Here is a 141,073-nt window from a genome sequence, read left to right on the forward strand (position 1 = left end):
GTGGGGGACGGTCCCGCGCGGCCTCCGTGTCCTCTCTGTCGGCCTCGTGTCCGGCTGGCTCCGTCCTCGAGCTCCTCCCCCCCGGCCCCGGGTGCCTCTTGCCCTCACTAGCTGCCAGGCCCTCTCTGCCTCCGCCCCGGGACCCCAGCCCACACCGAGGGCCCCTTCCCCCTTCGCGCGCCCCCCAGCCTGTGGGCCCGGGGTGTGCTTGGCCCTGTGGCTCTCCTCCAGAAGTCCCCCAGGGCTCCTTCTGCAGGACGGGAGACTCCTGGAAGGGGAGGGTACTTCCCTGAGACCTTGCCAGGGAGCATCGCGTCCCCAGAGACGTTAGTGACCGTGTGTCGTGCGCACACAGGGGGCTTAGACCAGGAGCCCTTCCTTCAAGGCACGCGGGCCTCCGCTCACTGGAAATCTAAAATTGCTCCTCCGGGGAAAGGTGAAAACGGGTCGCGCAGGTGTGGGGAGGCCCGTTGGGGCACAGGGAGGTCTGTATTTCTGTCCTGCTGCTGGGAGGAAGCTGGTGGCCAGGACGACAGTTGGCGGGCCGGGCAGGCAGGCCCGTCTCAGCCGGCACGTGGCCCGGTGGCCCAGGACCCTATAATTAGGAACCCCAGATGCTGCCGCCCGGGCCTCGCCCACCGCACGCAGGGCTCCTCCTGCCCTCCCTCCGAGGGTATTTTGGAACTGGGGGATTTTGATTTTATTTTTGCCTGAGATTCGCCTCGGATGGAAACAGCCGCCTTGATTGATGGCCCAGGCCTCGCCGCCGCTGCGAGCGCTTCCCCGAGGTGCAGGTCCCTGTGGCTTCAGCCAACGGCAGCAGGAGGCCTGCTGAGGTGGCTGTGGAACCCCACAGCCGTGCCTGATTTCCGGCAGACGTCCCAGATCCCCGGCAGGAGAGCCCACCACAGAGCAGGTTGCGTAAAACGGGTCGCTCAGCGTGACCCGCCAGCCACAGGACGGTCCTGCTGGGCCAGGAGAGGGCGGAGAGCCAGGCCGTCCTGTGCCCACAGCCCAGAATGTCCCTTTTTCCGTGACAGCTGGCCCCGGGCCGCAGGAGAAGCCTCTCCGCTGACCCTTGTCCTGCGGGACCCGCTGAAGCGCTGGCCCCCCAAGGAAGGGGGCACACGGTGGCAGAGAGCCCCCAACCCCCGTCTCCCTGCTCACGCCAAGCTGCGTGCCGAGGGCAGGACCCTGGAGACGTGGGGGTCGATAGCCCGCAAGTGAGCCATGACTGCTTGCTGAGCCAGCGGTACAGCGGGACCCCCACCCCGGCTGCAGGGTGCAGGGTGGGGGCATGGCGGGAGCCCAGGAGCTGACGGCCGTGGCCTCTCGTAGCCCTGTCTCCGGCCAAGGACCAGGCACAGGCATCTGTGCACGGGGCAGATAAGCAGGGGGACCCCATCCTATGCCGGCGGTGCTGGAGGCCCAGAAAAAGCACAGGGGAGGGGAGGGAGGGGCAGTGGGGAGGGCACGGCGCTCCGGGAGCTCGGGGAGCTGCTGCCGCAGGCGCCAGGGCGTGCGCACAGGGAAGGCCGGCGGCCTCCGGATTCACAGCCCCGACAGCCTTGCCATCAGAGGCCGGGGGTCTTGCGGGTGGGCAGGCTGGGGCTGAGCGCCCGCGGTTGGAGGCGGCCGGCTGGGATTCGAGCCGGGCCGCCCTGGTCGCTGTCAGGACCTCAGAGGAAGAGAATTGTTCTGAGGGTGGAGACGGCCAGAGGCCTTCCGCACGTGCAGACGAGCGGTTTCCGTGTCGCAGAGCGCACGGATGAGCCGGGGAAACAGCAGAGTGCGTGGGACGCACTCTGGTGGCCTCGGGCCCCACGTCTCCCCCACGCCTGGCTCGGGCCTTCCCCGCGTCCCATGGGCTGCCTCGTCTCCCTCCCCTCCGCTGGCGGCCGTTCCATGAGCTTCTGGCACCTTCTCCCCTTGGCCAGGAGCTCGCTGGTGCCCTGGGGTGAGATGGGCCGCTGAGGTCCTCCCTGGGGAAGCCGCGTCCTCCCCGAGCAGCGCAGACGATGCAGCCCGGGACGACCGCGTGTGCTAGGACAGCCTGTGCCCGGCTCTGAGAAGGCCGGCGTCCCGGGAGCGGTCAGTCAGCGGGCGGACGCCGCAGGGCCTGAACGCCTCCACCTGCGAGGGGCCGACCCTGCGGCGAGAGGACGTGGGCGAGAGAGACAAGACTCCCTTTGCTGCTCACCCGCCGTGCGCCCGTGGGTGCCACCAGCCACTCTGTGTCTGGGAGCTCCCACGGGGACAAAGGCTGTCCCTCTTCCCTTTGGCTCCCCGGTGGCTGCGAGTCCCACCGTAGGGCTGTGCTGCGGCGCTGCCGAGGGCGTGGCCGCGTCTGCTGCGTCACTGAGCTCTGCTCCCGTCTGTTTGTCCCTCGAGTGATTTTTGTTTTTTGGGGCTGACTCCCTCGGCAGCAGGAAGCTTTCACACTCCTTCTCAGCGTGTCTCAAATACGTACACAACCCACGGGTCATGTGTCTGTCTGCAGGGACCTGAGATTTCCGAGGCGACCGGACCGTGCTGTGGTTCGTCACCCACACTCGTGGCTGGGGCGGATTCTAAATCTCCGTGAAAGGCTTCACGTTTCCTCGTCTGTGCCCGGGGACCTGAGCCCCAGATTCCACACACGGGCTCTTGGGGAACCCACGGCCGCCAGGGCAGGAACGTTGGGCTGGGATTAGGAGTGTCATGGCTTTAGGGGACCGCAAGAGAAAGACGAGGTGGCCGTCGCATCGGGACGCTGAGATGTGCTAACTCAAATGGTAGAGGGTAAACGGGGCGGGAATCCTGCGTTTATACTAAAATGATTTTGTTTCTCTGTGATCCACAGAGGAAACTCCTCTAGCTAAGGGGGCCAAGCGCAGCCTTATCACTGCAGAGGAAGGAGGGTCCCCGCGGCCCCTTGCCACACAGCAGGGTGTCTGACGCCCGCATGCCTGGTCAGCGGCCGTGCCGGGCTGGCGTTTGTGTTGAGCGAGGCGTGGGGCGTGGGGGCCGGAAGCCTTCGAGGAGCACCGGAAACGGAGCCAGCCAGCGCCCCTGGGGATACGTGACCTGCCTGGGGACACAGACACGGTCCCCACCACCTTATGTGACAAAGACTGGGCTCTGGCTTGAGAAGCCCAGTCATGTCCCTCCCTGAGACCCAGTATCCACCGTCGGAGGACGTCTAACCCCACGCACACCCTCCAGGCCACGGGCCAGATTCACGCTTCCTCCCGGAGCCGGCCCTGGAAGCCGAGAAGGGTCTCTGCGGGTATAGACCACCAGGGAAGATGTGCGGGACCCAAATTTCATGCTTCTCTGCGAGTCCTTGTTTTTATTCTATTTTATCTTTCCTAAAACACCGAAAATCCCTGATCCCCGAACCACTTCTAGAAATGCTGCCAAGACTCGGTGGTGTCCGTTTGAGAAAGTGCTGTGTCGTGCAGCGCTCCCCGCTGGTGGACGGCCGTCCACGCGGCTAAGCAGGCGGCTTCCCCGGCCCGTGGCGTTCGCCGCCGAGTGCTGCTCCCGCGCTGCTCCTGGCCCCAGAGAGCTCCAGGTGGGCAGCCGGCTCAAGTTCAGCCCTGTGCCCCCTCGGCTCCCCTCGGAAGCTGTGCCGCACCCCTGCTTCTCCCGGACCGCACCCTGCTTGTGTCCCGGGGCAGAGCCCGTGGCCGCAGTCTCCCGCGAGGTCACGGAAACAGAAGAGGAGACAGCGCTCGGGCGTCAGTGTGCTGGTCTCTCTGGTGAGGCGGTTTCCCAGTTGCCATGGGACGAAAACAAGCATTCTGAGTCATGGAACTTCTGCTTTTTTTTTTTTTTTTTTCCAAGCTACAAAATGACTCTGTTTCTATTTTCTGGTGGAAGGGTCTTCCCCCGAGGAGGGCTCAGCCAGGCCGTTCTCTGGTCTGCTGCTCTGGGCAGGGGTCTCCGGGCTTGGCTGGCCAGTGCTGTCCCCTGGAGGAGGGAGAACCATGCAGGCGCCCGCTGGCGGCCGCCTCACGGCTTCTGACCGGTGGGTGTTGGTGGGGCCCGGCCATCCGGGCTTCCCAGCTCCCCGTGGCTCCGCAGGCGCCCGTCAGGGAGCCAGTGCCTGCCCCGTCACTCCTTCAGACGCTGAGGGAAGGGGCTTGCCTCGCTCTCCGTCCTCCGTGCTCCAGGCCACCAGCCTTCCACGCCGATGTCTTCTGCCCATTGAAGCCAGACCTGTGGAAAAGCCAGAGTCACTCGTTTGAAAACTCGTCATTAGTATCCAACGCGCTAGACTGAACCCCTTCTAGAAACTTTGCTGCGTTTTCAGACATGGTCGGATCAAGGGCCTTTCCAGAGTCTGTGAGCCGGCCATAAAATTTTACTAGGGGCGCCTGGGGGTCAGTCAGTTTGGCAACTGCCTTCGGCTCAGGTCATGATCCTGGGGTCCTGGGATCGAGCCCCGCATCGGGCTCCCTGCGCACCGGGGAGCCTGCTTCTCCCTCTGCCTGGTGCTCCCCCTGCTCGTGCTCTCTCTCTGTCTCTTTCAAATAAATAAATAAAATCTTTTAAAAAATGTTTGCTAAATATAATTGTGCTCCAAAATGATTTCCTTGGTGCCCATAAGCCATCAGGACACACTATCAGTCTATTTTTAGAATGAACTAAGCAAAAACAACGAGCTTTTATTTGGTGCAAATTCTTTGTCTTCACTTGAGGATGTGCTATCTGCTCCACACCACACACACGTAGTTTTACGGTTTGTTACTTGCTAATCTGGTGGCTCCGAAGGTCCAAAGACGGGCCGGTTTCCAGAGCCTTGGCCGCCATCCACAGGGAACAGGAGCATGTCGTGGGGGACGTGGGACAGGACGCTGGTGCGGGGCCCGGTGCGGCCCTGTGGCCTTATCCTCGCATGTTTTTAACACGTGGGGCAGGCTCGAGCTGTCACCCGTCTAAGTGGGAGCTAGAGATATGGGCCCCCGGGGAGATGCCGCCCGTGGCCAACACTGAGAACACGCGTCGGGTCGTTACAGTCGGCACCTGTGATGACGTACAGCGACAACCGGTGTCGGTTCCGCAGATGCGCTGCGACAGCCGGTGTCGGTTCCGCACACGGAAGCACCTTCCCTCCCTCCCTTTCCCCGGCATCTTGTTACTCTGCTGGGAGCAGGAGGTGGATAGTAAGCATCTGTTCCGGTTGAAATAGCCCAAGAAATAAGAACTCTCGATTTCGGGTCAAGCCTGTCTGCTGCTCATCTACAAAATGGGGGCGGCAGAGCTCCTTCCGGGGATCTACGGGCCCCGACAGACGTGAGGGAAGATCGCGCGTTACAAGCAGGGCTGCCCCTGTGCCAGGAGTAAACTCGCTTGCACCTATGCACAAAGGCTGGCGAGAGCCGCCCACGAGCTCGCCCTTCGATCTGGGCCCCCGTCGGACCGGCCGTTTAACAGACTCCATCCGGATATTAGCAAGTAACAAAGGTGCAGAAGAAAGAGATGACACTGTGGCCACCCCTGCCGGGGGGTGCAGTTGCCATGGAAACCAGGACTCGCAGCCAGGGGCACCTGCTCCCCTGCGTCCAGTGCCACGGTGGCCCGGTCAGCTCTGCTTCTTCAGGGAATCGGCGAAGGGATATACGAGAGCAGGTGGTGGAGGCCGGCCCTCCCCGTGTCCACTCGGCCTCTCTTCCTTTTGAAACCCTCAGAGGCTGAACTGGGCATGTGGACTGGAGACTGCGTGGCCCCTTCTTCCGGCTGCCGGGTGGCACCACGGGACCGAGTTCTGACGGTGAGATGGGAGGGAAAGTGGGTGTCGGCTGCTGCCCACCCCCTGCCGGCTGGGGGGCAGGACCGTCGGGGTGGCTGCTCAGACCCAGACACGGACGTCGTGAGCTCATATGGTGGCCGAGCTGCCGCAGCGACCCAGGTGGTGTCTGTGATAACTGCGCAGCCTCTCGTCTGACTGTGTCCAGAGCTGAAGGTCGGCTTCCAGGGGGTCCTTCTTAGACTTTCCCGCTGTTTCCTCCCCAGCTCTCTGTCCACGCGTCTGGCTGGCTCCTTCCCTCTCCACACTGCTCTTAGTTCACGAAATCCAATCCAGAAGGAAGAGATTTAGGAGGCTCCTGAAGGAATCCAGGGCATGGCGAGGACCACCGTGTGGACAACCAAGGGGCCTGCTTGACTCTCACGGAAGCGAGGAGAGCCTGTCTTACACTCCTCCCTCCTACCTAAATCTCCGAGCGGAAACTGTGCATCTGGGACAGGACAGGAGTGCACGGTACATGGGCTTCCCTCATCCGATCTGGGAGAAACAAGAAGGCACAACAAGACACAGGAAGGGCAAAGACAGGACGGCCTCTTTTGGAAACGTAAATGGTGAGTCTGGGCCTGGCCGAGCAGCCCCACACCAGAGGCGGCCTATAGCCCGGCGCCGGCTCCTTCTCGGGCCTCAGGGCTTGGGGAGTGACGAGAGGTCCACGTGTCCCTCCCCGCACACCATCCTCGGACTGGGGGCAGTGTGGATTTTCCAAAGATGCCTTCTGGGACATCTTGCGTCCCCTAAGTTCATCTGCCATATGGCCTTGCTGCCGCCTCTCCCCTCGTGAGCTGGGGGGTCCTCACGCCTCCCTCGGGTCAGGCCTCGCCACAGACACTGGGGACAAGCAGGTGGTTTGTGAGTGACGATGGACCTCCTGAGCTTCCTCGTGCGCGCTTACGGCAGGAAGCCCCAGCCGCGGGAGAGTGCACGGTGCGGGGTCACGTGTGAGGGTCGACCACGGGCCTTTCCCTGGGGGCCGCTGGGCCTCCACTGAGGCCAAGGCTGTGGGATGCAGCCCACCAGGTGGTCTCAGTCCCGCACAGGCCAGAGGCCATGCGTGCAGACCCCCTATGCAGCTGCTGCTCAGAACCCCCTTCCCAGCCCAGCTAGGCCCGAGGACCCACCAGAACCCACGGGGAGAGCCCGTCTACCTTGGGCTTCCCAGATCCTGTTCTCCCCTGCTAAAGATTGGGGGAAGCCTCAGCTACCCACATTTTATATGTTCTTCGTTCTAATTTTGGGTTTTTCTCCTTATGATAAATTCAAATATGTGGGGGCAAGTCCTCCGTCGGAGAAATTGGATAAGTTTCCCCAGACTACTTTCAAAACATGTACCCGAGGTAAAAATTACATTTGACAAGCAAAACAAAACTCTCTCTGTACTAACATTGGATGAGATTTGCTGCAACGGATCTCTCCTTGGAGTCAAGCAGAATTTCCCAAAGTGATGCGGAATATGACGTGAACAACCCTTGTCACCTAAAAGCTGCGTATTTATGTTAGAGCATCTCATAGGACACAGAACCGGCACCACAAGCCTGTGACTTGAGTAGCAATGCCGAGCTGTCTCTGCGATTTTACACGGTCACGGTGAGCTGGTGACCCGCCCCACTCGGGCTCGGGCGGCCGGAGCTGTGATCAGCACTACAGAGTCTGGTTTTGTTTTTGTTCTTCTGACTGAGGACTCTGGTAAAACGGAAGGTTTTACCAGAGAAGCAGCACAGTCACGTGACTCCTCGGTGAACCAGGCCTCCAGTGACACTTTGTTCCCGTATCTTTCTCTGCCCTGCGCTTTCAAGGGAGTAAGTACTGAGCCATAAACTTCAGGCTGTTATTCCAGTAATATTGCTTTAAATGGTCTTATGATTGGGAAGTTAATTTTGTCTCCTTGGTTAGCTGCAGTGCCCAGCTGCAGTCTAGGTCACCAGGAAGATATTTCTCTAGATGTGATGAACACATCGGCAGACTTTGAGTAAAGCAGATCTACGCGGGTGGGCCTCATCCAATCAGTTGAAGGCCTCAAAGCCAACCGGAGGTTCCCAGAGGAAGGAGGAAATTCTGCCTCTAGGCCACCCTGTAGAAACCCTGTCTGTTTCCAGTTTGCTGGTCGTCCCTACATAGTCCAGATCCATCCCTGCAGAGTCAAGTTCTACCTGAATTTCCAGCCTGCCAGCCCACCCTGCTGGCCCCCAGAGCTGGGTGAGTCAATGTCTTAGTGTTGAGTCCAGGGATGCGGAGGCCCCTGTGGACCCCGAGGTGGGGGTGAGCCCTGAGAAAGCAGACAGAGCAGCCATTCAGGCAAGCGCACACCTGCTCCTGGCTGAGCTGGGGACGGCCGCGTGGTGTGCCAGTCACGACCCTGACAGCCCGGTGTCCGGCCAGCGTGCACGTGTGATGGCTCGGGGACAGCCAGCCGCGGTTGCTCCCCGCCCCCCAGCACAGCACCCCAAAGCAAAGCTTCAACCTTGAGGTGCGCTCGTGTCTGCAAGTGCCTTCTGAGAAAATTCGGCTTGCTCAAAAATGACACAGCTTAGCAAGATCCGGCCTAGAGCAGGTCATCACTGCCCTGCAGAGGGTGGGGTGCAGAGGGCAGGGCTCTTTCACCAGTCCACTCAGTGGTTGGTTTGGGAAATAGTCAGTGCAGAGTTTATCCACTCATTGTGGACGGGCTGTCAGAGCGAAGCATGGGGTGCCTGTCCCCGAAGCTCTGGCGGACTCGGGTGTGCAGGGAAGGGCCTGGCACGGATGCCCCACTTCCCGGACCCTGTGGTCCCTGCGTGTGTTCCCCGTGGCTGTGTAACGAATGCCAGCAAGTCGGCCGCACAGAGCCCTGCAGGTGCCTGGGACCCCCGCTCCGTGTCCCCGAGGCTCAGCTCGGGCGCAGCAGGACAGTGGGACTGAGCACACGGACCGGCACCTAGCGGTGCTCAGGGCACGACGGCAGCTGCCCGCCGTCCGTCGTGGTGACAGGTGTGTGATGGGAGCCCCAGGATCGTCCTCCCTGGGGTGCGACCCTGCGGCCACTTTGCCCTGCCCGTCTCTAATGCGAGCCTGACTTTCACCTCGGACCTCTCTGAGGAGGCTGGAAGAGGGCTTCCCCTGGCAGAGCCGTCTCTCGCTGTCGGGAACCGGGGCTCAGTCTCGACGAATAATGCTGTGGTGTTTCCATTCCCTCTTGTGCGCCCACCATGCGGCGCGGAAGTAAAGCCCCGAAAACACACAGCAGGGCCGTGTGACCTGACCACTGTCCCTGTGACGATAGTTTCCCTAATCAGAATCAAAGCCGACCTTCGTCAGCCTTACTGCTGGTGTTTAGTGAGCCCGGCCGGGTCTTTAGCTGAGGACGAATCGTTCTTAGCAAATAGCAGATGGATTTTCTTTTCGCAAACAGCTCCCAGCTGCACAAAACAAATCAAACAAACAAAAACAAGAAACACTTTCTTTCTTAGATTCCAAGGCAGCAGGCTTTCCCCCTTTTTTCCTTTCAGAAAAAATCAGTTTTTCAGGTGGATCGGGGCAGTTGTTGGAAGCAGTGTTCTCAGGTAGGTTTCTCCCAAAGGTACCAGGACTTCTGTGTTTTTGAGTCAATGGAATCCTGGTGCCTGGAGACAACCCTGCCTGCAGCCCACACTGTGCTGGGGACGCTGTGAGCATTTAGTGGGGAGGGGGGTGCTTTACTGTCGACCGATTTCTATCACGTCTGATTTCTTTCCTCGTGTGTTTGGAGAACAAAGACATCTCTACAGTTGACATTGGTTTGAACACAGTTTGAGAAACCCTGACACCTCCAAGGACTGGAATCTGCACTGTCGGGTAGGGTGGCCAGTAGCCCACACAGCTGGTGCTGTTTGAAATGTGGCCAGTCCCAACCCAGATGGCTGCACGGTTAAAAAAAAAAAAAATTGCCATATCTGGCTAGTAATGTTTTTACACTGGCTACATGTTGGAAATACTATTTCCTTATATTGAGTCGGATAAAATGTTATTGAAACTAATTTTACTTTGTTTGGGTTTTGCAGTGTGGCTATAGGCGATTCAGAATTCACCAAGTGGCTCACATTTGTGACTTGCACTCTCTTTCTCGGGGACAGGACTCCTCTAGACACGAGCCCAGGCTAACATCGGAGTTCTGGGCTGGGTGCCGTGCTGGGAAAGGCCGTACACGGAGGGAGGGCACTAGGCTTCTGGCCAAAGGGCTGACTTGGTCCTGCTTCCTGGTCCTGCTGCAGTCTTGCCCACGTGACCCACCTCTCTGGACCTTGGTTTGCAGGCCTGTGAAATGGGCACCGGAATGCTTCTTGCCAGACACTGCGAGGGTCAAGTCGGGTCATCAATAGAGCACCTGGCACCTAGTAAGCCGTCACCAGTTTGGCCAAATGAAAGGTCTTTTAAAGCACCTTATTTTCTTATTTAAACACTTCTACTGGCGTTATTCAGGAAGCAGTTGCTTGTATGGAACACAAAATAGGATGCCGGTGGCAGCGTCCTGGGTTGCGACCACACCACCTCAAGGAGGCGGGCAGGTGCACACCGGGTGGCCGCTCCACAGAACTCCCCCCAAAGAGGAGGAGCCCAGCAGCCTAGAGCTGTTCAGAAGCGGAGGCAGGCAACCTGGAGCTCCCCGCCCGTGAGCAGGGTTTCCCGGCGCGGGAGTCACACCGCTAGTGGTGGAGGCAGGGAGGAGAGGCACCTGCGCGTTTCCAGGAAGTAGTCCCCGGTGACTGCGGACTCGTGATTTGGAGTTTTGTGCAGCACAGGTACTTTCCACCCGTGCCCTGGTCTGACAATGAAACCTCAGTGCTGGGCTCTCGTGTTCTGATTTGTTCCAGTGAATGTCCTAGTCGTTCCTCCACATTCAGTGATTTCTAACAGTGAGATTGCAAATACCCAGACGTGATTTCTAGCAGTGGGACGGTTTGATAGGGAAGGATGCTCTGAGAAACTCAGGAGAGGTGTTGAATCAGAGCCAGGCTTCAGGAAGGCGGCCAGAGCCCCTAGACCTTGGGCAACCATCAGCACCTTGATCGCTCAGCTCACTCAGAATGTGTTTTGGAGGGGCTTTATCCTTTCGTGATACATCCCTGGGGCTCGAACTCTCACTCACTTAAAACTGCCACTTCTCAAGTAGATGAGAGTTACAGTATCCAGGAAAACACCTACTCTTGGGAAACTTTGTAACCAGTGATGCTGTGAATGAGTCCTCAAGTCACAGAGCTTTGGTCTTTGGTGAATTACTGGTCAAAGTGTCAAAGAAGGAAAAAGTATATCCAAACCTGCTAAGTCTTCCCATTGCTGTAAGTATCCCTGATTATGCGCGTCTGAATGGTCCCCTGTATTTGTATTCCTAAACATACTGACTCTACTCTTGTACATGTATTACGATGATGCCCGCGTATGTGCTGTGATGGGCGCTACTGAGCCCTGGTATTCACACCCTGGTGTTGTCCCCTCCGAATCCCCGCGACCAGGCACCTGGCTTTGGCCTGCAGGACGTTAGCCAGCGCGGCAATTTTGGAACAGTGTCTGCAGCCCCGAGTCTCATGAGAAGAGGCCCAGCTGCCGTGCCGGAAAGACGGTGTGCGGGGCAGAACACCCGGCCAGCCCCGGCGGGGTGCAGGGACCAGCCCGGGCTCCAACCCCAGTGCATCGCGGCGCCCAGCCCCGATGCTGAGTCAGGGGCGCCAGTCATCACCATCTGCACCCCTGAGATGGTAGCGTGGCGGGCTGCACGGGGCTGATAATTGAGACGGGACCATTTACAAACACCGCTCTGAGATGAGAGAAGATAAAATGACTCATCAAAGCACTGGTCAGAAGAAAGCGTTGAGTGAATCACCGATTCATTGCAAGATTGGGAGTAAATAGCATAGTTAAGACCCACGCACAGAAGGGCTTGCGACTGGATCCCGAGCGGTGGCGGGTGTGCGAAGGTCCGGGGACCGGAACCGAATGTGGACACATGAGCGGGGAGGAGATCCAAGGTGTCCGGAAGGAAAAGCAGGGCCGGGCTCTGTGCTGTGCGTCTGTGTGTGAGTCCCGAGTGCGGACAGTCAGAAGCCAGGCCAGCCGTTCCCCGGCAGGCTGCATGAGTGGGGCCCAGAGCAGATTTTCCTTTTATCTTGCACTTATTGTGAAATATAAAGCACAGCCAAAAACTGGTGCAGAGCCAGATAACGTATCAGCACGTAAATACCTGCATAGCCGACCGAGCAGCCGCTCCCAGGACCTCCCCTGCTTGTGTCCCTGCCCCTAAAGGTAACAATTATCCTGCCTTTGATGGAAATCACTTTCTTGCTTTCTTTAGCGATGGAATGCTGTGGTTGAGCTCTGCTGGCTTTGATGCTTGTCTCCATGAAAGCGTGGTGCGGTGAGTACTCTGTGGTCTCAGGTCGGCTGTATTTAGCGGCAGATCATCCCTTGTCCTTGCTGTCCGCTCACACACCTCACACACCCGTCCCTCTCCTTGCAGTACTTCTGTTCTCAGTTCGGGGCTGGAACAAACACGGCGCGCTGAGTGCCGCTGTGCTGACCCCTGCAGCGCGGGTCCGCGCGGTTCTGCTGGGAACACGCTCGCTGCTGGACGTGGTGGTTCCCACACAGACTGTGTCCTTGGCTTTAGTGAACGATACTGAGCTGCCTTCCAAAGCTGGTCGACGGGCCTTCCCGCAGCCCCGAGAGCCCTGTCACTACACGTCCAACCAGTGCCCTGGCGCTCTCAGTTTTGGCCGTTGCTCGCATGGCGATCCGTGAAGCAGCTGCTCGTGGGTTTACTGTGTGCGTATGCGCTCTGGCTCAGTTTTCTGTTTGATGGTCAGTTGTTCTGTTCATTGGTAGGACGCCCTTCTACACACCAGGACAGAGCCTTGGGAAGGTCGGTGCATGCGGATGCCGCCTGTCGCCTTCTGACTGATTATCTCTCCCCTTCTTACTAGTGCTCTTGGGGACCAGAGGGTCTGACCAGTATCATAGAGCAAGTTGCCAAGTCTTCTTGTTTGTGGGTAGTGCTTTTTTGGGTCTGTTGCATGCGTCTTTCTCCATCCCGTGTCCAAGAATTTATCCTCTTACATTTTTGTCTGAGAATGGTCTTGTCTTGTCTTTGACATTTGGATCTGCGGGGCGCGTGCGCGGCGTGAGCCAGCTCTGGGTTTTCCCACAGCCTCATGCAGCTTTCCCACAGACCCAGCCACATCTGCAGAAAAATCAGGTCTTTCACTCCAGCCAATGTTCCCGTGGCTTCATACCCTGTTCAGACCTGGCTTCAGTTAGTCCATGGGATACGCCACCCTGTCTGTCAGGTGCTGTCCGTGAAGTGGGAGAGGACCCGTGGGAAGAGCCACTGAGCTGAGCTGGCCTGGGCTGCCCCCGCCTTCCCCGGGATCTGGCCTGGCAATTCTCGAATGTGCTGGCACTTCCCCGGCACCCTGGACCCACGTCTCTGTCCAGCTTTTCTCCCATGCCCAGCGGGCGTTCTGTTTCTGGTGACCCCGTTCATTCCTACTAGAAGCAGAAGTCCGACTCAGTTTTAAATAGATTAGGGTCACCTTCGGACCCGGCAGGAGAAGGTGGGGGCGCAGGCCGGCAGGGCGTGGGGCTTCTCGGGGGCGCACGTGCCCGCCGGGGCTTCAGGGAGCGGGTTCACGCTGGGGGTGGTGTGAGGCTCCCCGCGGCACCTGAGGCTTGCAGGGAAGGCGGTGGCCGGGGACAGAGGGAAGGCGGGGGTCCGGGGGGGCATTTGCGAGGCGGCAGGCGCTCCAGCGCCGGTCGGAGCTGCAGGGACATGAGCCACAAGAGACCCACAAATGAATTCGGCGTCTCTGGATGGCAGGGGAAGTGCGTTTTCTCATGTAGCACAAATTCTGGAGTCGGGTGATTCCAGAGTTGATTAATTCGTCTCCTGGTACCACCGAGAATGCGGGTTCTGTCCATCTTCCTGTGCCCGATAGTGCCCCGCAAGCTGTCCATGGGCAGGAAAAGGGGAGGCGCCGTCCCGGCCTCTGTCTCTCTCCGCAGCAAGGACACCCTTCCCCAGAGGCCACCAGCAGAGACCCCTCGAATGTCTCTGACAGAGAGTTCTAGAATGTCCATGTCTGACACAGACCCCGGGAAGGTTGGATTGAGACTCATTCTCTGGTCTGGGGTGTGCCCCCAGCCTCCCACACAGCAGCGGGGCCTCTGGGGGGGAGCATTGGAAGGGCACAGGGAGAGCGGGTTCGAGCACTGCCTGGCTGGGACAGGGGAAGACGGAGAGGCCCCAAGGCCAGCGGTGGGGGCCAGAGGAAGAGAAAGGGGGCTGGGGGCAGCTACCAACCAAGAGGGGGGCATCGGAGTCGCTCCAGCCCAGGCCAGCTGGCTCTGCCTGCTCTCCTCCCCTGGAACGTCAGGTGCCCAGACTGACTGGAGCTCTGGCATAGACCGAGCCTCAGGGTCTCCTCGCCACTCAGCCTTTTCAGACCCACCTTTTTGCACGAGATGACAGCAAGCCCAACGACGTGGCTCTGTCTGCACCCAGGGAACCGTTCACACCCGAGATGGGGATGGACGGGCCAGGGTACAGCATCGCGGCCGAGCTAGACCTTCTGAAGCAGGAACCAGCTTGTGCTTTGGTTCTCCGGTAAGGTAGGGCCCTTCTCAAGCTGCTGGGGTCTCCGTCCTGCAGCCCGTGGTCCAGGCAGGTCTTGTGATTCAGAGACGCCCCAGCACCCATGGGAACAGAGGCCGCAGCTGTGCTTCCTAGGAGCTGGGGGCCCATCTCTGGGATGTGCAGGTGCTCCGGGACCCCGGCCGGCCCAGCAGGAGTCATGGTGCACACACTCTTTCCCCGGGTGTGAGCTTGGCGCCCATGCTCTCTCTTCCACGAGCGAACGCTGGCCAGGCAGTAGGGGGAGGCCGGGAGGCTACAGGTGGTCGTGCCTCCCGAGTGGCACGGGCTTCCCAGTCGTTACATCCCAGGACCTCTAGACGCAGCTTCAGGCTCAAGGGCACAGATCAGGGCCAAGCCGACTCACACCTGACGGTAGAAAATCATTTCGGGTCCAAGGTCGGACACTCTGCATTTCAACCCCCACCCCTGTGGTTACAACCTGGAAACTGGTTGCGGAGCAATGTGAGTGAACAAGTTCTTGTAAAACTTGACGGACCACGGCAGGCAGAGTGCTGGCTTTGGCCCCTGGGCTGTGGCTCACCCGCTCCCCATATGAGCCAGTGGGTGATGCTGTTTTCTATGGGAGAAAGAAGCCGGGGAAATGGGGCTAAATTCTTCTTTTGTCTGGATTCACTATCTGTTCGAAACACGCGTTCATGGCATTTTAAATTGCCATTTTTAGTAAATATGACGCGTCACAATTTGATCTCTTTCTGGTTGGCCATCCCCACGGGCGCAGGCCAGGAAGCAACCACTGGCCCCAAACGCCCTCGCAGGGGGATTCTGGGCGTGATGTCGTCTCAGTGTGATGAGGTGCGCGCCTGTGATTTCGAGCAGAAGAGGACCTGCTGGGCTGTGTCCGCTGCTTCCACCGCAGTGCTCGGGAGGCAGGGGGCTCTCTGCAGCAGCCTTAGTGGAAGTCCCGATGTCCGCAGGGCCAGGCGGCCGGCGCACGAATGGCGGGAGCAGGGCTTGGCGCAGCCGCCACACTAGTAGCCTCTACTGGGGGCCTGGGGACCTCTTCTGCCCCTCGTGCCTGGCCGCGTGAGCCTTCCCTGAAGCACACAGCTCAGGCTGATGGTTTCCTGCTCTGGAATCGCAGTGGAGGTAGATGCCCTCGGGGGTGGTGGGGGCTCTCCGAGGGGGAGGCGGCTGCACCTGGCCTGGGTCCCTGACTTCCCACCGTGGCAGAGGGAGCAGGGCCCTGGGTAGACGGTCCGCTCTGAGACCGCTCGGAGGCCCCGGCGAGGGTCGGCCCTTGCTCCTCTCTGCCAGTTGGCCACGAAGAAACTGCTCCCGGCAGATCTGCCTGGCTTCCTGGCACCTGGTCTGTGTGAACCAAAGGTCCAGCCCCGGGTCCTTGGAGGGCTCTGCCTCCACACTCCCCACCACACCCGCGAACACACGGAGCTTCAACTTGCCTGAAAACATAAAGCCTGTCCCTCAGGAGCGCGGGCCGGCAGGTGGGGCCTCGCTCTCAGCCAGGCATCTGGCCGGCCCCGCACCACCTGCCCTGGCCGAGGACCCCCGCCCCCGAGGGTATCCGGGTGCCGCTGCTGGCCCGGGCGAGTGCGACCCACCTCACGCCCCAGGAGGACTGCGGGGTCCCGCACAGGAACGGGGTGTTCCTGGAGTGGCGGGGGGGCTGACAGAGTCCCGGAGAGAGCAGTGCCTTTGGGGCCCAGAGTGAATCAGGTTCCTGAAATTCGACCAGATTTCCAGCCGGAGGTCAGACGAACCTGGGAACAGAAACTCCCTCCCTCGATGGACGGGTCCATTGACTCTTGTGCTGGATGGATGATTTACAGAACGGCGCTCTCTGGGGGGAATAAAGGGCCCAGAGCCTGCAGGGACCAGAAGACAGCCTGCGGTGAACGTGCCTTCACCAGAAGTCGTGCCGGGCGGGCGTGTTAGTGGCGGCCGGAGAGCAGGGACGCTCCGAGCCCTGGCTCCCCCGTGGCTCGGCTGCGGCGAGGTCCCGCGGCTCTGCTCCCCTCCGGCACTCATTCACCCGGTCACCTGCGTGGCTGGGTGTGGTTTGCTCCTTAAGTTCTGTAGACAGCGTTAGCTGTGTGCACGTGGATGTACCCTCGCCAGCGCCCGCTGGCCACCCAGGGAGGAGCTGTCCGCCCACGGGTGCCGTCGGCGCAGGAGGGCACGGGTGTGTCCCAGCCCCGTCCCACCGTGGAGGGCACGCCAGACATAGCGAGGACACGGTGACCTCCAAGTGCCTGGCACACACACAGGGGAATCCTGCAGAGGCAGTCCAGGCCCGGGCAGCTGGAGGGAAGAGTAGAAGCTGCGTGAGTCCCCTGCCGTGATGTCCAGGGAAACCGAGCCTCGCAGTTAGAGGCTGGGGCAGAGGTGACCCGGGTGGGGTCCTGTGGACGGGCAGCGACCCCCTGCGGAGCGGCCGGGGTCTGATCTCATCCTGGGGCCGAACACGCGGGATGAGCAGCACGGCTGAGACCCCAGACGCCACCACCGAGCTCTTAGGAAATGTGTGCGTCTTAGGTGGGCCGGCTGTGTCGCGGGGTGAGCAGATCAGAAGACCCTGGGGGCCTCTGGTGGGGGGAGGCCTCCCCACATACCGCCTTCCTCTGCCCGGCGGTGCTCTGGGCTGCGTTTCCGTCCTGTGGCTTCAGTGACACCCCTGGAGACCCATGGGAGCGGCCAGCACAGGCCGAGGTGCTGTCCCTGAGCGCCTCCACGTGGACAGGGGGTGACCAAGAGCTGATCCCTGCTGTGGGGGTTCTCGGGAGTTTGACTCCGGATTACCCAGAACAGTGACCACCCCGAAGTGCATCGTGGCGCTTGAGATGGAACATCCAGCGTCTTTCTGGAATATTTATGACGGGACAGAGGGAGCAGCGTGGGGCGCCCTGGTCCCGGGCTGGAGGGAGATCCAGCCAGGGACCGCCCAGAGCCTGGGAAACGGGCTTCCCGCTACCGACCTCTGGGGGCTGTGTCCGGAGGTTCCTACCGGGATTAGCAGCCGTGGCACTACGAGTAGTTACTAGTGCAGGGAGTTGGGTTCATGCAAAACTGAGTCCCTTAGGAGGAAGAAATTCAGTTTCCCTCTCAGAAACCCTTAAAAAAAGAACCATCCTCTCCCGAGAGAAGCGGACAGACCAGTTCAAAACTCTCACTTCCTCAACCCTCGGCAGAAACTCAAGCGCCCTTAAGGAAAGAAAAAACCACCAAGACACACAGGACTATTTTAAGAATATCAGGTATTTGCACATCTTTGTGTTCTGACTTATTTCTAGATCAGAAACTGGGCAGCAGGTCCGCGCCGCCCACCCGCCTGCCGTTTGCTCCGCACAGTAGCTGAGGAAAAGCAGCTGCGCGCCCAGCAGAAAAAGGCCGTGTCGTCCTTCTTGTGATAAAATGCCAAGAACGGACTGACTTACAGCCTCAATGCTGACACGATCCACAGAGGCCAAGACTGGAGCTTAGCCCGGTCTTTTCTGGAAACGGTCCCTTTGAAGTCCGGAGGTCCACTTAGGGAGAATAAAGGAATGACGTGTCCCCTGGCCACACCCATCGCCACCGCCGCGTGTGGCCTTCAGAGCCGAGACTTCCTCTGGAAGCCGTGGACAGGGGGTTCTGTTCCCACGCAGAGTGCGAGGGTGTGCGAGTCCCTTCCTAGAACCGTGCCGGAATGAGTGAGAGGGATTGCACAGACATCCAGGTCTGGGGGTTCCCCACAAGGAATCCAACCGTGTTGGAGCGCGAACCAGCCGTCCGAACGTCAGGCCTGTTGGCCGCATGGGGACAGGGTCGCCGGCCCAGGAGCCACAGGGCACAGCCCGTGTAGAGGCGAGGCCGCCGGAGGGACCCGGTTGGCACCTGCCCCCCACCCCACGTTGCCTCACTGTGCTCCCACAGACACGTTCCCCCCGACAACATGTACCAGAGCTAGAAGAGTTGTGCCAGTCACGGGTCCGCAGACAGGCAGGGGAGCGGAGCGCTCAGCGTCGCCAGACATGGAGAACCATCACCGTGAAAATGTAGCAGCCCAGCGGCCCCCACCCCGGCAAAGCCCGCACAGCAGACTGAAGTCTCAGAGTCAGACGTAGACCGTCCAAGGGGCTGGAGAATACAAACTACCCACAGCCAAGAACAGGTTGGTACGAGAAAGAACCGAAGACCTGCGAAGTTTATAAAACAGCCGTTGACACACCTCCCTCCGCGGCTCACGAGCCCCACAGACGGGACAGGAGGGCAGGAGGGACAGGAGGAGGCCTCCCGGAACGGCCGAGCTGTCCCCGCCGCTCGCTCACGAGGACGGAGGAATGAGTCCGAGAGAGGAGCTGTTGCCGGCGAGCCCCGACATCTCCCCGGGCGTTTGCCAGGATTCCAGGAGGAGAGGAAGTCCGGGGGACGCGATCAATTCAGGAGGATGGGGCCGCTTGTGAGAACCTCGCCTTCTTGGCAGGGCTGGCCTCACGGCTGTGTGGCCCTGCAGTCACATGGTCCGACACCCAGAAGGGACCCGCTGACTTTAACACGCTGAGGATTTCGAACTCCTTAGTCACTGGATCTAAGTGACATTCCCAGGACCTGGGCATGCACGTGAGCAGAGATCCCACACACAACTGGTGTCCCCCAGGGTCACACCCCCCACAAGTGCAACGTCCCAGGGACCCAGCCTGCGGGGTCCTCAGAGAGACTCAGGGCAGGGGCCAGAAAGCGTGTGGCCCGGACGGTTGAGCAGGTGGGCCACTGGCAGCTCTGGGAAGCCACCCTCTCTCCTTGTCCCAGACGCACTCCAGGCGCAGACAGAAGGCAGTGGCCTTCTCGGAGACACCCCGTCCTGCCCCTTCTCACCCGGAATGTCCCTGCATCAGCCGCCACGTCCTCGGAAACCGATGGCGCAGGAGGCGAGGGAAGGGCGGGGAGACCCATCGCACCTTCTCCTTGGGTCCTCCCCCCGGCGGGCCGAAGGCACAGGGCCTGCAACGTGCCCACGCGGGTTGGACCTGAGCGGGGGAGCTTCTCGCGGCATCCCGGCCGTCGTCGTAAGAGGGCGTGAACCAGCTCCGAAACACAAGCCGCACTCAGAACGACTTCTTGTCTTTGCGTCTGAAGCTGGCCGCGCGCACGAGAAGGGTGAACTTCCGTCTTTGCCCGGGGTGGCTTCGCACAGCCGACACCCGGCGAGCGGCCAGGGAGGTCTGTAAGGGAAAGGGACATCTCCGACTTTGGAAGCTTCAAGTTCACGGTTGTCCTGGGTCAAACCGGGGTCCCGCGGTGACAGAGCCCTGCAAGGGAGACGCGCGGCTTTGTTGAAAAAGGCAGATTCATAACAGAAAAGACTCATTTGGAACTTGAAAGGTAAAGAGGAATTTCTCAGATTTCCAGAGAGAGAGAGAAGAGTCCATTCTCCAGAAATGGGAGTGAGGACGGCAAGTGTTGGCTGAGCCGGTAAGTGTCCGGTCGAACCGGTAAGTGTCCGGTCGCTGACAGCCCTGAGCACTGCGGCTGCGGGCACTGGGGGCCTCCGGCAGGGCAGGCTCTGAACGGGGCCGGCACAGAGATGGAGGCGGAGGCGGAGCCCCGCTGGGCTGTCCCGCAGGGTTGCGGTGCTGGGGGGCCCAGCCTGAGGACGTGTTGGAACACAGCGCCCACTGGGAACACTGATGCGGCAGGTGGCAGAGGCTGTGATGTCAGGAGGCAGGTGACAGCCGGAAGGGGGATGTCCTGCTGCTCCCGCACACAGGGCTGACCCCCCTGCCGCTCCCGCACACACGGCTGACCCCCCTGCCGCTCCCGCACACACGGCTGACCCCCCCGAGGGGCCAAGGGCTGCGTGGCCAGAAAGCCGGGCTGGCACACAGGGCCGAACCCCAGGGCAGGGCCGGTTCCTCGCCCTCTTGCTCACGGCTCTGGGTCGGTCTCTTAGAGAAACTCACAGTGGGGGATGCGTCCACTGCAAGAAAAGGAAAAGTGACCCCAGTACCGGGAAATCATGCTTTCCTAACGCAGCCGGGCCGCTGAAGCGTCCGTGTCGGCGTGCAACGTGGAAAGCCACGTGGTGGTCTTTGATACCGACTTTTAAAACGCTTTGAGCCACCCACGGGGTGAAGATCGTGGCAAAGCACGACTCGCTCTGGTGAAGCTTTAGTTGGTCGGCCACGGGCGGGGTCGTGTCTTGAAACAGAGGCTGGAGCCGGAGCCCGCAGGGCTGAGTGGGCGGCGCGTGGACGTCCTCTGCGTGGTGGGAAAGAGCCAGCCCGTGAACTCTCCAGATCCAGTCGCGCAGAGACAGAAACCAGTGTGGACTGACGCCCCCTCCGTGAGGCCCACTCTGCTCTCCGGGGAGCTGGTAGAGCAGGTCTGGCCTCTGCCTGCACGTCTGCCGCCCCCCACCCCGCCCACCGTGTCCGCCTCTGTCCGGTGCGGGAGCTCTGGCCTCGCCGTGGGGAACACAAGCTTGGGCTCTGAGCCCGGTCTTCCCTGCGCGTGGCCGGGAACTTGGCTGGGAAGTGACGCGGCTGGTACTCAGCTCCCCAGTGTGTGCCCTGGAACTCTCCGTGGCGGCATGCCCGAGTGTGGGAAGAGCTGGAGACAAAGCACGTCTGGGGTCTCCGTCCCTGACCCCCAAGTGCGGACCCCGGGCTACCAGGAGGCGAGCGATCCTGCAGAATTCTGTAGCGTTCCCGCGGCCGCTCTTCCTGACCTTTCTCAGGTGTGTTCCTGGGGGTCGCGGGGGCACTGGCCTTGGCTTTGCTTCTTGTCTGGGAACCCAGAGAAGGCGGGAGATGGCCTTGGCCTGTGACTCCCAGGCGGGGGCAGAGGGCCCGGCGGGCAGCAGGGTCGAGCTCCGGCAGCTGCGGCCCACCGTGTCCATCCACGTGGACATCCACACTGTCCCAGGCCACGGTGGGTTTGGGGGATTCCGTTGCCTCCTGGGAGACAGCTTGGACCCGCTTTCAGGAAGTGTGTAGAATCCTACCAACGGTGTAGACTGTGTGGTCCGGCCGTGGCTTCCAGACTATCCCTCCCTCAAAGGCCCGGACTCTTCGAGCCCCATGTAGGGGCCCCAGGATTGCTGCGGTCCCGGTGGCCGTCTCCAGGGACGCCTCACATGTCCTCCTGTTCTCGGGGCTCCCAGGGGCCCCAGCTCCGCTCAAATGCGCAGCCCCCCCCGACCCCCGCTCACAGTGAGCACGCGCCGCGGTCAGGCTGGCAGGAAGGCACGCGTGCCGGGCAGACCTTGAGCAGGAGCACTTAAAGACACCTGTCGTATCCCCTCTGCTGGCCAGGATCAAGTGGAAAGACTAGCACTTGCTGCCCTGAACGGAGGAGCCGGCTGCCGGCCGCTCACTTTGAGCATAAATCCCTGACGACGTCATTTTACACCTGTCGAAACCGGATTTCCAGGGGTGCCTGCGGCTGGCTTTCAGGCCCCTGCGCGGAGAGGCCTGATGTGGGCTCCCGGCCAGGACAGGGGAGCTCCTGCCCGGGGTGGGGGGCTGCCACCTAGTGGGCGCTCACGGGGTAGGGGAGACGCACCCCATGGCCAGGCCGGCCCCCTCCCGCCGAGGCCCCGCCCACCTCCCCTCTTTCCCCTTCCCCTTCCTGAGAGAGGCTCAACGCGGGAAACCCAGCCCCCATGGGGGCCGGGCGGGGGCAAGCCTTCTCCCTGCAGAGGGCTGCGGCCACGCTCAGGCAAGGCCCCGCGCGGGCACAGAGGGAAGCAGACTCTGGATTCCGTTCTGGAAGGCAGCCCCCCCCCCCCCGCCAGGGTTTCAGGAATAAGCTCATCTGGGGCTGAGCTTCTGTCCTGGCCGCCCTGGTGCGTTAGGTCCTTACAGTGCAGGGCTTGGGGGCCCAGGACTTGGTGTAAGCACGTGGTCACTTGGTGGCTCCCAAGGGACACATGGCATGGGCCGGACAGGGCCATCTCGGAGCGGCCACTGCCCAGAGCCGCCGTCCATGCCTGGGGGCGGGGGACTCTGGGGGTGGGGGTGGGGATCCTGCTGCCACGTCGGGCTCGGTCGGGGCTGGGATTCGCCCGCCGAAGGGCCGAGAACAGCGTGGGACGCGCCTTCAGATTCGACTTCTCTGGGCTCCGGAAGCTTCCTGCTGGGTGTTTCTTCTTTCTTCCCGAGTTCTCTGTCTCGGTCTCTCACACGCAGACACACGCAGACACACCGGGCTGAGCCAGGGTTGAAAACTCCCGCGGATAAACCTGCCGGACAGCCTTCCCAGGGTCACCCTGACCCTGCGAAGAAAGACGACCATGGGGTGTGGGGTGTGGGGTGACCTTTGACCTCACTGGGCCGGCTGCCTGCAGGGCTGCGACCCGGGGCTGCCGGTGGGATTAGGACGAACCCGTGCAGGGTCAGAGGGCAAAGCCGGAGCGTGCTGACTGGACCGGGACGGTTCCCCCACAGACCTGGCTGGTCACGGCCGCACAGAGACCGTGATGACCGCAGGGAACTCTGGCTTCTGGGCACAGCCTGGGAGGGGCTGCCCCGAGCTGACCTAGCTGCTCCGGGACGAGCCCGGGGCCCTGAGACTCTGAGACCCAGGCTTTATGCTTTTGGGCTCAGTCCCCAGAGCTCCTCCTGGGGCCCTGCTTAGGACAAGCAGCAGGTTGTCCTACAGCCAGAAGATGCTTGGGTTTGAAACCCTCATCTGCTGCTTCTCGGGATGTGGGAAGCACGTCGGGGACGTGCTCACAGGGCCGGGCGCTTCAGCGAACGTGAGCTATTTGACCAGTCTGATGACACACGCTGTCTCCGCCGCAGCCTCCCCGAGCCTCTGCCTGGGTCTGGTCTGAGAGGGGGCCCCTCGCTAGACGAAGGCTTGGACGGCAGCCACGCTCTGAGGAATGGTGTGGGCAGCCCTGGGAGTCGTGCCCAGTGGCTGTGGTCTCCGTGTGGACTCGGGGACACGCAGCAGCGGGCCAGGGGCGTCTCTGGATGACGGGGAGGGGGCATGGTTCCGTCCTCTGTGCGTACCTAGCCTCGGTGCCGTGCACAGGCGGGGGGCCTGGACAGGAGGAGGGCGGACAGAGTGGACAGGGCACAGGCAGAACTCACACTAGAGTGGGGCCCTCGCAGGTGACTTCTGTCCTCTGCCGTCTGCCTGGCCCACACCACTGCAGCCGGTTCCACCCTGTCCCCTCTTCCCCTGTCCTCCCCCTCCTGCTCCTTGGTCTGTCTGTCCACGTCTCCGTCTTAATACTCAGGCTCTTGCTATCCTGCTGGCCGTTGGCAGACGACTCGCCGAGAAGCTAACACGATCGTCCTTAGTGCCCAGGGACCGGATGGGCCCGTCCAGGGTCCTGGGAGAGATCCTGACAGTGCAAGTCGCGCCGTTTACATCCAGTTTCCCAGAGGAAGAAATTGTATCTGTCATGTCTCAAGACAGCTGCCTCCTCCCCCTCCGCGTTCCCCGGGCCGCAGCCCTCCTACGATTCGGGAAAGGAAAGACGTGCGGGGAGCAGACCGCCTGGGTCCTGGGTCCTGTGTCTCCGGAGCCCGGCCGCTGCCTGCTTTCCTGAGCACCTGGCTTGAGAGGGGAAGGCGGTGGGAGTTGACAGACAGACAGATAGACAGACAGACACACAGAAGGTGGCGTGTCCCCTTGTAGGTGGCAGGAGGAACCCAGTTGCCCGGTTCCGGGGCTGGAAGCGTGACTAGGACAGCCGGCTCCTGGGGGAAGCAGGGACGGTTCTCCTCTGGATGCGGGACGCGCCTGCCCCTGCACTTGGCCCGACAGAAGTTACACAATCGTAGGTGCACCTGCTCTCTCTACTTTTTCCATGGACGTCACCTAGGGTGGAGTCGACCAGCATTCCCTTTCCCGTGGGCCAAACCCGGAGCCCTCCCCAGCTCGGGACCGTGGGCTGGGGTCTCCCAGATTCTTCTCCCGAGCAAGGCCTGTGTCCTCTCTGTCGTCCTGGGCTGAGCACGGCTCCCGACGCCTCCTCAGCGCCCCCGGGAACTGACCCCTCTTTGTCAGACGCCGCAGACACAATGTGATCGGAGGCCGCGAGCTGTTTCCAGTCTGATCCCTGACCTGCCGAGCCAGCACGAACAGGCCGGTCGTGACACTGAGCTTTCCGTACTGCAGGTTTCTTGTTCTTCCATGAAATGCTGGAAACTGAATCATAGGGAGCAATGAGGTTTAGCAGCAAAACCAGGTGAGTCAGATTTCTGTCATGGGAGAGCACTCAGGACCCTAACTCATCCCTGAGCCACTGTGGGACAGCTGGGCCCCCACTCAGTGACCCATCATGAAAATATTGGGTTGACGCCGCTCGGCCTCCAACAGGGAAGCCCAACCTGCCGGAACTCAGGTCTGGCCGCGACCCTCGCCTACTTGTCCCAGATTCCGAGCGGCTCCGTGTGCTCAGGGTCAGAGCCCCGAGGAGCAGAGTCGCAAACCTACCTCCGGGCACACCTGTACAGACCGTGAATGCCCGGGGCCCTCCAGGCCAGGAGGCCGTGCTCTGGGAATCAAGCCTGCGCACCTGCATTCTGAAAGCGCCATTGAAGATTCTCTAGGAGGTCAGGCCCAAGAGCCAGGGGCATGAGGGAAGAAGCGGGGGTCTGCCTCGTTTCTGCTGCTCTTTTCCGAATCCTGGCCTTCCGTTTGTAAAATGAGGCATTGATAATGACAGCTGTCTCAGAAGTTGCTCATTTTTAGACTTAAAATGGACTTAAAACAGCGTTTTATACCTGAAAACACGTTGCCAGCCTTGAATCGCGCAAGTGAACGATCGGCAGCAGAGCCCTCGATGCCGAGTCCCAGGGTCTGGCGTGCGAGGCCGGCTCGCTGTTTGCGCGTGTGGGCAGCGCCGTGGCGTCCCACCGTGTCCGCTGGTGGCCGCACGCCGCCCTTCGCACGCCCGTCTGCCGGTCAGGGCAGGGCCGAAGCTGCCGGAGGGGATCACGTGGGCGTCCGCAGTTCCGGGCCCTGAGGCGCAGCTGGGAGCTTCCCCGAGAGCCGAGAGCGGGGAGAGGGAGGAGGAGGACACCACGGAGCCTCGTGCGAGTCCCGGGTTGCGGACGTTCTCTCCTGCGGCCGCCAAGAACCGCCGGGGGCCCAGGGCCCAGGGGCCCAGGCCGGGGAGGCCTCCCTCAGCAGTGCAGGGAGCCGCGTCGGGGCTGAAGTGTTCGTTGTCAATCTTGCTCTGCCAGTTAGGCTGTGTCTCAAGGGCAGGAGGACTGGTCTTGGTAGCAAAAATCCAATTCCACAATTCCACTCTACAGGTGTGCAGAGAACGGCCCTGATCTTGGGCCTCTGCTTCCAGCACCCTCCCTGGGAGCCAGAGCGGGCGGGCAGTCCCGGAGGGGCCCAGGACAGACAAACCCGTCATGGGGAGGTGAAGTAGGAAGGCGTGCCCCAGGCCCAGCCCCGCGCGGAGGACGTGGGGAGCAGGGTTAACTCTGCAGGGCCGGGGATGGGAGCCCAGTGTGCGCACCGCCGGCGGATCTGGGAAAATGGTGACCAAGGAGGTGAATGAGAGAATGTGGTTTTCATGTTGGAAGGAGTATTAGGACGACAGGAGGCTGAGGAACAAAGAGGCAGACACTGTTTAACAGGGTCACACACACACACACACACACACACACACACACACTCTCTACAGGACAGGGGGCCCCTGGGCCAGCTTGGGGCCCCGGGTTTGCCGACAGTGAGTGCAGCTGTAGGGACCGGCCGGCGCTCAGAGGCCCCCGGGGTGAGAGCCGTGAATCCTACTCACTTTCAGCAGAAGAGTGTCCCGGAGTGACAAATGACGACATGCTTTGAGGGCAGGAGTAAGTCGACTAAAACGGTACGTGCTCCCTGCCGGCCTGGAGCTGCGCCGCGCTTCTCTCCGGAGGAGTCTCCCCGGCGTAGTCCCGCCCGTCCCGGAGGCCGGCCTGGCAGCTGAGTCATCCCGGATGGCGGTGGGCTGAGAGCCTGTGTGTGCGTGTGTCCACATGTGTGTGCATGTCCACGTGTGTGTGTGTGCGTGTGCACGTGTGTGCACGTGTGTGCATGTCCACGCGTGTGTGTGTGCGTGTGCACGTGTGTGCACGTGTGTGGGCTCAGTCCTTTCTGTCTGCACCCTCGCGCCGTGTGCACTGTTGCACACGCACGGAGATGAACAGCAAGCGTCTTGTTTCCTCCTCCTGTGGGGTGGGGGTGGTCGGTGGTGCACGTCCCGCAGCCGTGACAGTGGCCGGGGGACAGTGCGCAGCTGTGTGAACCTGCGCACGCGGCAGCTCGGGGAACACGTGCGGTGAGCATGTGGGCCACTGTCTGTGCAGCCCCGGGAGCACGAAGGCCAGGAGACTCACAGCCTGGGGGCCGGTGACTCACCTCCTCTGTGAAAACCACTCTGACTGGCACAGACACGCGGCGAGGGCCCACGTAGCAAGAACAGTTCCCCTCCCGTCCCTGTGTGCGCGGCCACGGCCTCTGCGGTGCCCCCCGTCCTGAGGGAAGGCTTCCGGCAGCCGGGCCTGAGCGGGGAGTGGTCCCAGCCCCAATGTCCCCCGCGCTCCGGCATCGTCAGCGGCTCAGGGAAGCACCTGCTACCAGCCACGGACCGTGCCCAGCCCCAGACGTGGGCGCTTAATTTCCACGAACGAGGAAGAGCTGTTTATGAGCAACAGGGCTCTCTCCCCCACTGTTCCACAGCGTCGTGACGTGCATGGAAAACTGAGTCATTCCGAGACCTCAGGGACAGCGAGGCCTTGGCTTGTGACTCACAGCTTTGGTCGAGTAAGAGCTCGCTGATGAGGTCGCTCCTGCAGCCGTCCCCGGCCGAGCGGTGTGTGCGCCAAGCACGACCCGTGGTCCGTTGACGCCCTGTGAGGGGGCCGTGACCGGCCATGACCGGCAGCCCCCGGCCAGACAGACGGCCAGCCGGCAAGCAGACGTGTGCCGTGGGCTCAGGGCGTGCCGGGCGACCAGGTGGATGTCACCAGTGGACGAGGCGGCTCCAGGGATGAGCTTTCACGAGGTGAGGCTCCCCTGACATGCTCAGAGTCGGGCCCCCAGCTTGGGAGTCCGCACGCACAGGCGTCCACACCAGTTGGTGGGCGAGCCCCCCCCCCGCACGGGACCCGCCACGGCTGGTGCCAGGGAGCAGCGGACCAGTGCGCTCCATTTCCACTTGGCACTCCGTGCTGTGGGGGTTCCCAGCATCGTCACCCCCTTCGGAGGGTGCGAGGTGGGCTATCGGGCCCTCCCTGGGCAGACCCCCTGCCCCCGGAATTCCTCAGCAGGCCTTTGCCCAGGAGAAGCCCCCAGACCCACTACCAGGCATCTCTGTGCAGCCGCTCTTAGGACTCAACGGGGCACGTAGCATTTTTTTTTTTTTTTTAAACACCACATTTCACATTTCACGATGCTGCTTCACACTGTTTATTTGACGTTACAACCTCCAGTATTCCGTGAAAATCATCACAAAGCTAGTTTGAAGTTTTTATTAAAAAGTCAGTTAAAGAAAAAAGAAAAGGCCAGTGACAAAAGGTCATTCTTCTGAAGTGGTGGTGTGTGCTCTGGGGTGGGGAGTGCCCAGCAGGAGGACCCACAGTCACCTGTGCGTGTGGACGTCCAGACGGGGCGGCCGTCGTGGGCTGGGGCAGCCGTGACGCTGCCCTCCAGTAGGAAAACCAAGGCCGGCGACGGCCCGCGTGGGGACACACTCACATGAGAGCCACAAGCGGTCCCGTCACCACAGACTGGGTTATGGTTGTTACGGAAACCTCCAGTCCCGTGGTGGGGACACGGGGTGTGCACGTGGCATCAGACGTGACTGGTTCTGCCCTGAGCCGTGTGTCTGTCCATGAAGCTGCCTTGTTCCCGCTGAACGAGGACCAGAAGGGACGGCACGAGGAGGAGGCTCAGGCCTGGGGAGGGAGAACCGGGCGGAGGGCGGCCGCCCGTGAGGTCCAGTCCCGGCAGGGCCTGGTGAGGACCCTCCCCTCCCAGACGGCGCGCGGCCGCCTCACGGAGCCTTCCACGCGCGGCCTCCTGCTCAGAGGGCCCCACGCTCCGTCCAGCCCTTCCAAATCCACGAGGGGCCCCACCGCCCGGTCGTGTCCCACGGCGTGTTGACGTCAGGGGCTCCGATGCGTGCTGCCCCTGTTCCGAGTATCTGCTCAGCACGCCAGGACCTGCTCTTCAACAAATGATTAACCCACCAGCGGCACAATTCCAAAAACAAAACAAAACAAAACAAAACAAACACAGCACAGGTGGGTTCTAAACGCATCTCCCTACCAGGTCGAAGAGGGACTCCTGTCTGCTTCGGGCTGAGCAAGCGTGCCGACGGCTGCGTCCCCCCGGGCCTCCTCCCTGGTCACCGGAAGGGACAATCCTCCTGGCCAGACGCCAGACGGACACTCTAAAATGTCTCGGGGTCTGATGTCTTACGGGTCTCAGCTGACCTAAGAAGCACAGCTAATTCCCTCTGACTTCCGAACGGCACAGACGGGCTGATGATCTGCGTGAGCTCGCACGTGACTCCAGCACGGCCCGAGAGCGAGCAGAGAATCCCCGGCGCCATGTCTCTAAGCCAAGGTCACACTCAGGCGTGCTTGTGGCGAGGCTCAGGGTCTGGCTTTATTCTGAATTAATACAATCTTGGGAAACTCACGCGTAGATGACCTTGGCCCCCGCGTTGACCCCACCCCCCCCACGCCATGAACACAGAGAAAGTCAGGGCTTCTGGGGGCTCCATCTCTCTAGGGGAGGGGGGCTCGGACCTCCCTGCGGAGAGGACAGCCCCTGCACGCCGCCGTCTGTCCTCGCTCAGGCCCAAGGGGACAGGCACCCGCCATCTTCATGTAAGCAGCCTCTCGGGATGGTGTGCAGGGGAGAGGCTCACGGGGGGCGAGGGGCAGCCGGGTCGGCTCATGCCGCAGCCCTGCCTTTCCCGAGGATCTGGGTCTCGTGTCTCCGAACACAGAGCAAATAGAACATCCAGACTTTTTTTCCCCCTTAACTGGCTACAAGCTTAGGAGCTGGACTGGTCCAGCTTGACTTTTTTTTCTTCTTCCTTTTGTAAAGCCTCGAAGCACACTCATCGCCGGGAAAGCTTTTCCGGGCAGGGCCCAGTCGGGGTCCTGTGGGAGCCAGTTCCGGAGGCAGCGGAGCCCCGGGCCGTGCGGGGCCGCCTCCGGGCTGCTGTACGGTCGGAGGCCGACCCGGGGGCTGGCGGGACCTGCCCCACACGCTGCGCACACGGGAAACACGAAGGAACCCGCGGCCCCTGAGCCTGCGGTCCTTCTCCCGGGCTCTGGGGGAGGGTGCGCTCTGCGGAGGGCGTGTTCTCAGGCGGGCTCCGGGGGACAGCCGCGCGGGGGACAGTCGCGGCACGGCCCGCGCGAGGCTGGCTCCCCGACGGCGGAGAGAGGCGGACGCTGTCCCGATCCAGGCGCCGGGGGGGCTTCGTGGCCCGGCTCCCCAGTCCCCCGGAGGCCGCGGAGGGCCCGGGGCCTTAGTTCACCACGTCGTAGTAATAATTGCGCAGCCGCAGCTCCACGTTTTCGAAACTCGGCCTCTTCTCCACCCTGCGAAGGGGAGACCCGTTACTGTTTGTCCCGCGCGCCCGTCCCGCGACAGGTGCCTGTGGCCGCGCCCCCCGGGGCCCTCCCCCACCGCGGTCCGACTGCCCGGGACTTTGTGAACACCTGCCGTTGATGTGCGTTAAACTCCAAGCGTGTCCTAGACCTCTCTCCCCGCCACGCAGCAGCATCAGCAGGAAGGAAGCTTTCTGAGAACTTATTTTGCTTCCATTTGGGGCTGCCCTGCCTGCAGGCAGAGTCGCCCCGGAAGTGAACCAGAACTTGAGGTCACCTGGGTGACGTGTCCACGTTCAGACTGGAATTTCGAGAGGTTCCCTGCGGGTCTGGCGGGGCAGGCTCCCGGGGACCCAGAATCACTGACCCCCACAAGAGAGCGCGGTTTCCACAGAACCCGCACAGGTTTTGTCAGCCGGCACCCGAGTAAATGGCTTCTCCTACAGCCTTCAAGACGAGGAAAAGCCGTAATGGACTCCTGGAATTCAGCGGCCATCTGTGCTCATGGCTGGGGACACAGGCCACCTCGGGCATCGTGGTAAGAGCCATGTCTCTGGCTCCAAGCCACGGTCAAGGAGGCCGGCGGCCAAGCCCGGGTGCAGGAGTGTGGGTTGAGCGTCTGAGACGCAGACGGACAGCCCCCTCCTTCTACATGGAGCACACCTCCTCGTCTTTCCAAAACCCAACCTTCTCCTCCAGCTCTGGACACCCAAATGCTTGGAGCTCCCGAGTCTCTGTCCACCGGCAGCCGGGCACCCGGGAAGTATTCGAAGACCCCAGTCCCTCGTACAACACCCCCTGGGCCGTGTCATCAGCACTGAAATGCCATCGGACTCCTCACCTTCTGAGAGCACACGGGTTCCCAACCTTGGTTATAGCCTGTCTGCCCCTCCCCCGGGCCCATGGGCTCTTGCTGGGCAGGGTCTGGGCCTTCCGTGCGGGTCCCTGATCCCTGCCCCGGGTGTTGGGATGGAGGCTTGCACACAGCACCTCTAGTGGTGAGTGCGGGCCGCGTGAATCCTGGGGCGCTCGGGACGGGGCGCCCAGAGGGAGCAGACCTGGTACTAAGCAGGGAGCCGGGGGTAGGCGTGGAGATGGTCCAGGCAACGTCACCCCGTTGCTCAGGTTTAATGATTTTTTTTTTTAAAGATTTTATTTACTTATTTGACAGACAGAGATCACAAGTAGGCAGAGAGGCAGGCAGAGAGAGAGGAGGAAGCAGGCTCCCTGCTGAGCAGAGAGCCTGATGTGGGACTCGATCCCAGGACCCTGGGATCATGATCTGAGCTGAAGGCAGAGGCCACCCAGGCGCCCCTGTTTAATGATCTTTAAGAAGCACCTTGAGCTCCTCTAGATCGTCCCTGACAGCAGGATCCTCAGTATCCTGGGCTCTTCGCCATCAGGCAGAAGCCCATGTTTCAGGGTGCAGAGACCCCAGTTCTCCTAATTCGCAAGTGTTTTTCCCATCGGCATCCCTAATTACAGGCCAGGCACTGACTGTAAACACACTGAGGCCCCCGGCCCCCGCTCCCCATCTTCCTCAGGGACCGTCTTCTAGAAGCTTCTAGTGAGTGCCCTCCCCAGGACTGCGCCTCGCCCCGCTGCTGGGGGTCACCTGACCCAGTGTCCTTGGGAAGGGGTTGCACAGACCAGAGCCTGGGACCCACGTGCACGGAGGGAAGGCACCCCCCTGGGGCTCAGCGCCCAGTGAGTCCTCACCGCCCGGGGGTCTCCAGAGCCAAGCGGGGTGCGCGGTGCCTGCTGGAGGCCGGGACGAGCCTGCGCTGTTCCCAGCGGCTCCACTGGACCCCCGCCAAAGGCCCTTTCCTTGGGCTGTGTCCACGGCGTCAGCCAGGGAATGTCTGCCTTCTCCCCTGGGGGCTGACCCTGCGGGCCTTTTAGATAATGACAGCATTCTTCCCCTCCCAGCCGTGGGGGACGATGGCCCTCCGGGAGTTACAGCATCCCGAGGGGCATCCGAAAGCACCTGGAGTATTCCTCACCCTCCAGATGCTCTGCTGCCTCAGCCCATGTCGCTGACCACAAACCGGACCGCGAGTGTTACAGCCACGGTCGGGCCAGCACGCGGCTCCCATAGATCACAGATCCGCGGCACCTCAGAGCTCCGAGGGCTCACAGACACACCCCTGGGTCAGGGTATCCCCACAGCCCACTCACAAGCCTCCGATCCGGGCAAGGTCAGAGGCCGCGTCCCTGCCTGTCCGCAGTGATGCATGGCTCTGGTCTGGGGAGCTGCCCTGAACACCATCCCACAGCACCTCGTGCATGCTCAGGCACAATGCCTGACGGCACTCGGCCGACGCTGAGAGCCACAGTCCCGGGTCTGAGTCCCTTCTGGGGAAGTGCTTCCTGCGGCCTGGACAACGCCCCTGGTCTTGCCAGGAAAGGTGGTTGGAAATCAGGCAAGTATGACATCCATGGCCCTGCTGAGTACTTCCGCTGTCCAGTACTGCCAAAGAGGGGACACAGCGCCAGCCCGGACTCCCACCGACACCTTCTACACCGGCCACCCTTCCCCCCAGATGACAGCATCTACACTTAAATTCTGACACCTGGATTATAGCTCATTGTCTAAACTGCTTCTTTATACCGAAGAGTACGAGAGCCTGGCCCAGGAAGCCAGCCACTCACAGCTCTTCGGTTAGAAGGGAGCACAGCCCCGGTTCATAGAAAGGCAGAGGGGCTGCTTCTCTCCAGGGCCTTCCCATGTGCCTCAGGGCCTTTGCATAAACTGGGGCATGCAGGGTACTCACTCGTACGTCCAGCACAGCTTCATCAGCTCGTACATCTCCCTCGGGCACCCCGCAGGGCACCCCATCCTCTCTCCTTTCTCCAGCATAGCCGAAACTTCACTTCCTTTCATGCCCTAAAATGCAAAACATGCCCAGACTCACTAAAGACGGCATCTGGCAAAACACAGCGCAACAACAGGTTAAGTCCTACCCCGGCCCAAAGAGGTAAAAAGTACAGGTTGCACTATTTCATAACCCGTGGTCTACAAGTCCGACGGGGCTGTCCCTGGGGGACAGCTTGTGCCTTCGGAGGGCGCGGGGGCCTCCTGTTTCGTCATCTGGGGGCTCGTTTCACGGACACACCCACTTGTGAGAATTTATAAGCTGTATTCTAGCCCATGTGCCCTTCCTGGCATACATATTTTGACTTTAAAAAATCTAAAATATTTAACTGAACTGTCAGTTTAACCCTGGAGATAGGCAGGATTAAATATCTCTTTCCACTCCAATTCCGATGTTGACGTGGGCGTCTCTCATGCGTATTTATTATGTGTAAAGCCCAGGAGACTGAGTCCGCTGCTCTGTCAATGTCACGTGTCCGGTCAGAGTGAACTGAGGTCGTCCCCGCGGCTCCCTGTCATTGACAGGAGCCCAGACTTTTAGAGTTTATGATTTTCACCGTCCTGTGACATCATCCGGGCCTTGTCTGTTCCGCGAGCCACGCAGCTAGAACCGAAACGGCGGGGGCTCACCCGGTAGGGCTTCTGCCCGTAGGAGAACGCCTCCCACATCAACACACCAAAGCTCCAGACGTCGCTCTTGCTGGAGAACTTGTAGTAGTTGATGCACTCGGGAGCGTACCACTTCACCGGCCACTTCCCGTGCGTCTGGGCCTGAAAGCAAAGCAGACAGAGACTCTCGGTAAAACAGGATGGAGGGTGCCTGGCGGGAGAAGGTGTGCACCACCCAAGCGTCCACGCCATGGAGGGTCATCGGGCGTCGGACAGGAAGGCTCCGTGAACTCAGCCAGCCAAGTCCCTGCAGTAGCGACAGTGCATGAACACAGTCACCCGAGGCCCCGAGAGGGTTCATGTCACAGAGGTGACTGCCGGGGACGGGGAGAGGCTGTGTAAGGAGGACTGAGTTTCAGAGAATTCTGGAGGGAGCTTGTGCACACTTAAAAATAGTTCAGACGGAGATTTATGTCGACAAATAAAAGTAATGTGTGTTCGCCAAAGTAAAAAAAAAAAAAAGGAATGAAAGGACGTGTGTGTGTGTGTGTGTGTGTATGTATGTACGTACGTACATATTTGATCTGAATCTTAAAAAAATAGGTCTTCAAATCTTAAAAAATTAAAACATTTAAGATTTAACCATAGTTTTAAGATTCAGGCTGTATTTCTTGTATCCTTTTGTCTTTTTCTACTCACAGCTTCATGGAGCTTCTTGTGACAATGCAAGAGTCAAGCCTGAGTTTTTAGCTTCCTGGATGTGCTCCAAGTTCTGGGCTATTCCCAAGAACAGTTAACTTTTACTAGGTGCCTAGCTATGGCTTTAAGCCAATGTTAATCATTTTGTCAGAGACCGCTAGTATTGGTCAAAAAATGTTTTAAACAGTTATTTTTTTTAAGATTTTATTTTTAAGTGATCTCTACACCCAACATGAGGCTCAAACTCACAACCCTGAGATCAAGTGTCACGCCCTCCACCGACTGAGACAGCCAAGTGCTCCAAAAATGTTTTCAACTTTCTAATTTAAAAAAGTAAGGGGGTAGTAAAGAGATCAAAATTGTGCCCAATGGAAACCCCTTCCTCTGGGGCTTGGTGTTCAATGCGTAAGTCAGTCCTGCTGCCTCCTGAGGGGGTGGTCACCCTAACAAGCACCCTTGTGGGGAGGGAGGGAGATGCGCTGCCCTACAGTGGGTCAGCAGGGGGCCAGCCCGGGACATCGCTGTGAGACCACAGGCACCGTGGGTGTCTCTAAGATGCTCTGATTACACTTCCGGCTTAGTCATGTGATGCATTACTTCGAGATTCGGATTTCCAAAGCTCGGAACAATATAATTACAGGTGTTATTTCCATTAGAATTTGAATTTCGAGGTGATACAAAGATAACCCTTTGACGTATCCTAAATATGTCGAAAAGTGAGGTCTCTCTCCACCAACTTCAAATCTTCCTCCATAGAGATGGGCACATTTGATCATTTTTCCAGAATCTTTGCAGAAAATCTACATCCAAGTACAGATGGATAATATATCCTCCCTTTGGGGAGGTAGAAGAGCTCAGGACATATGTTCTGCACTTTACACTTTAAGTCTCTCCTTAACCCCATGCTGTGGGCATCACTGCTATAAATATGCGGGTGCAGGTGCCCCTTTGAATCACTATTTTTGTGTCCTTTGGATAAACACGCAGTAGTGCAACATGCTGGGTCGTAGAGTAGCTCCATCTCTAACTTTCTGAGGAACCTCCATGCCGTAGGAGGGTATGAGTGGACGTCCTTCCCTTGTTCCTGATCTTAGACCAAGAGCTTTTGATCTTTTTCCATTGAGTCCCGTGGGAGTAGCGGGCTTGTCCTCATGGCTCTGCGGGTTGAGGCCTGTTCCTTCTATACCCACTTTGTTGAAAGTACTCATCACGAAAGGATGCCGAAATTTGTCAAATGCTTTTCCTGCATCCATTGAGATGACCATATGACTGTTACCGCTCATCCAATCCATGCAGCGCACCGCGTTAATCGCTTTGTGGATCTTGAACCATCCTTGCATGCCAGGGTAAATCCCACTTGATCATGGTGTATGATCCTTGTAATGTGTTGTTGAATTCAGTTTGCTAGTACTTTTATTTTAAGATTTTTTAATTTATTTGACAGAGAGAGAGCATGAGAGAGCATGAGCAGGGGCAGATGGAAAGGGAGAAGCAGGCCTCTCGCAGAGCAGGGAGCCCAAGGTGGGGCTCAATCCCAGGACCCTGGGATCATGACCTGAGCTGAAGGCAGATGATTAATGACTGAGCCACCCAGGCGCCCCTCGTTTGCTAGAATTTTATCGAGAATTTCTGCATGTATGTTCATCAGGGATTTGGCCTATAGTTTTATTTTGTGATACTATCTTTATCTGGCCTTGGGATCAGAGTAATGCTGGCTTTGTAAAATGTGTTGGAGCATATTTCCTCTTCTTCCATTTTTTTGGAAGAGCCTGAGAAGGACTGGTGTTAATTCTCCTGTAAATGGTAGAATTCACCTGCGAGTTCCGTTAAGGTGCATTTGGCCTAAAGTTTAGTTCAAGTCCAATGTTTCTTTATCCATTTTCTGTCTGGTCGACTTATCCATCCTGAAAACCCTTAGTACCATTGTATAATTGTTAGTTCTCCCTTCAGATGTGTTGGTACCTGTTTACTCAGTTATATTTAGAAAGTTCCCCAATGTTGGGTACATATATATTTAGAATTGTTAAATCCTCTTAATGAATTGACTCCATCATTAATACAATGATGTTCTTTGTTTCTTATTACAGATTTTGACCTAAAGTCTGTTTCATCTGACTAAATATAGCTACATCTGCTACTATTTGGTTTCCATTTTCAAAGGAATATCTTTATCCCTTTGTCTTAAAATATGTGTGTTCTTAAAGCTAAAGTGAGTCTCTTGCAGGCAGCATGTAGTTTGGGTCATTTTTTTATAAAAATTTTTCTGCCACCCTGTATTTCTGGTTGAAGAGTTTAATCCATTTGCAATTAATTATTGATAGGTAAAAACTTACAAATGCCCTCTTATTGTATTCTGGCTGCTTTATAGTTCCTTTCTTCTTTTATTCCTCTCTTGCTGTCTTCCTTTGTGATTTGATGGTTTTCCAAAACAGTTTGCCTAGAATCTCTTCCATCCTGAGTGTATTTCCTGTAGGCTTTTGCTTTCTGATTACCCTGAGGCTTACATAAAACATCTAGTAAATATAAGTTTGTTTTAAGGTGATAACTTCACCTTGTATACAAAAATTCTACCCTTTCATTTCTTCCCAACATATTTTATGGTTTTGATGTCACAATTCATATCTTTTTATACTATTATCCACTACAAGCTATTGTAGCTATGGGAATCTTTAATACCCCGTCCTTTAATCTTTCTACTAGTTAAGCGATCAACACAACACTGTGTTGTGGGACTGGGATATTTTGGATCTGACCGTATACTTACTTCCACCAGTGTGCCGCATATTTTCATGTTACTAAATTGTATCCTTCCATTTCAGCCTGAAGAACTTTCAGCTTTCTTCTAAGTGAGGTCTAGCGGTGATGGACTCCCTCCACTTCTGTTTATCTAGAAACGTCTGTATTTTATTCACTTCTAGAGGACAACTTTGATGCATGAAAGTAACCTTTGCCAGATCTTTCTTTTCAGCAGGTGGAATACATCCTCCCGCCCCCTCCTGGCCTGTGCGGTTTCTGCATAATCTTTGCAGAAGATCCATGTGAACTTAATTTGTTTGGAGACCAATGAGCTTCATGACCCTGGATGTCCAGATCTCTCCCCAGATTTGGGGATTCTCAGTCATTATTTCTTAAAAGTAAGGTTTGGCCCCCCTCTCCTCTCTCCTCCCCTTGGGAATCTAATAATGTGGGACTTTTTTCTCTTAATGGCGTCCCATAGGTCGTGGAGGCGTTCTTTCCCCATCTCATTTTCTGTGTGCACCTCTGACGGGATCATATCAAATGACCTGTCCTTGGGCTCACTGATGCTTCCTTGTGCTTGGTCTAGTCTGCAACCGAAACTCTCCATGGTCTTCTTCAGTTCGATGGTCGTATTTTCGAGCTCCAAAATTTCTTTTGATTTTTTATGTTCTTCATCTCTTTGTTGAACCTCTTTTTGTTCTTGTATCATTTTCCTGATTTTTAAAAAAATTGTTTATCTGTGTTCTGTGCAGCTCTCTGCTCATTTTTAGAAGACGCTTTTGAATTTCTTGTCAGTTCATGCATCTCCATTTCTTTGGGGTCAGTTACTGGCAGTTTACTGCGATGCTCTCGAGTTTCCCTGATCCTTCATGATCCTTGAGTTGGCCGTCCGTGTGCGCTCCCACAGCTGCACAGGCTCATTCCAAGCACAGGCACAGTGGGGAGGGCAGCGAGGGGAGGTGTGCTGGCAGCGTGCAGGGGCGCAGAGGTGGGTGAGAGCAACGAGGGTGAGCCTGGGGGTGCAGGTCAGCTGTGGGTGTCTGGGCTGGTGTTCTGTGTAGCTGCTGTCCTGGGTTCTAGGAAGTGGGGGGTGGGGAGCAGGGAGGGACTCAGGCCTCCGCTCTCTGTGAGCGTGGAAACATCTGTGCTGAAAACCTATAAAATGCAGTCGGCAAAGAGTCTGCAAAGACTGTGCTTTTGGTGGTTTGCACAGCACTGAATGCCTCGGGTTCTCTGTGGTGCAGTCCATGGGGGTCCATAGCAGGATGTTCGGTGACAGAAGCTGGGGGCGTCCACAACAGCCACAGGTCCTCAGCGGCGAAGGCTGCCGGGGGCCTCTACACAGGAGGTCACTGGGAACCATGGTGGCTCCCGCCGAGGGGCCGACAGTGGCAGCCCCAGCATTCCTCCTGGTTCCTAGCTGTCTCTAGGTGTCCCAGCTTTGCGGATCTCTTGGGGGTGCCATGCAGTGGGTCCTTCGTGCCATGTCCCATAGCAGGAGTTGGATGTGACTCTAGCCAGCTCGTGGGCCCTGGCCTTAGGAGCCCGGCAGCCTCTCTTCCTGCCTCCTGAGTCACCTGCCCTCAGGACCCATCTGCTGTGAGCAAGCCAAGGCCACACGGAGAGGCCATGTGCAGGGGAGCTAGGCTGCCTGGGTACGCCCCAGTGGAGGTCCCGGACCCCAGCCCACAGGAGATCAGGCTCTAGCCGTGCAAGTGAGCAGAGTGGGAGCCGATCCTGCCGCCCGCTGGGGACCGCCCCTGAGGCACCGTGAGCCGCAGAGACGCGCCAACCCCCATGCCCCACCCGCAGCGCAGAACTGCGGGTCAATTAACACTTGGTATTGTGTTAACGCACTAAGTTTGGGGACGATTTGTTAAGCTAACTTCCCCGCATCCTCCTCGAGTCCTGGTCTCAGTCTCGATTTTTTTCTCTCTTTAATCATCACAACAAAATGTATGTTCCAAAGTGCCTCCGATGGAAGGCCTGCTTTTCTCTGGCGTGTGCGTGGGGCTCTCCCTCTGGGCGGCCGCTTCCTCCGAGTCACTTTCCGTAAAGGGCTCACTCGGTGCTTTTCGAACGGTGGCTCTTCTCCGAAGGGGCTCTGCTCTGGCACCGGCTTCTGCGGGGCAGCTCCGCTCCTGCTGCCTGTCCTTTATGCTGACCCCTCGCTGACCAAGACGTGCTGTGCCCATCTGCACCTGCAGGGCGGCCGTGCCAGAGAGAAGCGAGTGGGTGGGTGGGGGACCAGGCGCTCCAGGGTGTGGAGCTCAGGGCAACCCCGAGGCCCCCACCGTGCCACCCACAAGTGCGAACTCGGACGCGCTGTTTCCGAGAACGCTGAACACCGCCGGGCACCCGGAGCGTTGGAGATCTGGTTTTGGCCGCTCTTTCGCTATCTGGGTTCCATTTCCGTGCGTTTTCCAGTTGATCAGCCTAGACTGTACATCCACAGTGTGGCTGAGTTCACATGAGGCTTTCTTGTGTGTTCCCCTTCCTTGAGCTGCTATCAGTTCATCTGGGGGGTTGGGGACGGGCTCTGAGAAATACTACAAGAATCAACCTGTCCAACACGTTTTCTGAAGTAAGCTAAGGAGGCAAGTCTATGCTGTTTTTGTTTTTTAATGAGTTATCAATTAATACCTTGATTCCTTTTGGTTCTCAGGAATATAGTTTGGAAGTTACTATTTGGAATAAAGTCAAGTTGTGATATATAAATATTTCCATTTTTTAAAACAATACAATCCAAGCTTAACAAGAACATTTCTTAAATAGGGAAGTTGCTTCCTGAAACCCTGAAACATAATCAAATAAAGGACACAAACACTTGCATTTCAGATTCTCACCATACGGGTGAAGTCATTCCTACCTTATAGTAGTTTTCGTCAGCGCGGAGTGCTTTGGAAAGTCCGAAATCACTGATCTTGGCGTAATGTTGCGTCACCAGCAGTACGTTTCTTGCTGCTAGATCCCTGTGCACGAAGTTGCACTCCTCCAAGTACTTCATCCCCATAGAGACCTGGTGAACCAGTTCTATGATGTTCTTGTCCTTGACGTGCCTGAAAGTCACACAGGGGTCATTAGTGACGGCGGACCACAGTGCACCGGGGACCGGCCGGCCGGGCTCTCAGGCAGGCAGAGATCTCCTCATGTCCGACTCTTCCTAAGAGCAGCAGGTGGCGGCAGACACCCTTGTTCACTTACAGCCGCTCCCCACCGAGCCCCGTGAGCCTGGTGTGGCACAACCAGGACGCTCAAGGTGCGCTGCGACTGGGGTGGACAGGCCAGGTTTGCCTGGAATCCTCGTTCCCACACTGGACAGGGAACAAAACCAAATCTGACTGTTTGTCACCTGCAAAGTGGGGTAATGGCACCTTCCTCCTGTGCTGATCAGAGACACAATCAAAGCAGAGCACGCGTGTAACGTATCGTACGGGACAATGTACCAGAGGCTCCGGTTATGACTTATTCCATGGGAGTCCCTCTGCCTCAGCAGCGGCTTCAGACGGACACAGTGTCCGTCCCCCACCCGCGGCCGCAGCCCGTCAGCGGCAACAGTTTTCAGCGTTACTCGTGGGGACACAGAGCTCGGTCAGACGTGTAAGACGTCAATCACTGGTACCTTCTCTTAAAATGTTTGTTTTCATATTTCTCTGCCTCGGTAGGGCGCGCTCTGCCGAGTGAGCAGAGACGGACGGCCGAGGTATTCTAAGGCTGATCCTGCCGCTGGGCCGTACAGCGTGGGAAAGCAGAAGGGGAACCAAACCGTTCGGCCGGAGTCCTGAGCGCCGGAGGAGCCGCAGGAGCGTCCGACGCAAAGACTACAGCTCTCTTCCCTCCTCCCCCAAGGGCCCCGAGCGTGGGGCCAGCAGAGCCCTGAGGCGATGACGTACACTGGGCGGGCGGGCCCTGCCCGGCACAGCGTCAGCCGCCGGGACCTCGAGGTACCTGTTCTGCTGTAAGTATTTGTTGAGCGGACCGAGCTCCGCCATCTCCATGACCAGCATCCAGGACTCGGCCTCACATATCCCGATCATGCGCACGATGTACGGGTTATCCAGCTGCTGCATGACGTTCGCTTCTGCTAACAGCTCGTCTTTAAGGGCGGGATCGTTAGCCTCGTTCTTGAGAATCTTCACAGCCACCGTCTTCACGACTCTGCGGAAGAAACCAGAGCGCGTAAGAAACTCGGAGCGGCTGTGTTCTACGGACTCACCTTCCGGGAAGCACAACTGCTGCGCCAGAAACCGTGTCATGGCGATGTCCGCAGCCGTGTTCTCCCATCTTGTAGACAGGGCAGCCCCGCGTTAGCTACAGATCATGAGGAGCTGCCCGGCCAAGCAGAGCCTGAACAGTACAGGACACGCAAATAATTTTCAAATAAACCTCAGAAACCGCAACACGCACGGATTCCTGCAACCTCTGCGGGTCCATCTCCAACATCTGTAACGTGGGTGAGTAGAATGTTCCTTCGATACATGTCAAAGCGAATCTAGGGAGGCAGAACTAAAAAGGCTACACTGTTAAAGCTCGTGGTTTACAAAACACCGTTTAAAATGGAGCATTGATAATTTTAAGCAAGCTGCAACAAGTTTGCAAAACAAAACAAAACAAAACAAACCCAAACCCCAATTTTCACTTGCTCATAAAAGCATCCCGTAGATCCTGTCTGACCTGAAAGTTTTCGGATAGCGCGGGATGTAAACAAATGGACGACGTTCACTCTGCATGATCTGAAAAAGGGCATTTCTCTGGCATGGGACCCCCCTCCCCACAGGAAGTACTTCTCCTTTGCTGAACTCCGAAAGGGGAGAATAAAAGCAGAACCGTCCAAGAAGACGGTGAAATAAGAGAACAGTGGAGTAAATCCAACATCCGTTCACAAAAACCCAGACCACGTCGGTGTAGACTTTAACAAGTGTTTCCGCGCAGACTGCAAGCTGTCGGCCCTGCACGAGTGCCCCCGGGGCCTTCCTGCACCTCCTGCTGTCCTGGAATGCTTCCCTGTGCTTCTCTCGTCAGGCCTCGTGGTGCCTTTCCACGGCTCCGTCTACCATCCCCCCGGAACTGCTCGGTGCACGGCGCGAGGTAGGGGCCGAGACGAACAAGAGAATCCTCGCGATCCTTCACAGTAGTGAAGGACGAAAAAACACCCGCCGCCTCTTCCAGAGAAGAGAAGCGGTGGGAACCCTCCCACGTTACTCAGAGGCCAGCAGTAACCCCGAAGCCAGAACCGGACAAAGAAACTTCTGAGAAAATCATTTACGGGTATCGCTCGTGAACACAAATGCAAATATTCTAAGAGAAGTATAAGCAAATTCAGTTCGGTGATTTATGAAAAAGGATGAATTCTGATTCATGAGCAAGAGGGGTTTATCCCAGGAAGTCGTGGTGGCTTTTAACATCTAAGAGTCAGTGGCCTTCACCACATAAACGCAAGAAAGGAGAAAAAACGTAAGGTCATCTTAGCAGAAGAAAACGAGAACTCAGTAAATAGTAATCAGAACATCTCTCCTCTCCCCAAACCCTCCCGCTGACATTACATATCCGTAGTTATGTCTCCTTTAATATATGTACTTAATTAAGTGAGGAATTTAAGTGTCATGAACGAGTTGAAGAAATTCCTGCTTTAATACAGAATAATTTATATTCACTTCACAACCGACTGTGACGTGCCTGCATGGATTTTCAAACGAGCCCATCAGTCGGTCACACGCATCCAGAGACGTGGGACGGCAAGCGCGGGTTCCTGTGCAGGTTCTTCCTATGTTCTTGACACTTGAGTCCCGTAAATTCACCCACTCAGGACAAAACATCTATAAAATGTCGTAACTCAAAATGACACCAAACAACTAAACCCAACTCTACTCGTATCAGTAACGTACTCATTCCAACACACACACTCAGAGACAGGGTCTGTTTCGAAGGACTACACTGACTCTGCTGACCCTTGTACTGGACACTCTTCGGGACCCTTCTACAGAGCAAGTGAGGGGCAGAAATTTCAGTGACATGGGAATTGTCGTTATTGTACAGTATGGATGATTATCTGAAATTATAGGAAAAAGCAGATAAATAGTTACACTGATGATGTCTGTAATCAGGAATTTTCTGGGCAAAAGAAATGATTTGAAAAATAAAATACTTAAAAATGCTGTGTTGTTGTCACAGCTGAGTAATTTAACTGAATAGTACCTGCGTGTATGTATGCTTAAAAAGGCCCCAAAGTAAGACACTACTGTTGGTTATGGGTGGTAACAAGAGGATGTTCTCATTTTACGACGTTTCGCGGATTCCTACGTTCTAATGCTCTAAGAGGCACACCTCCCACGAGCGGACTATATCGCCAGCATCTGCAGAGTTAACGTACACAAGGAATGCCTTCGCCGTAGCCGCACCGGGGAGGGAGAACCACACACCGTTCACGAAGAGGATCCGGCCCTGCTGGGTTAGACTCTTGTGTTTGGGGCCGAATGCCCGGGATGCGTGTTGTGTGGCAGTTTCTAGAACGTCAGCTGGGGGGAGGGCGAGCCGTGCGGAGGCGTCGCCGTGACTTACTTTTTCATTTGGTAGTAGCCCTTCTTCACGGTCCCGAAGTTGCCGGAGCCCAGCTCACTGTCCTCCAGGGTCAGCAGCTTGCGGTCCAGGTAGACCTCCTTGGGCCGGATCTCCTCGGGGTCCGCGTAGGGGCTCTCGTACACCTCGGTGTCCATGGGCATGGCTTCTCTCTGGGCATCTGCGGTGCAGTCAAGCAACAGGAGACCCGGGGCTGGGTCCCTGCTGAAAATCCCAGCATCACTCGCTCCTGCCCCCCACGGTCACACCTCGCCTTTCCAGACCTTGGTCTCCCCTGACGGCTGTGACGCCGCTGAGCACTCAGGGTACAGTGTCTCCCGGTGTGTTGGGGGTTAGCAAACACGCCCCATCCCCAGGGGACTGACGCCCGGTCTTGCACGGTGTGCCCAGAAAGAGGTCTTCCGTGCCAGAGGTGAAGATGGAGGCCACAAAGACCACGTCAGGCCCAAGGGCACCGTGGCACACGCACAGGGGACCTCTGCCACCTGTCCCCGCGAGCAGCGGCACCCACCAGGCACCTGCTAGGCCTCTGTGCGGGGCTGAGTTAGCGAGCCCGCTCCGGGCGGTGCTGCTGTGCGGCAAATGGCCCGGGATGGAAGCGCGCGTGTCTCACCTCTGTCCGTGGCCCAGGGTCCCCGGTCTGGCTCGTAAGGATTGAAGGTCACGGAGCTCTCGGGCCGGCTCCCGGCGGACGAGGAGGCCTGAAGCACACAGAGGACAGCGGGTCACTTGCCTTCCCAGACACACCGCTGGGCTGATCTGTACAATGACTTTTGTTTTCAAATAATCACATTATGACGGACGCAGGGAAGACAAAGGAAAGCGTCAGGGAGAGACAAAAAAGCCACCGTGGCTTCTCTCATGCTTCAGGCGACTGCTTGGACCCTGTGGGGGCTAGTCGGAGCTCGGGCCCCTATGGTTCGAGGGGCTGCCGGGTCTCAGAGAGGCCCCGGACACAGACCCGTTCAAACCCCATTTCTGCCTACACACGACCCCCCGACTTCTCCCTCCGTCAACCCTCTCTGCTCAGTTTAATGTCATATGAAGTTATGCAAGAAAAACACGGAGTGCCCACTGGCTGCTGCCCCATCCCGACTCCAGAACGTCTGTGTGGTCCTGGTTTCCGCCTGAACTTAACCTTCCCTGTAGATCTAGCTCCGTGGATGGGGTGTCGAGGGCGGCGGCCTTCCTGATGACTGATCTGATTCACACCCATTTGCATGATGAGCTGACGGAGTGGGGGACGGATGTCCTCCTCACGTCCCTACAACCTACAACCTTGCCCTTCTGGAAGTCTCTGTCTCGAGTCTTCCCGCCTACCTTCGCCCCCTCCTCTTAAAACGAGGGTGTGGCTACACTTGGTTTGTGAAAAAGAATCACAATCAAACCTTTGGTGTGTTTGTTAGTTCGTATAGTTGACCGGAAGGGTCAGCCGGCCGTTTCCCATAGCAGGGCCCAAGCACTGGCCAGGAAGCCACGAGATACCGCCAGGGTTTGGACGAATGTGAAGACGCAGAGACATCAAGCTTCGCCGCACACGTGACCTAACTCACGGCACACACGGGGTCCCCGTCTGCCTGCCTGACGTCCCCGGCTCTGGAACCAGAAGGACAATGATAGGTCACACGGCACCGCGGCCACCACCATCTCCACACGGCACCACAGCCACCACCATCTCCAGAACCTGGCCCTCCGTCTTCACCCGACTGTGGAGTGCCACCGAGCTGCTGCTCCCGGCGCGACGGCCAGGACCGGCTGTCCCAGACAAGGAGACACCAGGACGCCTCCTCCTGACCCCGAGATCTGCCTCTCCACGGGCCGGCGCTCCGTCCTGAGCTAATGCTCTTCGGAACAGCACAACGTCACAGACTAGGCCGGAGTGCACGGAGCTGCCACCGCGAGCCTGTGGGGGAGATTCTAATGCAGAGGGACAAGCGCACAAATGCGAGACGAGGACGCCAGGGCATCAGGAGTGAGGGAGAGCTGGTGGTCCTGGACACACCGAGCCCATGCCCACTCGGGTGGGCAGAAGGTCCCGCAGGCCCCGCGGCATTCCTAGCCTTCCCAGCCTGGCCGAGCCCCGCGAGTCCCTCAGTCACTGCATCCGCCCCCTGCCCGGGCCCTGGATCACCTCCCTGGGACAGAGGTCGGCACGGCCCTCGAGGGAATGTTCTCCCGAAGAAATGGGACATTTTCTGTCATGTCGGTTGTTGGGGCATGTGAGGAGATGATGGAGGTCAGGTCACACACAGCCCCGTCTTTCCTGCGGCGCCCGGTGGGTGCGGCGCGGAGCAGGACACCTAACTCTCTGGGATCGAGTGCTCGGCCGGAAAGAATTCGGACTTTGTAGGGAACAATGCTAAATTACAAACGTACAGATTCGCGTTAGAACTTGGAGGAAAACACACTGCTGGCCCCTTCTCTCATCGGCCGTGATTCTTTCCGCTTTACATCTGGTGATTCTTCTCTGCCCTGATCAAGACCATCACCTGGGTCCCGCAGCCCGCCGGCCACCACTAGGTGGCACTCGCTACCTGCCTGTTCGCCCTCCGAGGACCTAGGTGTGCTCGTCAAGTGTTAGGAAAGGAGGTTAAACACGGGTCGCTCCCCAGTAATAACAATTAGACCAGATTAGGCCTTAAATTACCATCCCTGACCTCTTACCGGCCAGGCTTAGCTGCAGATCGACATGTGTTGGCCTGTGATCCTCTGGGGGCAGAAGTGCACGCGATGCACGTGCACTGCTCTCCCGGTGACCTGGGAGCATCACGCCGTGTCCTAACGTCCATTCCTAGACCTTCAAGTTTAGGCTTCCGGACAGGCCTCTCCCGATTAGGCACGGCATTAGGAAAGAGGACCACAGACGTGTCCCAGCCGCTTCGGAATGTGGGCTTCTGTGGCGGGCACGGCTCCGGTCTCTGTGGGAGCAGCCGTGGTCCCAAGGGGGATTAAGACCCCAGAGCCCAGGGCAGCCCCTCCTGGGCCGTGTGACCACATCTGCTTCGGGTGCCCGCAAACCAACCCCTGACCTCCCCCATCCATCCTCCCGACCGCACGAGCGGAAGGCTGCGGGGTGGCCCCTGATAACCCCAGGGCAACACGTCTTCTCCAGGGTCTGTCCCCGCACCTCGCCATGACCGCCTGCCGGGGGGACTTCATAGCCGTTTCCCTGTTTAGCTCTTCCAGCTCAACCCTAGTGAACTGCGTATTCAAACAGAGCCTTCCAGGGGTCCAGTCACCAGGGCAGGTGCTGGAATAAAGCATGAGCAAAGGGTCTGAACGCACGTCCACCTCGGAGCCACAGGTGACGGCTGGGTCGTGTGTGGGGAGCTGGAGGCCGGCCCGTGAGGACGCTGTTGTCACAGTCAGCCCGTTCACAAAGCACGGGCTTCTGTGCCTAAAGGACCAGGCAAATACTTAGGCTCTAGGTGCGGGAAGGACTTCATTCGTTTAAGGACGTCCAGCCTTTCTGGCGGGGAGGGGAGAGGGTCAATCATACCGACACTCGCCGGTTAGCTTCATCTTTAGATTTGCAACGGCCAAGTGTCTCTAATATCGAAGGAAACTACAAAACAGACCCGTCCCTTGAGTTTTGATTATGGAGGACAAGGAGAAGGATGAATCATATCTACATTTGTACTTACTTAATTTCATTTGCATTTTTTAGGACGAAAGTATTCCCAGTCTCTAAGGAAAAAATTTAAATTAGACCTGTTCTTAAATTTTTATTATGGAATCTCTAATATCTAATTAACAGTCCTCTTCAAGTCAAAGCATACTTTTCAGTAACTACCCACATGCCTGAATTAATTCAAGTTCTGACATGTCCTTTTGGGGCCAGAATTATTAAAAAAGAAAAACACAACTGTGTGTACTGATCAAATTAACAAACTCAAGAAAGTCATGTGTACCTTATCTAAACAGATGGGATATCTGACATAATTCCTGTAAGTCCTTCCCCGTGACTGCCTAATTAATAGAAAATTCTTCCTCCATTTGCGAAAACATAAATACCAGCTCTTCTAGAAATATTTCTGATGAGCAATTAAAATACATTTAATCCATAACTTAAACCACCCAATCCTTCTTTATTGATATTTTTGGCATCTATGAAAATTCAATGCTTATTTCCAAGTTGTTATAAATTTAAATAGGCAAGAGCCTTTTTTTTTTTTGCCAGAAAAGTATTTTCACAGTCTTTATCAGATTCATTACTTTATAATATTTAATTCTTTTTTAAAAATTGATTAAATTGGAGAGGTATGAATTTACACAGGCACACGGGGTTTACGGTGGAACGTGAGTCTCCCTGACACCCCTATTTTGTGCTCCCACAGTAACTACTTCCACGGCTGTGTTTCTGTATTTCTTCCAGAATATTTTACGTTCTATCAGCACATATCCCTTGTTTGTAATTTACACTGGATTTTGGAAGTAATTCTAGACCTCAGCTGCCTCTCACCCTATGACTTTGGTTGTAACTGGTTTATTTCCCAAAGCCAGACTTCTAGTTTGTTTCCAGACTGTGTCAGTTACACTGTGCTGGAATAGACACTTTCATGGACACATAGTTACACCTAGAGGGAAGAATAATACATACCTAGAAACAAAATTGCAAGTAAGAAGCCCTATGTGGTTTTATTTTGGATAGATGTTGTGAACTTGCCTTCTTTGAAGGCCTCATATCTCACACTTCTCTAGCCAAGTGTGGGAGGGCTTACTCACCCACTGCACATCCTGTCCTCCTGTCCGTTTTTACGTGGGTCCATTTCACAGGTGAACTTAACAGAGCACCCAGTTTTCACTTGCATTTCTCTTTTTATGAAACAGAATAGCTTTTTCTACGTTTATGTTTTCCTAAGTAGGTACTATATCTGCTTTACTACAAACTACCTCCTGACATCCTTTGCCATGTGCCTACTAGTTCAAACTTTTACTGACTTACAGAATTTCTTTATATATTAAAGATCTTAACCTTGCCAGTGTATCATCATGACCCATATGGATTCCCAGTTTATTATTTCCTTTGATGACACGTCTTTATTTTCAGGTAGTCTTACTGATATTTTGGTGGTCTTTCTGATATTTCGATAGTGTAAGATACAGACACATGCTCTCCCTTGGGCTTCTTTTCTGGGTATTTCCTTAGTTGCTGCAAGTGAAACAAGCTGGCTCCAACCTACTTAGCTGTGAGTCTCGCCTTCTCACCAGGCTGGGTTCCTGACTTTTTGACGGGTCCGCATGACTAGTCTGAGCTCCAGTCCTCCGTGATCTGATCAAAGTGTCATTTGGCTTCTGCTGTGGAGGGATTCTGTAGATATAACTGCAATCCCTAATTAGTTGACTTAAATTCATGAGATTACGCTGGGGGTCCTGGCTTAATCAGTCGAGAACCCTCTTTCCTGATGGTCTGCCCTGCAGATACGGGATTTGCCTAGTCAGCCCCTCTCACTGTGTAAGGCCAGTCCTTGTGCTACACCTGTACATGTGTGTGCAGGTACATGCACGCAGAGGTGTGTGTGTTTCTAAACATGTACATGTGACTGACATATGTGTACTTAGATAAGTCTGTGTGTGTGTGTTTTACATACAAATCTCTAAGTGGTCACACTTCCTCAAAGGATCCCGGAATGCTGCACTGAGAGCCACAGAACTAAGCCACACACGGCATGTGGTCTGTGCACAGTGAGACCGTCCATCTCTGGGCCCGCACGTGGGTGGGAGGCTGTGTGTCGGCACATCATAAAGGGAATAACGACTGAATGGTCAGTGGCAACCAGTGGCGTGGCCCACATCCACAGGGCTTCCTCCACGGCTGCCATGCAGGCCCTGGGCATGGGAAGGCCACGGGAGCCAGCAAGTAAGGGTTCCTGGCACTGTGGAGGCCACATGTCCCACACTGAGCTGTTCCCTAAAGGGCTGTCCATGCTGCGTTTGGCCAAACGCTCTTGCGTCCCATGTTTGACCGCCAAAACACAGCCGCGCAGTCGCTAGCTGGAGCTCAGTCCGTGATTACAGCCTCAAAAAGAGGCCTCTGGATTGGAAAGCTCCCTGAATCCGAAGACGCTTTGTATCACTGTGGCTATTTCCTGCTGGGCTACGGGCCCGTGCGATGCCGTCCCAGTGACCACCCCTGCGGAGCCCTCTCCCAAGAGAAGGGACGCATGCCCACAGGGGTCCCAGGCCACGTGGGTCGGAAAGGGGGCAGCGGGACGGACTGTTCTGCATTGGTGGCCGCTGACCTTTTCCATGCCACAGCCTCAGTCACCTGCTGGGTCTGGTGGTTTCTGGCCAACCCCAAGCAGTGGGACAAAGAGGCACCAGACACAGAGAATGTGTCCCCTTAACAACCTGGTCACCGTCTCCTCACACGCCCACCCTGGTATGGGCAGCCCTGACTGTAGCTCCCACAAAACAATGCCACATCCTAGCTGAGGCTCCGTGGGCTGGTCCACAGCGCCTGGCCATGCGGCGTTCAGACAGACAGCCACTCCATTCCGTTTATCAGAGAACTCGTTCCCCGACCATCCCACGAAACTCTCTTCTCTGATCTATCGTCAGCAGGACTGGGAGCACCTGGGGTCTGACTGCCCACCTGGAAAATTCTCCCTAAACAAAACCTCAGATTTTATAGTTTTTTATTTCCATTGTTTCTAGAAAGTCCTTTCAGCAACTTGCTTCACGAGTCTATACCCACCTGTACGGTTGAAAGGTTTGAAAAAAAAAATTGGTAAGAAAGTGAAAAGAATTATTAACAAAAGAATCAACTTTCTACACCAATGAAAAAATACAAACAAAAATAAGGAAGCAAAAAAAAGTCATACACCCATTCATATATGGAGATGATTCATTATAAATAAAAATCATTAAAAAACAAAACAAAACAAAAAAACTTCGCTTTTACCCTTGCAATTCAATCACGCAACCAAACCCCAAAATACACCCCAGGTTGAACTGAACTGCCTCATGAAGAAACAGGAACTTCTAACCCTTGAATTCCAGACTTGACTTTCTACGTGTTCTACAGCCTCGATGCAGGGGCCGTGGCCCTGGGAAGCCACGCCATAAACAGCCCGAGAGGCTCCCTGTCCAGCCCCCACAAACCCCCGGACCCCCTTCTTCCATCAGCACATACTTGACACAATCGACCACCGTGCTCCGCAGCTCGCGATTTCGGCAACAGATCCCTCGGCTTGCTCGGAGCAGGTTCTGGACACGAGGCTCCCCCTCCCGGGCCGACCGCAGGACGTTCAAGCGCACACGGAGCGGGGAGGGCACGCTCGCAGGGGCGCCCGGGGCGGCAGGGCCGCGACCCACACACGGCAGGCGGGAGAGCACAGCAGCGGGACGGGGGGCGCAGCGCACACGGAGGGCAGCGGGGAGGGAGCGCGCGGCTCCGTCCCGCCACGTCGGGGGGTAGCAAGCAGGGGACACGTCAGCACCTTTCTGTGGCCAGGCTTGGGGAAGGAGTACGATTTGATTCTGGAAATTATTCCTCCCGCCGACCACGTCTAGAAACCATAACGGCAAAGAGGGGAGAGTCAATGTTTCAGAAACCAAACACACGACATGCTGTTCCGTCCGGCTTTGTGTCCACACCACCAGCCCCGCCGTGCCCCGCAGGGGTGCTGCCAGCCACACCTGGTCATGGGGGAGGTTTCAGGGAAAGCCTGCCCCCTGAGCGGAAGGATCTGGAAAAATACCCTGGTTCGTATTTCCCATGGAAAGCTCTAGAAGCAGGGCTGTCCCGTTCAGCAGCCCCGTCTCCTACAGATACTACATCTCGAATGAGACAGATCATTCTAAAGAAACCAGAAGTAAGTGCCCAATTGTGTTATACATCCGCGGGGGCTGGTCGCGTGGTTGGTGGGAATTCCCTGACTTGGACACGTGGGGCAGGCGCATTTTTCCTGTCTGCGTCAACACGCAGTCAGTAAAAGATTTTTCGAGATATCCAACTTCTTGAAGCTACTGGGGGTGATGCACGGCTCCACGCAGGGGCTCCGTTTTAGGCGTTGGTGCTGAAGTTGTCTGGTATTTTACCAACTTCCATCCCTCCCTGCCAATCTGGGGACAGGGGCTGCCCCCAAGAGCCTCCCTGCTTCTATGTGGGTGCGGCCCGGGGGCGGTCAACCATGCTTACTGTGGGCAGGAGAGACGTTCTGCTTTCTGCCGGTGGTTTTTTAAGGATTAAGAGGCAAAAGGGGGATGTGATGCACACAGCTCATGGGAGGGGGTTTTTATGCTTTAGAGACGGCATTAAAGGACACCGAAGGTCCACACCGAGGTCCCCGGAAAGGAGCAGGAGCTGATTCCTCCTCTGGGTATAAACCTGTGTGTCGGCTTGGAAGAGTCGGGAGGGGCCGGAAGGCGGGTTCTCCCCGCAGGTGCGTGTGCTGGGCAAGCCCACGTGGAGATGCGGGGACCGGCCACACTCACCTCCTACGGATGCAGACGGAGAGGTGCGTTCTGGCCTTTCTAGAGGCTTCTCTCCGCTGATGCTGCTGAACACCCCGTCCCCACCCAAGCCTCCGTTAAGCTACTGCCAAACCAGCTCTCAGGAAAGGTCGAGGCCTCTGCTAACGATGATCTCACCAAAAGAGCCGGGCGGACAAGCTCAGTGAGACATCTTGGGCGGCAGACCGTGTGCACGGTCTCCTGCGTCCTGCCCCTCATTTCCCAAAGCTCCAGGAGGCATATTTCCGATTTAATACAGGCGTCCCGGTCTAACCTACGAAGAAATGAACCTGGCCGGCCCAGAGCTAGAAGTCGGCCCAGTCCAGCTGACGTCCCCAGCCCTAGGCTATCAAGGGTGGCAGGAACAGTCACGGCTGATCCCGTGGGCTGACCCACGCCTCTCCTGGCGCTAGCATCCGGCCGCTCCCCCGCGGGCCCCGCTCTCGTCACTTACGGCAGGATGGGCTCCCGGGAGGGGCGCGCGGGCTCCGAAGTTGATATTTCCTGGGTGGAAAGAGCGTGGACAGTTACGGCTACGACCCCCACACCCAGCGACTCCCACCTCCCCCTGGGGGGAGGGCGCTCGGCCTGACCATCTGCCAGCCTGGCCCCGAGGCAGTGTCTCCTCCTTCACTGGGCGTCCTCACCCACGAAGTAGGATCAACCCGCTTTCTCCAGTGAAAGCTACCGGCTACGTGCGATTCGCTGGAGTGACCCGGGCTCATCTGTTATCAACCAGGAAGAAGCAGCCCACTCCCCACCGTGACGGGGGACAGGCCGACCGTGAAGCCAGCCTGGTCGCTGTCGAGATCGTAGGGACTGAGGCTCCCGGGCAGGGACCCACCTGTCTGCCCGCCGATCTTCTGGCACGGAACTGTGAGAACTCTCAGCAGCCCATCGGGTTTGTAAGAGTAATGCTCCACCAGCTGAAAGGGAGGAGGACAGAGCCATAAACACCCGAGGCAGGAGATGGGGAAACCCTTCCTGGAACAGCCGACGCCCCTGCATCCCTGAAATGCGACTTGAGGACAGCCCTGGACAACGAAATGTGTTTCCTCGGGAGGTCGTCCTGGTCCGTCCTCATGCCTCCCCCTCAGAACACTCCCATCCTGGACAGGAGCCCACCCACCACGTCCCTCTGGACTGAGGCACCCCCATCCACACCCCCCGTCCCTTCCGTTTTTGGTACCAAGTCCCATTTATTTGTTTATTTTTCTTACACTTATGTAATGTTATAACAACAAATTCAGCATGTCAATACTTATTCCTTCATATAGTCATTCAACAAACAGCCTGGGCCCCAAGACAGGACTGAAGGCAAAGTAAGGTGAACAAGACACATTTCCTACCCCCGAGGCACTTCCTCTCTTGAAGGAGGGGCAGGTCAAGGAATCACAATCTGCTATTACTATCAATTTCTGCTCTGTGGGCAGCGGCTTTGGAGGGACCAAGTCACTGACCCCAAGACTTCTGGGGAGAAGACAGCAGAGCTGGGACATGGGGAGGGGAGAGGGGGCCTGAATGCAGCCGTCCTTGGGTAATGGCTCCCAGAAACTGTGACTCACGGCGTCCAACTGGCCCATTAGAAAATTAATGAACAGCAAGTAGACCCTGAGATCAAGGTCATGTGCTCTACGTACTGAGCTGGCAGGCGCCCTTGAATGAATCTATTTTATCTTTCCTGCAGCGCCGTCTTCTTTACAGTGTCTTTTACTGTGTGAGATCGACCCGCTGACCAGACGCTGCCGTGGGACGAGCCCTACCACGCTTGATGCAGGAGCTGCACCTGGTCTGGTGAACGCAAGAGCTGCTCTCGGGCTGGGGGACCGGGGTCGCTAAGGCAGGGACGTTGGGGGACTGGGGTCCCTAAGGCAGGGAGGCATCCCACCCAGCTCTCCAGTGTCACTCCAATATCTGGGGCTTCCTGACAACGTGCTGGACGAGGGTGCCCGCAGGTGAGGATACCTGTCAGGGTTCTCTCTCGGGCAGGGGTGAGCAAACTTATTCTAGAATGGGCCGGAAGGCAGTATTTCAGGCTTGCAGATCCTTTGCTTTTTTTTTTTTTTTCTTCTTTAAAGGACTCTTCGAGTCTTTGAAGTGGGGGAAAAAAAAACCCACTTCTTGAAGAATTGCACAAAAACAGGCAGGGGCCAGGCTGGGCTCGGGGTTCACGGACTCCCCCAGAACAGGCAATCCACTGAGCGCAGCGATGGGGAACGGGAAACCGGCCCTGCTGGGCCCAGCTGTTTAAAGGGGCTTGGCTGAGAGGGTGCGAACACACAGCCCCGGCACGGCCACGTGGGGCTGTGAGGCACGTGAAGGTGCGCGGCGTGTGCCCACCTCGGTCCACGAGGGAGTCTGACGGCATTTGTTTCCTGCCTATGTGCCCCCGGATTAGGTGCCACTTGGGGGGTTTCCTGACAGTGGGGTCAAGAATAAACCCTTCTCAGACCAGAGCTGGAAACATCCTGAGCACCGGCAGCGGGTGCCGACCCGCTTTCTACGCCGCCTTAATTTCGCGGGGATTCTTTCCGCGGTGGCCGAGGCACTGGACCCTTGGTGCTCAGTGTGGACGGCAGACAGAAGTGCTCCCCGTGCCCCTGCAGGGCCGTCTGTACACCTGCCAGTGCCGCTGTCCCCAGACACTGGGGTGCGGACAGCGGAGCGGCCCTGGACCTTCCGGAGCCTCGGCCCGTCCCGCCCTGTCCGTGTCCCCGCCTGGGGCTGGCTTCAGGGCACCTGAGGGCTGAGAGGGCCCTGCTGGGGCGGGCATCGGGCAGGGACCTGGGTGGGCTTTCTCCGCCCCGCGGACGGCCCCTACCTGCCAGAGCGTGTCGAACTTCTTCCCGTCGGGGATGGACAGCTTGCCCGTCTTGTCTTTGTCGATCCGGTAGTGAAGCACTTTCCCCTCATGCAGCACGCACAGGGCGTACGACCCGTTGTCGTTCCTGTCCCTGATCCTGCGAGAGGACACCACGCATCATGCTCGCACCCCGCGGGCAGCAGCGGCCTTCCTGACCTGGGCTCTGGGGCTCAGCCCCTGCGTCCCGACAGGCCCAACTGGCAGCTCGGTGACCCCGGCAGCTCCTGACGAGGAAATGCTGTGTGGCGGGTGGGCCACAGCCACGGCCCGGGGGTACCCCTGGGTGGACAGCGGGGGAGCCCGGGCTCAGCTCACCCAGAGAGGCTGCACCAGCACAGGGACCCACAGCACAGGGACAGTCTCTGCACTCACCTCTCTTCCCCGAGGTCACAATCCAGCCACTACGGCTCCACCGGCTGCCAGAGCATGGTGTGGGGCATTTGGTAAGCACTCTACTCAGGAAATTCCAGACCACAGGTGGACCACGGACCGCAGCCCTGCTCCCCAGGGCCTGACTGCATCCGCTCACGCTCTCCCGTTGCCTGGAGGACAGGGCTGCCCTGGGCCGTGCTGACCCCCAGGCTCTGCTTTCGTGCCCCCGTGAGCTCTCCACCCCTGCCCTGTGAACAGGACTTCAGAGACCAATGGCGAGCCGAGTGCTTGCCCGCTGCCCCACAGGGAGGAGTGGGCCTGTGGGATTTTGGGGGGGGCAGATCCAGGCGGTGGAGATTGCAAAGCAAGACCTGGCCACAAGCCCCTCCCCCAGTGCAGCTCCTTATATCTCCCCCAACTCTCCCCTGCAGCAACTCAATCCCTCGGAATCAGGAGCTCGGGGAGCCAATGAGGCAGGAGGCTTCCCGAAAGCCTTTCTGGCCCTGAGGAAACGGAGACGCCCAGATGTTTAGCATGTGCCCCGATGCACCACATTTTGGAGAGCATTCAGAAGTGCCAAGCTACACCGAATTTCCATGTTTGGGGGATTTCTGATGAGTCCTCCGTGTGGCAAGAGGTCACACCCCCGAGATGTGTCCGTGCTGCCCCTGCCTGTGGATTCGTCTCCAAAGGCCGCCTGACATTGAGGGCTGAGCTGGGTCTTGTGGGACTGGAACTGCTTTAAGAATAAATTCCTGGGGCGCCTCAGAGGCTCTGTGGGGGAAGCCTCTGCCTTCGGCTCAGGTCACGATCTCGGGGTCCTGGGATCGAGTCCTGCATTGGGTTCTCTGCTCAGCGGGGAGCCTCCTTCTCCCTCTGCCTGCTGCTCCCCCTGCTTGTGTGCGTGCGCGTGCTCTCTCTCTGACAAATAAGTAAGTAAAATCTTCAAAAATAAGAATAAAGTTCTTGTGGGGTCACGCTTGGATGGGTCCCTTGTCCAGACCCCTGCTCTGGCAGCTGGTGCTGGTGGATCGCCATGCCCAGACCCTCAGCGTCCTTGGCATGACCACTTCTGAAACCATCTGCGCCTTGCAAACAGCTCCCTCCTCCCCACCCAGGCCACCAGCACCCCAGGCGTGAACCTGTCTTCGCAGTCCAACCACCCATTGAGGCCTGCTGCTTGCCATCAAATAAAAAACCACCACCCAGAAAAGGTAAAACCTATTTTCAGAGAGGAGGGGAACTCGGCCTACTGGATAGGAAGCTGTCTTATAATGCGGGACGTGGGGCTACTTGTATTTCGTTTATCTCATAAGCATCAATACTGCCCACAAGGTGCAGTTAGGAGATATGAGAACTACACAAAACGGAGACTGAGCATTGAGAGTTTGGACGGCGAGACAATGCTATCCGGGGGCTGTTCCAAAGGGTCACTCTCCATGATTGACAGCCTTTCCCCTCTTTGACCTCATGGTCCTGGAAACAAGGAAAAGGCATCCAAATTGAGATTTTCTGAATTCCTGTCTAACCCCCCCCCCACCTTGTGTTAGCCCCCATGGACCTTTTCTCGTTAAAACAGACCGAGGACTGCAGGTGGCCCCGCGAGCTCCTGCCCCGAGCTCTTCAGAAAGCTGAGAAAGGGCCAAGTACGACCGCAGTGCAAACAGCCTCCGCACCAGCAAGAATCCAAAAGGCCGCTAGTGCTCTCGGGCGGCGGGGCGACGGGTCCCTCTGCGCTGCGCCGAGAGTGTGAGTCGGACCATTTCGGGAGACCGTCTGGAATTCTCCGGGGAGAGCACACCACTTCGCCCCTGGTGAGGCAGAAATCCACACTCTGCCTGCGTCTGTCTCGGCGTCTGTTGTAAGACACACGCGCTTACGCCCTCCGCGCCCAGAAAGGGGCGTGTTTACCAGCAGCGTGATCTGTGACTGCAGGAAACCGGCACAGAGCGGCCGCGCTCACGGCCTGCGGATCAGAGATGCTGGGACACGCGTGTGACGGCACAGCACAGAACCAGGACGCACAGACAGCCGCAACAGAACACAGTTCCGCGATTTCATGTGCGCAGGGTCCTGAGCAGGCGAAAGCAAAGGGTTTGTTTAGAGAGGAGCACCGAGGTCCTAGGTGATAAAACCAAAACAGAAGAAAAACCACCCAAAGCGTCCGCCGGCCAGGAGCACGCAGGAAGTGGTGTCCTGGGGTGTGAGTGGGCGGGCGTCCTGCGGGGGGGTTGCTGTCTCCACCCCGCGGCTGCTGCGTCCCTCGCACGTGTCAGATTTCACGACAAGGGCGGGATAAGGAGAATCTGGTGCAAGGCGGAAAGAGTGTGTCTGGCTTCTGGACAAGGGACGTCTGCGAAAGCACACGCCCCCGTCGGCTGTCCCCATCCCCGGGCTCAGGTACCGGAGGGGAGCCCCTCTCTCCTGGGGCTCTAGCCGGGCAGCTGGCAGGAAACCAGGGGAGAGAAGGGAAAGCCACAGGCCCAGCCTCTGTAGGTGGCGAAGACCAAAGCCCTGGTGACATGAACGGCCAGCCGCGGGGACAGGTCTGCTGGCTTCAGGTGGCTCCCAGGGAGAGGGGCTGTTCTTAATCCAGCGCACTAGGAATACAGCTCTGGAAGCCGAGGTGACCTCCTCCTGGCCCTCTCCTGCCCCTCCGAGTGCGCCCTGGGCCCCGGCACGCCACCACACAGACCCCAGCAAGGGGAAGAGGCAGTCTTTTTCCTGCCACCAGGCTCAGCCAGCCTCGGGAACGCTCACAGAAGCCCTCCCGGAGTTTTTCTCCGTGAGGCTCTTGGAAGGCGCAAGCTCACAGCGCAGTGTGGTTTGCTATCACGGAGGATGAGATTTCTGTGCTTTGGACCACGGCTGCGCCTCGATGCTGCAAGGCACAGCGGCTCTGCAGGGTCAGTGGGCAGCCACCGGCCACCGCGGGTGGAGGTCGTGGGCTCATGGCCTTGCACCGCACAGATGCCGAAGCCCTTGGCCTGTGAGGTGAGGGAGCGTCCGTCCTGCCATGCCCAGCCTGCAGGACCTGAACCCTTGTCTACACTCCTCCCGGGCCTCCTAGGTCAGAGCTACTGTGCACGGGTGAGGCCCAGGCCCTGGTGGGGCAGGGAGACCCGGGTGGTAGAGGCACTCTCACGTCCCCCCACCTCCTCCCTGGTCCTGGGACACTGGGCGAGGTCTGCTGCAGACAGAACACAGGAGCAGGGCCCAGGCCCGCCACCCCGCCCTTCTCACGGTGCCGGGTGTGGTTTCCGCGGCGCCACAGAGCCTGGCTGGCCAGAGCGGAAAGAGGGCTGGGGAGGGCAAGGGACAGTCACCGCGGCTGGGTGGGCTGGACGGATAGACCCAGAGGGCTCCCACGGGCCTGCCCTTCCCATCCAGGGTGGACATTGCCCTGCATGGGGCCTTGGGCCAGTCCTCGGCCAACCGTCTGTAGAAGGATGGCTTCTAGGGAGCAGAGCTGCAGGGCCAGGAGGGAACGTATGTAGGGTCCCTACAGATCCATGAAACAGAAAAGGAAACCCCTCCTGGGCCCCACTGCAAAGCGTGATCAGCACAGAACACGGGTCCCCACCCGAGGCCCTGGTCTCTGCTCTGGTTCACGAAGTGGAGCTGGGCTACATGTGCTCTCGTCTGGCCTCACGGGGGCCTCGGGCAGGTCACTGAGCTCATACTGACATCAGTCCACAAGCACCTCAAACTCTCACTTCAGACAGGCCGTGCCTCAGCCTGACCCGGGCCCCCAGAACCACACACGTCCGGTAACGTGGCGTCTTCTGACCAGCGACGGCGCCGGTGGCTTTCATCGCGGCACGAAGGGCTCCGGCCAGCCACACGTCATCTCACACGCCAGTGAGCACCGGGAAGGGCTTTTCTAAACCCACACTTTGCTTTTGGAATTTAAGTATATTTAAAAAAGGGAGTTGACGCTGCTCCCAGAGCAGGGGAAAGCGAGTGGACAATAAGAACCAAGAAATAGCGTCCGTCCGGGCTCACGAGAGACACCTGATCTCCACGGGAGGACACGGCTCTCCCGCTCCGACGCCCCCACGCCGGCAAGGACTCGGAAAACATGCGGGCGCCACTGCTGCCGAGTGCGGAGCCCAGAGGGAGGACCAGGTTTTCTTTTCTCCGTACGTGGGAAGTCGTATCACCACGTCACTGTCCATGGAAGAGGTGGTCAAGCGTCACAGTTGAAAAATAGAGAAAATAAAAGGTCCTGTCGGGAAGGCTCGGGCAGTTCGCTCAAAGATCACGCCACTGCCTTCTGAATGCTGTATGCTTGTTACCTTATTTCCCAGCTTTAAAAAAGTATATTATGTTGCAATTCTTTTCTTATCCTAAAAATATACTTTGCACCTAACTTTGTGTTATTTTTAAAAAAAGGGTCTCCAAGCTGTGTGTTTTGGAGCCCACCAATCCTGGGTCCTTCCTCGGGAGGGGGATACGTAACTTTTGGAAAATAAGTTGTTTACCTTTTCTAAGAAATTCACTTTTCAGCTCCACCTGACCTAGTTTCTCAAGGTTGCACACCGTGTCACTGTGGGGGGCTTCGGGGAGCCAAGCGGCTGCCCCCCAGCAGAGCCCTGGTCCCTGGGGTCACCAGGAAGGCAGAGCTCGGACCCCCACCTGCAGGACCGTGGCTGGGGGTGTCCGGGCGAGTCCCTGTCCTCACGTGTGGCTGGCCAGACCCCAGACCTGCACAGGTGTCTTAGTCAAAATTCCAGCTCCAGTGCGGACATGGCTTCCTCACGGCGGTGGAGGCCAGAAGTCCCAGATCAAGGTGCGGTGGATTCCAAGTCCGGAGAGAGCCCGATTCCCGGGCGGTCGGTGCCCCCGTCTGGCTGTGTGCTCACAGGGCCAGGCCCGGTGCCAGCTCACACGGACGCCTCCAGCCTCCTGCTCCCACTAACCCATCACGTCGCCCTCACGACCTCCTCCGACCCCGCCCACCCTCAGAGGCCCACCTCCGAGGGTTTACCGTAGGGATTTGGGGAGGACGTGAACACCCAGCCCGTGCCAGCAGGTGGGGAGTGATCATCTCTAGGAACACCGCAGACGACCCACGCCGTCCATCTCCGCGGTAAAGACCCTTCACGCCTGCACGCTTCATTCTTCCAGCTGAGTATGAAGACCCTGATACCTGCCTCTTCCAGCTCACTGCCATGTGGTCCTGGCAGGCTGTGTGGACGGGAGACAGACGGGGGATAGCGGACACTTCCCAAGGACATGCCCTGGCACCATGCCTGGCGTGGGGAGCTGCGGGTGGGCACGCCCTGCCCTGGTCTAAGCCCGGACCCCTCAGGACCCTGGGTCCAGGCTCTCATCTCCTAGTTCCCTGACCACCGTGAGCAAGTTCCCTTGTGCCTGAGTCCCCCTTAGAAAGTCCAGGGTTTACATCCACGAGCCATAAGGTCCCTTTTGGCCCAAGGCTTCTGCCTCCACATGTGGACTTCACTCCCCAATCCACGAATGGGCCGGAGTTGGCCAGCGTCCCCCGACGCAGCCCTGGTGGCTGGGGGTTTCTTGATTTACGTCCTGCATCTTGAGCCGTACGGGTGAAGATTCACAGCCTCACGCGGGTCTCGCACATTTCGAGATAGGCCGACCTTCCTTCCATGTCCTCCGCGGTGGCAGGGGCGTGTGCTCGCCCCAGAGAGGGGCCTTGCCACACTGAACCGTAAACACAAATCAGAGGTTCCAGGATGAGCGCGCACAACGTCCCCATTCGGTCCTCCACGTTGTTCTCTACATGGAAACAGCCAAGCCTCCCGCGCTGCCCCACGGTGTCCCCTGGGCTCCAGGACCCCAAACCAGCTTGCACACGGAGTCCCCGTTCACGATTCGGTTCGTCTTGTGATTTTCCAACGTCGCGGCCGTGGAGAGAAAGCGCTACGCGTTCCGTAGAAGCTGAACTTCGGGCATGAACCTGGACCCTCTCCCGGGTGGGCGATGTGTGTCGTGCGGCCCCCGCCACAACGCCGGGCAGGGCGGCCGCAGCCCCCAGGCAGCCACGCCGTCGGGGGCGGAAAACGGACCGTTTCATCGCTTCCCACGCAGCGTTTCATGACTCACGTGAGAGAGTCGACACTTGACTCTCAGACGGGCTTCGCGGCGATGATTTAGCCTGACCGTACGCCCAAGTGAGGGGCTCTGAGTGCATTCGTGGGGCTGGGCTCAGTCATGCTGTCTGTCCCAGAGTGCTGGGGCATGAGCGTCTGTCCCGGGGTGCAGGGGCATGACATGCATCTTTGACTTGTGATATTTCCCACCTACTTGGCTTTGTCGGAACGTAACCCCATCGCATGTCAGGGAAGATCTGTATTAAGCATCTGCGGGGCACTAGACATGATGCTGGCATGCGACACGCATCGGATTATCTCAAACCGAGTCCACGAAGCCCAGAATTCGGAACCACAAAGATGAGGCTCTTTTCCGAACCTGAGAGTCTCCTTGGTTCTTATCATTCTGACGGGGGTTCTGGGGGGCCTGGGGAGGGCAGGCTGGCCTTGACAGGTCTCAGACGGGGTCATGCCGGAACAAGTGACCCACGAGAGGCAGTGCAGAGGGATCGGGGGTGGGGAGCACACAGCAGGCCGCCGACTGCAGCCACACCGTGTCCTAGAAGGGCTGGGACCAGACCAGTGTAGGAAACCAGCAGTGCAGACCGAGAAACCCACATGGCCGTCCCCACCCCAAATCCTGCTTTCCTCCTCAGCGGAGCATGTGCCAGGGATCCCAGAAGACACAGAGGAGCCGTACTCACAGCGACGGCACATCTGCAGGGAAGAGACCCAGAGCCCTGGCCCCGACCAGAGCCAGGTGCACAGAGCACAGCGCAGGGCCACAGTGTAGGGCCACGGTGCAGGGCCATGGAGCAGAGCCATAGTACAAAGCCATGCAGCAGGACCACGGAGCAGAGCCACGATACAGAGCCCTGGGGCTGGGCCACGAAAGCACAGGGCCACGGAGCAGAGCCATGAGGCAGGAAGACAGCACAAGAGCTACGCGCCAGCACCACGCCACTCGGTCTTCCAACAAGCATCCCACACAGCTCCTGCACTCAGGCTCGAGAAGGCGGAGGCCCTGAAATGTGCAGAAAGCACACACGGCGCTTCGGTTCCAGTGTGCATGAACGCACCCCGTGTGGCCTCCGAGCGGGCTCACTCTGGCAGGCCTGCAGGACTCTCCGACGCCAGACGAGCCCACGAACAGCAGCTCTCTCTGCCCTGACACCTTCCCCAGGTGCACGGACTGACTGCCCAGCGCACACGCCCTTCCCCGCCGGAGGCTCCCCATGGTCCTCAAGTCTCCTCTGCTCAGCGTCTCCCTGAAGAAAGGCCCCTCGTCTCGGCACAGAACAGAACCTGCTACCCCCACTGCGGCGTGTCCATCCCTTTCCTTCTGTGCCCGTGGCCACTGTACGGCTTCTGTTCAATTCCTCAGTGTCCCCCAGAGATGTTAGCTCAGGGAGCAACCGGCCGTGTGGCTCGGTCTCTACTGTGCAGAATGGTGCTGGCAGCCCTCACAGTGTGGGTTCTAGGGGACACTGGGCCAGGGACCAGTGAGCCAACTCCCGTGACCGGAAAGAGTGCAGGAGGGACATTCTACAGGACAAGGTGTGAGAACGCTGCTGGGGAAGGAGCCTGCGGCTGAGCCTTCAGCTGTCCGGGGTCCCCGTGTGAGCAGGGAGCAGGCTCTGACCACAGCTGGTCCCCAGCGAGCCTGGGAGCAGGTGTCTGAACCATCGAGAAGGCAAGAGGCCTCGATCACTCTTTGAAATAGACCACTCGGGGCTGACTTCACGCACCAAGATGCTACGTGCACAGGACCGTGACTTTTGTGTTGGGAATTAGTCCTAAGAAGACAGTAAAAGTCTGAACCTCAGGGGCAGACGAACAGACAGGTGCCCGACGAGGAAAACCGTCCCCGCCGCGGGATTTCTGTTGGAGGCTGCGCTGTGCCCTTTAAATCCCCACCTGGGCTCCCACCATGGGCTGACCCACTACTCTCCGGAGCGTCACCGAGCAGGGACGAAAGGAGGCCCACACCCCCTGCTGGCCACACTGGGGTGTCCGCTGGGCCACAGCTCTGGGGGTACGGCCCACACCTGCCTGAGACAGCCTGTGCCATCTGCGACCATGGACCTGCCCCGAGGGGGCCGGCATCCCCAAGATCTCGAGGACTGAGGTCCATTGGGTGTCGGGTGACAGTGAGCAGAGTGAGACCCACGCTTCCTTTCTGAGTTTGTAAGGCCGGCGTCCACACACCCGCGTGGGGTCCCGTCACAGGAAACCGCTCCGACACTCAGCACATTTTGTTATCTGTCCTCCTGGCACTTGGTTCCCAGTGACACAAGAGACGGTAAAGCCCGACATCTGGGGGGCTGTGAGTGAACGGGCCGCGGTGCTGACAGCCACAGGGACCGCTACGCGTTCGTCTTTGCCACGAAAAGCAAAACACGTGGCGGAATAACATTCTTTAAAGGTTATGTCCCTCAGTCCCCGAAAAGAGAGTTGACCTTGGGGTTGGACTGGGCAAGACACAAGCTGAATGACAAGGGACAGCTTTGGCACGTCCGGCCTTCACGGCAGGCCCATGGGCGTGTGGGCTCATGAAGCTCCGTGACGGGGAAGCGGAGTCACCCCGTCCCTCCGAGCGGGCCCGGCCGTGGCAGGTGAGGGGGAGAGACCCCATACTTACAAAAACTTTCCGTTTGTCTTGGATCCTATCATGACGATCTGCTCAGATTCAACCCTTGAGATTTTCCCGTGGAACCAAGGCATCTTCTCGTGGGCCGTGGTGGCGATCAGCTTCTCCAGCTGCGGCTTCTGGCTGATGATGGCCTGCTCCAGGGCCTGGCCCTGCCACGAGAAGGGGGCAGAGAGGGACAATGCACGAGTGAGAACAAGACGCAGGAACCTTCCTCGTCTGTCCCGGGTCCTGGCGTGCGAATCCATTCATCACAGATAAAGCCGTAAGATCCGTACGCGTGATCTAGTACCATCCGGTAGATATCTACCAGCGCAGCCTCCAGAGGCCTTCTGAAGCTGGCCAGGCCTTCTGAAGCTGGCACGACCCCCAGGTCCTGAGACCAGGCCTCCTGGCCCCTGTGGATCACGGCCCTGCACCAACCCGACAGATTTGGATCAGAACCCGACTCCTCGCCCCAGCGACTCAGCAGCCCCTGGGTGCAGGCCACGAAGGAGATGCGGTTTTCCCGGCTGCCCACCGAGGCCACCTCCCAGCGCTCACGCTGCTGCCTGTATGTGTAAATGTGGCCACGGGACACGGAGGACATGAGCTGTGACAACATGGAAAACAAAATCGGGAGGGGGCTGGCAGCCGGCTGAGTTCCCTTCCCAGACTCGTTTAGTGGGAGACACAGTGGTGTTCTCCGCAGCCGTAAATGGGGACCCCACACTGGGTTACTGGACGGTGTAAAGAGGGGAAGAAAAAGTAAAAATAAAAATATAATGAATCCAAATGAGGGGACGTGTGGGTCCCTTCACATAGGACGTTCTGGAAGAGGCAGCACTGTAGGGACAGAATGCAGGTGGGGGCTGCTGGGGGCCGGGGTAGGGGCTGCTCATCTTGGTTTTAGTGGGACCTACGGGGTGCTCTGTGTTGGTCAAAAATCACAGAATTGTAGGCCTAAAAAGCTTAGTTTTACTGTGTGTAAAGTACAGCTCCACACGTCTGATCGGGCTCAAAACTGTAAGAAGATGGTCTGAGGCGTAGCTCGCGCTGCTAACAACCGGCACTGACCAGGGTGCTGCTCTCTGTCTGCGAGGCCGGATCCACAGAGATCCCATTCGAGGACAGAAAGCAGTCACTGTGTAGAGTCCCCCAAAACCCTGTCCCGTCACACGTCCGTGGGCGTCAGAGGCCGCTGCCACCCGTGGTGCAAGGACCCGGGAAACGCAAGAGAGATGTCCGGACACCCATATCTGAGCGGGAGACCCTCAGCCAGCCCGTGAGCTCCGGACACCGGGGGCTGGGAAGAGCGTGGCGGGAGCTGAGCTGTGTCCCCGCCCCGCCCTGGGGCCTTTGTGGACGGCGTGTCATTGCGTACTCATTAAACACACACATGTCCCTGTGGCCAACCCGACCAGCTGGGGGTCTTCCTTCCCAGAAGCTGGGAACAACAGGCAGAGGGAAGTTCCAAGCGGTACTGAGGGCCCGTCACTAGGCACAGGATCGGGGCAGGACAGGGCGCTCGGGGAACGCCAGGCCGCCAGCCAGGGCCGCTGCACCCCCGCCTGCTCGCCTGGAATGTTCTGCCCGAGACACCTGGGAAGCTACAGAATCAGGAGCCCACCCGCTTGAACAGGGCGACCCCCTGCTGACTCCCGGGCGGACTGGGGTGGGGGGAGCATGCGGGCAGCTGGGTGACCCGCGTGGCCGGCAGACGGGGCGCCCTCCCCACGGGACCCCCAGGGAGTCGGCTGCCGGCCGGCCCGGACGCACCTGCAGGTTCCAGGTCTGCTTCACGTACTCGCGGATGAGGCTCTCCTTCAGGTCCTCGAAGGGGCCGGTCTTGGGCTGCACCCCGGGCGGCCGGTGGAAGGGCTTGGTGAGGAGGCAGACCAGGCCGTCGGACTCCTGCGAGTGGTAGTGGCAGAGCTCGGCCGGGCTGCCGTGCGTCCTGCCGCCCGCGATGGCGTAGGTGCCGTTCATCTCGCGCTCGATGGTGTAGTGGTGCGCCTTCCTGCCGTGCGCCACCGACAGCGCGAAGCCGCCCAGGTAGTTGCGGCTCTGCCGCAGCAGGTACAGCCCGTCGCTCATGCCGCCCTGGACCAGGTAGTCCTCCGCCTCCTCCCGCGTGATGTTGCCGAAGAAGAAGGGCAGGTGGTTGGCGCTGTCGGCCGCGCTCCCCGCCATGCCGGCGCCTCCCCGTCAGCGACCGCGGCACACGGCGCGGGGCTTCCTGGCAGGGGGAGAGAGGACGGGACGTGGGTCAGGCCCCGGGCAGCGAGCGCAGGGGCTGGACCGCTGACCCTCGGAACGCCGGACCAGGTCCGCCGACCGGCCGGAAGCCTCCGGCAAGGACAGGGAGGGCTCAGTGGGGGCTATTTGGTTTGGGGCGTGAACACCGTCTGTGAGGCCGGGTCGTGCTCCCTCCAGCACCCCGCCAGGGCCTTCTGCCGGTGTCCCCGGCTCATCACCACACGCCGTCCTCCCCTGCCTTCCAGACACCAGCGCCGGCTCGCCATGGTGAGCCCCGGGCCGTGGGGCCTCCGTCCGGGCTGCTCCCGCCCTGACCCAGGGACCCAGGGCAGTGCTGTGCCCTCTGTGCCCCTCCGTCCCCCTGCCCGTGGACACAGCCCCACTCCGCCCCCACCTGCCACTTGCCTTCAGGCCAGCTCTGCCTTCTCCTCCGACCCCGGGGAAAGTCTGTTGCTTGCACTGGGCTTAACACCCACAGGGAGAATGTGCTGCCTGAGTTTGGCCTATTTGAACATTCCCTGTGATTTTTCTCCACGCCGGAAACCACTTTATTCAAAAGCTCCAAACTGACACACAGAGGGGTCCCCTGGACCCCACAGAGTGGACCCACGCCCCGTGCCTCCTCCGGGGCCTTCTTACAACCCAGGTTCGATGCGCAGCTCATAACAGAACACGTTTTAGGACACGGAATCGTGTTTTGTGACACCTGGGGCAGCGTCTCTCGCTCGCTGTCTCACGCCCCTACACACCCCACCAAGCTCATCGCCACAGACCACAGGCCCTTCCTACGCGGGGACCTCCCGAGAGCGCGATGCCCGCCTCGGCCCCCCACCCGCAGGCCGCCTTTGGGACCAACACGGAGATGCCGGCACCCACGGCCCCATGTGGGTGCCCGGAACGGTTCCTGGCACGCGGCGGGCGGCCACAGACACCGGCTGAGGAATAAAAGCGTATTTCAAAGTAACGCATCCAGAAGGAGGTTCTGTTCTCAGAAGCTGATGCCACGCGCATAGGTTCAACGTGCCCTCGTCAGGCTGGTGCAGAGAGACGGGTTGTGGCCCGCGGGCACCTTACCCCCCGGGCTCCGTAGCTGCCGAAACCCCGCTCCGTCGCTCGGCTCTGCCACCGGCGATCTCTGTACGCTCTTGCCCGTCACCAATGGCCAAACCCAAGGTCTGCCCCTACCCACCTTATCCGGCTTGAGCACTGGGAGCACTGGACGCATCCCAGCGGCCCTGCCTCGGTGGGTCAGTCTCTCTTCTGCCGTGGCTCCTTCCTCACTTACTCTGCAAGCTGGCGCTGGGGCCGGGGCTCCAGCCTCATCCTCCCCCTGCACACGCCCCTCCCCGCCACGGGCAACGCTCGCCGACCCCACACCCTGCCGTGCCCACCGAGCTCCTGATGAAACGCTGCTCACCCGAGGTTCCCACCTGGCTGTCCAACAGGCACATCAATGTCACGTGCCCGCGGGTGCCTCCCTGTCCTAACTCGGGAAGGACGAGACCCCAGGGTTGGCGGACCCCTCCCTGTCACAGCTCACTAACCTCCGCAGTCAGCAGACCGCCCGCCCGCTCTTGGGGGCATCTGAGCTCCGCGCGGGAGACGGGACCAGGACCTCTCCCGGGATCTCTCATGAGGTTCGTCCAAGTATGTCCCAAAGCCGTGGCGTCTCGCCATCTGCCCCGATGTCGCCCTCTCGCACACGTCGATGCGTCTTACCCAGCTCTCCCTGCCTCCCGCCCCCCCACACCCCTCCCTACTCGGCAGGCAGGCGATGTCCGCCAGCCCCTCCTTGTCCCCGTCACACTATTTCTAGAGCATTCCCCATCCTGGGCACTTTGCCCACACGGTTCCATTTCACCCAAGACCTTCTCCAAAGTGAGGTCAGCTTCAGTGCCACCAGAGTGGGGACCTAAACAAGCAGGGGCACAGGCCACTCCTGGGTCTGCACTTGGTGTCCCCCAGTCGTGACCGTGAGTGGTCTCAGCACCCCGGTATTCATGTTGGGCTTCTAGCTAAGGAATGCTGCCTTTTCCACGGTGGCCAACGCATGTCCCCGGCCTCGCTGTGCATGGAAACACTGCGGCTCACCCTCCTTCTGTCGCCCCCGCCCCCCGTTATCACCCGACATTACCCTAGCTCAGGGTTTCCCAACGTCTGGGCTGCACCTTCTGTCACGGGGGCTGTCTTGTCCATGACCAGTCGGCCTCCACTGACCACCCCCAAAATCTCCACGGGGACAGCACAAACCATCTCCAGATGTTTTCAAACCCCCCCGGAGGCAACAACCCCCAGGCTGCCTGATCGGAAACCGCCGTGCTCACGGTCCAGCTGCCCGCAAATCTGACACGTTCCTTCCACTGCATTCAAGCAGAAGGACAATGTCAGCACCAATGTCGACGCTCCAATGTCCCCCGGTGAAATTCAGTATCGCCGTCACTGTGAGCGAAGGGTGGGGAGGGTCGGAAGTGAGCCGAGTCCCGTGGAGGGAACCGGACCCCGCCACCACGTCACCGCGGCTGGCTGGCACTAAGCCTGGGCACATTCTCAACACTGTCACCAGCCAAAGCACAAAGAAGCATAAAAAACCCGGCAGTAAGTAGACCCCAGAGAGGACACCTGTTTGCAGTGTGAGCCCGGATGGGACAAGGAGGCCGAGTGCAGCCCCCGGGGCCCCGGCTGGCCAGGAACAGGCGTGGGAGCAGACGACCGCTTCGCTGCTCTGCGCACGTCCACAGCTGACCACACGGACCAGGTGAGCGCTGGCTGTGGGCTGCGGAAACATTTTGGCGAGAAGGTGACTTCATAATCGTGACATCTGTGGATAAGGGGGGTGGACCACCGACATGGCCCCCTGTCCCAGGCAGAGACCCTCCCTCGTGGATGGAGACGCACGACCCTGCCTTGGGTAAGACACGTTCTCGACAGTGTTATTCTGGTTCCCGAGATCCTTGTCTGTTTCTGTGCCTTAACCTCAGCCGTGAAGGGGGCCGGCTGTGTCTTTGTACTTCCGTTTCTGCTTAAGCCCTGTCTGTCCCTGTTGTCAGAGGCCGTGACCGGTGCTTGGAGACTTCTGCTTTTCTTACGAGCCGCGAAGCGTGGTTCCTGCAGGTGCGGCCCCTTCACTTCCTCCAGAGGACCTCTCTGTCCGTGCTCAGCAGGCTAAGGGGGCTGACACGGGGTCACTGGGCCCCAGAGCCTCCCCACAGAATCCGGACCAAGGGGACAGTGGCAGAAATGAACGGGGCTCTGGGCAAACTCTGGGGCCGCTCTCTGCCAGAGCCCTGCCGCTGAGGGGAACTAAAGATACCTTGGCTTAGGACCCTTGGAGCCACACAGCCACGTCGATGCAAAGCAGCCCTGATAAAAATTCACGTGGGAATTCCCTCCGCAGCTCGAAGCCGAGGGACGTCCGTGTGGGGCTGCTGTGAACGGAACCGCCTCGTCTGTGGGTTTCACTCATTTTCATAAGAAAGAGGAAAGAGCCCGGTCTACAGGGGCAATAAGGTTTCCTGGGCTGGTCAGGGGCCGGCCGACTGGTTACAGTGACCAGGTCAGGGCAGGCGCAGGGGGCCCGCCCCAGCACCCCCCGTGCTCAGATGACCACCCTGGGCCACTCTGCAGAGGACGGCAGGCACTGTCTCCCGCAGGGGGACCCGCTGCTTGGGAGGTACCACGTGGACACAGATGCTGCTGGGCCGCCATGGAGACCCAAGTCCCCCGGCGCCTGGCCCGAGCCAGCCCTGTGTCCACCGGCTTCCTGAGCGATACGGGGTTGTCCTCCGGGAGACACCCCTCCCCTGGCGCTGTCCCCAGCCTCCGCGAGGCCACCGGCAGGCCATGCCGCTGCAGACCCGGCCCCCCGGGGGAGATCGTACAACCCCATCTCTACCTAGCGTCCCCCCTTCTGCATTTGGGGGAAAGCACAGCTTCTCAGAAGACGGAGACGCATGTTTCAGAAACAAACAGTAAATCTAAGGCCAGAGAAAGTGATTTTTTTTTTTTCACTAACACTTAGAATTAGAGGAGAAGTTTCAATACTTGAACCTATCCCTGAACCTTCAGACCTGAGTTCTTCCGATGCTTCCAGAACTCGGGGGCCCGGACAGCGCACGGAGGACAGACAGACGCCTCTCGGGCAGCGCCTGGATTGTCAGACTCCACAGAATCCCGCCCCGCACCTGCCTGATCTCTCTCCCGTGCGTGTCAGCACAGATCACAGGTACTAAGCTTTGATGTCAACATAAATGTTCGCTCTCAACATACTTGCTTACGAGTAAGTGACCAGCCCATGCTAAGCGAAGTCAACATGAAAACAGCCACGCGTTCCTCACGCTCCCTGAGCAGCTACTATGTGCAAGTGATTTTGCTCGGTGCCGTGTGGGAAGGAGAGTGAGTGCCTTTCCTCCAGGAAAAGAGCAACGGAAGAGGCTCAGGGGAGGGTCCGCGGCAGGGGCCCGGCGTTTACCCCAGGGCTGTGACCCCAGGGCCTCTGCTGTCTACACCACTCCTGCCTCCCGGTGGGACTGGCAAAGCGGCTGCCGGTCCTGCTTCTCGCCAGCAGCTCCTGCTCACTTACACCCCGAGCCTGCCCAGTGTGGCCCTCAGGCCCGGCCCAGACTCGGCCCCAGGAGGTGGGGTCCTAGGGGACCTGCCCACCTCAGGACTCGCACAGAGAGGGTGAGTCTGGATTGCAAACAGCTTCCCTGTGGAGAGTGTTGGGGACGAACCAGCATTTCATCCTGCACGTGGGGTGAGCAGAGAGATGAGCAGGCCGCGTCCTCCCCCAGGGGCTGGGGAGGAAGGAGGTGGCCAGCGGGCCCAGATAGGACTGGGGACACAGGGCTGCATCGGCACGGCCACTCCCGGGGGTCCCGGCGCACACGAACATGCACAGCCCCGGCAGGACTGAGGCGCGAGGACGTGCTTGCGACGTGAGCTGGGTTAGCGGAGACTCCGTGAGCACAGGATGACATCCAAGGCATCACCGAGTCACGTCCCCGTCCTGCTGTCCTGGAGGGGATGGGGCTGCTGCCAGCAGGGCCCCAGACACCCCAGCCACGGAGTCCCCAAAGCAGGAGAAATGAAGACAATGATGTGACAAACGAGAACACGCTGAGCGTGACCGGTGCTTCTCTCTGGGCTCCTCACGGGGCAGACCACGCAGGGAAGCAGGACGGGCCACAAAACAGCCTTGTTTCCTTTGTCCTGCTCCAGGCGACACTCCAGGGAAGACCTGGCCACCCCACGGAGACTCGGCTCCTCCTGTGCCATCCCGAGAGGCCTGGCTGAAATTTTCAGCTTCTGGATACTATTTTTGGGGTCCCCGTCCCTGCCCCTCATTTACACAGACCACAGGGAGCCAGTGCCTTCAGGAGAAGCCAAACCACCGGATTTCAACCTGTAGGGACATGCTCGTGTGGGTGGAGATGTCGACAGCAAGTGTTGCTCCGTGTCAGTTAGAAGTCACTACCCCGCACCGTCTCCTCGTCCGTGCAAGCGCGTTTGTGGGGGACTCGGGGACGGCGTCACATGCCGGAAGCTGAGGACGGTGCTCGTGGATGTCATAAACCCATGACACAAGCACGCCCCATGCTTGAGTCGGGGGCCAAAGTTACATGACGGGAAGAAGGGTGGTGTGGCCACGTGACGACCACAGGCAAGCAGCGGCGTTGGGCTGGCCGGGTGCTGGGCAGGAGAGCGTGGGCTGCGGCCGGAAGACGGCACAGACCTGGCCTTGCTGAAACCCGAGTGCAGCCCCTTCCTGCAGACCCCGCAGGAGACTGGAAAGCGGGAGGCCGGGCTGCCGGACGTGCTTGCGTCCACACGCTCGACCGTCCTCCCTTTCCTGGACTCAAACGCGCGTCTGGAATCAGGAGCCCGGGACAGCGAGGGCGTGGGCGAGCTGGAAAAGCCCCCAAAGACGGAGAGAAGCTCTGCGAGGGAGAACAGCGGAAGCCACGCAGAGCAGAGGACAAGCCCCCACGAGCCGAGTCCTTCCTGCGGCTGCACGGTGTCTGGAAGTAGGGAAGTGGGCCCACGCCTCCAGCCTCAGCACAAAGCCAGCGGAAAGCAGAAGTGCCGATCACCCTGGCCACGGGCTCCCTTCAGGGGCGCCTTCAGATGAATTCAACCCCAAGGACACGGACCCGCTGGACAGACTCAGCACCGCGAACCTGTCCCCGAGTCCCAGGGACCTAAGTGCCGAGCTGCGTCTACCAAAAAATTCACGGGTATTTTATATATATTTAAAAAAAACCCCTAGACATTGTAAGTATCAAACTCCCTTATAAAACTATATCAAGTAGAGAGAAGCCCTAGAGAATCTTCTCAGCAGCTCCTGGCCGGGGCTGGCGAGGCTGAGCAGACACGCTCTTCATGTCTACGTGCCAAGCTGGTCTACCAAGACTTTTGTGGCACTCACACTCCGGGCACCGCTGTCCCCCACACTTGGGAGAGCCGGGAGAGGCCAGACTCCACGCGGAAACACCACAGGAGGCACAGCACGGAGAGACACCCTCTCCACGCACTGAAGCTTCCAGAACTCTGGCGGAAGGTCTACTTCGATGTGTCCAGGGGACGCGCAAGGATGTGTTCCGGGAAGTAACGGACGGCATCCTGCATCCTGCCTCTGGGCCCACAGAAGAGACGGGTCTGTGCAAGCTCCACACCAGCTTTCGGACGACAGACCGAGCCGCCCGGAGGACAGGTGCGCCTTCAGGGCCCGCCTGGCGACAGTGGATGGTGACCCGGATGACGGAATGACAGAGGGGAGCTCCCAGGCGCTGGCTCCCAGGGCATCAGCTGACTTGCCCGCATCCCTGAAGGTGGTGGTACCCAGGTTCATCAGGCCTGGCACTGAGCCCAGGACATCGGTTACCTCCCAAAGGACACACAGGCAGTCGTGCGACAAGCAGTGCTGGAGGCCAGCCCTTCCTTAGCTACAGCCTTCGGAGGCCCTCGGGGGCGTGGCGACAGGTCCCTCAGCCCACACATCCTAATGCAAGCACAGGCCTTTCTGACCAAACTCGGAGCTCCCTCCTTGGTCCCGCGCAGCCGAGGCTGGCCATGTGCGACCCTAAGACCGGCAACACCAGCATCACGCGGAGCTTTCGAGATATGCGAATGGAAACCTCCAGGCCCCACGTGGCTTGCAGAATCAGAAGCCGTGGGGGTGGGGTGGGGTCCGGCCGTCTGTGATTTCCCGGGCTCAGGTCGGAGGACGTGCACCCACAATGTCATCAGTGTGGCTGTTCGAGACAAGTCTATGTCCTCCTAGGAAGCTCTCTTCTCCGCGGGGCTGGGTCTCCAGTTCTACCCATCTTAGCTCCACCCTTCCAACAAAGCCTGGTCACACCGCTTCTCTGCTAACGGGACTTCCGCCCTCTGATCTCAGGGTCACTCGCCACCCGCCCCACTGCTCCCCGTGGGCTCTCTGAGCACAGCACCCTCGGATGCTTCCAGACCAGCGAGGGCCCCTCGAGGTACCCTGCTCCTTCCTTCGCACCACTGACCACAGGTCTGACTTAATTTTAATGTATCTCTACTTGGATGAGTGTGTTTGACGCACGCACGCTTGCCTCCAGGAGGGCAGACAGGGCATCGACCCTTCTCTTTCTCTTTTAGTTTGTAAATGAACTTAACATTTTAGGATATACTTAGATTTTCAGAAAAATCGCAGCGATAGTACAGAACGTCCATACACTCCATGCTCAGTTTCCCTGTTCGTAACATCCTACAGGACATGGTACGTCCCTCACAACTAGTGAACCAACAGTGACCCACTATTCTTAACTAAAGCCCCTCATTTATTACTTTGTTTGGATTTCCTTAGTTTTTTACCTAATGCCTTCTTTTTATGTCCCTAAACCCCAGCCCAGATACCACACGGTACTGAGCTCTCGCGCCTCCTTGGGCACCTGCTGGCTGTGACGGGTCCTCAGACTTTCCTTGTCCTGCACGGCCTCGACGGTTCTGAAGAAGACTGTTCTGGCCGTTTGTAGAAGGTCCCTCACCCGGGTTGTCTGATGTCTTTCCCATGGTTAGACTGAAGCTACGTGTTTTGGGGAGAAAGACCCCCCCCAGGGAAAGTGCCATCTGCCTCACATCAGATCAAGGGTGTGCGCTCTCGACGTGACTTACCACCGTTAGGGTTCCTCTTCGACACGGGCCGAGCTGGCGTTTGGCGGGCTTCTCCACTGTGAAGGTGATCTCCCCGATCCCCGCCTCTTCCCGTCCGCCCCGTCCGGAAGGAAGAAACTCGGTGCCGTCCATCCGTCAGGAGAGGGGAGGAGTGTCCCGGCCGCTGGAGCGCAGAGACCTACATACATTGTCTGGAATTCTTCCGCAGAGTCGATGGGTCTGTCCCCTCCTCTTATTTATGTGTTCAGTCCTATTTTATCTAAGTATGGATTCAAGGTTATTTCATTCATGCATCAGGTTTTAATGAAATATTGCTTTACTCGGTTGCTCTGACAGTGCTTGTGTGGCCACTGGGATCCCTTCCAGCGGTTCCTGTGCCCTGGGCCACTGGCCCTGTCATTGTGGTTTGTGTCGTGTTTGATGCTGAGGGCGTCTCAGGTATGCGCCTCGGTCTACTCCTCCACACTCTCGTTTCCCTGTTCCCTGTGATGGGCGGTGGCTGGTATTAGAGACCAGGATCTGAGCACAAGGTGCGTTCGCGGCTAGCAGATGCCACTGCCTCTAGACCCCTCCGACGACGGAGAACGTGTGCATACAAGCACACTTCAGCTGCGTGTGCGGCACCTGACGTCTCTCTCTGTCCGTCTGGGTCTCCGGTAACCTGACCGTGAGGGCGCGCTCATGTCTCCACCCCTCTGCCCCTATTTTCTGGAAGAGAAAATCATTGAAAATTGCTAACTTCCTCCTTCAATGAATGCTATAATTCATCAGTGAAACCGTTGGAGCGTGGACCTCCCCCGGCCCTGGCAGGGAGGAGGTCATTACATTATTGACTTAAACTGAGGAGACAAGGCGATTCAGGCTCTTTTTCCTTCTGCGAGTCCTGCTGGTTTGTGTCTTTCAGGAACTAGTCTGGTTCACGTTTGCCGTCACATTTGTGAGGACAGAGTCTTCCACACTATCCGGTCACTGGTTGGTGAGGTCATGGTGTCGGCACCGAGGTCTCCTACGTCTGACACCAGTGATGGTATCTTCTCCGGCGTTTCCCTGTTTTCAACTTCAAGGAGTTCTACTCGCATGTTAATTATGTCTTTTCTTCTTGCTTTGGGCTTTTCTGCTCTTTTCGTTTGCAGCTTTCTAAGGTGGACCACAGGTTATGGATTTTATAAATATTCCTTTTATCTAATATTTGCACTTAACTCCATGAATTCCCTTTAAAGCACAATTTTTGCTAAATCCCATAAACTTGTTGTTGTATTTTTATTCTGTTCAACATGCTTTTGTAGTTCTCTTCACACTTCTTCGACCTACAGTGTATTTAGAACTCTGTTGTTTAATTTTAAAAATTGGGGGGAATTTAGCTATCCTTCTGTTACTGATTTCTAGGTTAATTGCCTTATATTCTGAGAACATCATTTATGTTATTTTTTATTCATGTAAGTATGGGTACCTACGTTTTCCAAGAACGTGCTGTCTTGATGAGCGTTCTAGGTGAGTCTGAGAAGAATGTGTGTTTTCCTGTTGTTGGGCCGAACAGTTTATGAGTGTCGAGCAGACCAGTGGGGTGGGCGGTGCTGCTCCGGTCTCGCGACCCCGTCGGCCCTCGGTCTACTTGGTCAGTGACCGACAGGAGGCGGTGGGATCTCCAGCTGCAGCCGTGGGTATGCCCACTCTCCCTCCAGTCCCATCCGTGTTCGCGCTGTGTATGCTGACGCTGTCATGCGCCGACGTGCCGAAGGCTGTTCCGTCTCCTTGGGCAACTGATCCCTTTACAGTCATGTAACACTCTTCTTTATCCCTGATAGTCTTCTACTTTTCTCAAGTCTGTTTTAGCTAAAATTGATGTACCTATTCCATCTTTTATTTTGATGGGTGGGGCTATCTTTCTGCATTCCTGTATTGATCTGTAGGTGTCTTTACATCTGACATAGGTCTTTTGTAGACAATATAGGTTTGGGTCATGTTTTTGGTCCGCTCCTATAAACGCCGTACTTTAACTGGTATAGTTAGACCATCTGCTTTGAAAGTGATTATTTAGGGGTGCCTGGGTGGCTCAGTGGGTTAAAGCCTCTGCCTTCGGCTCAGGTCATGATCCCAGGGTCCTGGGATCAAGCCCCACATCGGGCTCTTCGGGCTCTCTGCTCAGCGGGGAGCCTGCTTCCTCCTCTCTCTCTGCCTGCCTCTCTGCCTGCTTGTGATCTCTCTCTTGTCAAATGAGTAGGTAAAATCTTAAAAAAAAGAAAGTGATTATTTAGTTGGATTGATATCTGATACATTTGTAACTTTTTTTTCATTGCATTTGTTCTTTCTCTCTCTGTTCTCTGCTTTTTCTGCTTTCTCTGGTTTTACTCAAGCATCTTATTACATTTTGCTTTTCTGTTTTTCTCTGGTTTTACTACAAGCATTCCATTATAGATCTTTTCAGCATAACTTTAAAAAATTTTTAGTGGTTTCCTTGGAGTTTACAATATACATTTAAAATCTAAATTTTCTTTTTTTAAAAAAAGATTATAATTATTTATTTGACAGAGATCACAAGGATGCAGAGCAATAGGCAGAGGGAGGGGGGAAAGCAGGCTTCCTGCTGAGCAGAGAGCCTAATGCGGGACTCGATCCCAGGACCCTGAGATCATGACCTGAGCCAAAGGCAGAAGATTAACCCACTGAGTCACCCAGGCGCCCCCAAACCCAAGTTTTCAATCTAACTTTCAAATGACAGTATCCACTCCACATACAATACACTACCTCCTAACAGTGTTCCTATCTTCCCTTTCAGCATCTGTGACAACCCTGCCTTTCTTTCCACGTACAGACACGTAAGAATCACTAGTACACTGTTACTTCTATTGATTTAAATGAACGATTGCCTTTTGGAGCAATTAAAAATAAGAAAAGTGGGACGCCTGGGTGGCTCAGTTGGTTAAGCAGCTGCCTTCGGCTCAGGTCATGATCCCAGCGTCCTGGGATCGAGTCCCACATCGGGCTCCTTGCTCAGCAGGGAGCCTGCTTCTCCCTCTGCCTCTGCCTGCCTCTCTGTCTGCCTGTGCTCGCTCTCTCCCTCTCTCTGATAAATAAATAAAATCTTAAAAAAAAAGATTTAAAAATAAGAAAAGTGAAGTATCTTATTTTACCTTCTCTTTTTCCTTCTCTGATGTTCTTCCTTTCTTCAGGCAGATCCGAGATCACTCTTCCTTCTGAGAAACTTCTTTTAATACTTTCTGTAGGGCCAGGCAGCTAGTGGGAAATGTTCCTTGTGTGTGTTTGTCCAAGCAAGTCTTGATTTCTCCTTCACATTTGAAGGACACTTGAGTGAGACAGAAGATTCTAGGTCTGCTTCCCTCTCAGTTCTTCAGATATTTCACAACTTCGGTTCTGGTTTGCAGTTCATGACGGGAAGTCTGCCAACAGTAACTCCTCTCGTTCCTCTGCGCGCGGGGTCCCCAGCGGGGTCTCCACCCTCTCTTCTTTCTCTTCTTTCTCTGGGTCTCCTGGACCCTTGCTGCGCTGACTGTATTTTCGCTTCCCCTTTAGCGCGCTTCTCATTCTTTCTATCGAAACCTGGAAGGGTTTGGTTTTCTTGTTTTGTTTTTGGTTTTTGTTGTTGTTGCTGTTGGAAACATGGCCGGGTTGAACCAGACAGAAGCAACCGAGGAGTGAGGTTTTCCTTCACTGCACTAGGATCCCACGTTTTCTGTAGCCACAGGGGCAAGACTTCACGGTCTTCTGGTCTCATTCCGTGTCCTTCCCCAGCTACTCCTTCTCAGAGGCGTGTTTGCCTCCTTCTTTCGGCTGCCGCCGCGGCTACCCTGTGCCTATCCCTGTGCAGGCGAGACATGCGGAAGGCGCACTGCCATTAACTCTCGGGCTCTCAGTGCCCCGCGGTCACAGAGCGTTGACCTTCCCAGTGTTTATCCAGTGGTCCAGCTTGTTTTTCTCCCAGACCCACACTCCCTTTCCTGTCTGCTGTGTTCCAATCCGTTTGCTTGAAGCCTTACCCCCATTAACGATGGGTCTGTATCGTCCCCTCCACAAGGAGGGGAACAGAATATGAGGAATCTTTTTGCTGGGACACGGCGGTGACCAGGTCCTCTCCCTGGAAGGGAGCCTCTTGTGGAGAAGGCCCCGGGTGCATTTCGCCCACTACCAGTCATGAGGGGCTCGTTCCCAGCCGTCACCATGAGAACCGCGTGAGGCTCGTGTACATCATTTCTCTCATTACTTCTTCTTATTTTCTGTATTTCTGATGTTTTGTTGTCTGGATCTAGTGGATCCCAGAGAGACTGCCCCTCGCAGCGTTGGACAATTTCTGTCGACAGTAAAGGCTCTCCTACGAGGGACCCTTTCTCATCCCAACCAACCAACCAACCAACCAAACCCCATCCACCTCCTCCCCTGGGCTCTCACACCCCCGGGCCAGGTATCAGGACACGGTGAACAGCGCTGACACCCGAGAACCTAATGAAATTTTCCAGAGGAACGGATCTCAGGCCCTTATACCCTGCCTCCCCTTTCCTGCAGAAACCACAAGGTTTGCCTCTGTTTTCCCATTTCCCTCTGCCGCCTGACAGACCCCAGTGCTTCCTCCCTGGGGGAGGGGGGGGGTGTACCGTCCCGCCTGTTTCTAGGGATCTGTGAGCGCAAACACTTCTTCCTTCACGACAACCATTTCCGCATCTGCGTTTCTTACCACACCTGAGCAAAATGCTTTCCAGGTATCCTCAGAATGAGACTTTTATAGATAAGACCAAACAAGTGAAGGCCTTAAGACTACAACCCATGGCGGTTTCTCTATCAAATGTGTCCTCACTCAGTTCCGGAAGTTCACCAAAATGGCCTTTAAGAGCTCCTGTCCTGACCCTTAGTTTATAAATTGCATGTGCATTGCAGGAACTCAAAAACATGTTAAAAAACAAAGCTTTGGTTCAGTGTCTGGTGGGGACGTGGGCCTGTGGCAGGGGCCGACCCCTCCCCTTGCGTCCAAGCCGGACGACGCAGTCCACAGCCACCGAAGGCTAATGCTCACTGCCTTCCTCACGCGCCCCGAGGGTCTCTGCCCTCCGCCTTCCAAGTCAGCCGTGTGGAACGTCAGCGCCGAGGACCGGGGGGTCTGAACGGTGGGAGCCATAGGGACCCCCAGGGGCTGTGCGTGTTACGACATCACCGGTCACCGCTTGTACATCTGGTAGTCAGTCTGCCATAAAGTCACTCCCTGGTTATAAGAAACACATTTCCTTAGAGATACTGGCTGTGAGGGCGCCTGGGGGCTCCGTCGCTTAAGCGTCTGCCTTCAGCCCAGGTCGTGATCCCAGGGTCCCAGGATCGAGCCCCAAGTGAGACTCCATGCTTAGCAAGGAGCCTGCTTCTCTCACTTCTCCTTAGCTCGCTCTCTAGCTCAGATAAATAAAATCTTTAAAAGAATTATTTCCCTGCTTTGTACAAGAAGGAAATAAAATACAATCAGTTGTGCCCGTGTGTGGTATTCACTTCCTGAAGCGTTACCTTGAAGACAGAGTTAGTGAATACGGGACCACTGCTTTGAGGGGAAGCACAGGCTTGTTTGGGGGGAGGGGGGTGCGGTGATCCCACACGCCCAAGCACCAGTTAATGCAGTCTTGACCCTGGGGTGTTTCTGTTTAAAAATACCTGATTTAACGTATATCGTTGATTAATTAACACAGAGCCTGTGAGCAGCAACGTCGCAACTCCTGCCCAAGGAAAGCCCATCGAACATGGCGTTCCTCCAGAAGGGGCCGCGCAGCCTCGTGCCCACGGGACCCCACACCATACTCTAGCTTCAAACTCCAAAGTCACCCACAAAAAGCAGAAAAATTAAAAAAAGAGAAAAGATGTGGGACTTGCTCAACGCCAAGATGACACGTGGGCAGAGGGCGTCCGTCCACCGGAGCCGGAGGCAAGCACAGCCCATTGAGTCGACCCCTGCCGCTCTCGGCACGTCAAGGCCCGTGAGGGCGCCCCGAGCTCCGGGCTTACGGTCTCAAATGAATTTTAGCAAGTGGGTGGGTGAATTCGCAGACACAGACCCCGCGGGCCCTGGGGACAGAGAGCACGTCGTCTCGGAGAAGGAGCTGAAGGCAAGTCGCAGGTTCATCCCCCTCCCCCTCCGAGAGGCCTCCTGAGTATTTACACGGGCGTCCGTGCCGCAGGAATGAGACGGGGACAGTTACCGTGACACGCTTACTGCGGTAAGTGGACCGTCGTAGGGGCCAGACTCACGCCTGGATTCGTTTCAGCCCCTGACAGCCCCGCCTTGCTGTGTCTGCGGGCTCTGCAAACGTTCCTGGCACCCGTGAAAACACAGGCTTTACACACGCGCATCAGACATCAATCCACCGCGAACGAGTCTGTCTGCGCCACTACTGTGGACGCCGACTTCTGCCGTGGGCGAGCCACTCAACGTCGTGTGCGTAAAACAGCGCAGCCGCGTGTAAAGTAAACCAGACAAAGAGCAGACTTTGCCCCCACAGGGACCTGACCTTGAGCGTCAGTCCGGCTGCTCTCCGGCTCTCTGGTGTTGGGCAAATTGCTCTCTGCAAAAAGGATGTAGCTTTCACTCTATTCAGAATGTTCTTTTAGGAGAAATAGGGGCAAAAAGAAAAAAAAAGAAAAGAAGAAAAAAGGTAAAGTGGCGATATTTGTTAATTATGAGAATGGTTGCACTTTTCTGTATTTTTAAAACTTCCCTTAAAAAGACGGTTGCCATGAGGAACAAATGAGGTCATGTGTGATCACTCCTGCTCTTCCTCAGTCTGACTGGAAGCAGACGGCGCGCGGGGAAGGATCTTGGCTACTGCTAAAGCCCCAGCACCCAGCACTATTCTGGCTGGTGGAACTTGGCCCATAAATCAATGTGCTGAAGAGAACAGAGAGCCAGCGAGGAGACAGCCCTGCCTGGCCGCGTGGATCAGGGCGGCCGGCAGAAGCAGAGTGCCTGACCATGAACTTTCCTGGTCATTCTGACTGTATTTTGTTTATTCTTAACTGTTCCTCAAGAAATTTAGTTGTTTAATGAAAATGACAAATGCTCTTCAAGATAAATACCAAAACCTCAGATAGCTTGCGTGTTGGCAGATAAAGATGTCACGACTGCGTCCTCTCTGAAGTGACCTCGCAAGAACCAGAAAGAGAAGTGCCAGGAATCACCCAGACAGGCTGTGGGAGCAGAACCCTGTGGGGCCGCTGCAGACCTCGGGCCAAGCCCACAGAGCTGGGGTCCCACTGAGAAGTGGGGAATCAACCATATTTTGAGGTCAGAGAAGATTCTGAATGGCAGGGAGGCTCCTCAGGGAGAAATAAATATTAACGCAATTCCCTCTCTCTCTCTCTCTCTCTCTCTCTGACACACACACACACACACACACACACACACACACACACACTGCGTTACTGAGAATGAGGAAAGCACTGTGCAGGCCGAGACCCACCCTGGGCCACTCCCTAGCATGACTCATGTCCGAGAGGAGGGGCCTACCCTGGGTCTGTGCAGGGTCACGAACACAATCCAAGGAGAGAAGTGGTGACAGAGACAGGTGGGATCTAGGGACCGTCACCAGAAGCCTGTCCTGAGGGGCAGATGAGGTCAAGGTCACGTGCACACACACACACTCACACTCACACACACGCACACGCACGCGCGCGCGCGCACACACACACACACACACACACACACACAGCCGTGGGATCCAAGCACTCACCAGATCCACCGCTTGGTAGAAACAGCAGCTCCAACCGCAGCACGGCGTGAACGGGAGGGGAGGGGAGTCGTGAGCAGGCGGCGGAGGTCGGGGGGGGGGGGGGCAGAGAGCGAGCAAGTGCTCAGGCACGGAGCACGGGGTGGACGGAGGAGCTTTAGGACCATGGGAGGGAATCCACCAGGGATTCAGCCCAGAAACATGAGGAAGACAAAGGAGACCCCGGTCTACGAGGTCCCCGAGGCAGAGAAGTTCAAGGCAGGAACGGACAGGTGATCAGAGCTTCGGTGAAAGTCGCTTTTCAGAAGCCAGAGGACTTCTCCCCTGGATTCTCTAGCCCGGGAGCCTGTCGGGGAGCGTGAATGACAGACCTCAGACTTGTCCCCGGCCACCCGCCGGGACGGGAGCCCTCGACCCAGGGCCCAGCATGAGCCAGACCGTCCAGCGGGCTCAGGCTGGCAGGGGGCAGGGCCATTTCAGCTCGGGGACCACAGTGCTACGCGGGGTGGGAAGGCTCGGACTGTCGGCCAAGAATCGGAAGGCTGGAGCAGGGCTATCCCCCTTCCTGACGCTCAGCGGTCCCGCAGACCCCGGGACGGTGCCTGCCCCCACCACCGTGTCGGGGCCCAGGCCACCTGCTGCTGGAGGCAGAGGTCTGCATTCCTGAGCAAGCTCGACGAGCAAGCAGAAGAAAGTTCTAGAGCGCAGCAACGCCCCCCCCCCATGTCTACAGCTTAGAAGAGCCGGGTGACGCACTGTTCAGAGTGCTGGGTGATGGGGTTCCAGCCCCAAAGGGCTCAAAGCCTCCCAGGGCGTGGCCGGCCCTGTGGGGGTTTGGAGGCTCTCCAGGAGACAGGTGCGGCCCGGGGGGGGGGGCTTGGGGGCTGCAGAACCGCTGCTGCGCGCTGGCCACCCTGCACCGAAGGTTCTGGGCCTCTCTGTCAACCCAGAGAGAGCCGGCTCCGGGCGGCGGGCAGTCACCCGGCTGCGGAAGAAGCCACAGTGTTCCGGGAACCCCCATCCTGACGGGACCCTCACGCCGGATCCTCAGACGCAGACCTGCAGGTGAGAGCGTCGCGCCCCTGCTGCCTTGTCAGTGCTGCCGGCGGGCCCCCAGCTACGCGTAGGAAGCCCGTGTTGCCACACTTCCTGACAACGGGCTGAATCATGAAAGAAAGTTCCAGAATTCCCAAACCCTTCAGCACTGTTGCTCTTGGGCTGCCTTATCTCTCGCCCAAAGAAGCAGCACAGAAATTCCAGAAACAGGCAAACTGCAGGCTGCAGGGAGAGGTAGGGCTGGAGCCTCAGGGAGAGGGACGCTTGCCCAGCTGGGGGGTCCCACCTGGCGACATGGGCCTCCGTGTCCGGTGTCACAGGCCCCCACAGCCATGGCCTCTCCGGGACACCCTCCCCTCCGCTCCCCGCACGGGAGCCCACGGTGCGCCCTCCAGGACCGCACAGCGGGGAACACAGCACGTCATGAAATCTGCGTGATTTCCTTCCTTCTGCCTCCGCAGGAGTGTTCCCCTTCAGACGGCCCTTTCTACATGGACAGGACCTCAGATCCCAAATATCTTGAGAAAACGATGTTGGATTTATTTTCATTATTGCAGAGAAATGAACAAGTTTAACGTTTTCTCCATGACCTCAAAATCCTCCTGAACGAGACACTAGCTAATTCTTCCAGAAACCAAACCGAACCAAGTAGCTAACCCAAGACTAACTCTCTCCAAGGCTGCTCCCTCGGGACCACCACCGGGCGACACCTGGACACCACTCCAGTGTCTCAGACTCACCCCTGACCCGTCACTGGGCTGGACCACCCTGGTGTGTGTGGCGTGTGTGCACGTGCCCCTGGGTGTGGTGTGCACATTTACACACACGTGTGTGATGGGTGTGACGTGTGCACATGCGTGCGTCGGGGAAGGCTGTCGTGTTGAGTCGGTGTCACGACTGCAGATGAAAGCGCTGAGCCAGTTTCCGTCGACAAGACTTGGGTCTCCTCTGACCTTGAGGCCAGACCCCTTTAAGGAAACGGGAGGCACCCGGGTCCACGTGCGGAAAAGCGCCAAGCGTTACAGGCCACTCTCCACAGATGGGGTTTTGGGGGAGGGGTAGAAGCCCGTGTCTCCTGACTCCGGGAGGGAACGCGTGGGACTAGACTGTGCCACCACGAGGGAAAGGCTGTTCCACTCTCCGTCCCACACGGAGCCACGAGCCACAGGTGGCCTTGAATGCGTGGCTTGAAGCGTGGCAGAGAACCGACTTTGAAATTTGTTTCCCTTTAAGTACCAGGAATGTACATGACCACACGTGGCTGCTGGCCCTATACAGAACCACACGGTTCTCAATCCTTGCCCCTGAAGGACCCTCTTTTTCACTCCCTGGACGAACAGGGGCTAACATGCAAGCTCCTGGATTTCATGCATGAGCCACAACCACACTGCAGGCGGCCTCTTCTTTGCAAGCCAGACCGCTGGTGCTCTGTGGGGTGCGTCTGTGAACCCCAGACGTGCACCTGCGGGCCCCAGAGCTCTGCACTGGACCAGCACTTCCAGCCTCGTCCTGCAGATGAGCTAGCAAGAAAGAGGGTGGACGCCTGTGCGGGCTCTGTCTCTGCTCCCCATGCCGACCCCAGACAGGGGCTGGAGGAGCACTTCTGGGAACTGGACATTTATGGGTGAAAACTGTGGTCCTAAAAGTTCTGTTACAAAGGACAAGAAGCTTGGGCGTGTTGGAGGAGTCCTGGGGGCTCCCCGGGCGAGCACAGCTCTCTGCCCTGTGTGGGTGCGTGGATGGACAGGGTCAGCACTGTGGAGGGCACAGCCACAGATGGTCCCCAAATGGCCCACAGCGACAGCAGTCCCCATGTCACCATCCACAGCAACCGGCGAGGCCCCAAGGTCAAGCCATAGACACCAAGAAACGATGGCCCAGCTCTCAACCCGGAGCAACATGTGTGTGTCCTTCTCATGAGAAAATAACCATCTCACGTGTGTACAGGGGAGCCAGAGTCAACTACAGATGGGAATGCCCTCGGGTGGAAAACGCGACAGGCCAGTCTTTCTATCAGACGACACTGCACATTCTGTCCCGGAGAATCATTCCGCGTGCTCGTACCCGCTAGCAGTCGGCCGCTGGTGCAGAGAACGCGCTGATGTCGGCCTCACAGTCCTTCTTCCCCAACTTCAGACATCCAGACCTCATGACGCAAGTGCAAAAGGAGGGCGTGAAGAAGAGTGAACCCTCTCAGTTTCTCACATCCATGCATGCACGCACGCACGTCCGTGCACCGTGGGGATGGATCAGAGTCTTTGCAAAGAAAGGCATGCGTGGCTGCCATGATGCCCAGTGCCCCAGTACAGTCCACCTTGATGGCAACGGGGCCAGGCTTTAAAGACGTGCCATGTGCTCTGCAGTCCCGCTCACCTGTTCTCAGCCTCAGCTGCTGCACTTGTGGGGAAAGTCCAGAGGCGAGCCGCCCGCCAGACCACATCCGAACGTGTGGAGACAGCCTGAGCATGTGGGGGCGCACCAAGCCTGGGCGATGGCCAGGGGCACGCGGGAGGACCCCAGCTGCAGCACCTCGGGCAAGCCGGCTAACCTCTGGAGGACCCCCTCCCCCTGCGGGGACCAACGTCCAGTCGCGGGATGCTGTCCTGCCCAGCTCTCCTCCAGTCTCAGCCCAGCAAACCTCCCCATTCCCCCCTGCTCACTCTAAATCCAGAAACGTCTCTGGGCAGAGTCCAAAGGTGCATCTCGCTTTTTCTCTAAACTGAAGTTACTGCCCCTCCACCACCACCCCAACCCCCCCGCCGCCCGCCAGGGAAATGCTGCTCATAGTCGGTGACTTGGCTTCCGGACCCGGCTGCGTGTTTGCACGTGGGCCGCGCACCCCCACCTGCATACGGTGAGTTATCAGTGTGGCCCCGTCGTCGCGTGCACGCATGTGTTTTAGCAAATGCATGGAGATACACTACATCTCACTGTTTCACCAACTATAGCTTGGACCTCCTCCCACTGTGGTTACAAAGAGCCCACATTTTTTGAAAAGACCACCGCGTGGGATTCGGCCGTGCAGACAGAACACGCGTGAGTCGACCAAGCCCTCTCCTGATATGCGCTTCCTTTTTCCTGTGCTTTCCTGTCGCTCCCTGGCTCCCGGGTATTACAAAGTGAAATGTTGCAGTGAATTACCATATGCATATACATTGTTTCACTTTTGTGACTCTATAGGTGTAAGGAGTTCCTGAAAGTGAAACTATCTACGGAAAGCACATGCGCAAATTCCAGAAGACGACCCTGCCAGGGCCCACCGTGTGAGGGTCTGCCTTCCCCAGGCCTGGTCACAGAGCCGGCGCTGCGACCAACGCGCACTGCACAGACGCAGGCCGTGTCCACGCACGGGGGCTCGTTCGCCTTCTCAGCACTTGTCCATGTCCTCCGTGGAGGCTTCTACTCGGCTGTGTTCATGTTTCTCACCGATCTGAAAAAAGTCCCTGCACGTCGAGACCGAGTCCTCACTACGGACGCTGAAAGTAAGCGTCTTTCACGGGGGTTTTGCCACTTGTTTATACATTCTTTATCCTTTGTATAGAGACTTGCTTAAAATGCTGGGACATGATACTCGCCTCTCTATTTCTTGGTTTTGTATTGTCTGTTATATTTAAGAAAGGCCTTCTTCACACCGTAATTACTTAAAAACTCACCTGAGCTTTTCTTGTATGATCTTGCTGTTACGTTTTCATTTTCTGCTCAGCCTGGAGCTTATTTCGGTCTAAGAAGTAAAGCTTTTCCGAGGTGGCTAATAGCCCACGCCCGTTCCCTGACGGACAGGAGCGTCCCCGCCTGGCTCGTGCCGACGTTCCGCACGTGGGGCCGGTTTCTGCACGACCCGCTGCATTTCTGCTTCAAGGTCCCGGGGGTCCTGTCTCCCCTCACCTGCCCTGTGCTCCATCATGTCCCCGGGTCTTTCGTGGTGAGGCCCGGAGAGTCCCCTCATGCTCTGGGTGGCAGTGCAGACGGCCACCACGAGGAGGGGACGGGCTGGCCCACCGGTCCCACAGATTCCTGTGTTGAAGTCCTAACTTCTCAGGCCCTCAGAATGCGATTTTATGTGGAAAGAGAGTTTTCACCGAGGTGATTAAGCTTAAACGAGGCCATTATGGTGGGTCCTAATCCAGCACGACGGCCACCCGCGTGGGAAGGGGGAAGACACGACACCGAGACGCACACAGACGGAAGAAGGTGTGAGGACAGAGGGAGGAGACCCCGTCCACAAGCCGGAGAGAGCGGCCTCCCTGCGGACAGCTGATCTCAGACCTCCGGCCTCCAGAGCCGTTAGTTAACCCCCGAGTCTCTGGTCCTCCGTTCCAGCACTCCTGGCAAACCAGTACCATTCCTCTGCGGAAGGATATGCACGCGGTTTCCAGAGTTTCCAGAAGAGACGAGCGGGAAGGGTTAACTGCCAGCTGTGTCTCTGCCAACACTGGGGCAACTTGGTGGGGAGCCCGCGTGGCTTTCTGCCTTCCTTCCAGCCTTTCCCGGCAGCGCTCGACTGGCCTTCCTCCGGCCGGACCACTCTAGTCCCACGGGAAAATTCTCCATTCCATGGGTTCCCTCCCAGCCCCGGTGGCAGGAACGCCCATGGGGAGCAACCACTCTTCCCCTCACGGGGCAGCCTGTGGTGTAGACAGTGCCTTGGGGCACCCTCTCCAACTAGCTTGCAAGTGGCTCTGCTTCGCTCTGGTGGTGAGCTTGGAAGTAAGCTTAACGTGTGTTGAAAGGAGACAAAAACATGGAAGCATTGATGTTCTCATATTAACCTGTCATTGATTCAAGACTGGTTGTCCGATTCCGACTGAATTAGCTAGATTTCCCCAGACAAAGCTATGAAGATAGTAACCACACGGCGCACGGAGCTCAGGCCCGGTCCCCCTGCCTCCTTGGGCCTCCCTGTGTCGCGGGCAGGACTCTGCACCTCCTGGCCAGCCACTCCTTGTCAGAGCGGCAGCTAAGAATCATGGGTCGGGATGAGCCACACAGGTCTGAGGCTTTGGGACCCAGCCACACCCTTTAGCTGCTGGACACGTCACTTGACCTTCTCAGCAGGTGAACTGGAAGGTCCCCAGGGTCCCTTCCACACACGTGCTTCTGAGCAAGTTATGCTCCTGGGCTGGCCACGTCCCAATTGTCAGCACGGGCACGGCAGGGCAGCCCTTTCCTCGGACACACGTCCTGCCCGAGCCCCAGGGCGGCCGGCACAGCTGCCAGGACCCAGCGAACCCCAAAGCAGCTCCCGGCCTGTAATCCAGCCTGCTCCGGCGGGCTCACCCCCCTTCCTCCGCGCTGTCACAACCTCACACAGCCATGACCATCAGCTGATCGGGTGGGTAAGAAAAGGAAGTGGTGGCGTTCCTCTCCAAGCCTGTGCAGCAGCTATAAATGCAGAGAAAGGCCGGAGGAGGCATTCCAACAGGAGACAGACTGTGAGTCCGTAACCGTGATGGGAAGCGAGGGAGGCTGTGGCCCAGGGGCTGCAAACTGCTGCCGACCCCGGAAGACAAAGAGATGGGCTCAGCCCGGTGAGGGGGACGGGGTGGCGCTGCGAGGTGGGAGTGGGCTCCAGGGAGTGGTGCCCTGGGAACGCCAGAGGCCTGGGGGGCGTTCACGGCAGCTTAGTTCATACAAATTAGGTGGCCGGTTAGCTCGCTTGGTGAGAGGCGTGCGTTAGCATAGTAACAGAAATTGGTGGGGCGGGGGCCGGGGAGAGCTGAATGTCCGTGGGTTAATGAGCTTATTTTCGAGTCTGCAGAACAGAACGCAGTGATCTCGGGTGGGAAGACCTCCTCCCATTCCAGGCTTGTGGTGGATTAGAAAAAGAAAGTCGCAGAATGATAGTGGTGTTAAGGAAGCACACACACAGGCGCTGAGGTGAAAGAAACACACCTTCCTGCCACAGAGGGTGGGCTGGGGCACTGGGGCCGGCCACGGAGAGTGCCAGGGTGCCCATCAAATCCGAATTCTTCCTTAATGGACACGTACCAGGGCATGCCATGCATTTAACACATTAAAATAAAAAAATGGTACAAGGTTCTCCCAAATTGGAGGTTAGAGAAACTCGCTTTAGAAATAGTACTTACTGGCCTGTGACCTGTTTGGGAGTGCGAATACCAGCCTCCCCCAAGACTGCGGGAGCAGACTCCCAGAGCCACTTGTGTAGGGGAGGCGGAGATGGCCATAGGCCAGGAGTGGGCACCGCACGCGGGGTCCCTGTGGTGCGTCTCCGTGGAACCCCGTGGACGTTCCATTCCCAAAGACAGAAATGGAAGCTTCAATACAGAATGGGACTTGAACCCAAAGGAGCTCCGGGCCCCGACTCGCAACCACTGCTGATGAAGATACTCAGGAGCCTTCGTGAGTATCTTCACGTAGCAATCAAACCACTCAAATTTCCTTAGCATTTAAGATGAAAATAACCACAGCATGCTACCTCCACCCAAGCAGCACCCAACGGTCTCACAAAGGGGCCGCAGGAGGTCACCGCTCATTCCACAAAGTGGACTTCAGGATCCCCATCCCAAGACGCTCTAAGAACCTACACACCTCATGGCCATGGACGTGGGAGTGCTTTGACAGGTCCACACCCCGTCTCCCCCTGTCACCTGCCCCCCGGATCCCCCCCAACCCCCCGCCAGCAACTACCTGCTCACACAACCTGATTCCGTCTAGCACCTTGTGATTTGGGCAAGGAAAGCTTCCCTGGAATATGACTTAAAAATCACACAGCACATGCTTCAGGACCAAGAGATCCAGGCCAGGCATCCTGAAAAAAAGCACCATGGGCTCCCCATTCCCGGGAATATATGCATCGCCATTGACTGGATAAGAAAACACAGGGTCACAGCAAATACAGAGGCGACACTGAAACTGGTATAAAATGCAGCGGCCAAAACTGGAGTCACTACACTGTATCTAATATAGTGTAATATCATACACGGTATAGTAAATTTATATATAATGTATTTATTATATTACGTAATTGATACAATTAGTATAGTAAAAATGTAAGTAACACGTGTATGTGTATATAATATACATATAATACCTAACAGAAATAAAAAGGTTTGAGGGAACGTTCTCAAAATATTACCGTGGCCTTACAATGGGCGCACCGCACGTGTGCTCTGCTGATCAGACGTATGTTAAGACTCCGATGGTCTGAGAGGCACTTTGCAAAAGCATCTTTAGTGAAGCCGTTCCCCTGGACAGGCTTCCCTCACTAATACGTGGGCAGTAAGACAGGGAAAGGCATCAGACTTGAGCAAGGAGACAAGGGTTCCAGAAAAAGAAGGGAAAATTGGAACAGATCAATCTCCTGGTGTATCTGGTGCAGCGGGAAAGTTGGGGGAGTTGGTTTTGCGTCAGAGAGTTAGGGAGATGTCGTCACAGGCACAGAGCCTACTGAGAAGACATAGAAGCAAGGAAAAACAGCAGAAGTCTCCAAGTAAACTGGAACCACATGACACCCCTCGCTCTACAATCACTAACATCACGATCAACACCACACGGCTTCCCAGCCCCAAAGGACGTCATGATGGCCGTGGGGGGTGCGGGTCTGGGACTGCCAAGGGCTCCTTTGTCAGAGCAGGAAGTTGACAGACACGGTTGAACACGGACACATCAAAACCAACAAATGAGCACATTACCAGCAATAAGGTGGAGAATTCCACAAGAAGCAGCTAAAAGAAGGCAAAGGAGGCTTAGGGGAGCAGCCCCGGAGCGTGGGAAGGCATTGCTATAAATTAGAATTTCATAAAAGCAAAACTCAACTCTGGCCACAGCAGAACGCTTCCCCGACAAGTCAGCAGAAGCAGGCAGCTTTAAGAAGTTATCAGACTGGCCAGAACGCAATGCAGATTTATCAGTTAAGACAAACAGCTGTCGTGGGAAAGCAGAAGGTCACGTGCTGGACAATTAAATGCTCTTTGGAGCCCCCACAGAACATAGATAAACAAGCCAATATCTAAGTTGTGGGTTTTCCTAAAACTGGGTCCTGGGCCCACGGCCATCCTTCCCCACCCCCACTCTCGCTGTTGACCATGCCGGGGCCGTGCCTCACTCACCCGCCCGCCCTGGGTCCCCTCCTGTCCTCCGGCACAGCCCTGAGAAGGGGGTAGCGCCCTCTCGAGCCTCAGGAGCCTGGACCCCAGTGTCAGAGGGAGGTCCCCAGCACAGAGGATGCTCTGACCAGATACCATCCGTCATGAAAGCTGCCAGTTCACCCTCCCTAGTAACTGGGGTGTCGCCGCTCTTTGTTCAATCCTCACTTCCTCCCCTCACCATCAGCCTTTGGCGGCCTCCGGAGCCCATTTCTGGTGGTTTCCAGAAATGCACAGGTCAAGAGAGAGCCGTTCTTGATTCTTTAAGCCTACCGTAATGCAACCTCAATATTCTTTCCTGTACTGGTGTCTTTGGCCTGCATGTAAGATTCTAATTCAACCCCCTTTTAAGACCCATAGGGCAAAGCCGACATGCTCAATTTTTAAAGGCAAACAATTTCCAAATGGAAACTGTAAGCTCGTAGGAAGTGAGCCACTTACAGGACGCCCAAATGAATGAATGAGCTTCTCCTTTCAAAACCACTCAGTCTAGCTTCGTCCTGGCCTCAGCCCCACACAAAACAAAACAAAAAAACGGCTTTTCTAAGTGAAAAAGAACCAGCTAGTTGAAATGCAAGGCAGAAGAGCAAGAGAAGAGACACAGTTAATTCAGGGAGCTAGATTCCAGTCTCTCAGGAAGACTCTGCCTTTTGATCTCAGTCAATTTGAAAGAAAATAAATTAATGTTCAGTGCAGGACTATTTAAAAAATAACTCTCCCCCAAGGGCCCAACTCCACTGTATACCGAAACCAATCCAAGAAGGGAAGAAAATGTTAAAACTTGCAAATAGGTATCAGGGGTGAGAAGGGGAGAGGAGGAAGCAAAAGTAGCTGGGATTGTAGCAAGTGCCCTGCCGCTCCTTAGACCCAGAGGACGGAGGACGGACAGATGGACAGATGGCAAGCCAGGCGTGGAGGGAGCAGGAAGCAGCGGTGAGGAAGAGCAATGCCCTGCCTGTGTTCTCCATGTCAGGCCATCCACCTCGAAGCCCTGCTGCTGGAGGGCACCGCTTATCCCGAGGGGCGAGGCATCCTGTTCTCACTGGGATCTGGACTGGGACTGGGATCACTAAAACTTCAGTTGAAGTCTTGCTACTTCAGACTCCCAGAAAAGAGACAACTGCCCTTTTAATCACAGAGGGTGTGAGCTACTGTGAAGCAGAAATGCAATTTATTTCCGGAAAGTAAACAACAGCCCCTGAGGGGTCTTAAAGGGTCCCTTAAATCCTAATGCGCAAAAACTCAGAGACCAGGTTTTGAGGTGAGTTTTAGGGAACTCACTTGGTGACAACATCTGCCCTAAACGGACACACAGCTATTTTTAGTCTGTTTATTCTACTGAGCAAGACGAGTCACACTGTGGGTGCAGGCATATGGACGGTGCGATTGCAGGAGCGTGCCTGGGGCAGTGCCTTTCTAGATCCGGAGAAATGTTTTTCTCAGTGTTGAAATTCAGATTCTCAATTTAAGTTCTAAATTGTGAAAAACCCACAGTTCCAAAACATATCAGCACCAGGGTTTTGGAAAATAATTATGGACATGGCATGTGCTGCATAAGTATTAATGAACCAAGAAGTCTTTGGTGTAAAAACAGAAAAATCAAAAAAAGGACAAGACGATTAAAATAAAATAAATAAATAAAACAAAAACAGAGAAATCAGACCTACGCTTAGAATATTGAGTATGAACCGGGAGAAGGCTAAAGTGAGTTATTTCTCAAATACAGATCTAGCACTAAAATTATCTGCCAACTTCATTCCTCCGGGCAGGTGAAGACCTCCAGGACACGCTTCAACTTTTACCCTCGCTTAGAACCTTACAAACGTTCTAGTTATTAAGCCTATTTATAAAATCCTACATATGAAAACACTCCACATATAGAGACTCCAAATCCATTTCTATTTTACTGCAAAAGTTCTGTAAACACATGGAAGCAAAAGTATAATGGAGACGGAACAAAACTGTTTGATAAAATATTTCTAACAGACAACATTTCTCATAGAAAACATGTAACACTTTACCAGTTTTTCAACTTTTTAGCTCAAGGATATATATATATTCGTGCCCTAGATGGACTTTTTTGGGGGGGTTGGGTGGACAGCAGATTGATGCATTTAGTTGCTTTTAACTAAAACGCTGCCTTCCTAAAAGATTTGAATTTGTTCTTACTAAAACAAAGACTTCAAACGCTAGAATCATTTGCATTTCTTCCAGGAATTCCAAGTCATCACAAGATGAACTCCTTTTTAACTAGAAAATTCAGATGTGGAGCATCTCCAACTCCTAACTAAGGCCGACATGCTTCCAGGGATTAAGGAAAAGAACCCTGGCTAGTCAGGGTTTGCTAGAAAACAGTGGCATCTTTGGTGATTCAGGCAAACTGATAAAACTAACCTGCAACACTTTTTCCAGCGCAAGAAAGAGTCCAACGGCAACTTCTCCAATGGCGCTCCTTCTAGTTCTCGAACATTCTAGGGAACCAAAAACCCAACTGCCTTTGTACAGTTATGTAGGTGGGCTTAACGTTTTGGAGCCATATTTCCGAAACAACATTTAACTCCAACTCTCCAAGTTCCTTACGGCCTAATTAAGTTACTTTACCACGAAAACGGGTCACCACGCGCAATCCTGCTACATTTTAGTAATGGCTCCGAAAGTGTGGTGCTTTCCTGCAACTGCTCTTTCTTTCTGTAGGAAAAGGCGGGGATATGTTAGGCCCTCCGCAGGCGCCGGCACATCTGCACCTTGGGTCTCTCGATAAAGCCCGTAGAATTTTCCAGCGGATCTATAAAACAGCCAAATGACAACGTGCGCTTCTGGCGCCGCGGAGCCCTGCCCGCGCCCCTCCGCTCCGGCGGCTCCCGCACCCACAAGCCGGGCCCCTTGCTGCCCGGGCAGGTCTGACCCGAGATCACTCGGTTTAGGACAAAAGCTGGCAGCACCTTGCTGAGAGTCCGTCAGATTGTCCCTCCTTTGTCAAGGGAGGCCCCGAGCGCAGGCATCGACCCGGGCCCAGGGGTGGGGGGTGGGCGCGGCTGCCGCATCTCCGCCGCCGCCTTCCCCCGCACGAGGGGGCCCGCGGGCTCCGGGTCGCCGCTGCCGCGTGGAGGGCGCGCGCGCACACCTACCTGTGCCAGGTGAGCCGAGGGCGGGGCGCTGGACGCCGGGCCCGGACAGGTCGGGGCGCAGCGCAGGACCGCCCGCTCCTTCTCGCTCCTCCTGGGGCTGGAGTCGCCTCAGCCGCCCGGCGCGAGGCGCTTCCTCATTTTGGGCAACTTCCTTAACGCGCCCGGGCAGGCCCCGCACTTCCTCCCGGCCGCCGCGCCCCAGTGCCCCGGGCCCGCCCCCCGCCGGTGCGCCCCCGTGCCCCGCGCCCCAGGCCCGTCCCGAGGACCCCTGGCGCCCCGGCGCCCCCGCGCCCCTGGCCCTGCCTCCCTTGTGCCCCAGTGCCCCGGCGGCCAGGACAGGCTCCGAGCGCCGCTAGCGCCCCCGCGCCCTGCCTCCCAGCCCCAGCAGGCCCCAGCCAGGGGCCTTCCTCTACAGACAAGGGACAGCTGCCAAAAAGGACCCCCCAGCCACCTCGCCAGCTGCCACCTGGTCCTTTGAAGCTCCGACAACCCTAAGGGCCGTGGCTTGGGAAGATAATCTGGCTCAGGGCCTGCTGTATTCCCAATCACCAGTCCTAAGCCCTCCTGTGGACCTGTGACCACAGGACCCCAGGCAACCCTGCCCCAGGCTCTCGGTGAACACCAGACTTCCCCGCGCACGTTTGGATGGGGCGGGCTTCCCCAGCGCCCTGTTTCCCGGGGGCTCTCTTTATTTCAGGGTTCATGACAGTGGGTTTAACTGGATTCCTTGTACCACAGCCGCTCCTCCTGCCTGTAGGTAAATAAAGGAAGTCTAATATTTACTGTGGTATTTAAGAAATATTTTAAAAAACACCTACCTGGGCTCCTGTCCCTACCCTGTTGCCTCGTTCTTCTGTGGAACAGCCTTCTTTACATTTTCCCATAAGCCAGTGCCGGCCCCTGGGATTCTTGGTGACAGAGGTTGGCAGTGGGTGTTTTAAAAGATTGTATCCTAAGCACCATCCCCCCCATCAAAGTAAAGTCTACAGTGTGTTAGATTATAACTGCCATGGAGAAGTGCAAGGTGATGGACATAGAGACACTCCCCAACCCCTCTTTCTCTCTCTGCCCCCCACCCCAACTTCTCTCCCATTCCCTTCCATAACTCCAGTGAGGGATTTTTCTTAGGGTCTGTCTGTTAAGCACTGGACTTGATGGTGCTTCAAACAGCCAGTGGAACAGCCAGGACACTCTCTAAACAGAGGCTGCGGAGCTGGGACACGGAGGTTTCCAGAGTGGGCCACGTTGTTGGAAACGGACCAGCAGGACCTGTTTTAAGTCTGCATGAGAAGGGCAAGCGGATGTGGAAGAAGATGATGTGTTTCCCCAGGGGCAGCTCACGGCGATGAGGTTCTAGATCATTCTCATGCACCGCTGGTCTGCACCCCTGCGGGCCCTCTCACCTCGGGGGCGTTTTAAAGTTACTTTGCATGCTTACGACGATTTTGAAAAAAGTGTGAAAATCATCACACAAATACCTAAGGTAAAAACCTTTCTAAAAAGACAACTTAAAAATAAAATACATTTTTTAAAAAGATTTTATGTCTTTACATGCCAGAGGGAGAGGGAGAGAGCGCAAGCAGGGGCAGTGGCAGAGCCAGAGGGAGGAGCGAGCCCCCCGCTGAGCAGACTGGTCTGCCCCAGTCCAGCTTAGCCAGGGACCCCCTTCCCCAGTCTGCTCCGGGCAGCTCACTCCCCCCATAGAGACACAGGTGCTTTCAGCGTTTTCCTTCCAAGGGGAATGCGTTGAGAATCTGAGAAGCGTGGGACCCAGGCGTCCCCAAAATAAAATCTTAAAAAAGCAAATAAAAGTCAACATGTTTCTGCCAGCTTGTCTTCTCCCTCTGTCCACTTTTCTTTTAACCTTCACCTAGAATATCTAAGCTGTGAATATGTTCTGAGTGGTGGAGACCCCCCTAGTGAAATCCTGTACCCTAATGGTCTCGGGGACTCCCCACAGTGTCAGGTTTTAAAGTCTCCTGTTCCTGCAGATGTTTTATTTCTCTTCTTTAAGGATAGTAAATGCTGCCGCGTTCATCGGCACCTGGGGTCTCCGTGTGTGTTTGCCTTGTGTGTTTCCGCTGGTTCTCACTCATGGTGCCTGACTTCCCTGTGGGCTCGGGCGCAGCCGCTGCCGGCCCCTCACCATCCGGGAGGGGGGTCATTTGCAGAGAGTCAGTGAGGCAGAGGAAGAAGACGTTTTCCTTTGGAGACGATTTGCCGTTGCTCCTGCCAGAAGCCCAGGGTAAGACTAGTGTTGGGACAGCTGAAGGTGAATTCTCCACTTCTGGTTTCTTTAGACGACCCAGGCGGTCAGAATTCGGGCTGGAAATTCCGGCCGCGGTTCTTCAAGGATTCATTCTGTCTCTGCTCTCGGCTTCCTTTCCTTTTTCTCGTATCTTGGAGTCCGTGTTTCTCGGATTCTGTGCCTTTCTCTTCCTTAGAAGCTTGTTTCCTCACTTTGGAGGGGGCGTGCTCTCGGTTTGTGTCCCGAGACACGGAAGGAGGTATTTTAAGGAGCTTCCCCATCTCCCCAGAGAGGCTCCACCCTCAGGGTCAGCGGTTTGGGTTGTGACGAATTCTAGTTCAGAAATTATTTTCCTTCCTATGTTTTAAGTCATTCTGTCGGCTTCTTGCTTCAAGCATTGATGTCCGGGGATCCCAACCATTCTGATTCTTCGTCCTTCATTCTTTGTCTTTTTATTCGACTCTTCATCCTCGTGAGCATAACGAGGATAACGTCAGCCTTGCCCCGGCTTGGCAGGATTTTCCTGGGATTCCTCTGGCTCCGCTCCTCTGGGGTGACAGCTGCTTGATCCTTTCTCTTCTGGGGCTGTAGTCTGAGGGCTTCGTATTCCTTTCATGCCTAATTTTCTGGAGGCTTTGAGCATGGGGGGATGATGGGCTCGGCAGAGGACAAGGTGGACGACGGGGTCCCGCCGCCCACAGGACCCCAGGCAGGACGCAGGCGGGCCCGCCCCTCGCCGGCAGAGGGGACGTTGGGCATCAGCTCAGTTCCCCAATTCCGGTGGGACCCGGCGTCTTCCCCCTCGTGACAAAGCCGTGCCCGACTTTGCTGACCTTTCTCTTTTTCCGCGCATCCCCGCTGTGGCCATTCTCACTAGCCCAGAGTCAGAAGCAGGAAAAACCAACAATATGCAATGACTCCTCTTTACCCCCTCAAGATCTGAGTGAGGACTGCCCGGATTCTGCAGGCTCACAACGTAGGGGCGCGGGGAGGCGGGCTGTGACCTCACCGTGACTCTCGCCAACTTCCGGTTTTCACATGAGCCAGCACCTTTCCCGGCTGGTCTCGCGGAGCGCTTCTCCTTTTCTTGTTTGGCGACTCTTGGGGACCGTTACGGTTTTGTGTTCTGCCCCTGCCGTTTCCCCTGGGGAGGCGGTGGGGGAGGGGCGGGCTCTCGTTCCTTTCCCGACACAGCCGGGCCCTGAGGGCTCCTGTCACCACCTTCACCCACACGCGGCGACACGCGTCTTTAAACCAGACAGGTACGGAATGCGTTCAGTGTTCGGAATGCGAGCTCCGCGTTTTTCTTCTCTTCTGGATTCAAAGACACAAGTGACACGTGGTCGAAGATGCTCGAGGCTGCGGTGAAGACTTCAGCGCCAGCCGCGGAAACAGTGAAATTTTACTGGTGCCCCAAAGGGCCGACGGCCCAGGGAGGACAGCACTGGGGGAACTTTAATACAAACTGTTTTCAGTTGAAAGAAAAGCCACGCCACGTGAATGCCGCCATTTCCGCTGTAGGAGGGAGGAGGGGCACGTCCGTGGAATGCAAGCGCGGCCCTGGCTTGGCTCACGCAGCCGCGTCCGGGGATTCCCACCTGCAGTCCATGGTGCTGTCACCAAAAACGCTGCCGAGCGAGGCAGGAGGAAAGAGCTCCTTCTGCTGGACTGCCGTTCCTCAGTCAGCTGGGATTCAGAAGTGACCCTTTAGCTGCAGATGGTGGGCTTCCTTCCGTTTCTGTGGTCAGGGAGGTTTTGAACAAAAAAAGAGGGTGGGGGGTTAGACATAACTCAAGGACTAAGGGTAGCCCTTGAACTTGGAGGGCGGTGGGTTACGCTCAGCGCTGGTGGCACTGGTGGGGGCGAGAAAGCGCAGGCTATTGTCCCTGCACTTTCCTAGGCGTGTGTGGCTCCTCTGTGCACCCCTGACTTCTTAGTTTTAGTGAAATTCAAGTCAACAAACCATTAGTTGTGTGTCTATTTTTGCCGGGCATGACCCTAAGCACTGGAGATTAAAAAGGACCGACTACCCCAACAGGCGACCAGGTATTTGCCTAAAAGGTGACTCTTCCAAATACAATTACTTAATTGGAATTCATAGTTAGGTATAAAGAAGCTTGACCAACAACCTAACCTTGTTTTAGGCTAGTCGTCTTTGGAAAGCGTTCAGTGTGTTGGTGTGTGGTCCTATGAACTAGAACTACCCTGGGAGTCCTAATCGCTTTTATACCCCGAAAAAAATGGAGCGTGATGTTTCCTGATTCAAAATATTTTCATTTTACGATCGGACATTTCCCTCTTGTTCTGTCCACAAGGTTGGAAAACTTGACTGAAATGCATGTTCAGGCTTGACCCAGGGTGGAGGTCGCTACCTTGAAACTCAGTTAAGAATGCACAATTTTCATTCTTTTCGCTTATACAGAGGGTCAACGGGTCCATGAAAAGATGCTCAGCATCACGTGGCCTCAGGGAAACGCACACCAAGCCACAGTGAAGAGCCACCTCACTCCCCTCGGGACGGCTCGCATCAAACGACCAGAAGCGACGGGTGCCGGCGGGCGTACAGGCTGGTGCAGCCACTGTGGGAAACTGTACGGAGGTTCCTGAAAATATGAAAACTAGAGCTGCCCTAGGATCTTGAAATAGCACTTCCGGGTGCTTAGCCAAGGACATGCAAACACTAACCCAGAAAGAGAGAAGCGTCCTCGTGTTTCTTGGAGCATTATTTCCTGTAGAGATACAATAAGAGACCATGGGGAAAAATAGTGATACCGCCTAAGTGTCCCTTAGCCAGTGACTGGAGAAAGTGTAGTGACGTCCGCACCCAGGCGAGTGCCGCTCGGCCGTGAAAATAATGAAATCTTGCCACTTGCGACAAGGTGGACGGACCTCAAGGACATTACGTTAAGTGAAACGAGTCAACGGAGAAAGACAATTACATGTTTATCAAATACCAAATCGTATCAACACTTGGGTCTGTTTCTGGCCCTAGATGCTCCCAGCACAGATTCTCGAATTCAGTTTGGAGGAGCCAGAGGAGGAGCCAGAGCGACGCTGTCCTCCCGTTCACGGCCGTCGAGCAGAAAACGGAGTCTGGCGACGCGCGGCCGTTCTCCAGCGGTTGGTCTGCTCACAGGGCTGCGTCCTTCCGACGTTTCTGGTGACTCTCACGAGGCCGAGCGTCTGAACTCCAGGTACAGGCCGCTCTGTACTGCACGGTCCTCGCGCGGATGCGGCCGGGTGCGCGTGCGTGCCTCAGAAGTTTGTGGAGCTGTGACTGGTGATACAGCACGGGTTTGTGTTAGTCTCCTCGTCATCCGGAGGCCCACGGCTGCTGTCTTCCCGAGTAGTCAGTTTGACGACGTCTCCCCTTCCGGTGTTCGTGTGCCGTGATGCAGACTCCTCGGTAGGACGTGTAGACGGGGACCAGCTTTCTGTGAAACCCAGCAGCCACGCCAGCTGCGCAGAACCGAGCACTTGGAGGTCCTGTTTGTCTTCCTGCGTTTGAGGGGACGACGGGCGGCGCCGTGTCCACACCTTCCCCGCTCTAACCCTCTGTAGTGGAGAAGGTTCGTTCGGAGTGCGGCTAGACCCTGGAGGCTGTAGGAGGGCAAAGGCCTGCGGTCACAGGAGAGGATGGACACGTCCGCACCCGGCGTTCTCGCCCCGTGCCTGGGAGCCGCCCCGGCATCCGCCTCGGTCCCCGTAAGCTGCGGTGAGGGACATCCCAAACCCGCCCCGCGCTCTGCATTCTCCTGTTGTCAGAGGCTGCGCTGAGCGCTGAAAACGTGCCGGGCATCAGAACCGCTCACCCTCAGGGCTCAGGGACAGGGGATGAAGGTTCTCTTGGGACGGGACGGGACGGTCCTGTGCTGTGCAGCTGGTCTCAGCATCCTTGCTGTCCGGGGAGGAGGTCACAGCCGAGAAGCAGCCAGGAGAGCTCTGAAGGTCCTTCCTGAGCGTGCCACTGCTGCTGGCAAGAGAGGCAGGGCGCGCAGTCAGGGTGTAGCTGGCCCTGGGCTTAGGGGAGGGGGCGTGAGGCGAGCACCGTCAGAGTCCTGGCAGCACCCGAGAGAGGAGGCTGCGGCGCCTCCAGCCTCAGGGTCCGGGAAGCTCTCGGGTCCCTCTGGGCCTCCGTGGAGGTCCTTGGCCCACGTCTGTGTGAGGCTCGGGCTCTCTGTGCAAACCCCACAAAGCCACAGCCTTCCTGCCGGAACCCAGAGGCCGCGGCGGAAGAAGGCCTGCCCCGGGAAACGGCCCTGCAGACCCAGGCACGCTGGCTCATCTCACGGGAAGGGTGTTCACAGGGACTTGTACTTTTTCTTTTCCCTTGAGACAGTTCGGTAAAACACACATTTACAGGTGGTGTCCACAGGCATTGACAATCCGGAGCCACAGGCTGACTCTGGCCAGCGGCCCCTGTGTCTGGCCGCCCACGGCAAGAACGCGGTTTGTGCTTGTAAAGAGTTGCTGGAGACACTCGGGGACACGGGACAAAGGAGACCAGGCTCCAGAGAGTGTACGCGGCCCCCAGAGCCTCACGTTTTTACTCTCAGGCTCCGTACACAGCAAGCGTGCTGACCTCTGAGTGGAAGATCCACAGGACTCGAGGGGCCTCCACGGAGTCCCAGGCGGGCGACGGTGCGGGGTCAGGGCCACCGGAAGGGAGGCTCCGGTTTGACAAGCACATTCAAGACACTTGGGACGGAGCCCCTCCCCTGAGCTGGCTTGGCTGGCGGGTCCCAGTCAGGGAGAAGAAACACGGGTCTCACGATCCTCAGAGCCCACCGGGGCTGCGTGTGGTCAGACACCCGCCACCCCAGCCTGAAGCATCAGAAGGGAGAGAGGCTCTCTGGGGCTGCGTCAATCTCCCGTTAAACCCGAGGCGCTTCCCGCAGGCTGGTCCAGCACCCTCTTTCCCGTAGAATAACGAAGGAAGGAGACAGAGATGTGAGAGGCCGACAGAAAGCTCAGTTCCCTTCCCTGGAGGGCTGCTACAGAAACTTCTTAAAAAGATGGCTCTGCGGTGCCGGGCGGGGGCGGGGTAGCTCAGTCGTTAAGTGTCACCTTCTGCTCAGGTCGTGAAGCTGGGGTCCTGGGATCGAGTCCTGCATCGGGCTCCCTGCTCGGGGGGGGAGTCTGCTGCTCCCTCTCCCGCTCCCCCTGCTCCTGTACGTTCCCTCTCAAATAAATAAATAAAATGTTTTTTTAAAGGATCGTTCTGTTCAAAACATGGTACCAACGTGCTTACAGAGCAGGATCAGGTTCCAACGTTATTTTTTGTTTCAATGTCTGATTCTCACTTTAAGTTCTTCTTGCATTGTATTAAGATTTTAAGTGTTTTGAACTTTTTTGTTTTATCTCACGGTTGACAGTAAGGAAGAAGTTTGTTCATTTATCGAACCTTCTGAGATCTTGGCTGGGGGTCCTGATTTACGTGCACATTAAGGGGTTAAGCCTGTATTATTACTCTGTACAGAAAATAAGTTGGATTCAGAAGTCGGCAAATAAATGGAAATCTGCCCTTTGTTTTTTTAGAAAGGTTTTGTTTTTAAGTTTTCTCTATGCCTGACGTGGGGCTCAAACCCATGACCCCAAGATCTAGAGTCCATGCTCTGCTGACTGAGCCACCCAGGCGCAGCTCCCCCGCCCCGTCCTTATTTTTAATAAACTTTTGGTTCCGGAGTAATCTCGTTTATAGGAGCGCGGCAGCGGCGGTTCCCGCTGTGGCCGTGCTTCCCTGTCCCGGCTTCGCCACGTTCGCGGGCGTCTGATGACCGCCGGGCACAGTTCAGCACAGCGCGGGGACCCGTCTTACAGGCTTTGCTCACCCGTCACCGGCTTTTCCAGCACGTTCTCCCTCCTGTCTCCGCGGCCCGACCCGGACCCCACGCCCATTCAGCGTCCTGCCGTGTTTACACTGCACGACGACCGTATGACCTTCATCCCCAGGTTTGAAGCAGACAGACGGACCTTCTGCCCTTGAAGCTCTCTTTCAGAGCTGTTTTCTTTGATTCTCATACAGGGAAAATACCATGCGAGAGAAGGAGACAGAAGGTTCCCCTGCATTGTTTAAGCCACCAAGGATCGCTGGACAGGTGTCCGTCCGTACTGACCGAAGGAAACCCTCAGGTATCTTTCCTGGGGAAGCAAAATCCCACCACTGCAAAGTTCTTCCTGAATTTCAAATTAAACCCCTCCTGTGGCTGTCTAATTGCGCAGAAACAGCAGAGTTTATCATCATAATGTTAAAAAATGTAATCACAGGTTCGGTTCGACCCGTCCCGAGGATCGGAGACCTGGTGACAAGCTTGCAGGCCGTTGGAGGCGAGGACAAGGGCCACAGGCAGGCACCGCCAGCCCGCGCCAGGGGAGAGCCCGGCACTGGCTCCCAGAGCACCCCTTCTTCTCACCCCGCAGGGGTGAGGCCCTGTGGCTGGCTGCGTCTCTGCTTCTGATCAGCCTCAGGCCGTGAGTAAACCTTGTTTCGTGACAGATGCCTGGAAACTGAAGTCAGGAGCCTGCAACCTAAGAACTTGCTGAAAATCCCCCCCAAAACAACTTCTCAGAAAAAGCGGCCGTTACACCACAGGGAACACATCAGCTTCCTTGTGCTGCTGGAGCCTCCACAGCGGGCACGTGCTTTTACACGCGCAATTGTTTCCCTTTGTACATCAGTGGAGGAAACAGGGTTTGGAGAAAGCACTCGGGTCCCGGACAGCATCGCTCTGTCCGCGACCTCGGGGACGGCACGTGGGAAGCACCCACAGCCCAGCAGGGTCCCGGGAAATGCCAGGCCAGGGAATGGGCTCAGCCCCGCCGCTGCCTTCAGACCGTGCCCCCCTCCTGGGCAGGCCTGGGCTTAGCCAGGAGCCCCCTTCCCCGAGTCTGCCCCGCCTGGGCTTCACCGGGGACCCCCTTCCCGAGTCTGCTCCGGGCAGCTCAGTCCCCACACAGACACAGGCGCGTCAGGCATTTTCCTTGCAAGGGGGCTGCGTGGAGCCTCTGAGAAGCCCAGGAAGCTGCGTTCCGTTCTGGGGGCTCCGACTTCTGCAGTCCTCCCTGTCGCCTCCCAACACCTCCTTCCCTAAGACGCGTCTCCTCTGGGGTCGGAGCTGCCTCTGGGGCTCGGACCCAGCCCTGTGTGGGGAGGACACGGGAGCGCGGAGGCGGCGGCCGGCTCTCCCGCGGGCGCTCCGCCGCTTTCTCATCAGCGGTGCCGCTCGGCTCTCATTCCCGACTTACTGACTTGTTTCCGCCCCTTCTCTCCTGGTCTAGCTAAGGGCGGGTCGATGTTGTTGATTCTTGTTTCCATTCTTATTTGTGTCGTCTGTTTCCGCTGTTAGGTTCCCTCTTCCCTCCTCTCCCGGTCCCTGGGCTCATGGGGCAGCCCACGCGGTGGCGGACCCGCGCGGGCCTGGAGCTCAGGGCCCCGTGGATGCTCCTCCACAGGAGCCAGCGGAGCTCCGGGGAAGGCAGGGTCGCCCTCCTGCGGGCAGACGGCTCTGCGGGCCCAGCCCTCCCTCTCCGGGAAGAGAGGAACGCAGCTGCGGGAACAGGGCGCGCGAGAGAGGGAGACCCCAGGGGCAGCCAGCCGGGGTCCTGCAGCTGTGCCCCGGGCAGCCTCCACCCTCTGCGCCGGCTGCGCAAGCCGCGGGCCTCCCCTGTCCCTCTGGTCCCCCCCCCCTTTTCTTGAACTTTATTTAATAAAAATCATACATTTATACACTCTCGTGTGTCTGGCTTCATTTCACCCATGCCAGGTTCTTAAAATTCACCCATGTTGGTATTTCATTTATTATCAAACATATATTTATTTGTCCATTTATTTTATCTTTTAGGTATCCGTTTTCATTCGAGTTGTGCCCAGCGTTTGGCTACTCTGAATAAAGCTGCTACAAGCATTCTTGTCTGAGTCTTTTTTTAGGGACTTACATCTTCCTTTATCTGAGGCAAATTTCTAGGATCTAGAGTGAAATTGCCAAGTCATAGAGTCTGTTGCCCTTTAACGGAAACTCCGGACAGGGTTTCTAGCCCGTGCTCTTGCCTGAGCGAGTTCCCTTGTTACTGTCAGGAGTAGCTTCTCCACGAGGTCTTGGCATCTATTTTGAGTTGAAAGGTTTTAAAATAGCCGCAAAGTCCAAAGTATCATGTCACAAATGGCAGTGACGATACCCTACTCTCTAGGTATCAACTGGTTCACTCCTACAATGCGGTTGGGGCGCCGTCATCTCCGCTTCACAGCAAAGGACACTGAGGCACAGGCTGGCGAGGAACTCGCCAAGGTCAGAGCGCTGGGAAGTGCCAGAGCCGCGGTTGGTTTCCTGAGGACAGAGGCTGGCGTCCCTGCGTTGTCCGACCCTGACCTGCGGCTGCTGTCATCCTAACTCCCTCCTGCGGTCATTGTCCCTTCGAGAGCAGCAGGTGCTCCCGCACGACGCCTTCCCGTGGGGGTGGGAGAGCGTTTCCACAGCCGACTGTCACTTCCTGCACCGCAAAATGTCCGTCAGTCGGCCCAGCTACAGCCCGCACACGAGGTCTCTCTTACTTCCTCAGGATACTTAAGAAGACAAGTGAGGGGAAAGCCTGATTTCCTCCCTTTACACAAGGTTAAATCTCGTTTTTCTTAGTGGCGATCTCCACAGCTTTCCATAAAAGACACTTGCTTTGCCTCGAGAGACGGAGGAAGCAGCGGCCTTCCCGGCCCAAAGCGGCGTCTGTTCCATTTTCCATTCGGCTGAGTAAACCTACTGACCCCTTATAATTTCAACTGTGCATTCGTTCCTTTTCTCCAGCATCAGTAAGTGTTTCATAAATAAATCGGAAACCAGCGTGCATGTTTTTATCTGCGCTGACGCGTGAACGGGACCTTGCGTCCAGTCCCCCGGCGTCTCCTGCCTTGGACGGAAATGACCGTGGGCGGCTCCATCTCCTCGTGCCCTTTCCAAGTGTGCGACGGCGCACTCGCTGTCTCTGGTCCGTACAACCATTTTGCGAGATAGAAGCGATCCTTCTCATGATCTGGTGAGACAGGAAAGATGAAACGTGGAGGAAGGTGTCCCGGCTGGGAGTTTTCCGGAATTCCTATCCAAACCGCGAGCGGTGGTGATTTCGATCCATCCGGTGCCGTGTCCGGGTGCTGGGGGGGCCCGAAGTACCGGTGTCGCTGAGCCCGTGGGGTCTACTTGAAAGCAGAACCTAGTGTTGGGATGATGCACGGATGGTCCCGGCTGGTCCCGGCAGGAGCATAGGCGGCCTTGGGGACCTATGGCTTAAGTCAACGTGAGCCCTTGGCTGCTTCACTTGTTTATGGCGCGGCTGTTCCCCCGGCAGGGTCTTCTGAGCATGTCCCCGTCGGGGTTTCAGACCGTCCTGGGGGTGTGACAAACCGCATGAAAAGGGAACCAGTCCACCCAGCAGGTGTGCGAGGGTGTGGCGGAAAGCCATCTGGAACCCCGTCCCCACGAGGGCTGAGAAGGTTTGCTTGGCAAGTGGTGTTAATCAGTATGGAGGGTAAGTGAATATGGAGTGAATGAACGAACTTCCGTGCGGTCCAGTGGGCATCCCCGGCGGACAGTCCTCGTTCTCGGACCCACTGCCCAACCCAAGTGGGCACGGCGCATGGGAATGTCTCCCCACCTTGAGAACTGTGCTGGCTTCACACTCATCTCTGTGGGACAGAGCCTGTAGCGCGCGCCCCCCAGCACCATGCCCTGCCCTGCTCTGCCGGGGAGAGGTGACATTTCTTTGTTGGAGGGACAGGGCTGCTCCGACAGATGGTCCAGGTCAGGTGTCCCCCGAGGCAGCAGCTGGGGAGAGCCGAGGACTGGAGACCAGGGGAAGGTGGAAGGTTCTGGCCTGGACTTCCCCCTCCTCTGTCCTGAAGCAAACAGATGACCTTGGGACCTTTGGCCAAGTCCGAGTCTCTGCCCTTTTAAGGAGGAGGTTGGAGGAAGGATCCCCCATGCTCGCTGGAAAACACTCTGCCGACGGGGACTGTCTCGGTTTCCTTCCGGAGTCCTGGGGTGTCCTCACGGATGAACCCCTGTCCAAGATGAGAAGCGGAGACGTAGAGCAGGAGACCAACGTGCCCGAGACAGACCCCCGGAGCCCAGCTGTCCCCACAACCCTACGGTCCCTCGAGCTCCCGATGCGCCACCGACCTCCCACGTTTGCCGCCCAAGAGTAGAGCCTCTGCAGCCGGGACAGCCCCCTCCGCTCCTGGGTGCTTTTCACGAGGCCGCCTTGGCCCCCGCAGTCCAGCAGAGGGCAGTGGAGGCTCGCACCGGCCCAGACCCTGGGCTTCAGCAGGAGCCGGCTGCGCTGGAAGGGGCGGGAGCCGCGGCGCACGGGGAAGGGCCCCGGGGGTCCCGACGAGGTCCTGTCTTGTTCGGACGTTGGAACATCGTTCCTTGGAAGACATTAAAGAGACATGAGGAAGACTTTAAAAAAAGCCCAGCCCCAGAGCGCTCTTGCTTCCGTCCGAGCGTGAGAAGCGCCAGGCGTCCTGCTTCCCGCTGGCCTGTCCGCGGCGGCGTGGCTGACATGCCGTGGCCTTCGCTGGAGCGGACGGTGCCGGACGACGGAGCAGACGGCAGCCCCGTCCCCCAGCGTGACAGGGCGTCCGTGTCCCCAAGCCGGGTGGGCAGAGCGCATGCGTGTCACGGGCTGTTTTGCTTGACCCTACTTTTTGTCGGTTATTTTCACGCCTGCCCACATGCTTCTAGGATTCAGAACTGCAGCTCAGGTGACCCTAATAAAACAGGACGGGGCTGTTCGGGTGACCGGCGGCCTGCGTGGCCCGCTCACGGGCCTCACACGCACACGCAAGTGCACACGCCCACACACGCCCACCCCTGCTCTCCGCAGACGAGCTCCGGGCGCCGCCGCCTCGTTCTCACTGGGGCTCCGCGCGGTCGGAGCGTCCATTAAACAAGAACAACTCACGAAGGACTGGGAGTAGAAACCGTGCTGGGCCCTCCGGGGGGCTTTGTGTATGGGACACGTGAGACACTCCAAGGCCCTTCCCAGGGAAGCGGGAGCATCAGGCCCACGTTACCGCAGGGGAGACTGAGGCACAGGGACACCACGCCGCTAGCTGGAGGTCACAGAGCTCCTGGGCGGCAGAGCAGGGGCTGGTCCCAGACGTCACCCCTTGCTCCCACCACGTGCTTGGCAGCTTGTTTTGTCCAGGAACTTACTGGACGGGACCGTCTTTACCGGAATCTGCCTTTGGTGACTTCTAGAAGCTTCTCCCTAAATGTAAATGTCGCAGGCGTTATTAATAGGTCCCAACACAGCCATCCAGCCCGTGGGATCTGCACTGATTCTGCCTTTTTGCCCAGAATCACCTCCGGAACCTTGGGAGGTTTCTCTGTCCACGTCCATGTGGACGTGGGAATTCGCGGCTGACAGAGCCTCCCCGTGGACGGGCCACTTGCTGGATACAGGCCCATCTCCCCGGCCCCCGCTGAGGGAGGGCCGCATTTGCAGGAGGGGCGGAGCCCCGGCGGCCTGCAGAGATGCCAGCCTGGTCGTGCCCCTCTCCTGCTGCCCTCGGGTCCCTTCCCTTCCCTGTCACGCCCCTGCTGGGTGCGCTGCACCTGCCTGATGGCCTCCTCCCGGGGGGTCTGGCCTCTGGGTGTGCTCCTGGGGGGAAGGAGGGTGGCCAGCAGTGGGTCTCCCCATGGAACAGGGCCTTGGCACTTTCTGGAGGGAAGGCTCCTGCTTGGATGCAGAGCTGGAAAGTGTGCTCCGGCCGAGGACCGGTCTGCTGCCCCGGCCGGCCGCGCTATCCCTGGGGAGAGTTAACTCACGGGTTCTGAGCCGTGGTCCCTGCGGTGATGGGGGTGGCGGTCTCCCGTGTGCTAGGCATCAGCACAAACACTGGACTCACATTACTGATGGTGTGCGAGACACACCTGCCGGGGCCACACGCACAGGCTGCTGTGTGAGACCCCGCGTGTGCAAGGCCTCCCACACCCGCGGCCCTGCCGCTGTGGCCAGCCACTGGATGACAGCAGAAGGCAGAAGAGGCTCCCGAGTTCCTCTTGTTCATGCTTGACCCCCTCCCAGGAACACGCCCTTCTCTCTCCAGCGAGACAGCTGTGCCTCGCAGTTTTAAAATAGGGAAATCGGTGCATCCGATGGTAAACCATTTGGAGGGGGTAGAGTCTCAGGGCTGCTTCGCTGAGCTGGGGCTCCTGTGCCCCCCGGGGGCACCAGGCATGAAGGTGTTAGGGCAGCTGCTGTCACAAGGCTCACGCCTTAGGTTTCGGGAAAGCAGAACAGGCCTGCTCAGATGCGCCCCCAAAATTCCGGTTCAGTGCCTCTGTCTAAGCACCTGCACTCCCCCGCCCCTCCCTCCCCTGCTCCGCAGAGACCCCCCCCCCCCGACCCCAGTGATGGGGCTTGAAGCGTGGGACCGAACATCACAGCCGGGAGCACGGCGGAGCATCGTCTGCAGATTTCCAGAAGACGCACCTTGCTCTGGGAGAGCCAGACGAGGCAGGGACCCCAGAGACGTCTCTGTGTCGGTTTTAAACCTGCTACTTGCTTGTCCTCACGGCCTGTCTTCAGTGTCTCTGCTCGTCTCCTAGTTGCCGTTCCGGACCCTGTTTCTTGTTTGGTCCACTTCGACGGGACCACAGACGCCCCTCACGGACCCCCGCTGCCCCCCTGTCGGAACAGGGGCTCGTCCCTTCGGTCCGTCTCAGCTCTGCGCAGCCAGCCCTTTCTCCTCCCTCAGCAAGCCTCAGGATGCCTGCTGAGGACAAGATGACCCCAAGAGCGTCCCCATGAATTCTTGGAACAGGGCCCAGAGTCAGCCGGGAGCAGAGGTCCGTGCAGGGCGCCAGGCACCAGGGTGGCCCGAGGCTTCGGAAGCCAGAAAGGCCAGGGAACAGGTTCCCCCGCGAGGCCTCTTCGCCCTTTCCGTTAAAGCACACACGTGCCGGGGAGACGGGCCAGGCTGGGGCATGCGGGCCTCTCCGCACACGGGTGAGCCGGGCACGGGGCGTCGAGGACTCGCTCTCGGAGGCTGGGGAAGGCTGATGTCTTCTTGCTCTGCTGCTTTACTGGTTCGGGGTGCTGGGGACACTGGGACCCTCCGTGAGGAGGGGGCTCTGCCTGGACCCTACGTGTCAGGCCCCGCCCAGCATCACCAGACCGCCAACGGGTCCGGAGTCTGGCGACAGCCCGTGGCCACGGCCTAGACAGGCCGTCCTGGGGCTGTGCTGGGGAGGGGCCGCCGCTGGGCACGGGGGCGGCTGGTCTTCCTCCTCCTCCTCCTCCTCCTCCTCGTCTCCATCCGGCTGTTCCGTCCGCTTCGCTCTGACCCAGTATTTGTCTTTCGTCTCCTTACGGTCCGGCTGCGGATTCCCAGACCCTGCACTTTCCCTCTGAAATACCCTCCTTCCTGACCTTTCCTCCCTCTGGGTCACCCCTGAAATGCCTGGGCACCCCCTGCCCTGACCAACAGACACGGAGCCCCCCCTCCGCCTCACAGGGAGCGCGGTCTCCTCGGCCCAAGAACCCCGGTAAAGCGACCCGCGAGCACATCCAGGGACGCCCGCAGCCTCCGATTTCCCCTCACGCCCCACATTTTCTCTCTCAACCCACAGGGGCTCGCGCTGTCCTTCCTGCCTTTGTGTTCAGACGTTTGGGGAAAGGCCCTTAAACTCCCTGAGTCAACTACATGTCGCGTCAGAAGCTGTTTTGGCTCTTCCCCCCGACGTCTGCCGAGTTCCCGTGATGAGCGAGGGTGGAAAGCAGCCCTTTCAGACGCTCTGGAGTTCTAGAACCGTCCGCCCTGTCCTGGTCATAGCAAGGCTGTCACCCTCCCCCCACGATGCAGCTTTTTCCTATCTCGAGGGAGTAAACACCTCTTCTCTGCCCACTGGACTATCTGAATCCCGGGATGGGGGTGGAGGGAGCAGGTGTCCCCTGGGTCAGCTCAAGGCTTCTCACCAAGCCGTGGTCCGAGCACAGTGGGGACTGTCCCTGGGGGCTCAGGGCCTGGCCCCGCAGAAGCATGAGGTGCCTTGAAGCAAAATCCAATTTTGGCTTTTGGCAGGAAGAGGAAGACTGTGACCTTGAGACTTGCGCCTCTAAACTCGTTCTGCTTTTTTCAAGCATAGTTTAGAAACGAAGACACTGAAACCAGCGCATCACAAGCCCCTGCGTGTGTTGGAAACCGAAGCCAGACGGACAGCGGCGAGCCCTGTTCCCGCCCCCGTTCTGTGCCCGCAGCTTCTGCACGGGACGGTTCGGACATCCGACGTGGGGGCCACAACAGCTGAAAGCAAAGTGTAGGCGAGACGGCATTGCTTTCTAGAGTGTCTGTGGGACACTCTGTGTCCTTCCAGAAGCTGCTTGTGTCCTTGCTTGTGGGCCGGCGCTCTCTCTTCAAGGGCAGCAGCCGGTCGAACCCTCTTTACCGGGCTTCTTGGGCTCACTGACACGCTCAGGGAGGCGAGGGCAGGGCACGTTCCTGCGTGGACCTCCGGGGAGAGGGATCTGCAGGCACGGGAGCCTGAGGGGCCTGCGCCTGCCAGCGCTGTGTGGACGTCTACACCGACGGCTAGCACCCTGGCATGCATTAGTGGGACGCCCACCACACAGATGTGGCCTAGGAGAGTTCTAAGGCTAACAAACAGCTTCAGCCGAGGAGACTTGGAGATCTAAGTGGCTTTATGGAGCGAGTCACTTTTGAGTCGGGCAGCACCCCTTCCCGACGCGCCGAGACGGGCTCCAGACAGCTGCTCGGAAATAAAGGTTTATAGGGGCCGAGAGGGAGCAGAGAACAGAGAGCACAGCACGTAGGGTGCTGGGCAAGGTCACCCCGTCAAGGGGTCTGGAAGGGCTGTATCAGGGCGGATGTCCTCCAGGGCTGACCAGGTAAGTCCAGACTGGCTGGTTACAGGTCCCATTTCGGGGAGGGGGAGGCGTTTCAACTGTCCCCGGCGTGAGTGACTGTTCTGGTCCGAGGGTTCGCTTTTTACTAATCCCCCTTTGGATCAGGGTGTCCGCCTACCTGAGAGACGGGATCAGAATAAGGCATCGGAGCCCCATCCGCTCTGCTCCCCCCGCCCCCCGTGCGCGTGGGGCTCCCAGGCTGCGGCGTTTGTTCACTCTCCGTGGAAGTCACAGCTCAGGACCTCAGGCTCGTGACCCTGCGGTCGGGGGCCCGCGTCGTCTTTTCCTGAGGTTGCTGTCTCGGGGGGACCGTGTGCTTGGTGGTGCGTGGTCACGAACACGGGTCACGAACATCCCAGGGGGCGATGGTGATGCTCCGAGGAGGGTAATTCTGCGTCTGGGGTGCACTTTGGAGCCATGGCCCCGAGACCCAAACCAATCACGATCACGCCCAAGAAAGCCCTTGCTGAAGGAGCCAGGTCTCCGGTCCCATTCTTACTTCTGTCCGTGTCTAACCCAGGAAGCAGGGCCGAAGGAAGGGGACCCCGAGTCAAGCCTGCCTTCCGGCAGGTTTTCTGTCTAACTCGGGGCCGCATGTCAGGGGGATGTCTTGCTGCATCTGCCTGGTTAGTGGCACAGCTGGACAGAGGAGGAGGCATTGCCCGGCGGTGTGCCGGCCTCGAGATGTCACAGTGTGCAAGGAGAGGGTGGCCCTGCAGACAGGCCGGGTCGGGCCCGAGCCTCGTCCAGCAGGTGGCGCTGTGAACGGACAGCCGGGGGCTCTGGAGGACGCATCCAGGAGGCCGCCAGGGGAGGGACCCCCTTAGCAGCGGTCTGGGGGTCCAGACAATGGGGTCACCTTTCCCGGCCGGCACCATGTCATGGAGAGAAAGAGAGGAGGCGAGCGCGTCCTGCCTGACCCAGGGTCCTGGGGGGCTGCCATCTACCTCGATGGCCATTTGGCCGGCCGGCCTCCAGCCTCTGCAGACGGCGGCGGAGCCTCCTTCTGCGTCAGGTGCGAGGCCGGGCCCCTCGAGTCTGGCTGCTGGGACTGGCAGAGTCCCTTCAAGGACCCGCGGGGCGGTCTGTGCTCCCCAGCTCCGCTGTGCCGTCGGCCAGTTCTCAGACGCGCGCAGACGACGGCCGCCTCCTGTCCCGCGGTTTCCCCGAAGATGAGACGCGTTTGCAGGAAGCTGCTGTGAGACCTCAGTGACAGCAAGTGTCTGCCCACGACGGAGACCGCGGCGAGCGCTCGGACGGGATGAGAGTTCGCTGAGGACGTTCGGTCCTGGGGGGGGGGGCGCACATTTGGAGACAGTAGCTGCAATTACAGCGGTTGACATTACATGCGACGTCCGGGTTTCCAGGAATTTTGCGTGGTTTCTGGAACATCTGTCCAGACACAACATAAAGAAGGCTTAGTATTGTTTCTCGCTGGACCGAGTTTTCCGTGTAATTTAACATATCAGATAAGCCAGCCTCCTTGAATAGCTCCTTTTTCATAAGGAGCCAAAAGAAATCTTTGAGCTGTTGCAGGAAATTCCTGGAAAAAACCAAAGTTAAAGGTCAAAAAGACTTTATTCAGAACTTCAGTTTTGGATAGTTTGTCAAAAACTATCAGTACGGTTTTATAAACAAATAGGATTGTAGGTCACCATGACACACTACTTTGTTACCCATCTAACCACAGCGACAAGTAAAGACTTTGCAGGCAAATACAGAAAATTAAATAGCCGTAAAAAAAAATCTTTATTGGGACGCCTGGGTGGCTCAATCGTTGGACGTCTGCCTTCAGCTCAGGTCATGATCCTGGGCATCCTGCGATCGAGCCCCGCGTCCGGCTCCCTGCTCGGTGGGAAGCCTGCTTTCCCTCTCTTAGTCCCCCGGCTTGGGTTTCCTCTCTCGCTGTGTCTCCCTCTGTCAAATAAATAAATAACATCTTAAAAAAAAATAAAAAAGAATCTTTATTTTTCTAGGCAGATTAAATTAAAGGTAAGGAAAAACTTTTGTTTACAATTTCTTACTAAGACCTGGTCAATAATCTAAGAAAGTTTTATCCTTTTAACAGAGGAAAAAACCAAATTCTAATATTGTACCAATGTTCTTTTAATATTAAAGCTCATTTTTAAATAAATCTGTTAAAAAATAAATTTGTTCTAATCTGAGCTTGATCACACATTAGGATTTCTTTTCAAAGGTTTCTTTTGCACAAACCTTCTACAAATTTTTCTCTTTTTGCATTTGGATTTTTTCCTCATATTTTCTCTCTTTAAATAAATAGCAGTATTCTAAGACAAAACTCTTTTCTTTTTTTAAATAATAATTCTCCATACCTCATACTTTCCTTACAGAGTTGACTTCCTTGTTAAGTACAGTAGCTTTAGCCCCATGCAGAAATGAGAATTCTTAACCCTCAGAAATGAATTCCTAGTGAAAACAGAGTAGTAAGCCATTGTGAACTCTTTGCACACCAGCATTCTTTAGATTGGCAGCTTTATAAATACACTTCATAATCTCTAGAAACATATACTTCTTCATCGCACAATCTTTCAATAAAGCAGGAAAAAAGTTTACTAATAGACCCAATTGATCTTTAGCTTCTGTGTTATAAGGAACCCCCAAGTAGATAAACCTAGCTTAAGGAACTGACATTTCATCATTTTATCCTCCTTGGAACTGATCAAGACACTCGGGGACTTTCCATCATCGAACTTAGCAAAGCTCTAGAGTTTCAGATCCCCACAAAGATCCTGGAGACGATCTTCACGTCGGCCGCGGCAGAGGGTAGTCCCCGCTACAAGTTCACCTACAAAGTACCTCCAGGTCAGTCATGTGCTTCCAGTGATTATGTTCGAATTACAAAAGCGTCAGAAGACATCAGACCAAATCGGCATCATTCTAGGGTATTCTTTGGTTGGCAAATCTGCAGCACTGATGGCATGAACTCATTTGGCTGATGAACCCGGTGGAACGAACAGGGCGTGTGTCTGCATTCCACCCAAAGTTGATGACTCTGCCTGTTTTGATCAAACTAGCGACCCTCAAATTCGCTTTCATCCTATTTCCTAGATCGTGGGAACCTGAAATTCATTTGGATTAAATTCCTTTTTTTATTTTTGAGAATTTTTATGAATACCGAATTTGCGGAACACTGGATTCTCTTTAAGCCAGTGAAAGCGCTCTTCTACGCGTTAGCTCTGGGAATACCATGGGGAGGTACAGAAGGTCCCTCGTCACAACGACCACAGGAAAACGCCATCAGGCTTGTTGATAACACATTCTAGCTGTGAGACGGTGTGATAATGCAAGACCCAGTAGCTTATAAAGAACACTTGGATCCGAGGCATTTTTCTGGCAAATGGGGGGAGTTGAGGTCAGCTGCTGAGAGGCTCCGTTTTTCTACTAATATTTGTGGCAAAGCCATGGGGTTTTTCATTTGTCTTAATTTCAAACAACCTCTCCCCCTTTGTTCCACTTCTGATAAGAACCGCCTCCCTGGGGTCTGGACTTACAATATTTTAATCTCAAAGTCACAGGGAAAGAACCTAAATTCCTCTGAGAAGGACTTGGGTTTCCCAGGACTAAGGATTTACGAGCTTTTCGAGATAAATGCGGGAGGTCTGGGAGAGGGTAAGAGGACGAGGTGAACTTCGAATACCCTCTCCAGCTGCTAGTTCCCAGTTTCCACTTCCCTAAAGATTTGGAAGATCCTCGGCTTTCACTTCCTCAAAGAAGTAGGTTCTAGTCTAAACGTTAAAGGACTGATATACCCCCCGCCCCGCCCCCACCTATGTTGGACTCTATCTGTTTCTCAATTTTAGCTTTCCCTTGGCTGTCGAAGGGAACAACTAGCAGTTTCCTAGAGAATCCTGCAGAGTCGGGTCCGCTCCGGGCAGGGCTCACGGAGGCCTCCTTCCAAGGTCGACATGGGGATGTGTGCGCGGTCATTAACTCGACGGACTGCCGGTTAGGGTTGTGTGAAGATGGTTTAGACGGCGGGGAGGTACACTGCGGGCTCAAGCGTAGAGACAGGGGAGGCAGCGGGCATGGCCAGTCCTATGGTCTTCTGCGTCGGGGACCTGTTGTGTCTCTTCATTTATTCATTTATTTATTTTGTAAGCCAGCTGTTAGAAGAGAAACTTTCCATGGAGCTGGTTTTGGAATTTTGAGGATTTTGCTTTTCAGTACACTTTTTAAACACTCTGAGCTCTCCCAGATGCTCCTCATAAGGGCCGTGGGGATTCTGGGTGGTTCCGCTGAGGCCCGGCGGTCCTGCATGGGGCGGGGGAGGGGGACCGAGCTATTTAGGGCAAAACACAAATTTAGTGAGGGTTTGCTGTCTGGGCGGATACTTACAAATTGTTTCCAGACCGTAGTTCTTAGACCTAAAATAAGCCGATGTGGAGGCAGGAGGTGGCGGGTCTCACTTGTTTTAAGAACCAGCTTCCTCCCTCCCTTCCTCTGCTCATCCGACCATTGATTTATCGTTTTTCTTATGAGGTGGCTGGAGGGCAGGAACTCGGGTTGGTGTGGAGGAGCCGGGGGGCTCCCCCTTACCTGTCCTGGCTCCGTCGCCTGGGGGAGGGTCGTGCCCGGGCTCCGCTCGCCCGTCCTGGTTCACGGAGGGGCCTTTCACCCGCGGAGCAGACTTGACGGATGGACGTCTCACCCGACGTGAAGCATGCGTGCCGGCTCCCCGGCCATGACCCGCCCCAGAGCAGAGGCGTCCAGGGGACTGGCCCACGGCAGGAGGCCGCACCTCTACCTTTCCCAGGGCAGCAAACGGGGGCCAAGTGCAGGGCGCCAGGCCCTCCCTTAGAGCTACCACCTGTGAGTTTGAATCCGGGTTCTTGCTTCTGTCACTTTGGCTTGTTACGTCCTTTCCCTATTGGGGCCTCCGTGATGGATCCTTTGTTAAATTACGGGAACCAGTTTCGAGGTGGGGGGAAAGGTACGAAGGCCACGATTTGGACAGAGAAACCCTGTTTGTTGCAGGCAGGTTTCGGACGGGCCAGCTCTCCCAAGGGACTGTAGGGAGCGAGTCCTGGCCTCTGCGGGACACGCGTGCAGGCGGGACACTGCCAGGCCGGGCCCACGGGCTCCACGGGCCTTCGAGTCTGCCTGGTTCTTACTCTGCAAGGGGAGGACAGAGCCCAGAGGAAGGCAGCGGCTTGACATCTGTGGTAGAGAAGGACGTCGCGGTGAGCGCGCGCACACACACACATGCACACACGCACACACACACGCACACACGCACGCGTGCACGCACACACGCACACGTGCACGCGCACGCGCGCACGCACACACACACGCATACAGGCACGCGCACACGCACGCGCGCATGCACACACACACACGCACGCACACACACACGCGCGCACACACACACGCACACACACGCGCGTGCACGCACACACGCACACACGCACCCATGCTGCAAAGAGCGTACACATGATTGTGCACCCATGTGCAAAGCAGATTGCTTTTGCCTCATTTAGTTTTAATGTTCCTCGAAGCCCAGCCTGTCTCCTCCCCGAATTCCTTCGCAGAGAACACGCAGAGCCGTCGCCTTGTTCTCCGGACCAACACCCTCACCCAGGAGCTCCACAGCCATTTCCACGGAGCAGCTCGAATCAGGCCGAGTGATACCTCGTTTGCCACCGACCCACCGCAGGGGGCGAGTAGCAGTTATGGAATCTTGGCTCCGCTTTAAATAAAGATCAAAGATGGGAAGTGACAGAGCGTCAGCGGGCGGAGGCAGCTGGGAGAGATCCTGAGGGCTGTGGCACGTTTGCTGGCTCCAAGCTCCCCTTGGCCTGCCTGGGTCCCAGCCACAGCCGCGGGTTGGCGGTCTGCACCCCCGCCCTGTCCCCTCACGGGGAGCTCCACCTGCTGCTTTATCCCCACCACCGCCTCCTTCCCCTGCCACCCTGTTAACATTTTGTCAATGGGTTTGCATAAGTGACGAATGCTTCATCACGTCCTAATAATAGCCCAGATTTCACACTTCTTTTCATCTCTACTTTGAAAAACAAGATTTTTAAAAAAGCGGATCAGCTCTGAGACTCCACCTTCATGGGAAGAACTTGTGCGACAGAACCCGACAGCCCTCGGGGACCTGGTCGGTCCCACCGGCGTGTTGCTCGGCCGCCTTAGCAGAAAGAATGTGGTTGGTTCGTGGCGCCTGGGAGCAGTGCCAGGACCTGGAAGATGGCCAGACCCGGACCCGTGTCCGGTGTGTGCGGTTCACTTTCGAATACGTGCGTTTGGCGTTACCCTGTAGTTAACATGTTATGTCCTGAAGCTTTGCCTGTCCCAATCTGTGTCCTCTGCACAGGTGGCTCCGAGAGCCGTCGCTGACCGGAGTGGGACGCATCGTGAGGTGTGTACTGATGGTCATGGACACAGGGAGGCCGGGCAGCCCCACAGCCCTCCTTCTGTGTACCCCAGCGGCCGCTGGATGGCCCACTTGCCATCCACATATGTGAGCTGCACCCTGGTCAGTGATGCACCCCGGTCAGTGAACCAGGGGCCCGGGGACAGGGCTGGTGCCGGCTGCTCCCGCTTCAGGAGATCTTTCCTGAGAGCCGTGGTGCAGAATGGAGAGAGAAGACCGATCTCTCCAGCTCTTTCTGTTCACGTGCCTTATTCTAAGCGTCTGTGCTCCCTCCGTTAGGTTTCACACGCAGCGTGGGGAAGCTGCGGTTGCCGTCCTGTCTGACGAGGGAGCCCGGCAGGGAGGTGAGGTGAGCTGCCCGGAGCCCCCCAGCTCTCAAGAGGCAGAGCCTAACAGCTGCGCTGACACGTCCTCGAAGCGCGGCTGATCTCACATCAGGACAACATCGTTCAAAACACCGACTTCCTCCTCTCCTGTCCCCTGTGAGCTACAGGACAGGTGATGGGACCCGGAAAATGTACACAGTTCAAAGGGTCCAGCAGCAGACGCGTAGGGAGGCCCGGTAAGATACAAGAGTATCTAGAAGTATCTAGAAGATTCCAGAAACAGAGGGATTTAGCCCTCAGTTTTCATGTCTTTCTTGTTAGGTTCACTTCCCCAGGGCAGGGGTTCCGAGGGGAGAAACGCGTAGCATTACAGGACATTCACGTGCGGAAAGCAGAAGGTATTTTCGTTGGTCCCTTTAGGAGAAGGAGTCTCCCAGACGCATACATGACTGTAGGATGTCCCTGACGTTGAAAAGCTCAGGCCACAACTCCCTCTTTCTTTCTTTCTTTCTTTCTTTCTTCCTTTCTCTCTTTTTTTAAGATCTTATTTGTTTCTTTAGGGAGAGAGAGAGTAGGGGACGGACAGAGGGAGAGAGGCTCTCCGGCAGACCCCATACCGACCCCATACCGAGGGTGGAGCAGACGTGGGTCTCGATCTTGCAACCCCGAGATCATGACCGGAGCTCAAGTCCGGTCATGACGCTCGAGTCCCGCAGGCGCCCCTGCGATCCCCAATTTCTAGCCCCTCGTGTTGCAGAGAAAGGGGTCAGCTGGACGGCAGGACACTGCTCGTTGTTGACAAAGAAAACGTGACTTGATGTTTAAAGCCCCCACGTGCCTCCAACCCAAGGTGCAGGCAGCCCCCGTGGTCCTGGGCTGCGTGGGCAGCGCTGGGCAGTGAGCTGGAACTCGGGCAGGCCAGACACGACCGACCTACTCACTGCAACCGCGGACCAGTGAGGAACACAGAGCACCCCTGACCCCTCATCTCCTAACAACCGGGAAGAGTAATGGTTGTTTTCGTTGTGTTTTGTTTTTTAAAGATTTTATTTTTATTTATTTATTTGAGAGAGAGAGAGAGAGAGCGTGAGAAGGAAGAGATTGAAGGGAGAAGCAGGCTCCCCGCTGAGCAGGGAGCCCCATGCGGGATTCGATCCCAGGACCCTGAGATCATGACCGGAGCCGACGGCAGTCGCCCAATCAACTGAGCCACCCAGCGACCCTGGTCTGTTTTTTTAAAAAGATATAAAAGCTTTTTTTTTTTTTTTTTTTTTTTTGGGGCGGTGTTAATATAATTTTTTATTTTTTATAAACATATATTTTTATCCCCAGATATAAAAGCTTTTGATTAAGGATGAAGGGGAACCGATCTCAGGTATAAGACCATTGTTCAAAAGCTATGATTTTTTTTTTTCTTACCAGCTTCCAAACTACTGGTAAAATTAGCCATTTTCATACTGAAAAAACCCAATTTGGTGAAAGTAAGAATTAAATCAGTTAATTTATATCATTCAAGTATTTTCAAATTAAATGATAACGCTAAAAATATTACAGTACGCAGTCACCCGGGGTAAGACCGTGTTCAGGGCGTGTGTGTGTGCGCGTGCGTGCATTCGCACACATTTCATTCTAGGAGAATCTACACGCGCACACCTTGCTCGGTCTTTCTTGGGAAAACAATCTTCCATGTCTCTTAGAAGTTATAGTAAATTATTTTACATGCGGGATAGAAAAAGCCCTTCTATATAGTAGCTGATTCCTTGCAGCTCTACAGTTACACTAAGATTTATGACCTAACTCAACTGAAATACCCGTTACCCTAAATCTGCCAGCTTCAACGTCTTACTAGTCGTTGTTATTCTTTAAATAAAAGAAAATTCACCCCTGTTCAAGGTAACGTAACTGGGTGTAGAACTTTGGTCGTCTGGGCAGAGAAGCGTGTTCCAGGGTTTCTGACCCCGTGACTTTTCTAGAATAGATGACAGCCGTCACTCAGGTCATTTTTGTTAAGGAAGCAACGTCGGTCCATTCCTTCAGACGATGCTTAGCACTCAGACCTTCAGTGACACAAACCCAGAGGCTGTATGAATTCCCTCAACGCCCAGGACTCATTCCTCGATGGTGGAGCCGCTGAGGGCAGGGTGGGCGAGAACGTGTGGTTCTTCCCCACGAACGTTTTCCAAAATGGGATAACTGAACGCAGTTTAGACGGAGTATGTGTACACTGGATACACCGTGCGTGTGCGTGTGCGTGTGCGTGTGCGTGCGCCTCTGATGGGACGTCACGCTCTGGGCTCCGTCCCGCAGCCTCTGGAAACGCGCGCCGGTGTGGGCGGTGATCACGGCAACGTTTATTTCGGCCCAGCAGCCAAGGGGTTGCACAAACACGCTCTTGGGCCCGGGTCTTTGCAGAGTCGGCCTCCCCGGGCCCTGGGGCCGGCTCTCTCCTTCGCCCTCCAGCGCCTGTGCCGTCAGCCCCCACGGACACCCGGGCCAGCGCATGCACCACACCCCCGGGACACCTGCTCGAACCCCCAGCGAGCCCCGAGTCTCTGACTTGGGAGGTGCCCGCAGGGCCCGAGAACGGGCATTCCTGCCATTGTCCCCGGGGAGGCTGGTGCTGGCCGTGTGCACGCCCCACGCCGGGACCAGGGGTCCTGCCACAGAGGAGCCCGAGGATGTGTCTTGTGCAGACGAGAGCCGGTTCCTCCGTCAGGCCCTGCAGGGAAAAGGCCCCCAAACCCTCCACCTGCTCCTGCCACCTGAGTATTCTCTCCAGGAAGCCGGGCCGGCGTGGGGCCCCGAGAGCCAGCAGGGGCGAGGGGACCTCCCGCAGCAGAGTCAGAAATTAGAGGAGCTTTCTCCAGCGCCTGGCTCCCAGCTGCTGCCTCCCCGCGGAGCTTCTCCCGGGAACATTGAGGGATTTGAGGCCAACGGAGAGGCAGGCTCCATTAGTGCTCCCCCTGCGGCCTCCCGGGAACCAGAGTCTGAGCATCACATCACAGCTGACCTGCTTTCCATCCCTGTCCTGCTCTTGAGAAGCAGAAACACGTACAGATCACGGCTCCGCAGCGGCCTGTGAGACAGAGCTTCCTGCTGAGCTCCCTGCTCCGTGGCCTGGGGACACCCGGCACGTCCCCTCGGGAGCCGTCCCACTTCGGCCAGGGCCTCACGGGGCAAGGATGCACTGGGCAGGACCTCTCCCTGCAGGTGACCCTCTCCTGACCTTGTGCCACTCATGTGACTCGTGGAGCCTCAGCTGTGAAAGGGGCGCAGTGCCGGGGTGCGCGGGATGAGGGCCGTGCTGGAGGCACCCGCAGCCCCGCAGGCAGACCCTGCAGTCTGGGACCAGCAGGTGTGGTTTTGGGGGACGCTCGTGTGGCCGACCAGCTCAGCTCTCCCGATGAGGCCGAGCTCCGTCCTGGCTGCGTTCCCGTCTCCCTCTGCCCCACCCCAGCGGCGGGAGCCTCCTTTCTGCGCTTCTCTCTGCCTCGACGGTTTCTCTGGGGTCTGAGCCACCCCAGCCTGTCCCATGGGCCCCAAATCCACAGCTCGGTCCCAGCCCCCCGGCGGTTGTCACATACCCACGACGTCGGTGCCCTCTGTGTGCCGATGTTCCTCAGGCGGCTCCGACTCCCTGCCCGGGCCTCCTCTTTCCTCCGATCTCCCCAGCCCCCCACACCCACTCACCCAGGGGTGCCACACGGACAGCTGGGGTCAGCTTGACTGAGATGTCCTTGATGGATCCCATCAGCTCCGGCGACCAAATGCGCCCTGGCCATGTCCGCCTCCCCTGCTCTGCGGCCACACCTTTCTCCTGCCCTCAGCATCTCTCTTCTCTTGGCCCCGCAGGACTCCTCTGCCCGAGGTCACGCTCAGGCCCCTCTGATCCACTATTTACTCAGCACTCGGGTAACCTTTGAAAACGCACTCAGACCCGCTCGTGGCGATGCGAGCTGCACTGACTTCCCTTCCGTCCCCGCTCCTGCTCGGTCTCCAGGGACGCGGCCCAGCTCCGCCGGGAGCCGGCTGCAGGACCTGGGGCAGCGGCTTAACCTCTCTGAGCCTCCGTGTTTCCATTTGTAGAATGGGGATGATTTCGTGACGATCCCACGAGGTGACGTCAGTAAGAGCTCAGCAGCAGCAGCGCCAGCGTGAGTCCTCTGCGGGGTCTTCCTGCCCAGCGCGCCCCCGGAACAAAGGGGGTGGGGAGACAGAGCGGAGACCCGGGACCGGTTCAGACACACCCGGTGCTGTGACGTGCACCTGGTCTCTAACCACCTGAGGCTTTTCCTGTTTTATCTTAAACGTGAGCAACAGGGTGCCTGGGTGGCTCCAGTGGCTTAAGCCTCTTCCTTCGGCTCAGGTCATGATCTCAGGGTCCTGGGATCGAGTGTCACAGAGGCTCCCTGCTCGGCGGGGAATCTGCTTCTCCCTCTGCCCCTCCCCCCGCCTGTGCTCTCCCTCTCTCTCTCTCTTAAAAATAAACACAATCTTTACAAAATAAATGCAAACAGAATTATAAGTACTCAGGCTTCTTTTGAGGCATCAGTGAATCAACACAGTTGAAGCACGTCCGACAGTGAGCGTCTCCTGGTAGATGCTCGTACGTGCGAACCCTTTAACCCATCCAGACCCGCCCGTGGAAGAGAGGACTCGCCTTCCCCACATCCCCTCTACACACGAAGCTTCCTTTTCACGGGAGCCTTCGTGCTGCAGGAAGTACGTGTACGTAGGTGCCACGTAACACCCACACATGTCATTAGACCGGCTGTGGGGGGTCAGCAAATGGGGGGTCTTCTTAAGGCCTGAAGGGCCCGGGCTTCCGGCTGGTCCAGGGCAGGGCTCACGGCAGCGGCCAGCGAGATGGATGCAGGTGCGGGAAGTTAGGGGTCGGGGAGACTGCGGGGGGCTCTCCTCCACGCGGGGGCCCCCACCGCCCTGCGGGAGTTCTGTGCTCGCCTCCTGACCCACAGGGCCGGGCTGTGGCTGGGGAACGGGATCCCGGGCCCGGGGGGTGCGGCGTGACTTTCCCGAGTGCTTGACATTCTTCCCCGGCTCCCTCACAGCCACCTGGACGCGGAGCCCACCCTGCACGCCTGACATTTGGGGCAAAGCCCATCCTGCACCCCCAGTGTTCGGGGTCCCTGCCCTGTCAGCTCCCTGGGCTGCGTCCCCGGGGGCTGCTGTCACTCTCAGCCGCAGTGACAGTGGGCCGAGGCCACAGCGACCTGCTCTCCCCTGCCCAGGGCTCTCCCTCGCAGAAGACAGCCCGCATTCTCTCCTCCTGCTCACAAACCCACCACAAACCCACCACAAACCACCCCGACGGAAGCCGCTGCTGTAAGAAGCACTTCTGGAAAGCTGTGTCTGGGCCCTGGCGGTCACCAGGACGCAGGGGGAAAAGGCCGGTCAACGTCCTTGTGCTGTAGCTTCAGATCCTGCCTGTTCACGAGCTGAGCTCCGCCTAGACCACATTTTATTTCTGTCTCTGGGGCCTTTAGGAGCCTTTCCAAGTAACGGGACCCGACCTCCATGCGTCCCTGCGGAGGGGAGGGTGCCCGCTGACTTGCAAGTTTCCACATGTGACCTCTCGCTCCCCTTTTTATTCTGTTAACGATTCAATCAGTTAACATTTAAATTTCCTTGACAGATAAAGATGCAGGATTTAGGGAAAGCAGAACAGTTAGACTCAAAATGACAGCGTCAGCTCAGCCTCTCGGACTGAGTATCTGTGTCACCTGGAAAGCCTCGCTTGTTGCTTCCTGGTCCCCAGATGGCTCCCATGCAACGACAGAATTGAAGTTTATTACCTGATCAAATCCTGTGAGTGCGCACATGTGCGAAGGGGACATGTGGAAGGGACGTGTGTTGCGTGTCCTTCCGGGTGTTTACCTGCGTCTGTACCCGAACGTGACTCGCAGCATCTCACAAGGAGGCAGCTTGTGAGCAAGGAGGCGGGAGAGGCGATGGGTCTGGTCGGCGCGGGGGGGACGGTCGCCTGGTTCCAGCCTTTCAAGTGCCCATAACTTCATCCTTCCGGCCAAGGCCACGGAGTAGCAGGAACCCGTGAGAATGGCGGATTCTCAGGGACTGGGGGAGACGCTCTGAGCTGCAGTCTGTCCTCCGGTCTGTCCTCGGAAACGCACTAAACCGTGTGAGCCGTGGGGTCCGAACGCTCCCAGGGAAGAGCTGCAGGCTAGAGTCGTCGGCAGGAGAGGAGAGAGGAATCCGGGGGCCGGACAGGGTATTCTGCAGAGAACTTGGGTCACAGGTGGCAGGGACGGAGTCTGGGGTGCAGCAGCCGTGGACACGAGGGAGTGTCCTTCAGGGTCGCAGGGAGCCGGTGGGGCTGTGAGAATACGGAGCAGAAGCCTGCGGCAATGATAAAGGAGTAGCCCCGGGCTCCGCCTCAGCTCCTGTTCTCAAGCTAAGAACCGCGGGCTGCAGAATGAGCCTATCTATGGACACGACAGGGCAAGAGCACAGCTCGGAGCCTCGGTCTTCGGGAGGCTCGCGGAGGCCGTGCTATCGTCCCGACAACGCCCTGACGGGGGCCTCGCTCCTTCCCGACGTCCCCGCCCGCGCCCGCGGAGCCCCCCGTAACCTCTGCTGCGTCCGCCGTGGCACGTGGTAGCGAACTCGTCTGTGATCCCCCCAGAGGCCAGGATCCCAGAACTGACTGATGGCAACTCCCAGTGGACCTGTTTGCCCGCGTGTGCCCCGGGCTGGGCGTAGCGGGAGGGGAGCCTTGCGAAGGACGGGAGGAAACTTTGGGGGGTTGATGAATATGTTCATTTTCTTGATTATGCTGATGGTTTTAGAGTTCATTCAGAGGCCAAACCTCGCAAACTGCACACTTCAAAGACACTCAGGTGACAGTAGCTCAGTCATTCGTGAAGCTCTTGAATATTGTATTATACCTTACTCTGTGGAATCAATGCATTCCTACCAACTGAGTAAAATATATCCAACCCAAGAGAAAAACAGGAAAGAGTTTGAAGAAGCACTTCACGAGAGAGAGTATCCACGTGTCCTGCGAACGAATCTCCTTTGTAAATCGCAAGTCCGAATTCCACTACCACACGTGTCCGCGGTCTGTGCCCCACGGCTGCAGACGTCTAACCGCGCCCCGTGTGGCGACATGTGGAGACCCGGAGCTCCCGCGCGCACTGAGGGGGATGCGAGATGCTGCAAACCCTGTAAACCGGCCAGGTCAGCTCAAGTCGGGGATAAACCCACCCCGTGCGCCAGCAATCCACCCTCTCAGTACATACCCAGCAAAAGTCCACACGTGCACAGAACAGTGCGTGCGGAGATGTTTCTACTCGTTGTAAAAGGCCCTGCTTGTGAAAGCCAAACTCTGGGACAAGTGTAAGTGTTGGGAGCGAGGAGAGGTGACCCTGGTACATTCCCGCAGCGTTCGGTTTCTTGGAACGAACAGCAGGTCCTTTTCCTTTAACACTGATGAGAAAACTAAAGGTCACAGGCACGAGGAAGTGTGCCCAAGGTCACAGGATAACAAGCGGTCAGGTTACGACACAGAGCGGCAGCCCTCACATTTCCAAGACTCTGCCTTAAACGGGGGGGGGGGGGGGGGCGTGTCAAGTGTTTCCAAGAAGCAGAATGTTAACATTGACGAAATCCGTCCCCTTCTGGTCCAACGTCCGCTGTGTCATCATGAACGCCCCCAGCCCAACCTGAGCAGACAGCAGACAGTACCAGAGCCTTTGTTTGGCCTTATGGAAACAATATACATTTGGACTCAAACTTGTCTCCATAAAAATACAGAAAAATAAACTCAACAGGGATTACTAACTGAAATACGGAAGGCACGACTTCCAGTTACTCACAGGAGCATCCGAGGAATGTCAGAGTGCTGTGGACGTTCACTAAAAAGACACAGAAAGGGAAGAAAATTATAGGTTCAAGAACATTAAATTTTAAAATTGCTGTTTGCTAAAACAACATAAAATTAAAGACAACCCAGAAGAAAATATTTTCCCTGCACAAAGCCAAAGTTTAGCAGCGAACACATACTGTCAAAAAGTAAACAAGATCTTTTTAAGAAGAAGCAACATGTGCAAATAGCCTGAGTCAATTCACGAGAAAAGCAAATGACTAGTAAACATATTTTTGAAATGTTCAGCCTCACTGGTAATTGATGAAATGATTTAAATAACCAGACGCCCTTTCTCCCTGGTCTTACTGAAACCAGTGAAAAGTCAGAGAATCCCAGGTGTCGGAGAGGAGTCGGAACAGCCCGAACTCCTACACATCCCACGCAGGCCCGTGGCCCGGTGCCACACAGAGACAGAGCGCCTGGCCCCGTAGGCAGAGCTAAGGGTATGGGGCCAGCAAAGTCATTCCCGCTGCGGACCTCGATGCTCACTCTCGTTGACGAGGCACCACACATACAGCATATTGACGCAGTCGTCTGAGACAGCAGAGTGATAACAGATACTCCTAATGTATATACACAGAGAGGAGTAGCCCTCCCAAGTACAGTGACCCGTACACTCCGCACTGCAGGGGCGTCTCAGATGCCCCCACAGGTGAGCGGCAGCCGTCCCAGAGGAGTGTTCCCAGGGAGGTGTCGTGTGTGGGTGCTGCAAACGGAGAGGACCCCAGCGTTCAGGAGTTCGCAGTGCTCGGGACATAGGAGCGGGGCCAAGGGCAAGCATCCAGCTTGGGAATGTGGCCACCTGTGAGTGGGCAGCAGGGGAGGACAGGGAAGACCCCGGCATCTGCTCGGTCTGCCTCCGGGGCTGCAGGACCATGAGCGGCCTGGCCCGGCTGACACCGAGAACCTTCTGAGCTCTGGGCTACGGCGCGGTCTCAGCTACTGAGATGGATGGCGGCGAAGGATACAAAGGAACTGGGGACGTGTCCCTTGTTCCGAGCGCTGGGTGGCCCAGGAGGCACGGGGAGTGGCGGCTGAGACAGGTGCGTGCCACAGGTGGTGAGACAGGTGCAGAGACGGCCTCTCGCCTCGGCGCTCTCGGGAACGGGAGGGGTGGGTGGGCGGGACGGGTCAGGTGGAGTGAGCGGCAGGGGTGGATGGGGTTTCTGGGGTCAGGGCGAGGATGCAAAGGGGGCGCTCCCAGGTGCGGACGGGAGGCGGCGGTGCTCCCGCTCACCCCGCAGCAGACGGAAGAGCAGGACCTCAGTAAACGCCACGGGCCAGCAGCAGGTGTCTCTCCCCCTGCCGTGCGACCGCCCGAAGCCCCCAGACCTAACTGGTATGGGAAAGCTCAGGCCCGGGGGCGCAGAAGCATCCGTGGCAGCCAGGCCACCGACAGAGGCGGACGGTTTCCTTGCTGGGGGACGACTGCGCGGTTGTCATCCCTAGCGTCGATGTCGAGCTCCTGGGCCGACCTCTGGGCGCGGTGGTCACCAAGAAGTCGTTGTTACTAGTGGTATTAGTGGGAGGCTTCACCCACCCATGTGGCGCTTCTGTGGTTCTCCCGGGTCTGCATCAGCTTCGCGAGAGCGCTGGCTGCGGCTCCCGGACTGTGGGCCGGCGGGGAGCCCCCAGGCCCCTGGACGCAGGCTGGACTCCCCCTCCACAGGAGCAGACTCCAGGAGGCGGGTGCTCGGGGCTCCCGCCGTGTGACTCCCGTCTCCTTCCAGGGACATCATGTCACTTTCCTAGGGATCGTTCCTGTGCTTCCGTCCTGGGGTCGAGCTCGCAGCTTCACCAGCACACGGGGGTGCGCGATTTTTCACCTCTTCTGCAGAGAGCATTTTTTTGTTTTTGTTACTAATCCTTTTGGCTTGTGCTTCTCTCGTGCCCCTTCTCCCTTGGTCCCCTTCGACCCTGGGAGTTAGCTCGGGGAGAAACTTCTCTTCGTCCCACGGCCACCTCCTTCCTGCGGATTTTGTCTGCACGGGTCACCCCGCCCTGCAGCCAACACTCACGCGCGGGACTCTGGTCTCCCCCCTTCTGCCTTTGTCCCTCTGGCCGTGGATCATTTCATGAGCCCAGACACGCGGGCACGCATTACTCTGGGTGCCTCTGTCGGGGTGTTTCTGGATGGGAGTCACGTCTGAATCAGTAGACTGAGTAGAGCAGATTGTCCTCCCTAATGTGTGTGGGGGGGTCATATGATGACTTGGCCCTTCCCCAGGGAAAGGGGAGTCCTCCCGCCTGCCCGCCTTCCCGGCAGGACAGCTTTCTCCCGCCTTCGGACTCCAGCACAAACACTGAGCCTCCCCGGGTCCGGAGCCTGCAGGTCTTCGGAGGGCGTCCCTGTCCTTGCTGTCCGGGGCCTGTGGCTTGCCCAGTGCCCGCGTTAGGTGTGTCAGCCTCTGTGATTCCACGAGCCAATTCCGTATAAAACACACACATGTGCATGTGGGCACAGGCACGGGCACACCCCTGTAGTCTCTAGTTCCCCAGAGAACCCTGACTGACACAGGAAGATTTGGGGAGAAGCAACCAATTCCATCACGTTGAACTAAAAGGAGGCCTCATCTTCCGTCACCCCCAAAGCCTACATCTGGAACAAAAGAGGACACATTCTCTTTCAGAGAAGAGTGGCCCTCCGTTGTCGTCGTGGTGGTGGTGGCCAGACGCGCAGAGCACCGACAGGGCGACCCTCCATCAGCAGAGAGAAACGTCCCGTGCATCCACCACTGGTTTTGGGATATTGTCGTAGGAGCCCGTTGCTGGAAGGAAGGATTCGGGGAAGAGACCTTGGTGTTGATTCGCTTCTGTCCCTGGGTTTGCTGGGGGGTGAGGGGCCAAGGTCACCTGCACGTGGAGAAGCCGGCGGCGCGAGCACCGTGAGGACACACCGGGTCCAGGAACGGGTGGCGCCGGGCACCTTCCCGGCCGGTCGTAGGAGACTGGCCATTGCCAGCGCACTGCGGTGGGTTTCTGATCGAGAAACTACTTAGGGATGTCACATGCGGCCCGTTTCCTGTTCAAACGGCCAAGAGTGAGGGCCATCTGGGGACGTGCAGCGGAGGAGAAATCCTTGCCCTTGAATAATTAATTACTTCATCTTCCTTCCCCCAAATTGGTTTATTATCTCAAATGGAACTCCTTCAATACTCATTACCCCGTGCATAAGTGACATTTAAATAAATGTCTTGCGGCGTGCGGCTCCGCTTCTTTGTTCTGTAGGAGGCTCTCCTGCGTGCAGGATCGAGAGGCTGGTGAAAACCGCCCTTTGAAAAGGACGCAGCTGGACAGCGAGCTATTTGTCATTCCTTTGTCCGCTTGTTCCCGGGGTAACGGCAGCCTGAACTTCGTTGTTTCAGCAAAAATGACCGGCCAGCTGAAAAAGGCTTTCCCAACATTTTGCTATATCAAGACAAGTTAGGATTGTTTTCTGGGGGGAGAGAGCACCCGTCCTGCACCTGTCTCTCCTGACACACTCTTGAAGCTCAGATTTAGTCACACAGATATATATATATATATTTTTTGCAAGTCGTGTATGATATGACTCTAACCCTCACATGTTATGGCCATCAGCATATTTCTCTTGAGTTATCTAGAACATTGGGACTGGGAGTGTAGCTTCTTCAGTTTGCAGACCATGGGGTTAAGAAATACAGAATTAGCCTTAAAAATAAGAATGCTTCTGAGAAAGGAGGAAGTGAAGGGAATATATGGACAGGGTTGTTGTGGAAAAGAAAAAAAAAAGAAATTAATTTTGTTTTTTTAAAAGATTTTATTTATTTATTGGACAGAGATCACAAGCAGGCAGAGAGGCAGGCAGAGAGAGAGACGGAAGCAGGCTCCCCGCTGAGCAGAGAGCCCGATAGGGGCTCGATCCCAGGACCCTGAGATCATGACCTGAGCTGAAGGCAGAGGCTTTAACCCACTGAGCCCCCCAGGTGCCCTGAGAAGAAAATAATAATTTTAAATTTGACCGAGTCTGACTTGAGTTAACAGGTGACAACAGTAAAGATTTGCAAATATCAACCTGTAAGAAACTTAATAGTGACTATCTGAATTTGTTTTCATCTTCTGGAAGCTCTCCGACTTCTCTGCCCCCAAGGCGATGCCTGTGGACTGTCTTTAGGAGTGGTTCTCTGCCTGTGCTCTTCTGGTATGGTCTGCATAAGTTTTTAAGAGTGAGGTTTGTAATTAAAACTGTCTGAGCTTAGAAAGTTATAATTTAAGGCCAGTGGGTGAGTGTTCCTCGAACACAGAAAGCAAAACACATCAGCTTCAGCAGGTCCGGCTAATTTCAGCAAACGGGACCCTCCCTCGTGGGTCCCTGGTGATGCACGGGGAATGCCAAACAGGGTCCCACAGTCCTTCAAGGAACTGAGGCTCCACAAAGACCAGAAAGCAATAAAACGGATAAAATGTTATGTCAAAACTTGTGGCAACTATTCAGCAGGTAAAATGCTTAATCTTAGATGCCTCCATTACTAAAAAAGGAAGATCAAAAATAAAGGAACTGGGGTGCCTGGGTGGCTCAGTGGGTTAAAGCCTCTGCCTTCGGCTCGGGTCATGATCTCAGGGTCCTGGGATCGAGTCCTGCATCAGGCTCTCTGCTCAGCAGGGAGCCTGCTTCCTCCTCTCTCTCTGCCTGCCTCTCTGCCTACTTGTGATCTCTGTCTGTCAAATAAATAAATAAAACCTTTAAAAAAATAAAGGAACTTCGTACTTATCTGAAGAATGTAGAAATATGGAAATTAAAAAATTAGAGGAAAAAGGGGACCAGGGAGAGAGATTTCATAAAGACAAAAGCTAAAATTAATAAATTTGAAATCATGAACGGGACCTGTAGAGCTGAAAGCGAGGTGTTTGCTTTTCCCCTCCTGCGACATGCTGGTGATGTCCTTTCCAACAACAATAACATGGTGACATCCTCATGAGCCTGTTAGGTAAGAAGAGGGAAAAAATGTTGCACGAGATTGGAAAAGGAAGACTCACACACAAGGGGATCCGCAGAATTAGGAGAAAATGATCTGTATGATTCCGCAGTTATGCACGGACAGCGTCCTATCAAAATGTCAATCAGAAGAAGAAAATACAATGATTTTCATAGACGGATCAGAAAAAGGCAGCAAGCTCATTATGTTTTTAAAAAGATGTGATGCACACATGACTCCAACATTAATTCTACCCAATCTTTAATTACTTGATCATTCCGGTGATAGCGAGATTATTCCGGAGCACAGGATAGAAAGATGAGGTTGCAAAATCACCCCATTTATTTGAGAAGTGTCGTTGTCAGTTGTCTTACAATAATACAATTGCAAAAAGAAAGGTGTCCATCCCAGTTTTGGCTAAAATGCTGAAAAATAGAACTTAGCGGTGTCTTTAAAAGCACTTAAAACGATCTCCAGGAATAATCATTATAGAATGATGGTTCAAAATCCGTCAAATGTTGACATTCGATTAAGACAGAAAAACCGTGTGATTATGTCAATGCTAAAAGGTAACATTTGGCAATCATCTGTAATGAAGGTTACGGGCAGAAGGGAATGGCGGTCCAAGGGCAGAGCCTGGACTGATGGAATGTTTAATGTCTCCCTTGAAAGTCACTGCATCAGTGCAAGCACGTCACCTTTGCTTTCCAAATAGTGACGGCCACACCTGCAGAATGGGTGTCCCGGGCCTAGTGTGTCTTCTTTTCCCATCTGCCAGGGTGACCACCTAGAGCTGTAGATCACATCCCACACCTTCTCCTTTCCAAACCCTCCGAGGAAGAGGGGTCAGAGGAGGACGGAGACGCGGCCGGCGGGGACAGCAGGACACGGAACACAGCCTGGGCGGCCCACTGGCCTCGGAAGGACACGCGGCTTCACCAGGAGATCACATTCCGGCACTAAGGATGGGTCACTGCCCCTCGGAACAGCAGAGCTGAAGTGACCATCACGGTTACAGGTCAGGAGCGGGAGAGGCGCTCCTTCACGGCTGGGGACGCAGCGGTGGGGGACCGTGGGGCAAAGCTGAAGTTTCCACGATTTCCTGTTACCTTGAAGAAAGAATTGCAGAGAAGGATTTTCCTTTCATTTTAAAATTATTTCCTTCTGTAAAATAATTATTTTAAAACTTGGACCTGTCCTAGATGTGCAGGCACACATCTCTAAGCATTCGTTTGTGTGTAACTAGGTGAGCAACGAGAAAAGCGTGAGAAGATACTCACCCGGGTATTAATTTAGCGATTCTTACAGAGCACGAACTGGTCGTTGCTGGGCTGGGGGGAGGCCCGGGTGAAATGGGCACGAGACGTTAGGAGTAAACTTTCAGTCACAAGACGAAGAACGGGGCATAATCAATAATATTGTAACAACTCCGCACGGTGACCGAGGACCACCAGCGTCAGCGTGTCTCTGATGGTCAAATCACTATGTTGGACACTCGAAGTCATACAATCTTAAGATAATTTTGTGTGTCCACATACTTGAATTATAAAAATAAAAAAGGAAACTGGGCTCGTTTTTCCGAGAAACGACTGACTCACAGAAGCCAGAAGGAAGGACAAGAAGCTGAAGCGAAGGAACGTCGAGGGCAAGACCGCGGTGGACGGCTGCCCCAGAAAGCGGGGAGGGGGCCCACGGCTGTGCCAGTTGCCCTCCGCCGCCGCAGGCGCGCTCCGTGGCCAAAGCAGGACGAGGTTCAGCAGTGAAGTACAATAAAGTCATGTGGGATCACAACCCGAAGGACGTGATGATTATCCGTGAGCATACGCAGGTGAAAGTGATCTCACGAGCAGCGGATGAGCAGACGCACCTGTCCCTGTGGAGTTCCGAGGATTGGCGGGGACCTTGAACTCTGGAGGACGTGGAGGGGGTCGCCGCGAGCCTCAGGAATGCGCTGCAGACAGACGCACCTACACCGTACAGCATGGGGAGTGGGAGCCGGAGTCCCTTTAGGGCACAAAGGTTGGCCACGCCGTGTGTCAGCTGGGGCATGGCCGTCCCCGTCGGTGAGAGCAGGTCAGGTGCAGACTGCGTACCTTGATGTGACCGAAAGACAATCTCCCGCTTTGTTCTTTTGTCCAGACTCCGTCACTCTAGTCTACACGTGAAAGAAAGACAAATCCAAGTTGAAGAATATTTTATGAAACACCAACTGGGGGTCCTCCAGCTGTCAAGTCCTTCGAAAGCAGCAAACCCGGAGACTGTGCCCAGTCCGCGGAGGCCGGGACAGCAGGAGGACTGAGGGCCCGCTGGGGGAGTGGACAGTGTGCTGGCGGAGCAGAGAGTGGGAACCCGCCTTGGGGACTCTGTCCGCGGTCGAGGCGTTGTTTTATAAATGTGCACCAGTTGAAAAAAGTTCAGTAAAATTTTAAAATTTATATATGTATTATATGCACATCCATATATCTACATCCTCATTAGCATGTAACCATGTGAGCATCCGTAATCCTCATTAGCATATAACCATCCACACATCCTCATTAGCGTAGAACCGTGTGGGCAGAGGAAGTCAGGAGAAGATACTTAGCAGGTTATTAATTTAGTGCTGGTCAGGGAAGGGGCAAGAGGGAGGGAAGATACGATTAGTGAGTAAAAAATTAACCTGCGTGTTTCCAAACAATATAAGTGACATGGTATTTGGGACTATAAACTCTTTCCATTTGTTGTTACATGTATCATAAATGTATAGCATGTAGAGTATGAAATACAGCATATATATTATGCATGGATATATAAATGCATAGTATAACCAGAACATAAATGTGTAGCATAAGTATATAGTGTATATAGTACAAATATATGTTACAAATACTATGTAATAAATATATGAATATATAGTATAAAACACTATAAATATATAGCATAAGTATATATATAAATACATTGAATATAGAGTATAAATTTATATATACATATATGCACATATATGTAGATGTGCACACACATATGCACGTATACGTGTATACACACATATATATGTATACACATGTATGCATGCACACACACATACATATACATATGTGTGTGTAGACGCACACGTGTGTGTGTTTATGTGTGTGTGTGTGTATACACACAGGATATAAATTACATGAATGCCAGTTGTCCTGGGGCAGAGAAATTCCAGAAAGGTGTCATTTCTTCCTCACACTTGCCTTGCTCCAACTTTTGTGGACCGACAGTGATTTCTGACTATGTCAAGAAAGGAACAGCAAAGGACTTCCCCACTCGGCCTCTGGTGGGGAGCAGGACCCCTCCCTGGCTGGAGTGGGGGCTACCCCAGAACTGTTGGATCCGAAGCTGGTATTTGGATCCCAGTGGACCTGGTTAGGGCAGACGCAGAGGCAGCAGCAGAAACCCGTCCCCTTGGAGGTTCCCACGGAACTGACTTGTGGGCAATCAGCCTTGCTCGTGTGCCTTCCTCCGTGTTGCCGGTGTGTGTGCCACACACGCTCCCCCTGCCGGAGTGGGCTGGGCAGGCATCCCGTCGTCCCTCCCCGCCGCACGCCCCGTCCGGGGTCCCGGTTGGTAGGGGGTCACTGCTGGATCAGCCCCCTCCCGAGATTGCACGGTGGAGGCTGTGATGGCTGGTTTTCTGCGTCAACGTGACAAGCAGTCAGCTTGCACGACTTACTCCTGGGGGTGCCCATGAGATTACGTTTTGGTGTGTAGACCGAGTCCAGAAGGTCTCAGTGCCGGAGCAGGTGGCGTCACCGAGTCCCGAGGGCTGGACTAGAGCAAAAAGGCAGAGCCGGCGAGTTGGCCCTCTGCTTCGGTGGAGCCTCTCCTCCTCCTGCCCTGGAGCGTGGGCGCGCTGGTTCTTGAACTTTCGGATCCAGTGTGGGACTTACACCACCACCGTCCCTGGGTCTCAGGCCTCGGGGTTGGGGCAGGACCTACACCCCCGGCCTCCCCAGGTGGTGGACGCTGGGACCTCAACCTCCAGGACCACACGAGCCAGACCCTCGTGACAAGCCCTCTCTAGAGCTATAAACGTGGGGCTGTTTCTGTTCTCCAGGACAGCCTGGCTGGTGCGGAGGCAGCCCAGGGTTCTAGAACTGTCCGCCAGCCCCCCTGAGGCCCGGGTACAGATGCTCCAGCTCCTTCTCGGCCCAAGCCGTGCCCGGCCATAGCCCCACTGTCACAGCCCCACGCGGACCCTTGTTCCTCATCTCTATGGTCTGTGCCCACAGCGTCCAGCCCACAGCCTCCAGGTCTGCCACCAGAACCCCCTTCCTGTTCTAGCTGGGGAAGCCAGGAGGCACCGCGAGGGGACATGCGGGCGACAGTAGGAGGTGTGCAGGAGGGCCGGGGCGTGTGGGGAGGTGACTCGGACAGGTGATGAGCGAGGAGGAGAAGGGAGCGGAGATCCGGGGCCAGGCCCTCCCCGCGACGGGAGCAGCGTGTTCCTTCTCTGCCGGGCACACCAGGAGCAGACGGGGCAAGTGTGGCCGGGGGCCGGGCAGCCCGGGGCGGGGTGGAGGGACTGGTTCCTGGAGTCCCGCCCTCATGCTTGTGAAAGCCACCATGGGGTGGATGGACAGTAAAGGGTGAGTAGAGGTGGAAACACGATGAGACGGTATTTATTTTTTCGTTTTATTTTTTAAGATTCTATTTATTTATTTGACAGAAAGATAGAGAAAGAGGCCAAGTAAGCAGAGCGGCAGACAGAGGAGAGAGAAGCAGGCTCTCTGCTGAGCAGGGAGCCCGATGCAGGACTCGATCCCAGGACCCGGGAATTATGACCTGAGCTGCAGGCATCCCACAATGAGAAAAGATTTACAAAGTAGCTGCAAGTTCCTCAGGACCCGCTCCCACAGACAGAGGTGGGACCTGCGTCCCCTTGCCTGGAGTCAGGTGGGTTTGGGGTCGGTTTTACCATTAGAATCTGGTACAAGTGACACTGGGTGACTTCTGAAGCCAGGCCACAGAAGGCCAGGAAACCTTGGCCTGCCCGTCTTGAAAACCTCACCCTTACGCAGCTTCCTCCTTTGGGGATCCCCCGCTTGGAGCAACTTCTGAGAAGCCAGAGTCCCGTGGAGACACCATCAGCATCTCGGGTCCCGGCCCAGACTCCAGACCCCTGAGCCACTGGCTCGCCCCAGCTTAGGCCCAGAGGTCACACAGCTGACAAGTTGCCTTTGGGTTCGTGTGAAGTCGGAACCCCAGGTCCACGGCACACTATAGGGGTGCACCTTTGGTGCCCCAGGTGTGGACTGGTTTGTTTCATGGTGATAATGACAGGGGAGCCGGAGGGGCCACGTGGACAGTGAGTGTCCAAGCAAGGGGTCAGGACTGGGGTGTTAGCGGAATCAGCGGACACGAGGCATTGCCTGCTGTGAGGGGAGGCGCGCTGGCCCAGGGAGGGTGCGGTCCGCCCGGCGCTCGGAGGGCGGGGGGCAGTGAGGCAGGCGTGAGCCGGAGGAGGGCGGGAGGTCAGCCTTCTGCGGATGCTGGAAAGCAGGTAAGATGCCTTGATGGGGTCAGCCCCGTGGGTGGTCCCAGGAATCCCAGTGGCGGAGCCTCAGGCCCGAGTGAGGCCAGGATTTGAGAGACGGGCCGACGGAGAGTGCACAGTCCACAGCGGCCGGCGGGAGGGGGCGTCCCCGGGAAGAGGTTTCCCGCGACGAGCAAGGGTGGGTGAGAGCGGACTGGGAGCGAGGGCCAGGGGAGGACTTGGGGTCAGCGCGGAGGGCTGGACCGGCCGCGGCTTCCGCCCAGCAGAACCGGGGGGCACGCGTGTGCAGTCCTGTTGGGCCGAGCGGGCCGCGCCCCCTCCTGCAGGCTGTGCTCTGGGGCTGGGCTACAGGGACAGACGTGGTGCCCCTGGCTTTCCGGGGACAGCCGGCAGGTGGGCGCCCCCTCTGCGGTCGGGGCGTGCCCGTCTCTGCAGCACCCCCCCCCCTCCCCTGCTACCGGAGAGAATGAAGCCCTCCCCAGCTCTCGCCCGCGGATGGGGGAGAGTTCAGGGCTCCAGGGCCCTGTGCCGCCAGCACGCCAGCCCCCATGTTGAACGGCTTTCTGAAACTGGGGGTGCCGTGCGGAATGGAGCTATGCTCAGGCTGCAGAACTCTCCAGAATTCCTGGGTCTTCCTGTACCTCGTGGATCTTTTGCACTTGCATTCCTCCTTCCTAAGGAGCCTTCTGGAGCTACCTCGAGAGCAGCCTCTCCAAGGCCTGGGTTCCTCTCCACTCCTGGCCGTCGTCCCCAAACCCTCTGCCGCCTCCTCATAGCATGCGTCCCGCTCCCCGCGGCCGCACCGCCGTCAAGGCAGCTGAACGCGGCCAAGGGCAGAGTGGGCGTGCAGAGCCAGCGCCCCCGATCCCAGGAGCCCTGGAGGCCCCCACTCCCACCCGCACCCGCGCAGAGGCGCTGCCTGGAGCCACAGACCATCTAGCCGTTGGCACCTGCTCCTGTCTGTCTGTCCTCACCTCCCCTTCCTCACCGCCCACCGCCCAGCTCAGAGATTTCTGCTTGAGGCGCCACGCCTCCCTTATATCACACCCTGACTTCCTTCCTCCTCAGAGCTTACGAGAAAATCCAAATTCAGCCTTTCATGATGAAAAGGCAGCTTTTGCTGTTCAAAATCCCTTTCTTTCTGTCTCAAAACTTTGTGGGGCCAAAGAGCTAGTTACTAAGAAGAGCCAAGCTGAGGACCCGCTCCGTCCACTGTGAGTTTGGGGACCTTATGAACATCATCCAATTTCTCTGGACGTTTCCTCTCTTTGTAAAATCCCACACCTGTATTCATGTGGAAGTCACTGAGCAAACCAAGTGTGTAAATTTATGGTGACCTATAGCTGCGCAAGACGCCACATAACTCTTCTCAGGCCTTGTAGCTTTTCCTTCTATTTAACCAGAACCCGAGGAACACTTCCGACAGTAAATCAATGTTCGCTTGAGAGAAGACAGGGAAGCTGTTCTGAGTTAGGAGAAATTTGAATTATTGAAGAATTTTATAGAAATAGGGTGAAGATACAGAGAGCGGATGTTAAGAAAGATACAAATTTTGGTGTTAGTTTTAAAAAAAAAATCCTTTTAACGGTCAGCTGTGTCCAAAGTGGAATGAGCTGTCCCCATGGGGGGTCGAGGGCCCCCCAACTCTAGACAGACTGTCCTAATGTTTGCACACAGTGGGCCTGAGCACAGAGGCCCCCAAGGCGTATCTTCACACTTAAATATTTAAAAGAAATAAATCAAGCTGACAAACTATTAAATAAAACGTGTTTCGGCCTCCTACCTTGAAAAATAAACCCCTCTAGGCTTCCAGATTAGCGCCGAGAGTGAGAAATTCTTTTGGGTCCCGCTCGGTGGATTTTCGGCTCAGGACACTCGCAGCCGTGTCCCTCTCCACACCCTCCCTCGCCCGGGGAGTGGGTCATGGGGCCGGGTGCCCCCGGACATGCCGGCCCCCCCGTCCAAACTCTGCACAGACGCCCCCGAGAAGCTGCCGGCCCCCCCGTCCAAACTCTGCACAGACGCCCCCGAGAAGCTGCTTGAAGGATCACAGACGCTTGTCAAAGTTCTCACAGGAGAGCCTCGAGCGCGAAAGAAGGGGCTCGAATAATTAATTGACCTTCCGGGGCCTCTTCCAGCTCGGGTTTTCTACGAGTCTGTTATTTGCAAACATTGTACAAAATGTGAGCTTAAAAAAAATGAGCTAAGGCATAAGTGGGTACCTAAGAACTAAACGAGTTCCATTTTCAATTTACAGCTCGGAGTCGCCCCGTTATCAAGTCGCTGGGCCGTCACGCAAGACAGGCGTTAAAACACCTCCTAGTTGAAGCACCGCCCTCCTGGAAAGACGGGGCTTGAATCCTACCAGATACGAGGGATCGGGACAGAACCTCTAAAATTCATGCTAATATTGATCTGAAAATCATCGTGAGTAGATCCGGGTGTCCCCAGGACATTTCTGGGTTTCGCCTCCTGTCCTGTTGTTAATATCACTCTTTTTCAGCCTCAGAAGTGTCCCAGTTTGATGATAAATTATGTGTTCGTCTTACTCATGGGCAGCAAGGGACACCTTCTAGCTATCTTTTCGCTGCCGTGAAGACGCATGGCAACCAGAAATAAAGATCCGCATATAATCAAAGGATTGCTTTCAAGGAGACCGTTTCTAAGATCAGCCTATAGGAGCTGCCACCTCGCCCTAAATGAGGGTTCTCAGGCCCAGGGAACTTACCCAAAGCCTGAAGGGCTCAAGTAGTGGGTCCTCAGAAAGTCCCGGCCAAGTCCCAGGAGGCCTCCAGGAGAGTGGGGTGCTGTCGATGGTCAGGAACCCGGGCTTGCCGAGCAGCCGGCACCCGTGGAAGCCAGCAGGGACAAGGCCAGAAGAAGAAGTCACACATCAGTGGGGTCTAGTCCCCATCCCAGACCCGACCTCAACCTTTCTGTCTCCATGACTAGGGGGACCTGAGCAGACACCTGCATGGAGCCCGGCGGTCATCGGAGCACATCTATAACTTCCCCGGAAACCACATGGGAAAGAATGGTTTCTAGAAATGAATCCACGCTTCTCCCCCAGCTCCGGAACCATCTTTCCTTCACTAGTCCTAATCTTTCGCACGACCAGAGTTTTCCATCTGAGAGCCCAGATTCACACAGGTTCTTGGCTGGGCTCTGTTGATGGTTCTGGGGGCTGGGATTGGAGGCTGCTCAGGGTCGCTCTTCCAATCCCCTGGTGATGTGGGGCCAGACTATATGCTTCAGAGCTGGGCTGTTCCCCGCTAGGTGGGCCCTAGGACGGACTCCCGGGGCTTCTGGGTATCTCTGACTCCTCTCCCAGGAGGGGCGGCCTTGGAGGCTCTGCAGGGAGGTTGGTTGGGCCGTGTTTGTGGCCCAGGTGGGTTGGCGGGGGCTGTGGTGCAGCTGCCACAGTGCTGTGGCCATGTTTCCCAAAAGGGCGAGACAGAAGGCTATCCTCCAAGGTTGAGGGGGAGTGCAGATTTGCCTCCCTGCCTGGGCAGGGCTGCAGGATGGACTTCATACCAGTACCGGCCATTGACTGAGGATTCCAACCAAGCAGAATTGCCAACCAGGCCCTCTGTGCAGGTGCTGGGGTCCCTGATCAGTCACGGCTGAAAGCCACAACATGTGGTCCCCCAAGATCTGAGCACGGATTTCTATAACTCGGTCTCCCCGCTGCTGCGGTCCGATCCTAATGCTTGAACTTGGCACATTCCCCCAGTGATCCTGGTGAGGTGAGACCCCACGGAGCCTCCAGGAAGAATCCCATAATGCTGGGGAAGCCAAATGGACATGGGGTTCTCTTTTTCCTGCTGGAGAAACCAGAGGCCAGGGGAGCCCTCTCCGTCTGTCCCAGGGCCAACCCCGGGCAGGAGCGTTGTGGTGAGAGGGTGGCTATTTCTCCTCCTTCTACCAGGTTTGTCTTGGTCTCTGTTCTCCAGAGGGAAGCTTCAGCCTTAGCCACAGCTTCTGAAATTTTCACAGTCTTGCCTAGTGGCTAGCTGGTCTCCGGAGAGGCACTGTACTTGGCAATGTCCTGTGCCACCATGTTGGTGATGCCCCTCCCCCATCTCTGAAGTTGACTCACGTCCGGTACCTCAGATAACTGGGATCGTGCCACATATGCTTCTGTGTCTGACATGCTTCCCATAACGTGAAGCATGACGTGCTCAAAGTTCGTCCATGCCGTAGCATAGAACCCCCTTCCTTTTCAAGGATGCGTAACACTCCATTGCATGTATATATCATGCCTTGTTTATTCATTTATTTGTCATGGATATTTGCATTCTTCTACCTTTGGCTACTGTGAATAACATGGTGTAAATGTCAGATACAAACATCTGCTTGCGTCCCTGCCTTCAAATGTTTGGGGCATATAGCAGAGGTGGAACTCAGAGATTATGTAATAATTTTGTTTCTAATTTTTTGAGGATCTGTTAATACTGTTTTCTGCAGGAGCTGCTGTGGGTTCCCACAAACACTTGCCCACCTTTTCACTAACTTGCTACTTCTGCTACTAGCCATGTTAACACGTGTGAGGTCATATCTCTCTGTGGTTTGATCTG

At 56.9% G+C, this 141,073-nt stretch overlaps 1 protein-coding gene across 13 annotated transcripts; it reads right to left on the reverse strand.

Annotated features, from left to right (window-relative positions):
* Positions 1-27,793: 27,793 nt before the first annotated feature.
* SYK (spleen associated tyrosine kinase) lies at positions 27,794-94,463 on the reverse strand. 13 transcript variants are annotated; one of them, XM_082694157.1, is made up of 16 exons: positions 94,261-94,424; positions 93,681-93,820; positions 93,527-93,603; positions 65,641-66,100; positions 63,874-64,034; positions 54,748-54,886; positions 52,771-52,852; positions 52,381-52,430; positions 50,912-50,980; positions 44,083-44,170; positions 43,452-43,629; positions 40,842-41,051; positions 39,763-39,952; positions 33,477-33,617; positions 32,746-32,858; positions 27,794-29,962 (listed from the first exon to the last, which is right to left on the reverse strand). In XM_082694157.1, exons 4-16 carry the CDS (start codon positions 66,052-66,054, stop codon positions 29,890-29,892), a joined length of 1,908 nt encoding a protein of 635 aa, XP_082550283.1. In that variant the 5' UTR covers positions 66,055-66,100; positions 93,527-93,603; positions 93,681-93,820; positions 94,261-94,424; the 3' UTR covers positions 27,794-29,889. The 13 variants fall into 13 exon arrangements, 11 of the variants coding, with proteins under 11 accessions (XP_082550283.1, XP_082550284.1, XP_082550280.1 ...); XM_082694158.1 differs by having other exon boundaries at positions 93,734-93,917; XM_082694154.1 differs by having other exon boundaries at positions 93,681-93,917.
* Between the last annotated feature and the right edge of the window lie 46,610 nt (positions 94,464-141,073).

This window comes from Mustela nivalis (assembly GCF_964662115.1).
Source record: "Mustela nivalis genome assembly, chromosome: 13".
NCBI lineage: Eukaryota > Metazoa > Chordata > Mammalia > Carnivora > Mustelidae > Mustela > Mustela nivalis.

Bases quoted from the DNA above. Each gene is read 5' to 3' on its own strand.
- SYK (XM_082694149.1), bottom strand. From the start codon at position 66,054: ATGGCGGGGAGCGCGGCCGACAGCGCCAACCACCTGCCCTTCTTCTTC. The intron at 33,618-39,762 runs GTAGGAATGACT...CTTTGCTTTCAG, and splicing joins CTGACGAAAACTACTATAAG to GCCCAGACGCACGGGAAGTG. The intron at 29,963-32,745 runs GTGAGTACCCTG...TCCCCTTCGCAG, and splicing joins AAGCTGTGCTGGACGTACGA to GGTGGAGAAGAGGCCGAGTT.